This window comes from Balaenoptera acutorostrata, chromosome 1 (genome assembly GCF_949987535.1).
Source record: "Balaenoptera acutorostrata chromosome 1, mBalAcu1.1, whole genome shotgun sequence".
NCBI lineage: Eukaryota > Metazoa > Chordata > Mammalia > Artiodactyla > Balaenopteridae > Balaenoptera > Balaenoptera acutorostrata.
Window position 1 is genome coordinate 661,046 of NC_080064.1, and position 117,538 is coordinate 778,583.

Sequence of the window (117,538 nt, forward strand, 5' to 3'; positions counted from 1 at the left end):
GACCCTCAGCCCAAGTCACAGGACAGAGGCTGGTAGCCAGAGGCCAATCCCGGGACTGATGCTGATGTGGTCGGGCTGGGGCCCTGCAAGGGGCCTGAGTGTGTGGCCAGAACCTGAGCCCTGACAGGAAGGGCCTTGTCCAGTGGCATGTGGCCACTGTGGGACCGGGGGTCACTGGGATGGGGGGAGTCACAGCTCCGTGCCCCAGCCTCCCTCCCTGCCTTTGCCACTGTGGGGTCCTTGTGGGGGTGTGATGAGAAAGCAGCTATTTTGAGTTTCTGCCCAGGTATTTTACTGTATGACAATCCTCACATCCAGAACCTGGACGTTTAGATGAGGACCCAAGCTCAGGATTCCCACCACAAGTTCCTGCCTTGCTTTTTTCCTGGGCACCTTTTAAAATAACCACTCAGAGCTGAGCCCGTGAAAGTCAGTGACTGCTGCTGCAACCACCTTACGAGTTCTAGGTGCTTGCTACCCTGCTGCCCATCTCCTGCTCACTGGTGACCTGGATGGAGGACTGCCCTTCCCCTGGCTCCCCGAGCACACCCCCCGCCCCCCCCGGATCTGTAAGGAACACATTTCATGACTCTATTTCTTTGTGTGAGGGCTTGAAACTGGGCCTTCATCAAAACGACCCCGGGGTTCTCACCTCCCCCGGGTGAGAGCTCGGATGCAGAGGGGAGCCACCTGTGGACCGCCCCCCCCCCCCCCGCCCCGTGTGGGTGGCTTGTGTTTCCTCATTCAGCAGGTCAGGATCTCAGCCCATCGCTCTGGGTTTTCCAACTTAGGGTGACAGTCGCCCCCTCCTGCCCCCTGCTGTCCCTGAGGGCCTTGGAGGATGGGGTCAGGGTTGGAGAAACAGGCTTCTTGCTACCGCAGCTCCCCTCCCTCCCCCTCCTGTCCTGCTGGCACCCCTCTGAGGGCTCTCCTGCTACCTGCTTCCTCCCCCTTTTTCCTCACTCACTGAGCCCATCCTGGCATCTGCTTCTCTTCTCAGAGGACTGAACTAACACAGTCTGCCCTCTGTCCTCACGTCCACCAACATGCTACCCTCTCTCACGTCCAATAAACCCTCAGAAGAGGATCTGAAACTGCTTCACAACCAGGAGTAAGTGCACACAATCAGCTCTGATGTTGCCCTTCTCAGGACACCCAGACCCAGACTTCCCACCCAAAGGAATGGGTGATGACAGTAGGACTTCAGATGAAGGAGAACACTTGGGGGTCCCCAAGGGCCAGACTCTGCCCCCCGGGGAGATGGAGGGGAGCTGTAGAGGCATACCTGGGGCCAAGTCTAAAATCAGATGTGGTCTTTATTGAGATGATAGCAATTCCCCAGGATGAGCAAATGTGGGGTGTCAGGAGTGGCAGCACTGGCCACTCTAAAACCATCTTCACACCCCCTCCTATCCTCAGCCAGAACAGAGTCAAATGAGGCCTCACCCCCAGACTCCAGCCCAAGGAGGGGCCGAGGGAAGGGAGTCAGGATCAGAAATCACATGGAGCCTAGTGACTGTCAAGGCAGCTTGCTGGAAACAGGGCTGAAGCAGGGTGGAAAGCAGAGAGGGGGCCCCAGGAAGCCGGACGCAGCACAGAGGGACACTAGCCCTGGGCCTGGAGTGCACGGTCCTCGGGTTACCATGCAGAGCCCAAGACAGCCTGGCAGCGTAACTCGGGGTGCCGTTGAGGGGAGCTGGCAGGCAGCTCCCCTAAGGACGGGGCAAGGAAGGGGTGGGAGTGCCAGGCCTGAGGCTGACCCCAGCTCCAAGAATCCCCACTGAGCCCCCTCACGCCCCTCTCCCTGCAGAGGTGGGGCTCCCAGGCCCCAGTGGGCAGAGGCCAGGAGAGCCTGAGAGACTGGTGAACATCAGCGGGGTCTTGGCCATGCGAGGAGGGAAGAGCACCGGCCGAGGGCTGCTGAAGGGGCCCGGCTGCAGTGCCGGCAGAGTCCTAAGGAGCCCACGATCGCATATGAGGATCCGGTGGCCCCCAAGAGGGGTCTGGAGGCAGCCTCACCCTGCACCAGTCCAGGCCAAGTTCCAGGACAGCGGGACCAGCCGCTGGAAGGGGGGCCAGGTGAGCTGTATGGGGGGCAGGAAGAGTCTTCCGAGGTGGACAGACAAGAGCTGGCAGAGCTGCTGGCCCAGCCAGGAGCCCGGGGTTGCCTTATTTGCAGTACTCCTTCCGGAACTCTGGAAGCCAAGGGGACAGGCGGGTGTCTGCCCTCTGCCCCTCTGCTGCGGGGGAAACAGGGCAGACTACCATCAGGACTGCCCAGGGACTTCTGGAGCACTGAAGTGGCAGGGGACTCCTGCCCGCAGGGCTGCCTGGTGTGTTGGGGCTCTGAGTGGGTGGCAAGAGGTACAGCCCAGCTCTGAGATGGGCAGGGGTCTCCCCCCGCACCTCAGCTCACCTTTGTCCAAGTCGATGCTCTTGGCGGGCAGGGGGCTGTGGGACAGCTCCACCCTCTCCTTCAGGAGGTTGTTTTTGTAACCTGGTGCAGGGAGAGGGCAGGGTGAGGCCTCAGAGACGTGCCTCCCTCACCCCAGGCCTGGGAGCCACAGTCTGTCCCTTTGGTCTCCCTCACCTAGTCGGATGTCCTCCCTCCTGTAAAGAGCCTGGTCCCTGGCAGCCGCAGCAAACTCCACCATGTTCACATCCTTCCTGGAAGCGGGAGGGTGGTGGGAGGTTAGAGCGGTGGGCAGGTCTGCCTGGTCCCCGGGAGAGCCGGAAGGGGCACTCACCCCTTGGACTTGGACTTCTTGTCGGAGTATTCGTAGCCTGGGGAGGGAGAGTCGTGTTGGGGGCAGCCTCCCCCTTCCCCAGCCCCCCCAGCCCAGGCAACGAGGCTCATGGGGCCCTCTGCTCGGGCCACTGCGCCCCAAGTCCCGCCTCCGGCCGGGGAAGACCTCCTAGCGCTGGCCTCAGCCCTGGCGTCGCGAGCCCCCGCCATCCCCCCCGCTCACCTCCGCGGCGGCGCTGTCGGGTGGCCAGGATGACGGTGATGAGCAACAGGATGAAGAGCAGCAGCGTGGCCAGCACGTAGCCCAGCTGCTGGAAGAAGTGGGCCCGGCCCTCGGGCACGATGACGTTGATGACGCTGCGGCCGCGCGCCAGCGTGGGGTCTGCGGGGACCGGGCGGGGACCGCGTCAGGGGGCGCGCAGCGCGCCGACCCGGGCCGGCCTCAGCCCGCGGGGCCCTCCCCCCGCAACGCTGGAGTCCCTGATTTGGGGCCGGAGGGGGCCTTAGACGTGCCTCCTGCACCCGGGCCGGGCGCGCCGCTGTGGCTGGAGCCGTTGCCCGGCGAGTCCCGCGGGGGCGGCTGGGCGGCGGGCTCGGTGACCTTCAGGTGGAAGACGCGGCGCTCGTGCAGGCCGCAGTAGTGGTGGTGCAGGTGGCAGGAGTAGGTGCCCTCGTCTGCCGGCTCCAGCGGGTCGATGCGCAGCGAGAAGTCGCCGCGCGCGAAGGCGTCCGCCCCCACCGCCACGCGCTCCCGCAAGAAGGGCGGCCCGTAGGCGCGGCGCTCGCCCGACGCGTACAGGTCGAGCAGGCGGTCCGCGCGGTCGTGCGGCACCCCGGGCGGCTGCCGGTCCCAGTGCACTACCTGCTGCGCCTCCTCCAGGTGCCGGTCGGTCCACACGTGCGCGCGGTTCACGCACGTCAGCAACGCGGGCGCGCCGCGCTCCACCGCCAGCACCTCCTTCTCGCCGTCCCAGTGCGCGCCGGCGGCCCGGGCTGGGGGAGCGAGGCCGGTCAGGGACCCCGGGCCGGCAGGGGGCCCGGAGGGAGCGGGGCGGGGGTGGGAGCGCACAGGCGGGGGTGGGGGCACACTCACGGTCGTCGGTGACCTCGAGGCGCACGGCCAGGCTCTCGTAGAGGTGGCAGTAATGGTGGTGCAGGTTACAGGTGTACAGCCCCTCGTCTGTCTCCTCCACCGCTACGGACCGGGGGAACCCAGCGATGAGCTCCGCGGCCTCGCCCGCGCCCCCGCAGCCCCGCCCCCGCTCGGTCCCTCGGGCCGTACCGCGGATGAGCAGCGAGAAGTTGCCGTCCTGGAAGGCGGAGGGGGTCAGCAGCAGGCGGCCGCTGTCGCGCGGCTCGTACACGCGCTGCTCGCCCGCCGAGTACATGTCCACGAGTCGGCGCGCGGGGCCGCCGGCCGGGCCGCCACTGAGGTCCCAGTGGACCACGCGCTGGCGGTCGTGCAGCCGGTCTTGCGTCCACACCATGCGCGGGCTCTGACAGCGCAGCACCGCACGGGCGCCGGCTGCCCAGCTCACTGCAGACTCGGACACCACGGAGCTGCCGGGGGTCGCGGGCCCGGCTGGCCCTGGTGGAGAGGGGAAGTGACCGCGGGAGGGGTGAGACCCAAGGGGACAGGTACAGGGTGGGGCTAGCAAGGGTTCCCAGGGGAGGGTGGTCACTAACCTGAGGACAGAAGGACAGAAGAGCCTGGAAGGAGAGGAAGCAAGAGTCATACTGGGGAGGGGTCACCCACCCGAACCGGCCCCCACTTGGCTCCCTGGGCCCCTTCGATAGTCCTCGCTGAGGTCGGTGCTAAGGACACCCTCTTAACAGGTGGGGGTAAATCCAGAGAAGCCAGGAGGGCAGAGGCGGGGGTCTCCTTCCCCCCACCTCTCCCAGGCCCCCGCTTAATCCTCATGGCCACCTGCCCAGGCTGCGGGTGAGTGGTGGGGCCAGGCCAGCTCTGGATGTGTGCCTGTCACCAAGCGCCACATTCAGGAATGGTGGCCACCCTAACCATCACTGCAGCAAGGCCACAAGAGCACCAGCGCCTGACACCTCGGGCTGGTTTGCGGGGCTTCTGCACGTGCATATCCGGTGTGGCACCTGCCCCGGGCCATGCCGCACAAGCCCTCCAGGGTCCTCAGACGGCTGGCGCCCCACCCAGCAGCCCCCTCGGCCTTCCCGAAGGGCAGAGGTCTGAAGCACGAGAAGGCTGGAAGTGCGGAGTGACCCCACCATCTGCCACCCCACACACCAAATTCCTGCTCCAGAGATGTGGCCGGGTGCCCAGCCGGATGGAGGAATGTGCCGGGTCAGCAGGCCAGCCCGGAAGGGGTGGGGTGGGGGGGTGAGCTCAGGGGCCTGGGAGCAGACCATGCGAGCCCCCCTCAGTCCCCCACCCACTCCTCTCCTGACAACAGAGAAGCACAGGCCTGAGGGGCGTCCCAGAGAAGTGGGGGGCGCCAGGGACCCCAGGAGGAGCCCCCGCCTTGGCCTCCCTCCCTGCACGGCCCGTCTCCAGCGTTCAGTGAGGGGAAGTTCTGTGGGACCTGACCTGAGGCCTCACCACCTCCACGTCCTGGGAGCCTTCTCGTGGTGAGCAGCTCCCTCTGAGGCCCCCAGACCCACCCCTTCCCGGCTGAGGCACCCCCCCAACCCTGGGCTCGGGCTCAGACCCACCGGCGGCTCCTGCCCCCCGATCCCGCCCCCACACCCGAACTCACTCTGCAGAAGCACAAGTTTCCAGAGCAGGACCCGGGCCCGCAGCTCCATGGCGCCTGCCTGGCCCGCCTGGCCCGCCGGCGCTTTGTCTCACTCAGGCTCTAACTCTCCAGAAAAACAGCCCGGCCCCCCTCCCCCTCCCCCTCCCCAGCACCCGCTGTGACATCACGGAGCAGACCGCCCCCCTCCGCTCCTGCCCGGCCCCTTGGCCTCCCTGCCTTCCCCCGGTCCTTGGTCCTTGGTCCTTGGTCCTTGGCCGGCCTGGTGGGAGGTGTCAGGCCTTGGCCACTGTGTTCCCAAGGGTGAGGGGAGTCACTCTGGCTTGGGTCCTGGAGAAGGTGGCAGTAGCCCAGCCCAGAAGGGGCAGGGGGGCCTGAGGGTATGGCCCCAGATGCCTTGTGGGTGTCTGTGACATACATACGGAGCCCTTCTGGGGCCACTGCAGGTCTGGGGTCCTGGGGGGAGCACCTCCTCACCAGCACCTCTGTAAGGGAACACTGGCCAAGGCATCCCCCCACTGCAGGCCAGCAGAAAGGCATCCTGGGCCCGACCCCAAGGACCCCAGGCTGCCAGACCACCAGGTCTTCCCGTTGGCCCTGTGGTGACCCTTCGCCTCTGGGGGCTGCATTTCCTCAACTGTGAGGTGGGGATAAGAGTCGCATGGGCCCTGGGGAGGCAGGGGTCCCCTTCCGGAGAGCATGAGGGCACTGCTGTTCATCAGTCATCTTCAGCCAGCCAGGGGGATGAGGGGTGAGGCGCCTGAGAGCTGAGCGGGGAGCCGGTGACCCCCTGTCCTGGTGCCCCACCCCATCTGCTCACCATCAAGAGCAGAAACACCACCCAGACCCGGGTACGGTGCTCCCAGGATCACCCCCCGCCCCTCCCAGAGGGGAGGAAATGAAGGAGGGTATGGGAGCCTTCCCAACAGAAGGCACAAATTTGAAGCTCTGGGAAAACTTACAAAGTCACGTAAACAAATGTGAAATAACAGAGCATGCACCGTGTATCAAACCCACTCTTTCTAGTTAAGCAAACCTCAAAAAAAAAAAAAAAAAGAAAAGAAATCCACCAAACTACCACAAAAACCCACGGTGCATTTTTGGACTGCCCATTTGGACTGAATTATGGTCACAGGCCCCAGGCCCTGGTGGGCTGGAGTCTCACTCTTGAACCCTGCCCTGGTCCCCAAGTCCTCAGACAAGCAAGGAGCCCAGCCCAGCCAGACTCTTGGGCTCCAGGCAAGGGGAGGAGGCTGCAGCTACTGCAGCAAGAGGGAATGAGGGTTGACAACAGGTAGGACCGGCTGGGAGGACACAGGGCTGTGAGGACGCCCCACCCCCAACCTAACGGACCCATTTCCTCAGCAGGATCCAGGCCCTGGGAGGCGGAGCCCCCTTTCCAAACTGGAATCAGGACTTGTCTCCGCACCCCACCCCCAGCTCCTCAAGGGCCTTTCATTCTGGATAAACAAGCCCTGCCTGGCTGGCCTTGAGGCCTGGCCTCTCCTCCTGTTTTTCTAACTGGTTTATATTAGCGCTGGTGGCCTCCTTCCCAGCCCTCCTCCCTCCTCTGCGCCCCCGCCCTTGTCTGTCTCTCTCCATAGGCCTCGACCGCTCTATTGCTCCATCTCGGGCCTCTGTTCCTGCCTCTGGCGGCCAGGCTGTCGCTCCTCCACAGAGGGAAGGTGTCCAGGCAGGGCTGAAGGGAGGCAGAGACGGCCCAGGTCCAGCCCCTCAGTCTGCAAGGGGAGTGGGGTCAGCTCCCAGCGCTGAGCTAGGAGCCTGGAAGCACCCGGGCCACACCCTAAACTCCCTGCGGAGCCCTCCCTGTCTCAGCCCTGCGTGGAGGTCGGTGGATTCCTGGCATCGCAGATCCAGCTCTCGGCTCAGCCCCAGTGCAGAAGTCTGAAGGAGGAAGCACACTCCTGGCACCCCTGGGCAAGGATGGACAGGGCAGGGGAAGGCTGCAAACCCCTCCTCCCTGCCCCATCCTGTTCCCTCTGCTTGAGCCCACCTCCCCGGTCCTTGGCAGGAAATAGCCGCAGATGAGAACAGAGGCCCAGGAGAGAACAGACCGGAACTAAACGGCCACCGCAACATCACTGTGGTCCTCCTGAGCTCCAGCCCAGCCGGACCAGAGCCCTGGACCCACATCCCCTCTCCTAGGAGTCCAGGCCAGACAAGGCGGGTCAGCCAGCGAGCCCCACTGAGACTGAGACTCAGACTCTGGCTCCAATCCTGGGGACCCGGACATTCCAGGCAGCCAGGATCACTGGGAGGAGAAACCACAGGCACTCAGAGGCACAACCAGACACACAGACACGTGTTCACACATGCTGTCATTCAGCAAACGCTGCGCACCTACTGTGTGCCAGGCACTGGGATTCAGCACTGCACCGGATGCCAAGCTCCTGCCCTCTTGGAGCTGTTAGAGGGCAGGCAGCCTGCAGACCCAGTTGCTGATGAATGAGGTCATTTTAAACATGGCGAGATTAAAGCAGGTAAGGGGCTCCCTCCGCCAGACCAACCAGGACAGCCTCTCGGGGACCCACACCCACAAGTGAATAGCTAGGCTGGGGCCCAGGAAGCTGCCTGCCGGGTAAGGGAGAGAGTGCCGGGCTCTCACGTGAAGTACGATGAGGCCTAAGGGGGTTTACGTGCGGGAGAGATGTGGTCTGGTGATGCAGGAAACGCCAAGATGGTTAGTTTAGAGCTGTGAGGATTTAGACGAACACACCAGGGAAATGGACAGAGTTCTGAGATGCTCCCCAGGGCACCCAGCCCATCTCCTCCCCAAGAGTGTGACCAACCTCAGCGGGATAGCCCTTCGCACCCACGTGACAGACGTGACTGCAAGTTGCTCCCTGAGGCAGAGTATGCATCTAGGCGGCTGAAAAGCCTCAGCTTCTCTCGCCCCGCTGGGCTGTGAAAGGGCCCATGGGGTTGACCAAGTGCAAAAGCCTGAGGCCCCAGCCACCACCACCCCACACCCCCACCCCCGCAAGAAGAAAATGGATCTCAGTCCTACAACCGCAAGGAACGGATTATGCCACCCACCAGATTAGCCTGGAAGAGGACCCCAGGCAGCCCTGCCGACACAGGTTTCACCTGGTGAGACCCTGGGCCGAGCTCCCAGCAAACTCACATCCAGACGCGTGCCCCATGCAAGCCGCGCGGTAATGAACACGTTGTGGGAAGCTGCTGAACTTGTGTTGATTTTTGATGCGGCAACAGGAGACAAATGCGACTGTCTCCCTGAGCAAAGCAGGGGCAGGACTTAAAAGGACAAAAGCACAGGTCCCAGGGATGGTGCCTCGTTAGGGACTGGCTTGTGGGTGGGTCGCTGAGCAGCAGGGTCCCCGGGGTGTCCTCGGGAGCTGCACTGACCCTCCACCAGCACGAGGTGAGGCCAGAGCGTGGGCACCCGCCACTTCCCCCTCACGCTGCTTTTCTGCTCATTCTCACCAGGTCTCGTAGAAGCACCAGGTCACTTGTGAGTGTGTTGGTCCTTCTTCTGGGGACCTGGTGGCCTGCCCGGTGCCGGGGCTCACCCGGTGAGGCAGGGGCTCTGCAGGCCCCGTGTCCGAAGAGCCGGGTGTCCCGTGGAGGCTCTCTTCTCCTTCCGGTGGAGACCACAGGTCAGACAGAGGCTGGGAGATCATCAGTCCACTGAGACGCTGATTCAAAAATACAGACGAGAAAATCTGGAAATGTAGATCCATTATTTCATGGGCCAGCCCTTTTATCCTGAGAAAATGTCAGGGAGCCAAGATCAAGGATTTTAGCAGTCGTGGTCAAACCCACATCAGTGGTTTCCTGCATGGCATTAACAGGGTTCAGGCACCCCTCACTGTACTGCGCTTCACAGACCCTGCCCTTTTTACAAACTGAAGTTTTGGGGTGACCCTGTGTCAGGCAAGTCTATCAGTGCCATTTTCCCAACAGCGTTTGCTCACTTCATGTCTCTGTGTCACACTTTGGTAGTTCTCACATTATGTCAAACCTTCCACCAGCAAAAAATTCTGACTCGCTGAAGCCTCAGATGATGGTTAGCATTTCTTAGAGACAAAGTAGTTTTAAATTAAGGCATGTAAAATTTAAAAAAAAAATTATGGGACTTCCCTGGTGGTGCAGTGGTTAAGAATCCACCTGCCAACGCAGGGGACACGGGTTCGAGCCCTGGTCTGGGACGATCCCACATGCCGCAGAGCAACTAAGCCCGTGCGCCACAACTACTGAGCCTGCGCTCTAGAGCCCGCGAGCCACAACTACTGAAGTCTGCACACCTAGAGCCCACGCTCTGCAAGAGAAGCCACCGCAATGAGAAGCCCGCGCACCGCAACGAAGAGTAGCCCCCGCTCGCCGCAACTAGAGAAAGCCCACACGCAGCAACGAAGACCCAACGTGGCCAAAAATAAACAAATAAACAAATTTTTTAGAAAATTAAGGCATGTACGTTTTTTAGACATAACGCTATGGCACACTTAATAGCCTGCAGTTTAAACGTAACTTTTATACGCGCTGGGAAACCAAAAAGTTTGCGTGCCTCGCATGACTGCGGTGGCCTGGAACCGAGCCCGCAGCGCCTCTGAGGCCTGCCTGCGTGCCCTCTGCTTGGCTCATTCTGTTCGTGAAGGTGCAGGGGCGCCGGCCGGCTTGTATGGGTCATAGACTCGAACCATGACCTCAGGCTCCAAGGTTGGCCTCTGTATTTTCTTCTCTCCCATCACGCCAGAAGTGTTTCCTTATCGTCCTTAACGATTCATCAATTTTGCAGCCAGGAATCAAGGACCACAGACTGACTCCTAGCAGATTTCACCCGTGGTGCCTTCACTGCGGGAGCTGTCACAGAGTCCCCAGGTCCGGCTGGTTGCTGGCGCCTCGGGCAGGCCAGGGCTGACACGCTTAGAGCAGCCATCAGGCCGGCTTCCTGGGGGCCGCGAGCGCTGCTTCCACGTGGACGGGCGCCCTGGGTCCCTGGCGCCTCACCAAGGAGACTTACCTTTAAACGCGACGCTTCAGCGAGGGAACCCCTTCCCCACAGGCTCTGGCGACACCGAGGCTCCTCTCAGCAGCTCTGCTCTATGAAGAGGGGCTCGAGCTCCCCACAGAGGCTGTGGGGGAAGCCACGGGAGGGAGGTCCGTGGTGTCCTGCCCACAACACAGTCCCTCAGCCTCCCCGAGGCCTTGACCCGGCCTCCCTGCAGCCCTCGGCCCTGCAGCCTGGAGGGCGCCCACCTGCCCTGCCCGCCAGCCTGCCAGCCCAAGGACTCCTCTGCTGTCGGGGTTAGGGGGGTGGGAGGAGTGGGGGTGAACCAACCACCAGACTCCCCGAGCTTCCCGGTCCCGACTGGACCCAGGGCCACCCCTCGGGTACCACCGTCCTGAGCGGTTTCCTTCCATCACTTCCCACAGAATTTTCAGTTTTTCTGAAGAATCACTGGCTTCACACCTGTACTAAGAGTTTCTTGTGATATTTTCTCCTGAACTCTGAGGGCCAGTTGAATGAGATCCGTTTACAGACACTTCGTTACAGCCTGTGCTGTCTCATGCCCACACCACCTCAGCGAGACACGTCCAACTCCCCTGCCTGCCCTGTGGACTCGGGCCGGACTGCAAGTTCCGGGTCATCTGCTTCTGGTGCACAGGGGCCCCTGGCCCTGACCTGGCCCCTGGGGACAGTGTGGCAAGTGTCGGCCTGTCTGGTGAGGCTGTTTCCTGTCGCGTCAACAGTCAGGGACCCCGGAGACGGCCCCCGGGAGGCCACCGCTGCCGCCCGGCCGCACAGAATGTCCAAAGGCCAGAGAGCAGAATCTCTTTTAAGGTGTCACGTACTTCCCCAGGATTCAGTCACGAGAGTGTGTTTACCTCGCAGAGCCTTCCAACCTGCAGGTACTGGCGGGGAGGGCCTCACAACACAGCAATCAGAGCCATCCTCGCCGCACACCACGCGAACGTGGCAGCTTCCCGCCGACGCGAGATCGCAAAGTCGCTCCAACACAGTCATAACAACATTCCTTTTGTGTATAAATAGTCTTGACTTTCCCATATTACGGGCTTCGTAAACAGGGGGGCTTCCAAACTTGCGAAGAGGTGGTTAAATATGGCAGTAATAAATATATTCCATTGTCTGCACTGTTCTTCATTTTACCCAAGGGAGGAGGCCTTGTGTTGCCAATGGCGGTCTGGGGGAACCCCAGAGAAAGGTGAGGTTTAAGACACGTTGTCAGTTTTTCAAAGTCTGGATCTCAGGCCTGAATTTGGGGAAGGCACACCGTCACTGTTGACCACACACAAGAAATGATGATCATCTTGGCGAGAGTTTTAATCCAGGTGACAACATCTAAAACGAGCACAGCACTGAATGATTACTGGGAGCGTTTGCCATCTTAGAAACAAGGGCCATCTGGTAAAACAGAGTCAAGTCGTGGTGGGAACTGGAGGGGGACAAGGGCCCAAAGCGGGATAAGCCTGGGGTAGAGAAATACACTCCCTGACCCAGCAGAGGAAACAACAGCTTTTCTTCTTGTTTAGAATATGCTGTGCATGTAAAAGACAACTCTTTTCCTCTTTATTATATAATATATACACTTTCTCCACTTAATGATATTGATATACCTCTCTATGAATGTTTATTATAAGTACACAAATATTTATATTGTTATTGACAAATTTAAAAAGAGAGCTTTAGTTTACGTTAACTGTATATATCACACAACGTATGTTTTATCTTTACCATCCAAATTAGACGTAATTTGGACAAAGAATGAATATTTTTAGATAGTAACCCACTATTTCTGTAATCGCTCTCTTTGTGAATTTCAGTATCTTTAGAAATGCTCCAGATATTTGCTGCGTAACAAGCACCTTAAAACCACAACCCGGGGGCAGGGATGAAGAGGTGGAGCACAGGGGATTTTTCAGAGCAACGAAACTGTTCTTTAGGATCCACCGTTAGGGGGATTCACGGCACTATGCGTTTATCAAAACCCAATGAACTGCATGGCACAAAGAGGGAATCTTAACGTGTGAGAAGTCTCAACAACTCATTTAGGTGGTCAGGTAATCAGAATGTGGCCAAGAAATCTGGCTGACTCACCAACGGGGTAACATCACTGAAGGGGTGTGGAAGTACCAACCTGAGGACCTCGGGAGTGAGCACAGCCTGTGACTAAAGGCAGAAGGCCTGCACGCAGCACTGTGCTTGAGCTGACACGGTGTTTCCCACCGGCTGTGGTTTTTCAGCTCTGATACTGCCGTAGGGGACGTGGACCAAACAATTGGGTGACAGGTTACGGAAAAGCAAGAGAGGGGCTGGGATGACCCACGAGGTCAGGATCACAGTTGGCGACACTGCTGTGAAGTCATGTTCAGCGTAACACAAATAAAGGCGGACGCCTGTGGCAGCAGTTTTAGGTGTGTGGATGCGTGGTCGGCTCTGTCATCTGAGAAGGCCCAAAAGCAGTGAGCACACCCAGCTCCAGATCAAAATGGTTTCTTAGACCATTTCCGATACAAGGAACCAGGGCTCCTTGGAGAAATGGCTGGTCTTAGGGTGCGGGAGGGAACACGAGATAAGCCTGGAGTGCTGAAAAGGAAGGAAGTGCTAAAAAGTGAATGATGGGGACTTCCCTGGTGGCGCAGTGGTTAAGAACCCGCCTGCCAATGCAGGGGACACGGGTTCGAGCCCTGGCCCGGGAAGATCCCACATGCCACGGAGCAACTAAGCCCGTGTGCCACAACTACTGAGCCTGCGCTCTAGAGCTCACGTACCTAGAGCCCATGCTCCGCAACAAGAGAAGCCACCGCAACGAGAAGCCCGCGCACCTCAACAAAGAGTAGCCCCCGCTCACCGCAATTAGAAACTAGAAAGCCCGCGTGCAGCAACGAAGACCTGACGCAACCAAAAATAAATAAGTAAAATTGATTCTTAAAAAAAAAAAATTACTTGAACTTTTTCTAATACAAGTTGTTAAACTCCACATTTTCCAGCCCAACATTTAAACAATATTAATGTTTATATGATGTAAAGTCTCCTTGGCAATATTTGCTCTCTGCCAGAATTCACATCTCTCTGCTTCCTATCCAACGATCAACAATTGTCCCAGGTTTTACTTTTTTAGCTGTGGATTCTGCAAGAAAATGACTTTTTTTTAAAAGGGTGAACACTTCTAAAGCATTAGAAGTTCAATTCCTTTTTTCTTTCTGGAAATCTAATGTTCTCTATTTTAAATCTATGAAAGCATGTATTAGTCTATTTAAGCCATCAGCAATGGGAGCTTTATAATCAATATACATTATTTTGGTTTCCAGGAAGACAGGCAGTTATACTAAAATGCTCAGAGAATGTCCCCAGTCATACGGCCCAAGAACCTAATAGAATCTCAGCCGAGACCCTGGGACTTGGGCCTCTGTATCCTCCAAGGCTGCCCAGTGGATGGGTCTCAACACGCTTCCTGTGCTTCAGCCCAGTGTGGACACGTCTTCACACGCTTCGTGTGCTTCCGCCCAGTGTGGACGGGTCTCAACACGCTTCGTGTGCTTCAGCCCAGTGTGGATGGGTCTCAACACGCTTTGTGTGCTTTAGCCCTCATATTGTCCCATCTTTGGCCAGTGAAGCCCTTTGCACCCTCCTGGCGCCTCCCGTGGCCTCTGACATGAAGAGACACAGCAGGTTCTCGTGCGCTTCCTGCCACAGGCCTGGCGTTAGGGTTTCCAGGTAAACATCGCACAGGACATACTGAGAAATTATTTGTTGTTTATCTGAAATTCAAATTTAATTAGGGGGGCTTCCCTGGTGGCGCAGTGGTTGAGAATCTGCCTGCCAATGCAGGGGACACGGGTTCGAGCCCTGGTCTGGGAAGATCCCACATGCCGCGGAGCGACTGAGCCCGTGAGCCACAATTACTGAGCCTGCGCGTCTGGAGCCTGTGCTCCGCAACAAGAGAGGCCGCGAAAGTGAGAGGCCCGCGCACCGCGATGAAGAGTGGTCTCCACTTGCCGCAACTGGAGAAAGCCCTCGCACAGAAACGAAGGCCCAACACAGCCATAAATAAATAAATAAATAAAATATTTAAAAAAAAAAAATTAATTAGGGGCCTGTATTTTTATTTGCTGAAGTTGGCAACCTTACTAGGAACTAGCCATGTCTCCAAAGAGTCCTGGCTCCCACCAGAAGTGGGGGAGGGCACTTAGAGCCACTTCTGGGGGTCTTGGTTGGCAGACCTCACTCTCAAACATAAGCACACAGCCCAGTGCCACCAGAGGAAGCCCACTGACGTGGGAAACAGAGGCCAAAGTCAACAGAGGAACGCACTTGGGAGAAACAGAAACTAGACTTGGCGGTGGGGGGCAGAGAAAATATGTAGCATTAACATCCCCACAAGGAGATGCCACCACACCCATGAAACATAAACAGGGCACCACTAAAAACACTCAAAAATCAAAAGTCTCTTAGAAATTAAGAAGGTAACAGAAATGAAAAAAAATCATTAAATGGATTAGAAGAAAATGTTGAAGATGCCAATGAGATAGAATATAGAAGAGAAAATCATCCAAAAAACAGGAGTTTCAGAAAAAGAGAAGAAAGAGTGGAGGAAATGACAACAAAACGGTTCGAGAAAATGTCCCAAAACTGAATCCCAGAAGGTTAGGAGTTTCCAGATTGAAATGGGCTCCCGTGGGGGCGAAAACAGATCCACACCAAAGTATATATGTCACTGGGAGTGTCTCCACCAGTGAAGGAAAAGAGGAGCTTCGAGAGAGAAAATCACAAAGGCTCTGGACTCAAATTGGGTTCAATTTTCTCAACAGCAACACTGGGAACCAGAAGACAACAGAGTGACACCTACAGGGTTTTATAGGAAATAATTTCCAACCTAGAATTCCATATCCAGCCAAACTGTGAACCAAGAAACAGGATCCAATAAAGATGTCTGCAGATTTGCAAGGTTTCAAAATTTTCTCTTGTGTTTCTTTCTGCAGGAGACTGGAAGATATGCTCTTTCAAAGTAAGGTAAGGAAAAAGGAAAAAAAAAAAGTAAAAAATGAAGGGAAAAAAAAGGGAAGGAAAAGGGAAGATGAAGGATCAGGGGAGCAGAGAGTCTGCAAGAATCCCCAGGGTGAAAGCTGGGCCCAGATGTGATGGGCAAACAGCCAGCTGGACAGGTAAGAAGTCCAGGAAGAGACTTCACTCTGAGATGAACGAACCTCAGCTGTTTCTGGGAGTTGGGCTGAGAACTTGGTGTTGAAATTGTGATGAGGGCACAGAAAACTAAAGCAACTGAAAAGAAAGAAAAAAAAAACCAACGCAATTACTGATTCCAGGGAAAACAAAAACTCACAGGGAAGGAAAAGCAGTGACAGTGTCTCCTTTTATGGTTACAGTCACGTGAACACAGACACTCACGTCCCCCAACTCACAGGCCACCGAGTCAGAGGAGGGGCAGTGAGGAGGGGCAGCACATGACACCCACGAGGAAAACAAAATGTAGTGCCACGACAGGGGACACAGGTTCGAGCCCTGGTCCGGGAAGATCCCACATGCCGCAGAGCAACTAAGCCCATGCGCCACAACTACTGAGCCTGCGCTCTAGAGCCCGTGAGCCACAACTACTGAGCCCACGAGCCACAACTACTGAGCCCGCACGCTACAATTACTGAGGCCCGCGTGCCTAGAGCCTGTGCTCCACAACAAGAGAAGCCACCACAATGAGAAGCCCGCGCACCGCAACGAAGAGTAGCCCCCGCTCGGCACAACTAGAGAAAGCCCACACACAGCAACGAAGACCCAATGCAGCCAAAAGTAAATAAACAAATTTATTTTTTTTTAAATTAAGTTTTGAAGTCAAAAAGAGCTGAATCATGGCTTCGCAGCCATGTTGACTGTGGGCAAGTTCATCTCTGTACTTAAGGGTCCTCCCTTATCAAACAAGGTTCATTATAGATTTGTTGTGACATAAGTCCTGTGAAGAACCTAGCACAATGCCTGTTGTGAAAGAAATCACTCAAACATGTCAATTATTAACTGTTTAAAAACATAATTCTTATTCTACAATCTATCTCTGACGCACCTTTTCTCAGAAAGCCATTCTAGGATGTACTCTATGAAAACAAGAAAGTAAACCACAAGGCAGGAAAACACGGCATTCCAGAAACAGAGGCTCCAGCTGATGAGGCCAAGGGCATCCCAGGGAGACCCTGCTGGTGCCATCAAGGGCCCGGGGCAGCCCAGACGGGCGCCAGGAGGGCGGCTCCACCTGAACAAGGGTCACTCGGGGAGCTGGACGGAAGTGAGAGTTTTTAAATTCCGTCAGCAAGTTTGGAGCTGAGTTAGTGATACACAGAAAAACGTACAAAAGAGAAAACAAGACTGGAGGATAAAGAGCTGAAGGAGAAAAGAGGTACAAGCTTGCTGAGCCGTGAGGCCATTTACACTGTGGTGGGCTACACCGGGAGGAGGCCGAGGCCAGCAGAGGAGCTGAAGTTGCCGGCCCTGGGGCAGGCTCGGGGTGGGTGAGGTGAGGTGAGGCAGGAGCTGACAACTCCACACTGAGCCACATACGATCCTACCTGGCCGGCAAATCAACAAATAAGAGTTCAACTGTAAATACAAAGTAACAAAACCAACAAGAACAAGCAAAGCGAAAGGAGAGGGTGCCCTTGCCCGGATTCACAGGGACGCCCAGGTCTGAGCCCCAGAGGACCCGGGGGTGACCCACCCACCCTGTTCACGTGAGGGCTGTGGTGCTCCCAGCCCTTGGGGACTCCAGGCTAGACCCCCCGGTCTCGGCAGCCTCTGGGGCCTCCTCCACCCACAGCGGGGCCTCGGGGTGGCCGGGTCCACTCGGCAGGACTCCAGGCTGAATCAGTCTCCTCCCCTGCACCTCAGATCACCTACACCGGGGTGGCGAGGGTGTGGGGTGCCAGGTCACAGGGCAGTCACCCCTGTCCGGTGCTCCCAAATTCACTGGGTCAGTCTACACTCCACACAACACAGGCACGATTAATGCCGGCGACCCGGCTCACCCCGATCGTGAGTCTTGGCCACGGCTCAGAGGCTCCCACAGAGGTGTCACAACTCCCACCCAGCCTGCAGGTTGAGGCCTCCCCTCCTCTTGGCCTCAGGGGCCCTGACAGCTCTGCCACCGCACAGCTGAAGCGAGGGGGCTGCCGGCCCGGGGCTGCCCCACCTGAGTCTGCAGTGCTTCCCTCCCTACTCAGCCGGGAGGGATCCTCAAAATACACACAGGCCGCCCACACCCCACACAGAGAACTCCAATTTGGGAGGTGGCAGTCTCAGCTGGGGTGAACTCGAGCCCCAGCCCTGTTGCACGGCTGACGTGTGACCCCCAGGTGAGCGACCCAATGCCACAGCTCAGCCTCCTCATCCAAAAATGGCCCAGCAGTGCCCTGTGAGGCTGAGGTCAGCACTAGACAGAATCCGACAGGGAGCACGGGCTGTCGCCTCCCGGCCCCCACCCTCAGGCTAACTCCAGACCCAGGTCTGGGCTCCTCCGCCCCATCCTGGGGGCTGCAGCTCAAGAGCCCTTCAGCGGCTTTTTCCAAAATTCAGACCTGGAGAGGAATGTTCCCTGCCTCCTGTCCCCCCAGGTTCCAGCATCCTTCCAGGCAAGTTCAGAGGGCCGTGGCCAGGCCAGGGGAGTGAGGCCAACCTCTGCCCCACGCCGAGGCCCTCTGTCGCCCTCGCCAGCCTGCAGGCTCCTTGGACGGCGGGGAGCACAGCTATTCGCATGCGGTTTGGGGGCGCACACGTATGTGCACGTCTGATTGGGGCAGGGCCCCAGCCGGCCCTTCCCAGGGCCCAGCGTCCAGCCTCACATCCTCCCACAGGGCTTGAGCCCGCCTGGCTCCCTCTTTGGCCCACTGTGTGGGCAGGAACGCCCAGCCCAGAAGACACTGGCCGTGCCCCAGGCACGGGAGCACAGGGACGAGGGGTGGCGGCTGAGGTCACTGAGGTGTCTCCTCACTGGGTCCAAAAGGCAGATCCCCGTCAGGGCCCAAGACCACCCCCATCAGCTCGAGCCCTTGCCGGGGCCTCCTCTGGCTGAATCCAAGCCCGAGGCGCTGCTCTGGGTTAAGGGCAGACCACAGGCCAGAACCACATCACACAGGAGGGTCCCTCACTCCGCGCCCCGCCTCAGGGGGCGCCCAGGGCTAGAACAGGAGGCAACGGGGAGGAGGAGCTGGGGGAGGGTGGAGGCCCCATCGGGAAGAGAGGAGGAGCAGCCCCTTGCGGTCCGGGAGGGGCTGCAGAGTAAAAATAAACCCCCCAAACCACCTCCTGAGAGCGTGGCTGGGGCCCAAGGCACCCAAGCCACGGGCAGGATGAGGTCTGCACACACGAGCTGGGGCAGCGAGAGGGCTGCCAAGGTGCAGGGCCTGCAAGGCAGGGGAAGGCACAGGGACTGAGGAGACAGAGCGGGGCTGGGCCAGCTCAGGAGCTGACCCGACAGGACCGGTGACCTCAGGATCGGGGGCCTCGACCACGGCACCACTGATGTCCGGGGCCACCTGCTCTCGGGCAGGGGCTGCCCTGTGCACTGCAGGGCGTTTCACAGCATCCCCGGCCTCCACCAACTGTGACCCCCACTGTGACAACCAAAACTGCCTCCAGATGTAGCCGAATGCTCACTTAAGAACCACTGTTGTGAAGGAATGGTGAGGCCGCGTGGCCTGGAACCAGTGGGCAGCCTGCCTTCTGGGGGCGCCCCAGCCGGCACCCACCTCACAGTGGAGGAGGCTGGAGTAGGTGACCCGGGTGCCAGGGCCCTGTGGCGCTCTGCCGGCTGGCAGCCTCCAGGCGTCTGGGTCTGCACCCCCCTGCACGGGCCGGCCAGTTGCATCCCCAGCACTCATGGCCCCAGCTGAGCTGTCTCCAGACTCAGCCAGGGAAGGGTGGGGTGAGCCACGGGGCAGCTCCCACAGGGGTGCTGGAAGGAAACACCGGGAGCAGCTGCTCAGCGGCCGTGGGCGTCAGCCAAGGGCGTCACTGGCAGGCCAAGGCCCTGCTGGGAGGCCTGGGGGAGCTGGGGCCAGACTTGGCACCAAGAGGGCATGGTCCATTCCACCCGAGGGAGGCTCCACTGCTGAGGCCCAGGCCCTGGCCCTGGGACCCCTGCCCCACCCACAGTTGAGGAAACTAAGACCCAGGAAGGATGCCTGTGTCCTGGTCCTCAGCCGGGACCCCAAGGGCTGCCAGGAGCCTAATCACTGCCCCCTAGTGGCCACCCGCAGAAGCAGTCCTGTGCCCTCAAGGGCCTCTGGTCTCCTCCAGGTCAAGGTCAGCGTCACCCTTCTCACGTCCACTCCACACGGCTACTCTATGAGCCCATCTCCCCTGACGGACAGGGACTCAAGCAGGCCCCACGGTTAGAAGCCCGCTTACCCGGCTGGCAGGCACGCACAGGACAGGGGCCCACCTGGCTCACTGAAGCATCGGGGCTGTCCGTTCCCTTCCAGGAGAAATGCTGGGAAGCCCGTGTCCAAGCACACCCCCTGCCCCCAGATCTGCTCGACCTGCAGAGAACCCAACCCAGGCCACAGACGCATCTCTGACAAAACACGAGGAGCGCGCACCGCCCTGGTGTGAAGCGGGTCGGGGGCATCAGCAACAGAACTGTGCCCCTCGCAGACGCCACTCTGGGGCTCAGGAGAGACGTACCCACCTTCCCCTCCTTGAACCCAACGTCATGAGCAGGGCAGACGCTGAGGATGAGAACGAGCCTCACCTGCACTCACGGCCTCTGGCCAGCTCCTCCGCCTGCAGTCCAGCCCCCCAAGCCTGGATACAGAGGCCCAGAGGCCCCCCACTATTAGCGATAACACGTTCTCCTCCACGCAGGAGAAACCTGGAATATCTGAGGACCACTGGCTCACACTAAGGCTCTGGGCTTCCCCAGCTCCATAAACGGCACCCCTTCCTCAGCCGGCCCGACCCTGAACCTTCCAGAGTGGGCCATCCCTTCCTGGTGAGCCCCTCGCCACCCCCCTTCAGGGCCCCAGAAAGTGGCAGAGGCCAAGGAGCCCACAGCAGGCCACGGATCCCCAGCTGCAGCTGAGCAGGACGGCTCAGAGAGTCACTTGAGGCCCAGGTAGCAGGACCTGAAGGACCCCAGCCATCATCTCTGAGGACAGGGCGTCTTTCCTGCCTCCCCTCCCCATCTCCCCAGTGAGGCCCTCTCTGCTCTCTCAACTGTGTGGGTCCAGCTGCACGCATGTTTTTTTCCAATAAACAGGTCTTACAGCACCACACGATGCATAGTTGGTTAAACCTAGCACCACAGAAGAGCGCTGACTACGAGCTCTGCTCGGGTTTTTCGACTCCACAGAGGGTCAACCGTGTACCCTAATCACACCACCACCTCCGTCGGGGCACTCCCTAACCTCCGAGCCGGTCCCCTTGGCACAGCTCCCATCTGCGTGCTCTTCAGGGGCAAGGCTGGGACTCTTCTCAGCTGTCCCCACAACACCGGTTCGGGAAGAGCCAAGCTGTCACTCCTACAGCCCAGCACCAGGACAAGGGCCAGCTCGGGGAAGGGACCACCAATCTGCTACCCAGGGCCCTTGTGTCTCTTGTAACAGCAGACGCTGGCGCCAGCCTCAACCCCAAGACAGCTCACCCCAAGCAGAAGAGGGTCCGGGCCAGCAAAGATGGCTAAGTTCTCCGAATTTTTATTACAACGGGTCATCAGCAGTAACAGGGCTGGGGGAGAGACACACGAGACTCATTTGCCCTTCAGGTAGATCTTGGGGGTCTGCCAGCCTGCGGGGGCTTCCTTCAGGCCCGCCTTCCGCCAGATGCGCCTCAGGTCCCTCTCGAACCTCATCTGCGAGGGCAGAGGGAGGGACCACCAACAGGTCTGCGGCACAGCCACGCACCTCAACCACCCTGCCCAGCTCTGGGCCGAGGGCCCTCACTCACCTGCTTCCGTTTCAGGCGTCCCTCCCTGACCTTCCGCCGCAGGAACCGGGTCCTCTTGACCAGCTTGCGGTACTTGTGATGATTCATCTTCCGCCGGCGGATCTTGAGCACGTTCTTGCACTGTATCTGGGGCGCGTCCCAGACCTCCTTACCCCCCTGCGCGACCCCTTCCCCCCCCTGGCTGGGCGGACACTCATAGACTTGGGCTGGAGACACAGTCCCTGGGGCCCCAGCGTCCAGTCTGGGCAGGAGGTAGCGAACGGTCAGCCAGCTCTCCAAGGGGCTGACAGACATCTTCCTGGGGACCAGCATCTCCTCAAGCTCCATGTGGACCCGCCTGTCAGGAAGGGAGGCAACCCCACTTGGGCCTATTGGTTGCATGCTGTAGCGAGGTCTGCAGGCATGCCTGCCCAACACCCCGCAGACAGGCCAAGGCCCACTGCAACCTGCAGGAGACAAAATGGCACAGTTAGTTACCGCTCGTGGGGCTACATGACCTACGCACGGCCACCGGGCCTGGGGAGCAGAACCTCCTGAAGCCCTGCTGACATTCTCAGGCCCAGACTTCCCCTCTGTGAAATCTGGACGTTTACGAGGTCGTTTGTGGCCGGGCCCGGCCTCCAGCTGGTGAGGCACAGCAGCGGGGGGGACTGAGCTGCTAACCCCATATTCCTAACCCAGGTGCGCCTCCCGCCCATCTGCCCCCACGGGGCCTCTCACCTGCCCGGGGAACAGCCCTGAGCAGCTGGGAGGTCAGGCGCACCATGAACATGGTCTGTGCTTGGCGGCGGCCCCAGGCACTCAGCGGAGCTGGAACACAGGTGCACGCCTAGGTCACTCCGGGGACTCCGGTCTCGCCCTGATTCCCGCACCCCGTCTCCCTCACCACCCTATCCCACCACGAGGACGCTGCTTCGAGCACGGCTCCCTCCCTCAAACCCTCCGCCGCTCCCCAGCTGCGCGACTCTGGGCAGGTACTGACTCTCCCTGAACCTAGTTTTACCCCGAGGCGCCCACCGCGCGGGTGGTGTCGACGCTCGGGTCTTAGGTCCCGAGCCCCAGACGGCCGCGGCCGCCTCTGCCGTCCCTGGAGCCCGCACGCCGCGGCCTCACGCCGACTCTTCCCAGACGCAACCGAAAGGCTCAACTGACCATTCCTCCGCCGCGCTCAGGCACTTCCGGTCCGTACCTAAACTGGCCCCCAGCCCGCGTGCGGCCGCCCGCTGGTTCCCACGGCCAGCGCCCCCTAGCGCCCCACGGCGCCCTGCTCCGCGTCGGTGCAGGTCCCACCCGGCCCAGAAAGCGACGGTTTCCGGCCGGAGGAGCCGCCCCCCGCGCCCCGCCCCAGCTCCTCCCACGGCTCGCCGGCTCCGCCTGTCCCTTGCGGAGGGCTAGAAAACTACATTTCCCACAACCCCGGGGTGGGGGGGGGGGGGCCCTCTGCGCCTGCGTGGCCCAAACTCCCGTCGCCCCCCCGACTGGTCAGGGGCCCGTTGTCCCGGGAGGCCGGAAGTGGCATTTCGGGACTGCGGAAGGGACGTTGTCCCGTCGACGGAAATAGGGTTTGCGGGGGCGACGGAAGTGGCTCGAGATACTGCGGCTGCTGGGGCCGGAGGGGAAGAACCGGAGTTGCCGGGCCTGCGGGGCGTGGCCTCCACCCCCGAGCCCTCCTGCCGAGGATGAGAGGGGAGGTGGCAGACAGGTGACGGCGGCTCGGCCCGGGCTCCCGCAGCCCGGACGCCAGGAGTGCCGTGCCGGGCGTTGGGGGCAGAGCCGGGGCGCCGTAAGGAAGGACTCAGGGGTCTTGGACCCGCCGCCCCATCCCTTTGGCTTGCAGCCTCCTGTCTCTGCCAATCTGGATAAGCGGAGGAGGCCCCGCGTCTAACGCGGGATGGATAGTACGACGCTTTTTGCATAGGTGGAGTGTTTTTTCCTTCCTCAAAGCAAACAAGCTCCCATCCTGTGCCCATGGGAAGTTTTTGTCCGAAAACCAAAAGCAGCCTCCGTGGAGCATGGTGTTTGGCTAAGACCCAGTGTTGCTCCTCAGGGTAGGGGGCTCCGAGGGCACCACTTCACCCATCTAGTCCAGAAAGGCTCCGTTGTCCTCGCTGAGGTTGGCTAGGATGGCAGGATCTCAAGAATGGACGTGCGGGGTCTCCTGCTGGCACTGGGATGTGGGGAGCCCCATTGGCTCTACTGGGAGGCTTGCCCTGTAGGAGGGTCTTCCAGTGAGGCTTAGGCAGGAAATGGCCAGGCTTAGACACCCCCAGGCCCCAACCTGGCTAAGCAGGGAGTGGACGATAAGCCAGTAGGAAGGCAGAAACCGTAGGCTCCCGGCCCACCTCCGTAACTGAGTCACCAGAGGACAGACACCCTTCCGCCCAAGGGACTGCTTCCGGTTCCCAGGTCGGAAGGTCTCTGAACACGTCCTGGAGCCCACCCCTCCCTCCAGCTGCACGGCCTCCCCAGGCTTTTGTGGTTTGCTCATAAGAGTGAGCCACCTGCAGCCTGGGCGCTGACCCTGCCGCTTTCACACCTTCTTGGCTGTACTGACTTCAAGCACCTTTCGCCAGGCCCACTGGCTCCAGGAAGGCCACGCCTCCCACCCGCACAGAAGTGCTGGTCTGGGCAGAGCCAACACGGGGCATAGGACAGGCCCCCCAACAGCCCTCGATCCGCACAGAGCACACGCAGCACCCAGAGACAGGCCCGACGCCCATCCTGCTCACCTGCACCACCAACCTGTCTACTCGCCCGCCACCCACTCTGACGGAGGACCCCTCCGGGGTGATGCTCCTCTGGGGTCCTTGTTCCTGGCTGCCGCCAGCCTGACAAAACCTGCAGCGCATTACAAACCAATGTCCCTCAGGCACAAGGGGACTCCAGACCACTGTGTCCTTTTCAAACCCTCCCTCTACCCCACCAGCAGCAGACAGCTCAGACTCCTTACGAGCCCTCACAGAAGAGCAGGTGCACAAAACTCGATACAAAACCCAACGCTTTAATGAGATGAGAGGCGGCAGCGCAGACGTACCGCTAGAACCGGTACTGCCGGCTATGCACGGGAGCAAGCACGCACGTTGACAAACCACAAATCCTTCAACGTTCCAAATAACCTGAGTAGAGAGAATTGTGTTTATTTAACCACATAAAATGCATATATAGGAAACTTCTCTATTTAGGAGCTGGTGGCCTGCACTCAGCATTGCACAGATAAAAATATACGACTTTCAACACAGATCTAAATACCTTCACATTTTAAAAATCAGAATTCTCTACACAAGTTTTAAGCTGACAGAATTCAAGTTCTGAGTTTTCATATATAGCTTTAACTTGTATTAAACACATGTTTATTTACAACGTGGACAGAGAGCGAGGGGCTGTTAAGGCCATTTTCTCATAGTGAAACATTGCAAAATACGGACATAAGTACAACCTAATATAGGCAAATGTTCGAAAAGTCATTGTCTTGGTTTAACGTAATTGAGTATCGGAACGGAAGTGAAGAGACAGCCTGTCGTAGCACCAAGCCACGCCACCGGGACGTGCGCACCCGGCCTTTGCAACCAGCAGGGCTGCTGCCGAGGCGGGCCGGGGTGAGCTAGGCCCGGGCCACACTAAAGGGCGGCTTGCTGGCCTCTCCATTCCATCTCCAAATTCATCACACGGTCCCGAGTCAACAACCATTTCCAGAAAGAGTCAGGCCCAAGGGCCAGTGGCCGAGGTGAGCATGCCGAGGGCCAAAGGGCAGACCTTCAGGGACCCCGCCCTCACCTCCGGTGCCTGCTGTGCCCGGGGTGGTCCCGCTCGTAGCGATGGCCCGCTCGCTCGTACGACCGAGAACGCTCCCGTCGCTGGTCTCTACAGTAATGACTTTTCTTCTTGTATTTTCCAGAATTATCTGCCCGTTCCCGTGAGCGGCTCCGAGAGCGGGAGGAGCTCCGGCTCCGAGACTTGTGTGGCTTCTGGGCGGAGTACTTGCAGTCCTTGGACCTCCGGTAGCTCCTTACCTTGGAGCCTTTGTAGGGAGCGCCCCGATGGGCCTGTCTGGGTGGGGAGTCACTCCGGCTCCGCGAGCGGCTCTGTGACTTGGACCCGCCAGACGTAGAGCCGCTGTCGCTTTTCCTGTGAAGGAGACCACTGGGCGGGTGACCGCCCACCCCGACCACCTCTGGGTCAGGAGCAACTGTCCTGAGGAGAGGCCACACCACCTCCCAGGGAAGACACCCACCCTGCCAGGTGCAGCCCCAAGCGCCCCGAGCGGCACACACCTTCTCTTAGGAGAAGCGGATGGCGACGGGGACCTGGAGTAACTCTGCTCGTGACTCCCACTCCGACTTCGAGCCCCTCGCCCCCTCGGCAAGCTGAGAACAGGGCGGAGAGCAGAGTTTCAGACCCCACGTCTCTGCAGCCAACCCCAGCAGCCCGTTGGGGCACGTGGACACTCACCCGTTCACCGGGCTGTCGGCCTTGGCTCTCTTCACGCCCTCCACTTTCCTCCTGGCGTTCTTCACAGAGAGTGGGGAAGGCTTGTCTCCTTGGCCTTCCTTGGGGGACTCCGCTAGAATCAAGTATGAGAAGTTACAACCCGACAGCTGTTCTGCTGAGAAACGGGTCAGCCAAGCAAGGTGGGGCCTCTCCCACAGGACTGCCGCTGCCGACCGTGACTCCCTGCTCCCCGCCGGGCTCGGAACCACCAGACGCAGGAAGGTCACCCGTCCCGCTCGCCTTGCCTCCGGGACCGGGGACAGGCGTCATGCTTAACTCTAGGATCTGACAACATGGTCTACTGCTCCAGATTTATGAGATTTTCATCAAACTATTTGGCTAGGCTGGGTAAACAGCCATTTCAGGACCCTGTCCATATCCCTTCCTAACGAAAACAGAAAAACAGACTTCATAGGAGCCCCCCGGAGTGCTCAGACTAGCTGCAGACGTGATTCTAAGAGAAATCTGGAGGAGAGGGCCACCCCTGAGAGGAGCACACGCGCGCCCTGACGCTCACCCGGCTTGGGGGCAGGTGAGAACCGCGACGCGCTGTCCAGCACCTGGGTGCCGCCGGGCAACAGGCCCTTGGCTTGTGCCTTTGCCTCGTCGAGGGCGTACCTGCGCTTCTCCACTTCACCTTCCAGGTGGGTCAGGTCAACCTAGAAAAGCCAGAGGGCAGGATTCAGACCAGATTCTTCCAGTCAAACACAGAGGCACACGTGACGTGAAAAGACACAGAACCTTTTTCCGAGTATATAGCTGCAGAATTTTTAAGCAGATTTCTTGAATCTCTTCTTCAGTTGCTCCAAACAAAAGAAACCAATGGGGACGATTGGGCAAAGGGATCTGTAAACACAAAAGTCATCACCATTATACTTTTCTTCATTGCAGACAAGATTCTCAGGGCAATAAAAACAAGCCTGCCGGTCACCAGCAAGTAGGCTTTTTACTGGCTCCAACGAGCATAATTTGAAGCACAGTACATAGAAGTTCACTGGGGTCGGTGAATCCCCCGGGGTGGCCCGGCACTGACCTCCAGCGTCCGGGCAGCAAGATAGATGCAGGCACAGGCGATGCTCTCAGGCTGGAACCTCACAAAAACGTCTGTGCGAAGGCTGTCATTCATGTAGTTCCTGAAAAGCAAATGCAGGAAGAATTGCAACACCCGTGGCAACGCGCACAACACCTGTCTGCACTGTCTAAGTCAAGTCACTGCTCCGCTAAGTAGTCTACTGCCAGGACTTAGAGCTAGACAGTCCTGTGAATCTCACAAGTTCATGGAAAAACGTTCTAGCTGCTTCTTCTGAATACAGGACAGGAAGACAGGGAAATAACTGAAAAAAAATTTTAAAGCTGGCTGAATGTCAGACAATACGTGTTGCTATGAAAGAGAACCAACTTTAACTTTACTTTTCCCTCTCAACCTTTGGCCTGCTCTCATGCAAAACACAGTGCCTCAGAAAGATGTCTACTGTGGCAGTTCAACGTATCTGATTAAGGAAACCTAAATGCTCAAAATCCATAGTGCAGAGAAACATGCAAACTCAAATGAATGGGCTCAGCACAAAGCCTGCGAGGGCCTTTCTGAGACAAGTCGTCCTCTTGCGCTCCTTTTCCGGGGAGAGGTGCTCACGGCGTGGCTTCTTCCACACGGGAGTCCACTTGAAAAGGGGGGAAAACGCCCTTGGGTGTATGGGAACGTCATGCAGAGGGCTCAGCGCCCCAAGGGAAATCCTCTTCTCAGGCTTATCAAAGAACCGTTTCCAAACTGTCCCATTTCAACAAGGAGTCTTAAAATGAACATTCATAAAATCAGATAAAAGCAACAAAATACTACAAGTTTCATCACAATCAGGACATTTTTAAAACTTTATCACATTTTAAAAGATATAAAAATACAAAACATTTGCATTTTTTTGAAAAATTAAAGAGTTTTGACATTGGCTACATTTTCAACATTTTCATTTAGATATATTTCTCTAAGATTTAATAGACCAAAAATCAGATCTCACCTTAACTTTATAAACATTGCAAAAACAAAAGATTAATTTCACAAGAAAACAGTTGCACAGGTCACGTATTTAGTGCTCGTAACATCCCCCAGTGGTACCAGGCTCCATCCAAAGGGGAGCCAAGTTGTGCTGGGGTCTGACTGATGCACCCCCCACCCTGGTTATCTCTGCCCGAAATCCTGGAGAAGGTGACCTACAAACCCACGGAGAAATTCCTCAGTGATAAATTCTACATCTGCCCACTAGCAGCACCTGGCTCTGAAGCTCTCGCTCCAGGCACCCAGAGGGGACCAAGGAAAAGCCTGTGTGATGGAGCCAAGGCCACATGTCCCGAGAGTTGCAAGTAAACGGTTCAAACATTTGCTAAACATAACCGTCAGTAACTTTTTTGGTTCTAATAAGAAAACCTTTAGTACTCGGACAGTGATAATATTATTAAACCGTTAACTCTTACGTCCTAAAAAAAAACAAATGAAGTCCTCAAAACATACATTTAAACTTAACTGCTATTTTTGAAATAAGTTACAATGTAAAAAGTGTCCATGGAATGATTTAAAGATGCACACCTTTTACTAGACTGTGTCAACACTTAGTGCTGAAAAAGCAACTCTAGGACTTTCAGAAATAAAAACACCATCCCACACTAGTCTAAACTCCCACCAGCCAGTTTTCACAGCTTCCCATTTTTTTTTTAAGAGAAAGGTACTGCATCTTTATTGCACAGGTAGGGCAGTTTCAAATGGACAAAATTCATGTCAAGACAGTTATCAACTCTTATCAATACAATTACCAAGCACGACAGAGGATTAACAAGAAGCACAATCGTCAGAGAACCACAGCAGCAGTGGGCCAGCACTAGACTATCGTGCGCATACCACCATCTAGAGCCAGCCTTCGGCGGAGAGCCTGCACTGGATTGGCTGAGGACGGCCGCTGTCCCTGCACCGAAGCGCTTGGACAGGAGAGGAGAAGTCTTAGTCACTTACCCTCAGAGGCTACCCTTTGATTGAAAGAGTACAGAAAAGAAAAGTCAAAATAGGTTCTCCATTAGACACAGCACAGCACCAGACAATTCAGGCAGCAAAAATATGACCCTTACACACTTCACTCTGTGGGAAAGCACCCAGCTCTGAACCGTTACTTCAGGCTTCACTTCTAGCAAATGCATTGTTAAAATCAGTCCCCAGATTGTAGAAAGGCTTTACACCCCCTCTTCCTCCCATAGGATTCCCTTAACCGAGGCAGTCAGAAGCAAGTTCACGCTACCGTGAACCTCTAAGTCCACACTGGCAGCTGCGGTAAAGACCCTGACGTGCCAAGTCCACAGCCCCCAAAGGGCAGCCCAGTGACTGCCCTCCTCCAGGGGCAGAGCGGGTACGGGCCACCTTACCGTTCCACCAGTGCCTGATATCTGGGGAGTCTGGCTGGAATTTACATGGCAGGAACACTGGGCACTCAGACAACTCCAGCCCACAACCAAGTCATGGGACCGACTACCCACTGCCCAAGTGCCTCAAATCAACATACTCCTGCACTGCCCTGGCTGGTCTCATAAAACAAGGAAGGCCAACTCACCATGAGGTCTGGACCAGGTGTCGGTTACGCTCACACTCTAACACCTGAAGGTACATAACGATTATCTGGAAGATATGGGTCAGGCAGTTATTACCACGCACCTTGAGAACGCAGAATTCAGATCTTGAGGGCATCCATGCAGCAAACGAGAGCCTTGTGCGAGATGCCAGGGTGGCTCCTGGGCACACGCCCCGTGCACGGCTCAGCTGGAGGGGGGTTTCTGCTGGCGCGCCGGCTGCCTGCTTTTGCAGCCAGGTGCCACGAACGCACGCGCGGACCTAACTGCACCCACGTCTGTCTCGGCCGGGACAGAGCTGAGGCTCATTCTCGTCTTCGACACACTCTCCACCAGTGACGCTAGCCTGGTTAGCCTGCCCTGAACGCTTCTGTACCCTAGTCACCAACTTACACAAAACGTGGTGTGAAAATACTTTCAGCAAATGAAGAAAAAGCTCTTAAATCTATGGTGAGTAATCTACCGAGATTCTGAACTAATGCCAGAAAATCAAACGAGAGAAGATATGAGGAAACCCCGAGTAAAAAAAGGATGGAAACAGAGATGAAAATAGCACTCTTCACGTTTGAGTGTAACATAGAAGATATACGTGGTATCGTATGCTCAACTGATACACACTGCAAAATAGCTTTCGTTCATCTCCAAATAAAGGGTTCAGAATTCTTCCAATTGCCCCATAAAAGAAAATAAGGTTATTACTAAAGCAGCTTTAGAAAAAGAGCTGTTGAAAAAGAAAAAGTAAACTGATAGATTTCATTTTTACAAGTTCATCACCATTTTTGAAAGTTCAAACTTAAAAGATGCAATTTCCAAAACTTTTAAAAACATACTATTAAAATAAACATAACACAAAAAGGCTAATGAGAAAAGTTATTTTCCAATTATAGATAAAAACTGGAAAACCAAATCAGGGACACATTTAATCCTTTTCAGTTTCCAATCTAGGTGAGAATGAAGCAATGACTCTGGTGGGCTCACGTGGCAGCTGGGCCTCATACCCACCTTGTGAGGGTGCTTCACATGGACGCAGAAACCCAACTCTTTGAGAACTCGCCTTTCCGCCTTTATAATTTGATTCTTTAAGTTAACATAATCTTGATCCAACAGTAGAGGCACAGGTTTTCTACAAATACAACGCACACGATCTGCATAAGGCTCAAATAAAGCCTATCAAATCCCACGGTTACCCCCAAACAGTGACAATCTACCATAAACACGATACAGAGTCAAGAAGTTTGCTTCCTGTAACTAACAAAACCACACAGTTTTCCTCAAACCCCAGCGCTGACCTACTCACCCCGCATCAACGACCCTCTCCCTGTTTTCTTTACGGATGATAAACGCCGATTGAACAGAGTGGAGGGTCTCACGATCTCATGGCCCAAGGACTACACGTCCTCCATCCACCTCAAGATACAAGCGGATGTATTGAGGATGAAGGGAAAACCAAAACACCAACAGAAGCATGGCGTTTAAACAGCCAAGGCTGTATTTTACAAAGGCCCTCCATTAGCTGGAGCGTTGGAAAGCCTGGGCCAAGGATGCTTCTAAAGATCCTGCAACGCACAGGACAGTCCCCACGGCAAAGAATCATCCAGCCCAAAATGTAAACAGTGCTGAGGTTGAGAACCCAGTTCTAGAGCATTCAGGCTGACGTGGGCAAACCACGAAGCCAAGGCCAGCCGAACTACAGCCACAGCGCCCTGTCCTCCTGACTGTGGTTCCTTCACTGATTAAACAGCATCTGTTGGGCACACCCCCACCCCCAGGCACCAGGCCTCCTCCTGGGCACAGGTTTAAAACCTCACCCCCTACACCTTGTTTCAAAAACGTTAATGGAACTGAATAACCATGAAAACAGACAGGGATATCTACGACAAGTCTGATAAAGACTCACTTTTTCTCTCTCAGGTGTCGAAGGCGATGAAACACGTTGATGACGTCCCGTATCCGTCTTGGAGCCTCTTCTATCTTGGAGGCCAGGTGAACACAGGCCATTGACACGTGCTGAAACGTAAGCGATGCAACACAGAGATGTTTGTTCCAAGGACGACAGTCTCCAACAGCTAAAGAACGGCGGTTAAGAGCAGAGGGGGTGCACCCTGAGAAAAAGGCCACTTGGAAAAAACCCCTCTGCAGTACAGGGGGCTTCCCAACCCCCCAAGTACAGCGCTGCGACTGGAAGACAAGTACTCGTTCCTCTGAGCAACGGGCAACGCAACAAACCTGTCAACACGTTTCTGGGGGAAAGAAAGACGGAAGAAAGCCTCACCTCCATGGAATGCTTCACAAAGGACTTGGTGTAGAAGAACCGCTGGAACAACACCTGCCCGGTAGCCATGGCCACCTGCACAAGAGAAGGATTTCATCCTTTTCAAAGCCCAATTCAAGGGTCTCAAAGTTAAATTATTAGGTTTCACGAGACTCCTAACAAAGAACCAAGAACTAAAATGTTTCCGCGTCCACAAAGGCTCTTCGAGCCCCGCTGCCTCGCCTCCCTCATCACCTCCGGTGGGCGGCAGCGGGGACGCCCTGGGCCTGGGTCGGCCGGTGGGCCCGGGGCCAGGTGGGAATAAGGAGCGGGGTCGGGGTCCGAAGAGGGGATCGGCGCTGCGCCCGGGTGCCGGGCAGAGACACGGAGCGGGCTCCGGATAAGGCCCCCCCGCCAACAAAGGGCCCGGCAGCCTTCCCAGCGCCAGTGCGGCGGTTACCTCGGCCCGAGGCTCGCGGCCGCTCCCTCACCTGCGGCAGGCGAAGCAGGATGCCGGCCGCCTGGATGAGCTCGCAGCCCACCACGCGGAGGTCGGTCTCCGTGTCAGTGTCGAGGCCACTCGACATGGACGGCGTGAAGCGGAGCTTGTCGTCCGGCAGGAGACAGTTCTCCAGCGTGATGAGCACCCCGGAGTACAGCCGGTCCCCGATCAGCACCCCCTGCGACCCGGGGGCTGTGCCACCGGAGCCCGGCGTGCCGGCCGCTGCCGCGGGGGTCGCCGGCCCCTGAGCCCCGGCCCCGGCCGTCGCCGTCGCCGCCGCCATTTTGTGCCGCCGACTCTCTCTCAGGCTCCTTCCCGGCAGGGCGGCTCCCCGCGACGCACTACGGCCGCGACCGCCCCGCCCCGCCGCGTGCCATTGGTTCGACCGGCGGGCCTCCCGGCGCCCCCTTGCTGCGACTGGCTTGGCCGCCTATCCGTCAGCGGCGCGGCGGACGCCGGAACCCGGCGCGGGCGGGAGCGGGCTCGTTACCCAAGAGGCCCTGCGGCGCCGGGCTAGACCGCGGTCTCGGCCACGACCCGGAAGCACTAGTCGCAGCTGCCAGCCCCGGGCACGTTTTATGGGCTAACCGCCCCGGTCTGGCCGTGCAGTCCGCGCAAAGACCCGGGAGCTCTCTAGGCTCCCACCGCAGCCCCAGGCTCCTTAGGGGCCTGGCGGGTGCTGAGGGGGCTCAGGGGGCCCGGGGGCGACCCCGGGTGGGCAGGGCCAGGCGGGACGCCCCCTGCCCCGAGGGCCCGCGCGGCGGGGCCGGGGGGCGGCTCTCCTTCCGCCTGGATTGCGTCCTTCGGGCCAGTGGTCCAGGGCTTGAATGGAGCTGTCGGAGGTTTCCGAGGCCCCCGACCTGAAAGGATGGGCGCACGCGCTAGTAAGTTGTCCCCCAGCCCACGCCCAGCAGCAACGAGATGCTGTTTCCCTGAGTTAATTTGTGGCCGCCGGCGCGGTCAATTACTCTCTAGCCTTTACTGAGTCCACGTTTTGGGGTACAGGTATTAACGACAGATTCCCAAAGTTCTCGCCTTCAGAGCTGAGTCCAGAGAGGAGAGAGAGGGTAGGTGTAAACGTTTAATTCGATGTTTCTACAAATCTACAGCAGCTACAAAGTTGCAAGAGGCATGAGTTCCCCCAGGGTTGGGAGGAAAGGAGCCAGGTTGGGATGCCCCGGGGGCCATGGGAAGGGGCTTGGACTTTATCCTGCCAACAGCGGGGAGCCATCCAGGGGTTTGACCCTCCATTTCCTCATCTGTTGTACCAGGCGCTCTCGGGATTAGTGACCGCCAGCTTCTGGTGGTTTTACGTCACCTGACAGCAGTGTTGCTCTCGCCTCAGCTGCGACAGCATCTGAGTTATCTAGTTATCCGTTGCTGAACAGTTGTCCCAAACTTTCACCAGGACCAGTGAAAGAACCTGTGTGAGGATGATGGGAAAGCAAGACTGGGTGAGGGGGAGCTTGGGGTGGGGGGCAGGTTGGAGAGAAGATTGCAGGGTAGGAGCCTCGGTGGGGGCAGGTTCAAACACTTTGGAGCTGCCAGTGATTGCACCAAACTCAATCCTGCCCAAACCCAGTGGTTGACATTGACTTGCACTCCTGCTGATACTTGATCCTGCAGCTCAGACCTGTGCGAACTAAGTGCCAGTGTCCTGTCTTCTCTTCACCTCCGTGGGCAACATGGCTACAGTGCCCCACCTCCCCTACCCCAGCCGGCAGCTCAGGGAGGTTTCCTCTCTGCGGGCCACAGCAGCACACTGTCCAGGAAAGGAAACCCCAGGAAACAACTTGTTTCTCGTGGGCCTGCCTGGGCTGCCTGTCTGTCCCCTAACAGTGATTGGCCGGAGGAGAGGGAAAAGCTGATGGCTCTAGACAGTCAGGGCCAGACTCTGGAGCTGGGGACATGGCCACAGCACAAAGGGAAACCTGGTTCTGTGGCCAGGGCAGGGGTGCCAGGAACAGCCCACAGCTGTCTGCCACGTCCCCACCTGCCTTTATCAAGATGAACGAAGAGAAGGCAGCTCCTTCACAGCAGTGCATCTTGCACAGAACTTGGTCCGCCCCGCCAGAGAGCTCTTTGTATCCTCCACCCTGTTGTTTTCAATAAGAGCCATTTTCTGACAAGGTGCGTAGTCAGGCACTGCACTCGGCATGGCAGAACAGGACTCAGCCACCCGCCTCCAAGTGCTTGGTCCAGTGGCCATATTTGGACACAGCGACAAGGGCCAGGAGGAGGGGCCTCTTAAGAAGCCAGAGCAGTAATTGCAGCTGGAAGAGATGTTCACCCGCATGAGGATGGAGGAAAGTGGGCAGAGTGAAAAGATTTGACCGGCTCCGTACTGAGCTGGAGGTGGGTGTCTGAGGGGGGTGACTTCCAGGGCAGGGCTGGCGAAGAGTGGGGGACGGCATCGCCACAGGGCCCAGCATGGGGGTTCGGAGTGCGGGCATTGCCAGGTAAATGCAGGGGTCATCAGCAAGCAGACAGCGACTGCTCTCGTGGGCCTGAAGAGCTCTCCTAGAGCACAGCGTGTGCGGGAGGGAAGGAGGGCAGAGTCCTGGAGGGAAGGGAGCACATGGTCCTCCGGGGCAAGGGCTGACTGTGTCCCTTGGACTTCGGGACCAGGAGACGGCTTTGGTGAGAGCTGTCGGGGCGTGGCAGAGCTGCTCACAGACCCAGTGACAGGAGGCCAGAGCTGGAGGGGGCTCAGAATGCAGACGAGGCTCCCGGAGAAGGCCAAGGGGAGGCCCTGTTCCTGAGCAGGAGGGGCACACAAGTTCCATTCCAGCCCGAGAGGAGAGTGGACGCCTCTGCGTGGGAGTGCTCAGAGGGGGAGGACAGGGCTGTACGGGAAGCGCAGGGCTGGCAGACCTGCTGTGAGGCGGCCCTCAGAGATTTCTGGGCTTGACTCCGGAACTAATAAAGTCAGGTATTTGGGGGAGGGGCCGAAACCCTCACATTAAGGCTCCCCAGGTGATTTGATGGTCACCCTGCCTGCGGGGGGCTAAGGTGAGCCCAGGACCCGGACAGCCACCCTGCCTGCTGGTCTGGGGAGTGAGGGAGACCAGCTGGTGCTCAGTGGCTGAAGAGCTGAGCCAGGGAGTCCCTGCTGGAAACCAGAGGAGGAGGAGGGGGAGGGAGAGGTCAAGCACCAGCAGGGCCTGGCGCCACCCCCCAGCCTGCAGAAGGATCTAGGGTCCCTAGGGGAAGCCTTGCCCTAGTTACCACCCAGCACACGGGCACTCAGGCAGAGTCCACCCAAGGTGTCTGTGCCAAAGAACGCAACTCACAAAGTTGCGTTTGCGTTCCACACAAACTTTATTTACACAATCCATGTGAGATTTCTGAACCCGTGCCAAAAGAGGCAAGATAAGGCCTTTTCTCTCAGGCCTGTTACTGAAATGTAAATTAACACAAATGCAAATCAAACTTACTCACTGTTGACAAATAACTCTTAGTCCCTATTTTAGTATAATCATCACATGAGGGAAAAAAAAAACTTTTCCTAAGATGCTCCGCCTCAAAGGGCAGTGGGTGTCAGCATCCCCCTCAGAGGTGCTGTACCACCCTGGAAAAAATGCCTTCGGGCTCCTTCCCGTCCCCCAAGGCAGCAGCAAATCCTTCCTGTCGCCTCCTTTTGGCCAAAGCAGCCAAAGATTTAAAAGTCTTTGGTTCGTAGATGGCTAGATCTGCAAGTACTTTCCTGTTGAGCTCCACCTGGCACTGGGAAGAAAATCAGAGCCTGTATCAGCATCAGAAATGCATTTCAGTGAAACACAGGAAGACTCGGAACACGGCTAAGCACCCTGTGATTTGAATCACCTTAGCACACACCACTTGAGCACCAGTAGGGGAGAGGGAGTGGTGACTCCTGTTCAAGCAGGACATGGGAGAAGAGGGGCGGGGGGCAGGGGGGGAAACCAAGGGTTGTCAGCCAGACTTCTGGCCTGGGGTACCCTTCAAGGCAGCTGGGAAGAGGAAACCACAATTCCCATTTCACAAACGATGAAAAATGAGACACAGAAAAGGTGTGTGAGGCACAAGCAGAGGAACTAACATCAAAACCGGGCACTCCTTATTTCCACGAGAGAGCCAAAGTCATCTATCGAGTGAAGCAACAGAAAACGGACAGACAGTGCCAGTGAGTCTGGGGTGCAGGAAGAAGGGGGGGATGGTGTCCTGGCATCAAAGGCAGCTGTGCAGGAGTCAGCCCTGTTCTACCACCTGGGACCCCTGTGCTGCGGGCAGAGTCTCTCTCCTTTTGAGCCTAGTTCCCCATCAGTAGAATGGAGGTGTCGCACCTAAACTTACCCCGAGGATCTTTGTAAAGTGCCAGACACAGGGCCTGGCACAAGGACCCATTCCCCCTAGCTTTTTAAGAAAAAACGTAAATGCACACAAGAGCAGAGGGACTAGCATACTCACCAGATGCAAGTGACCAAGATTCTGTGGCACGTGCTTGCTCTATCCCCGCCAAGATGTTTCCCTCCTTTTTGACTATGATTCAACTTGATCTGCTACCTCACCAGAATTCATTCAGTGTAAAAACTTTGAAATTAAACTTTAAAGTTAAAGCCAAGTTTTTCTACCTTTTTCTCTTGATGGGGAAACACCAAGGCTTATGTCTTGGTGCCACAGACCCTGTTAGCAATTCTGCTACCAGCAGGGCAGCGGCAGAGCCAGTGTGGCGAGTCCCCGAACCCACCAGAACCCCACTCCAAGAACGAAAGCAGTGTTGGGCTGCGAACACTCCACTGCCCGCGCTGCTGGACCACGGCAACTGGACAGGTTATGAAGACGTTTAACGTCTCGGCAGGACCACATCTTCGACCATACCTTAATCAAGTTGAGGATGAATGCTGGGTACTTCAGGCCGTGTTCCTGGGAAGCAGCTGTAACTCGACTGATCCAGAGCTGAAATGAGAAACACTAAGATGCTTAAGAACCAGTTGTATGTTACATCCACACCTTCCAGCTAAGGTTGTCACTGGACTAAAAGGTTGTTTTTGTAAGAGCAAATACAAAAGTCAGTGTCCTATTCAGGCTGAAGTACAAACAACAGTGAGCAAAAGCTGATGCTCTTTATCCAAATGCCGGCTGTAAAGCATTAACTCCACACACATCTTTAGGCGCCGAGGGAAGATACAAAGATGAGCAAGATATTCTGGGGCAGACACAGCTCCGGGCGTAGCAAGGATCCAGGTGGAAGCTTCAGGGAGGTGAAGGCCTGGAGGGGAGGAGGCAGGGCCTTCGAGAAGGGCCAGGCTGGCGAGGCAGCGGCGTCCGCTCCAGGCGCAGCGAGAGATCTGAGCGCTGCAGGGGAAGCCGGGCTGGGGAAGCTCTGCGTGCATCTGTCCAACAGGTTCCGTGTGAGGCTGCCGCGCCGGACCCGCTGCCACCCTCGCGCCCCCGACACGCGCACACCGCATCGGGCCCAGCCGGTGCTCACGGGGCTGCGCGCGAACCGCGTGCACAGGAGCGGCTCGCCGGGCCCGGTCCACCTGCGGCCGCGAGGCCCCGCGGGTTCGGGAAGGCGGGGGCGGCGGGGCGAGGCCGAGCGGGCCGCGCTTACCGTCCGCAGGTTCCTCTTCTTCAACCTGCGGGCTCGGGTGCACTGCACGAACGCTCGCGTCACAGCCCTGACTGCCAGCCGGTAGCACCGATTCTTCCTCCCCCGGAAGTGCTGGTCAAGAAACGGGAGAGGAGGCGGTCGGCGTGGCCCGCGCGCGCCGGGCCAGGCGGGGGCGCGGGGCGCACGGCATACTCACCCGCGCGTGCTTCAGCACCTCCTGGACCCGCCAGTAGCGGTCGGTGACGCGGTTCCGCAGCCAGAGCTGCGCCGTGAGGAAGACCATCGCGCCCGCAGCCCGCGCCTCTGCTCACCAAGGTGAGCGTCGCGCCACCGCCGCCACCCCTCCCCAGCGATTCCGGGTCAGCTCCTCCCTCGCCCAGGGGAACTTCCGGGTCACTGCGCGTGCGCTCTGGGTCCACGCCGCTATCCCTCTCCTGTGCGCATGCTCGAGCTCAGGGGGCGGTGCCGGGGCTAGGCAGGGCCTAGGCGGTGGAGGAAAGGATCCCGTTCCCGCCCCCCCCATCCCGGCAGCTTGAGGGCGGACCGCCGAGGGTGGCGTCCTGCGGAGCGGAGCTGGGAAGCGCTGCCTCCCACCGAGGGCCCTGGTCCTCTTTACGCCGCGGAGCTGTGCACTTTATTTTTTTAATAAATTTATTTATTTATTTTGGTTGCACTGGGTCTTCGTTCCGGTGCGTGGGCTTCTCGTTGAGGTGGCTTCTCTTGTTGTGGAGCACGGGCTCTAGGCGGGCGGGCTTCAGTAGTTGTGGCTCACGGGCTTCAGTAGCTGTGGCTCGCGGGCTCTAGACCGCAGGCTAGTAGTTGTGGCGCACGCGCTTAGTTGCTCCCCAGCATGCGGGATCTTCCTGGACCAGGGCTCGATCCCGTGTCCCCTGCATTGGCAGGCGGATTCTTAACCACTGTGCCACCAAGGAAGCCTTCCATAAATGTTTATAAGCACGTTATTGGGGTTTTCTTCTGGTCCATTTGAAAGGAAGTTGGAGATAGCTAAATACTTCACTGTGTATTTCCTAAGAACAAGGACGTTCTCTTACAAATCCCAGCACCATGATCAAAATCAGGAAATTCAACATTAATGCAAGACTGCTGTCTGGTCCACAGTCTGCATTCCAGTTCAGTCACATATTCTTACCGCTTTTCTCCCTGTCCAGGATCACGCACCGTGTGGAGTTCTTATATCTAATTTTCAGTGTTAACCTGGAACAGTTCCTCAGCCTTTCTTTGTCTTTCTTGACTTTGGCATTCTTGAAGAGTACAGGCTACTTACTTTGTAGAGTGCCTCTCAATTTGAGTCTGTCTGATGTTTCCTCGTGATTAGAATCAAGTTACACATTTGTAGCAGAATACTGCAGACATTATATTGTGTCCTTCTCGGTGCGTGGCACCAGGAGGCCATGACGGCAGCTTGTCCCAACACGGGTGATGTCAGCTTTGACCATTTGGTTACGGTATTGTTTGCCAGGTTTCTCCACCGCGTTTACGTTTGAACTAATACATAGTTTGTAGTGAAATACTTCGGGAGTCATCACAGGCTCTCCTGTCAGCAGATGTTGAGGTAGGAGCACAGAGGTGTACTATTTTGTGCCTGTGAAAGAAGGAGGATGCAGATCGGACAGCATCTTGGCCAGCCCGACAGTTCTGGAGCAAAGACTGCCTAGTAGGGAAGCCTTGTGTTGGGCAGAAACGGCCAGACCCCAGCACCTGTGCTGTGCTCAGCCAGCGTCTGGGGCTGCTGGGAAAAGCGTGCCATCGGCTGAAACGCTGCTGCGGACTTGAAGCCCCACGACACGTGGGGCCTCGAATGGACGTGTGAGCAGCTCCTCCGTGGCCGCTGCGCTCCGAGGCTACCTGCACTCACTCATGTGTCTATCATTGACTTTGTAAGTCTTTCCATACTTACTGGCATTCTCCTTAAAGAAAAGCTTTCCGTTGGAGGGCACACAGAGGGTGGCGGTCCATGACAAAGGAAGTGGTGACCGAGCCAGGCAGAGGGATCGGCAAGTGCGAGGCCCAGTGTGGGCGAGGTCAACAAAAGGCCAGAGTTGTGGGAGCGGAGCTAGTGCAGGTCCAGGGCCGTGAGCAAGTCAGAGGCTGGAGACGGAGGCTGGTGAGGACGCAAGGGCCCTGGTGGTCTAGGAAGGACTGTGATGTCCCGGGTACCTGGGCTTCCTCACAGCATGGTGGCCACAGGGCAGGACCCCGGAACCTGGTCGCCCTCTCAGCCCGCCCTGGAAAGTCACACAGCATCGAGTCAGCAACGCTTGGGCGCCGGACCAGTCACAAAAGTCCACTCAAGAGGCGGGGACCCAGACTCCAGCTCCGGATGGCAGGAACAAGGGGATCCCACTGGAAGGAGCACGTGCGACGGGCCAGGTCGCTGGGGCATCTGCGAACAACACTATACACCACAGCTGGTCTACGCTCTGTGAAAGGGGGCCACTGGGGGATTGTGCAGGAGAGTGAATAGGATGATGGCTACTATTCTGAGAACAGCCCCTTGGGAGGCAAGGGGTCAGGCGAGAAGACCAGTTAGCCTGGGGGCTGGCCTGGTTTCGGCAGCATTCCAGGCAAGGCTGACGGTGGCCTGGACATGGTGGATGCAGCGGGGGAGGTGAGAGGCAGTCGGGCTGTGGGTGTGCTCTGAGGTCGAGCCCACAGGCTGTGCTGGCGGCTGCCTGGAGGTCCATCCTGCAGCTTTAAAAACCACCCCGGGACTTCCCTGGTGGTCCAGTGGTTCACACTCCACGCTTCCACTGCAGAGGACTCGGGTTTGATCCCTGGTTGGGGAACTAAGATCCCGCAGGTCCCACAGGCCACTCGGCGCGCCCAAAAGAAAACAAAAACAAAACAAAAAAAACCCACCTTTACTCTGAGGACTGCAGAGATGTCACTCCAGGCCTCACCTTTGCCCCATTCTCGTCTCCTGTGCATCTGCTCTCCCACCCGCCCCTCCACCTCGGGCCCAGGCCCCGCCAGGAGTCATCGTTATGTCTTCCTTTCCCTGCCCCTCCCCACATCCAACCATCAGCAAGTCCAGAGGGCTGTGCCCACAGAGCCGTCCCAGTTCTGCCTGTCTCTCCCGCCGCCACCATCTCACTGGCCTCCTGGGTTTCCTTTCCTAGTTTCAGTCCACTCTGCACTTGCCGGCCCCGTGAGCCAAAAGACCGTGTCACATGAGCTCACGTTCCCCAAAGGCTTCCGTCGTCTTGGGGGTAAAATCCAAGTGCTCCCAGGGTCCCCGGACAGAGGCGCTGATTTAGCAAGACGGCTCTCACTTTCAAAAGATGAAATCTGTCCTCTAAAGCTGTTCTTCCAGAAAAATCTTATAAGGACATTGATTTTCTATGAGGATGCAGGTGTGGACAATCAGAGACAACTGTCACTCTGTATCTGTTGTACTACAGGATTTTTAATTTACAGAGATGGCTGAGTGATGACAGGGAGAGGCTAAAGCTATTGAAAGCAGGTTTTTGTTGTTTTTTTTTTTGGCTGCGTTGGGTCTTCGTTGCCGCGCACAGTGGCTTTCTCTAGTTGTGGCGAGCGGGGCCTGCTTTTCGTTGAGGTGCACGGGCCTCTCATTGCGGTGGCTTCTCTTGTTGCAGAGCATGGGCTCTAGGCACGTGGGTTCAGTAGTTGGGGTGCACGGGCTTCAGCAGTTGTGGCTTGCAGGCTCTAGAGCGCAGCCTCAATAGTTGTGGCTCATGGGCTTAGTTGCTCCACGGCATGTGGGATCTTCCTGGACCAGGGCTCAAAGCTGTGTCCCCTGCATTGGCAGGCGGATTCCTAACCACTGCGCCACCAGGGAAGCCCCTGAAAGCAGATTTTTATGCCTTACATTTCCTGAGGGAAGGGCACACCACGCCCCATAGGGACACAGGCAGAAGCAGCAGTGTCGATCGGGAGGCAAGAGCAGGGGCCCAGGGAAGGCTCAGGCCTTTATTGGGGTTCCTGTGGAAAAGGCAGGGCAAGGCAGGGAAACAGTTTCTGATTGGTTTGTTTGGTAATCCAGTGGGCCTTGGTGCACAGAGGCAGGCCTGGCCCTGGATGACTTCAGGCAGGGGGATGTCAGCTGGGCATGTGAGAGAAGGGAGCCGTTCAGGGCGTGGGTAGGGACGGCAGGGGAGAGGAGGACAACTGGCCGTTCGTTTGGCCCTGTCATTAGTGAGCGGGTGCCAAGAGACAAATACTGAATCTAAGGAAACACAGTAAGAGTGCCGGTGTGCCCGGGGGGAGCACCGAGGCTGACACCCCGATGGGGGACGGACAAACGGGAGCCCATCGGGTTTTGGTCAGTTCTGTGGCCACGACTCAGTCTCTCCGCCAAAGAGCGTGCACAGGGCTGGAGCTGCAGGGCTGACGGGGCCCTGGGAGTCTGGAATGGTTCCAGGTCAGCCCCATGCTTCTTGCTGGGTCTCCAGCCACTGCTTCCTTCTCCTCCAGGGACCTCTGGGGTGTTCTCCCGTGCACCCTGGCAGGTGGCCTCAGACCAGCAGAGAGGAGCCTGCGTGCCCTGAAGGCCGTGGGAGCCTGGAGCCTTTGGTCCTGCTCTGGCCCTGCAGCCCTGGGGCCCTGTGCCCCTAGGACTCCTCCTGCTCTCCACAGACGGCAGGCCCCAGGTCCTGGGCCACCTCCCCCCACTGCGTCCTCCGGGTGGGGCTGGCCCCTCGGCTCAGCAAAAGCTCTGCGGTGGAGCCGTGGCCGCGCTCCACGGCAAGATGCAGGGGGGTCACGTGGAGCCAGCCAGCAGCGTCGACCTTCGCGCCCCTGGCCAGGAGGTGGCCGGCGACCTCCATGTGGCCTCCCCGGGCAGCGTGGGGCAGGGGGTGAGGCCCAACGTGTCCCGAGCGTCCACCTCCGCTCCCCAGGCGGCCAGCAGTTGGACGGCGAGCAGATGTCCACCAGCAGCAGCCCTGTGGAGTGCAGAGCGGCCGTGCCTGTCCTTGAGGCTTGGGTTGGCCCCGTGCTCAAGCAGCATCTCCATGTCCTAGAAGAGAAGGGGGCAGGGGCAGGGCTGGCCTGGGCGGGCCACACAGTGCTCAGCTGCCCTCAGCGCCCCCTTTCTCCACGCTGCTTCCTTATTCGGTGCCGCCTGTGGCACCTGCTGGGGCTCTACTTGGAGACGCCACTTGCCCCCTAGTGGTCCTGAGCCGCCTGTGGCCCCTCTGCACCGCCCAGGGCCTGGCTGGACTCAGGCCCGCGGCCGGTGCCCAATAAATATTTGGTGCTGCTGACCCAGCGCCCTCCCTGGGCTTCCAAGAGCTGGTTACCAAGGGAAGTGACGTCAGGGCAGCACTCAGGGCCCTGGTGCCCGGCCCCTCCCCACCACCCACACGATCACTCTGGGGGCCGGGCCGAGACGTACCTGCCGGCGGCCCAGGTCGGCCGCGACACCCAGCGCCGTGGCCCCCGCGCCGTCCTGGGTGTCCACCCGCGCCCCGTGCGTCAGGAGGAGGCGCAGCGCTGCCGACTGCCCGGCCGCGGCCGCCACGAGCAGGGCGCCGTCCAGGCCCGCGCCACCGCCCGCCGCCAGCAGCTCGAGCACCGGCAGCCGGCCGCCCGCGGCCGCCCAGTGCGCCGCCGTCCAACCGCGCGCGTCCGCCGCCGCGGGGCCCGGGCCCGGTGCGTCCAGCAGGCGCCTGGCCAGCAGCGTGCGGCCCAGCGCGGCGGCCCAGTGCAGCGGCGTGAGGCCGGCCTCGCAGCGCGCGTTCGCCGACGCCCCGCGCCGTAGGAGCAGCTCGGCCGCCCGCGAGGGCCCGTGCCAGGCGGCCTCGTGCAGCGGCGTGCGCCCTGCGCGGTCTGCGGCTACAGCCCGGCCCCCGCGCTGCAGCAGGAGACGCACCAGCGGCACGTGGCCGCGCAGCACGGCCAGATGCAGCGGGGTCCTGCCCGCGCGGTCCCTGCGGGGCGGGGAGGGCGGCATGGGCGAGGGCAGGGGCACAGGGAAGAGACCTGCTACCTTTGCCCAGGAGGGAACCCTCTCCAGCCCGCAAGGGACAGCTGCCTCCGTCTCCCACTGAAGGGACACCAGCCACCACCCCTACCCCCACCCCCGTGGAGTACCGGTCCTGCCCCTGGGCTCACCTCTCCTCCACACTGGCCCCTTGCCGCAGCAGCTGAGTCACCAGGCCCACGTGACCCTTCCACACGGCCTGCAGCAGGTGCCCCCAGGCCTGTGGGGCGCTGGGCCCCTCTGTCCCAGCTCCTGGGGCCTCCTCGGAGCCCAGCTCCAACCACCGCAGTTCCTGCTCTGCCCCTGCCTCTGTCAGGTCCTGCTTCCGGGGCTCAGAGACCCTAGAGTCCATCTGGAAAGAACAGGAATCCAGCATGGATGCTGGAGGCCCAGGCTGGATCCAGCCCACTGTCCCCAGGCCGACAAGGACCCCTTATCTCCCCAGGAGAACCTGGCTACCACTTAGCCTTCTGACGGCCTTGGCTCTCAGCTACCCCCAAAGCGAGCCCACCCAGGGGCTCTGTCCTCCGGCTGGGGGTCCTCTACATGCCGTCCCGGCCCAGCCACAGCATGGTGGCCCTTTCATGAAACTCCCCCTGAAGTCACAGCGGTGGGGTATCTGCTCCCAGAAGGTGGAAGGCTGGAGCTGCAGTTGTGCGGTGGCGGTGGGGCCTCCCGGGGGCCGGGCTAAGGGCCAGTTCTCCATCTGTTTACCCAGCAACTTAAGGGGAGGCCCTGCCTGCGGGCCACAGCCCCTGTCCCAGCAGCCGTCAGCCCCTGCCAACTGCCAGGGCCTCTGGCTTGTCCTCCCTCCCGGGAGGCAAAGACCAGGCAGGCAGGAACTTGCCCGTGGCCCACAGCTCCTCAAGGAGCACAGCCTTTGATGTGCCGCGACTCGCCCCCAGGGGACACCCACACACCTTCCCCCGGGTCCTCCGGGTCCCCCCCTCGAGCCCTTCCCGCCAGCCCCACTCCTGTCCCTGCTGGCTAAGACCAGGCTGGGTGGTGGGCAGGGTGAGGTGGGACCCTTCCCCCCCACCCAGATGCTGCATGAGGACAGAAGATTCTCCAGGGACACCAGGCAGGCAGCCTGGACCAAGGGGTGGGATAGGAAGCCCCCTGAGAGGAGACTGAGGCAGGTCTCCAGGGGCTGTGAAGGGGCAGAGCCCCAGGCAGTTGAAGGAGGGAGCCAGGCAGAGGGAGGACTGTTAGGAGACGGGCTACATCTGGACGGTGGACGTGGTGCTGCAGGAAGCCCTCAGTAAGGCCTCCAGGTTGGTCACCTTGGTTCTGGGGCCCTGGGGCAGGGTGGGCCGGGGTGGGTGGCAGGCCCTGAAGGTGCCTTCCCATCCCCCAATCCCTGGGTGAGGCCACCCGTCCAGAGCCCAGACGGGAGAAGGAAGTGGGGCGGCTTCTGCAGCCTTGTCCCTCCAGCCGCCTCTCATGACCGCTCACCAAGAGGCAGCACGGCTTTGGGGTGGTGGCTCCCAGCCCAGCCCCTCCCCAGCTTCCACAGACGGACGAGGTGTCCTCAGGGCCCTGCCCTCCAGAGAGGGCAGCCCTTCCAGGTGCCGGATCCAAAGGGTGGGTCTCCAGGCAAGGGGCTGAGAGGCCCCGTCCCACTCCCAAGCCACACGGATCCTACCCCGTAAGCCACGGTCACTCCTCTTCTAGAATGAGAGCTTCGTGACAGCACGTCACACAGGCTGGCAGATTCGTCCCATAAGGAGCAAGGTGTTCTGGGTGGACGCAGACAGTTTACTGGTTAAGCAGCCGGCAAAAGCCAGAAAAGCAAGGGTGTCAGCCCTCTGCACCCTGTCCCCGCAGGATGACCCAGGAAGACGCTGAAAGGAGCAGGGCCAGATGACAGGGGCGCGAGGACATGGGGTGGGAGGGGCACCCTGTTGCTGAGGAGCAGCCTCTGTGCTGCAGCCGCGCCCTGGGGGCCCCGTGCACCGTCCTGTCCCTCATCGGAGCCAAGGAAGCTAGAAACTGCCTCCTGGTGGCCTCCCCACAGGCAGAAGGCAGTGAGACTGGGCCGTGGGGCCTGTCCCCGCCCCCCCCCACGGCTTCTGCCATGGCCTGGGCACTGCAGCTTGCTCAGTGACCTGCAAAGAGCTGTCCCGCTACAGGCAGAGGCTTCTGTTGGCCTCCCTCCGCGTTGAATCCACAGGCGTCCATCGTGCCTGGCGCACAGCGGGAGCTCAACGGAATGCTTGTTGAATGAGTGAATGAATGAGTGGAGGACCTGGGGGAGAGGGTGGGGCTTAGAAAGGAGATGAGTCCAATACCCTTGCTGTCTGAACTCTCTTTTTTACCCCAACTTCACTATCAGAATAAATAAACAGCTACCGTGAGATCTTCACACGCGTGCGCCAGTGCAAGCAGTTCAATTGCACATGTGCTGGGCAGCAGGGCTTGGCGTGTGTTGCAGGGGGCCTCAGCAGCTGTCCTGGCCGGCGTGTCTCCACCCGCGTCCCTTGAACAAGCTGTGCATGTCGCTGTCATCGAGCTCCCTACGTGTCTGAAGGGTGCTGGTGAGCTTGAGAGGCCTGAAAAACATAAGAAGAAAAGTTGGAAGGGATGAGGCGGACTGTAGGGGGAGGGAAAGAGAAACATTCGCATCTGGTGCCACCCGGCCTCCTTCATCCAGCTCCCAGACAACCTACTCAGTGGTTTAAGTGTCAGCTAGTTATGTCAGTGGTGTTTATTTATTTATTATTATTATTTTTCAAATAATTTTATTTATTTATTTATTTTGGCTGCGCCGGTTCTTAGTTGCGGCATGTGGGATCTTTAGTTGAAGCATGAAGGCTTCTTAGTTGCAGCATGTGAACTCTTAGTTGTGGCATGCATGCAGGAGCTAGTTCCCCGACCAGTGATCAAACCCAGGCCCCCTGCATTGGGAGCACAGAGGCTTACCCACTGGACCACCAGGGAAGTCCCTGTAAGTGGTGTTTAAAACACTGTATGTTGTGCACGGAAACCCCGGGAGGCTGTTAGGTGCTAAGAGTATTTTGGTAATATTTGGAGAAATTAGTTGGGGTTTTCGGAGGGGCTGGGAATGCTTTCCCCCCTTACTTGAAATCACAGAATACGCGCTCCCCCTGTTTTCAGGATGGATTGGATTCTGACACAAAGGATGCCTGTAATGGTAGCTGCCATTATTGAGTGCCTACTGTGTGCTGAGTCCCACATTAAGCATTTCACATACGTTATCCACGTGCCCTCTCAACAGCCCTGCAGTGTGGGCACCCAGCATCTTCTGGGGCTGTTCTGATGCTGAGAGGGGCCAGGTTTGGGGATGAGGGAACCATAGGGGGCTAGGTCAGACGTTGACCTTCCTGTGGCAGCTACGGATGGGGCAGTTGCCAGAGTTGAGACTAATGAAATGAAACCATTGTGTGCAGGGTCTGGAAGTGGGGAGAGGGCGGGACCTGGGGGGAGGACGGCCCAGTGCTGAGCTCTCAGGACAGCTGTACAGGCTCTGACCAGAGCACGCCGGGGCTGGCGGGGGAGACTGGGCAGGGCTGGAGCCGTAAGTAACCTGGCAGAGAGAGGGCCAGCCTGGCAGCGAGGACCTGAGGCTCAGGTGTGGCCCTGGAGACTGATGGTCAGGTCTGGACCTACCTGGGCCAGGGTCCTGCCCTCCAGCTGAGTCCACTATCTGGTTGCTGGGGTCTGGGTGGAGGTCTGACCTGGCAACCTAGGGTTAAAAGGTTGCTAATCTGACCTGGGTGGGGGGACAGAGGGTGGGCATCCGTCCTGCCACGTGACCACCGCTGTGAGCCCACCAGGCCCACTGCCAAGAGAGCATGAGTGAGCAGGAGAGGGAGACAGAGGAGGACGAGGGAGGGGGCGCTTCAGACACGGCACCCATGCTGCCCCGAAGGCTTCCTGACCACCAGGCCTCAGACCCGATGTCCCCAGGGTGGGCGGGCCCGGCTGCCCCAGGCCGGGGGATCCTGCTGCTGCCACGTCGGGCCCTGGCTGCGCTCCTGCTCCATCTGCTGCTGCCCGCAGCCGTGTTCCTGCTGCTGCTGCTGCCCGCAGCCACCACTGTGTACCTGGGATTCCTGTGCCACTCGAGGGTGAGCTGAGCAGTCCACGGGCGCGGGGCTGAGGAACTGTCTGGGGTCCTCGGGGAGTGCAGGTCCCTGGAGGCACGTGTGCCCCTCCCTGAAGAGCTCCTTCTCCTGCCAACCCCCCCCACCACCCCCCACCCGCCACTGGCCACAGCAAAAGAAGGGCTTTTGTTTGCCACCCAAGGGGACGGCTCTCTCCCCTCCCCTGAGGCCTCTCAGCCTTGTACCAGGAGCCGCCAGGGCCTGGACAGCTGGGCAGGGTGGGAAGAGGAGGAGGGTTCCAAGAAGAGAAGAGAAGGATATTGTCAGATTTAAGCAGTCCACAGTCCCCATCCTCCAGCCTCCCCCAACACACTGAAGACCCCTCCTCCCCTGGGATAGGTTTCCCCACGTATGGAAGGGGTTATGGCTTGGTCTGGGATAGGGAGGGTATAGGCAGATGGGCCCCTTTCTGCCCATCTGGGGAAGGGGGGGCCGGGGGAAGGGGGCCGAACGCTGGGCCGCAGTAGACAAGGTGGCGCCAGCTGGCGACACCCCAGGGTAGGGCCTCGGGGTCAGATGCCAACTTAGGAAAGGGCCATGGGAGAGCAGAGAGAGCTATCCTCAAGGGACTCCTACTCGGGCCATTTACCGCCTGGGTCCCCATCTCCCATCCTCGGCTCAGAAATGCCTGGCTCACAGCCAGCCCCAGCCCCCACGACGCCGGCTCTGCCAGACCTCAGGCTCCGCCTTCTCCTCTCCCGGCCCCGCCCCGGTCCCCCTGCTCTCAGGCCCCGCCCCAATTCCTCTACCGCCCCCGGCCCCGCCCCGGAATTGAGGCCCCGCCCCCTCCCGGTCCTTTTGTTACCAGGCCCCGCCCCGGTCCATCTGCACCGGCTTCCCCGCGTCCGACTCACACCCGAAGCGGGGCTTAGCTCCCGCCCCATCCACCTGCTGCCAGGCCCTGTCTCGGAACTGAGGCCCCACCGCCCCGCCTGATCGTCCGCCCCGCCCTCAGGTCCACCCGGCGCCCCGCCCCGCGTGCCGCGCGCTGCTGTCCGACCGCGGCTCCGCGGCGCTCATCGTGTCGGGTTTCCTCTCGCTGCCTCCGCTGCTGGTGCTCGCCTCGGCCGCCCGCGCCCGCCTGGCCCGACGCCTCCGCTCGCTGCTGCCACCCCCGACCTGGAGTCCCGGACCCCGCCGCCACCCCGACGGGGAGGAGCAGCTCTGCGCCTGGGTGTGACCCCAGAGGCCTCTCCAAATCCCGGAGGCCCCCGAACTCCCCCCGTGTCCCCCATCGGTGGCTCCAGGCTGGTGAGCTCAGGGTCTGCGTCCAGGTCCCGGCCGGGAAATCCCGTGCGCGCCGCGCGGCCCCGTGCGCAGTGCTCCGAGGGGCCGCGAGGTGGCACCGGACTCCCCCGGACCGGGGCGGCCCTTCCCCACCCTCACCGGCCTCCGCAGTCCCCGCAGCCGCCGAGGGGCTGGGACGCCCCCAGAGAACAGGGAGATGGCTCTCGGAGAAGGGGCGCGTGGCCAGGCTCGGAGAGAGGCGGCCTTCCTGGCTTCTGCCACTGTGGCTGTCCTGGGCTCCTGTGCCCCGACAACGGGCAGTCCCTGCGGGCCCCCTATCTGGTCCGGCAGCGGCCTCCAGCGAGTCCCAGAGGTGGGGAGACTTCCACGCTCCACGGTTCCAGAACTTCAGTGGCCAGAGCACTAGGGCGTGCAGGGCTCAGCCCGAGACCCGGGTCAGCGTTTAGAGTGAGGGCTCTGTCTGTTCTCTCTGGATAATTTTAAGATCTTTTCCGTCTTTTGCTTTCTGTGCTTTTAAGCATGTTTCTGGTTGTGGCTATGTTCTTATTTATCCCCTTGGTACACACGGTGTGTCCCGTTTCTACAGATTCACATCTTTCGTCAGTTCTGGAGAATTCTCAACCATTATTTCTTCAATTCTGCCTCATTCATTCTACATATTCTTTCTTGGGAAACACCTGTTACGTGAATGCTTCCCATTGTGCTTTTACCATCATGTCAGTTCAGCTCTCTTCTGTGTTTTCCATCTCCTTGTCTCCCAGTGCTGCGTTCTGGGCAATTTCCTCATCTCCCTCTTTGAGTTCACTAAGCACTGGCTGAGTCTAATCTGCTGATTATCACATCCATTTAACTTAAATTATTGTGTCGCCCTATCTAAAAGTTATACTACTCACTTCTTATTCAAATCTGATGATTTTGATGATCTCTTGGTGCATGCTCGTGATTTGGATTCCAGCTTTGACTTCTGGAACATTTCACACATAGTTGTTTCTATTTTTTTCTTTTAATTATTTATTTTTTGGCAGTGCCCTGCAGCATGCGACATCTTAGCTCCCCAACCAGGGATCAAACCCTCACCCCCTGCATTGGGAGCATGGAGTCTTAACCGCTGGACCACCAGGGAAGCCCCACACATAGTTATTTTACAGACTGTACCTAACAACTGCACTCCCTTTGCCTTTGGGGGTCTAAATCTGTTATTTGTTGCTTCTGCTGACTCAGTAACAGCATATCGTTTCTTTGAATGTTTGTACTTGTTAAGCATCAGCCCACACCTGTGAACGTTCTGAGGCCACGTCCCTCCACAGAGGATGCCCTTGTGAGGCGTGACCAACCTGGGCCCCCGTTAGGGTCCTGGTTAGTACCCCACTGTGCAGGGCACCCACACTGTGGCCCTGATGCAGTGTGGCTCTCCATCCCTGTGTTCAGGGAATTCTCTGCTTTCCCATTTGTTTCCATTCATCATCCTGGGTTTCTGTTCACTAGGCTTCTATCTGTTTATTTATGCACTTCTTTCTAGCGTTTCCTGGAGGGGAGGGGGCTTGGAAGATATCTACTGCCTTGTAAGCCCAGCAGTGTATTAAAAATGTGTTTGTTGTAATTCGTTCAGAATCTAGTAATAGCTGGAAGGCCTTGGAAAGGATCTAGCACACCATGTGGCCAGCAGGGCTCCACCTGTGACCAGGAGGTCAGGGCCCAGATGTGCCCAAGGATCAGCACTCAGGGCTCACTCGTGGCTTGAACAGGGCCCGAAGCGGGGCTGGCTCGGGTCCAGCAGGAGTCCTTGGGGTTTTCCAATTGTCTGTGGCCGGTCAGACGGGAGCCTGGCGGGCTGCCCCGTGCCCGAGGAGAGCTTCCCCGGTCCAAGGCCGCCTTCCTTCCCCTCCCGCCTAGGGTTGGGCAGGCTCTGGCCAGGCGTCAGAGGACTCTCCTGAGGCTCCGCCTGGCCCTGGAGTCATCAAAACAACAGCTGGGCCTGGTGGGGGCGGGGAGGCCACCATGGGGAGCTCAGCTGCTGAGGCCACTGGTTCCTAAGGTGTGTCCCGGCTTCCCAGGCCTGCCCAAGCCCCGCGTGGCCTCCAGCTGGCCCCGGGGACAGCCTGCCTCAGCTCCAGCTCTGCCCACCCACTCACAAAAGGAAAACTTGTGGGGGGCTGTGGAAGGCTGACAGAGGAGCCTAGGGGTCTGCTTTAGGGGGCCAGCCATCAGGGAGGACGGGAAAGTGGAGGGTAGAGGCCCTGAGCTACTGGGTGGGTCAGAGGAGACCTCCACTTTGGGCAAAAAATTCTCTTTCTGCAAGTCCCCAGGCCCCTGCCCCGAAAGAGCGTGCCTGGCCATGGGGTGCACGTGCACGCGCGTGCCTGTGTGTGTGTGTGCGCGTGTGTGCATCGTGTGTGGGTGTACATGTGTGCGCCTGTGAGGGCGTGCCTGCATCCCCTCTGTCTGCTGGTCCTCACACCCCTGGGGGGGCACTGTCCAGACCCCACAGTTGTAGAGTCTGGGCTTCGCAAGGTTCCCTGATCTGCCCAAGGCCACTTATTGATTCACAAAGCATTTCCTAGCAGCCCAGGTGTCTGCAGGCACACTCTTGAGTGGTGAGCAGCTAGGCAGGGCTAGGAGAGCTGGCCCGTTCTGTCCCCATGGTCTGTACGCCAGGTGTGAGCCCAGCCCCACCCAGGCATGTGGGCCAGGCAAGGGGTGCTGGGCAGAAACTGAGCTGTGCTGGGTGGGCTGGGGAGGAACAGGCAGAGCCAGCCCTGTGCTGACTCTGGGGACTGAGATCCCTCCCCCTGCCCCGTGGTCCCACCCCCACCCCTGGGGACTCCCCCCAACCAAGGTGCTGACACAGTTCTGTCCCTCCCTGCTCTCTCTTTCCCCATGTACGCCTGCCTGGACCCTGCTTGGGGCTAGGACAGGGTATGAGGGTCACCTCCCTGTTACGGAAGGTTCCAGCACAGGGAACCCACACTAGGGAGGGGTCCCACCTCGGGAAGGGCACCACTGTTCAGTTCCCTGCACAGGCTGAAAACCAGGAGCACCTGGCTGCCTGCCTGCCTTTCTGCCTCCCAGCTGTGCCCTTGGGCCTCTACTTCTTTGAGGCCTGGCATCAGTCCCCATCCTGCCCCTGGGCCCTCGCCTACCCCCATGAAGCCTGCCCCTGCCCTTTATGCCTCCCAGGCATCCTTGCTGCCCTCACATACACTGGCAGGCCCCCACCCCAGGGCTCTGGTACTTCCTCTAGCTCCTGCCCCCCTGGTCTGACATGACCCCACCCTCCAAGGGGAAAATGAGTAGACATGCATCTTTGCAAACTTGCCGCTGCCCATCCCCCTTCTAGCCTGGCAGGGCTGGGAGGACAAGGGCTCTGCCCAGTGCCTGCACGTCCCCAGTGCAGAGTCTGTCGTGTGGCTGGGCCCAGCACAGAGATGACTGATGAATGCAGATGGGGTGGCACCCACCCCCGTACCCAGGCTGCCCACCCCATCAGCTGTCTTCCCTGCCACCCTGGGTGTTGTTGGCTGAAGGACTGGGCAGGGGTCGTCTCTGGGGCCACGAGGGGCAGGCCTGGGCCCCTAGGGAGTGAGACGATGCGACCACCAGACCCCCAGGACTGGCCCTCAGGCTCCGGCACGTCCCTGACCACAAACAGGCAAGTCGAGCCTAGAAGAATGTGTGCGTGGGTATCGGCAGGGGCCTCTGGGCCCTGCCGCTCTTGGCCACCCCTTCCCTCTGCTCCTGTGACTGTTGCGTGCAGTCAGGGGGCCTCAGGCTCGCCCACGCTACCCTCCAGGCCCACAGCAGCCGACCCCCACTTCTGGTTTCTGTGTTCCCAGCTGTGTGTGTGGGTGCCTGTGTACGATACAACTGACACGAAAACCAGCATCGCAGGCATCCCTGCGGGGCGGGGTGGGGCCAGGCCACTCTGCCCCTCGGGCTCTCAGCTGGGGTCAGGGGTGGGGTCAGAGGCCCCGGGAGCTGCCCTTTTCCCGGGGGTCAACATGACCACAGTGAGCTGGGGACAAAAGGCCCTTCTTCTCTGCAGAGGCCTGGACGGTGCGGAGGAGGGCGCGTTCCCGCGGACCGGCGGGGAGCAGGGGCGGTGGCTTGGAGAGCAACGTTGTCCCTGGGTTTTGTGGAGCCCCGTCCACCTGCCTGTGAACCGACAGGCGGGGTGTGCTAGCTCTGGGAAGTGATGCTTGGGGGCTCCCGGACGGGTCCAAGGCCACAGGCTGCTCCCTCCTCCTGGTCCCCAGAACCCAGGACCAGGCAGGGGCTGGCCCCGGGGGAGGGAGGGGGCTGAGGCCAGGGCCGGATGTGTCCTGGACGCCTCGTCCTTCTCTGCCCCCCCTGCCCCCAGGCCTGTCTTCCTTCAGAAAGAATGTTTCCCGGCCATTATATTTGTGCTTCCTCTGGCGTCTGTCTCAAGCCCAGCCCTGGCCCTGACCACTACACCCCTGGCTGACCCCTGTGTTCTCTGGGGACCCTCCGTCTGCCCATGTCTCACCTCGGGGAGGCGGGGTGAGGAGACTCACCGTGATGCTGGCAGCAGGGCAAGGTGTGGCCGGCCGAGCCACAGGGCAGATCAGGGGACTGAGCGGGGCAGAGCTGACCCTGGTGGGGGGTGGTCTCGGTTTGCGGGGGTCAGGCCAGAGCTCAGCGTGAGCATCTGGAGGGACTCTCGGCCAAGGCAGGTGGCCGAGCTCAGCCAAGGCTAGGGAGAGGCCCTGGCTGAGCGCTCCCAAGGCCAGGCCCCCGTCCCTTCTCCCTCTGATGGAGAGGCTGGAGGCCTGCTTCCTCGAGGGCTTGAGTCATGGCCAAGAAGAGTGGCTCAGTTTTTCCAGAAGGGACGGAAACTTCCCCGTCAGCCCAGCAGCATAGCCGAGGTGTGACAGTGGGCCCACCGCTGGGCAGGAGTGGGGACCCACAGGGCAGATCCAGTGTGGCCCGCTCCCTGCTGGTGGGTGCCCAGTGAGATGGGGCAGGAGCCAAGCCGTGTAGGCCATCTGTACCTGGGTCAGCTCCGCGCGGGGCCCCCGGGTCTCCTCCAGCTGCCTCCGCTCACAGCCCCATCTCCGCAGCAGCCCTGCTCAGCCTCGGGTGCTGGAGGGCTGGGGGCCAGGCACGGTCCCTCTGGGCGGTACACCCTGAACTTTGGGGGTTCGAGCCCATTGCCGCCCCCCTGGGGCCCAGGCGGAAGCACCAGGCAGTTTCTGGTCCCAGCCAAGGCCTGAGGTCTGTGGAGCTGAGCCAGCCCCACCACTGCCAAGATTCCCGGCGGGGGTGGGGTGGGGGGGGGACGGCGGGGACAGAGTTCTTGCTTGTTCCTGCCCCAGCTCCTCAGGCTTAGCTGAGCTGCTTCCTTTTTTAGGCAAAGTCAGAGCTCCAGTCTGTCTCCCAGCCTGGCGTCTCACCTGCCAGAGGGAGGAAGGAAAACCATTGAGTCCCATCCGTCCTCCCTGCTGGGCATTCTCCTGGGGAGGGGGGAAAGGGAGGGGACATCCTGGCAGAGATGGCCCTGCCGCCTCCCCGTGGGGGACCTGTGCCCCCACCCAGCTGCACAGAGAAGAGTGGCTGGGAGAGGGCGGCGGTGACCCCACAGGAAGGCATCTTAGGAGGGAGGGAGGCAGGGCTCTCCTGGACCTCACTCCTGCCCACGGGACACTGCCCCATCTCCCCTAAGGGCAAGGAATCTGCCCTGGGGGCACTGAGTGTCCCTCAGGATGTCCCCTGCAGCCAACCACCTCTGCTCTGGTCTAGCCAAGATCCCAGATGCAAGGCTCCTGGTCACAGTGGAGGGTTTCCCCAATGGGCTGCTTGGGGGGTTCTGTCCTCAGTCCTGGAGTTTGGCCTCAGCCCTGAGCCCCTCATTGGGCAGGGCCTATGGCGACAGCTATATGCCCAGCATGATCACACTGGACAGGCCTGAACCAGCCATCCTCAGCTCCTAGGCCTCTTCCTCTAAGAAGCCAGGTGAGGTGTCCCCCGGGAAGCTCCCCCTTAAAGGTCTCAGGCTTCTTTCCCCTCCCGATGCCCTGTCTCCTTTCTAAGTTCCACCCTTCTGATCTCTGTTGGTCATTCCTTGGAGGAACATGTCACAGCTCCCATACACCTGCCCCTCCCCAGGCTCTGTGGCCAGAGCCTGGGACTTGTTGGGGGGGACGTTGTTTTTGGTGTCACCTACACACTCTCATACCCCCTGGGGCTCTCTTGGGCTTGGCTTCAGGGACTCCCAACACTGCGGAGCCAAGGGCAGCGGGCCTAGGGCTGACCCAGCTTGGTGGCTCCCTGCTCAGCTCCTGGCTGGGGGCTGGGGGCAGCGGGTAGGGGACAGGGCTGACTCCAAGGCCTTACAGCCGGAAAGGGAGACCGCAGTGTCTGTGTGTGCATGCCACCCGCGTGTGTCTCGGCGGCATCTCACTGAGTGCCGCGTGTCGCCGCACCTTTGGGCCCTTTGTGCGCGCGCCTCCCCGGAGCCGGTGCTTCTCCGCAAGCCGGGCAGCGCGCGCGCCAGGGCGGGACCTCGGGGCGCGGCCGCGGTGGGCGGGGGCTCCCGGGGGCGGGGCCCGGGTCTGGCCCGCTCGGCCGCGCGCCCCGCAGCTCAGGAGCGAGCGAGCCACGAGCGGAGGCAGAGCGTGGCCGTCCCGTCGCGCGCGATGCTGCCCTGGACGGTGCTCGGCCTGGCCCTGAGCCTGCGGCTGGCGCGGAGCGGCGCGGAGCGTGGTGAGTGCGGCGGGCGGCCGGGCAGGACTCAGGTCCCGGCGCCCCGCCCCCCCCCCCACCATGTCCGCACCGAGCCACGCTCTCCTTCCGCGGCTGTGGGGCGGGGGCAGCTGGCAGGGGACCACACCCACCTGCGGCGCGGGCCCCGCCGGCAACTCCGCGGGATCTTGGGGCCTGGACGGGGAGGGGATGGGGCCTGTCGGGGAGGCTTGTCCCTGCCTCAGTTTCCCTTTCCTTGGAGTGACCGTTAATAGAGGGATGGTGAGAGGGTTGGCGTCGCCCCACTGGGTTGGGGGAAACTGAGGCCGCAAGGCCGGGACCAGAACCGAGACACCCCAGGCCCCTGTCTGCTCATGACAGTGGCGAAGGGCCCCATCTGCCCCCCGGGGTGCCGGGAGGAAGGGGGAGGCCCCGGAGGGGCTGATAGGGCCCTCGGGCTGCTGCAGCAGGTAACCTGCTTCCTGGGTCCAGGTGGAGCAGAGGATGGGGGCCAGGGGAGGGGTGACATCATCTGTAAGTGGGGTCAGGACTCCAACCGGGACTCCGGTCTTTGGGAGGGGCTGCAGTCAGCGCTCTGTCCCCCCCATGCCTCCACCTCTGCCCCCCCCATGCCTCCACCTCTGTCCCCAGTCTCCCCAGCTGCCTTTGTGCCCCCACCGCACGCCCCACCGGTTGCTTTACCTGGAGGCTGAGCAGTGTAGGCTTCTTCTTGAAAGCCAAGCCCTGGTGGCCCAGACCCATCCACCCACCACTCCTGGGGGCTGGGCCGGGTCCAGCCTTCACACAGAGTCTGCTGAAGACAGGGAGGGTGTGGGGGCTTGGAGGGGTCAGCTCTCCTTTGCAGATGAGACATGAGCCCAGGGGGTGCCCCAGGCATGTGGCCAGGGTGCAGAGTTGGAACTGCTGAGAGTGTGAACCTCCTGTTGGCTTAGGACCCCTCTCCCCCCTGGGGTGCCACCCCAGGACCTTTGGGGTGTGACTGAGCAGGCTTTCAGGGCTTCCTTGGGTAAGGGCAAGTGCCAGCTTAGGGAAAGCTCAGGCCCTGGGGGTTCTGCCCTGGGTGTGGGGCTGTCTGGGGGCCACCACCTGGGGCTGAACCCTTCCCTCTCCCCCAGGCCCCCCGGCATCTGCCCCCCAGGGGGACCTGCTGTTTCTGTTGGACAGCTCGGCCAGCGTGTCTCATTATGAGTTCTCCCGAGTTCGGGAGTTTTTGGGGCAGCTGGCGGCCCTGCTGCCCCTGGGCCCTGGGGCCCTGCGTGCCAGCCTGGTGCATGTGGGCAGTCGGCCGCACACCGAGTTCCCCTTCGGCCAGCACAGCTCAGGCTCGGCCGTCCAGGACGCCATACGCGCTGCAGCCCAGCGCATGGGTGACACCAACACTGGCCTGGCGCTGGCATACGCCAAGGAGCAGCTGTTTGCCAAGGCGGCGGGGGCCCGGCCGGGGGTGCCCAAGGTGTTGGTGTGGGTGACAGACGGCGGCTCCAGCGACCCCGTGGGGCCCCCCATGCAGGAGCTGAAGGACCTGGGCGTCACCGTCTTCATCGTCAGCACCGGCCGCGGCAACCTCCTGGAGCTGTCGGCCGCCGCCTCGGCCCCTGCTGAGAAGCACCTGCACTTTGTGGATGTGGATGACCTGCACATCATCACCCAGGCGCTGAGGGGCTCCATTCTTGGTAGGTGGGAGGAGGCAGGGCCCGGGGGAACCCCAGCGGGGATCTCAGGAGGAGGGCCAGGGGAGCCTCCAGGAGGACCTCGCACGCCTGGAGCAGAGGCCAGGGCTGCAGGCACAGGGGTGCACACGCGGCTTCTCCAGGGTCACACTCCAGCCGCTCACCCCAGGCGCCCCCCAGCCTGGGCTGAGGCGGGACAGAGGGGCAGGCTTGAGTAAGCACCTCCAGGTGGGGCTCTCTGCTGGAGAGTGGGGGACTTGGTGTGGGCTGAGGGACTCGGGCGCTGCATCTGGTGGAATGTGTCCACCTGGAGAGGAAGCGTAGGAGGTTCCAAGCCTGGAGACTCTGCAGAGGGGCCCACCAAGCCTGGAGGGAGGGGGAGGGCCAGGTCAGGAAGGGCCGAGACTGCCCCCCAAGAGCTAGGGCCCTACTTTCCCCGGGGCGAGGGCAGCCGCGGAGGGGTTGGAGTGGGACTGCACCGCAGGCGGTTGGGGATTGCTGGAGAGGAGGGCGGACCTTGGAGGGCCCGCTGCGGGGGCTAGCAGCTCCCCTCCGAGTTTCTTGTGGAACCCCCTGACCCAGCTAAACCTGGCGGAAGAGGGAGCTGGTGTTGAAGGGCCTGGTCACTGGCAAGGTTGGCTGTAGCCACTGAAAAATGCCAACGACCCCAGGGTCCTCCCAAGTCTCCACCTGTGGTTAATCGTCCACCTGAAACCAGAAGGGGTTGAACTGTGGGTTGGAGGGAGGTAGAGTGTCCTTCCGAAGATTTACTCCAGGACACCTGGCCCTGGTGGCCCCTGGGTCAACCACTGTGGCTGAGCCTGGAGGCGACAGCAGGAGAAAGGGCAAGCAGCTGGACAGGAAAAACCCAAGGCTGCAGGGCAGTGAGGCAGTAGGGCGGGGGCTCCTGGGAGTGGGGGCAGGGTCTGAGTGTGGGGGATGGGCGAGGGGCATGCCAGCCGGGCAGCTGCACACCCAGCATTAAAGAAGGCAGCATGGGGTCCCGAAGGGCTTAACCCTGTCCAGACATTTATGAGCTTCACCCCCCCTGCACGGTCACTCAGACGGCCCTGTGGTGCTCGGCATCAAAGCTCAGGAGTAACACACGTTTGGGGGTCCCACCCTGGAGTGCTCCCAACACACTCTCCTGGGGACTGGATGCCGGCAGCACCCGAAACTCCAGGTCCAGCTGCTCCTGGGGTTGTCACATCTCTCCTGCCCCTCGGGGCATTCTCCAGTGGCTCCCTTCTCCTGGCTGTACTGTGGGCCCCCTTTTCCTTGACTGTTCAGAGCTGAGCTGACCCCAGACTCTGCCGGCCACTCAGGCTGGATGGGGGGGCTGGTCCTCTGTTCTCTGACATCATGACAGTTTGGATCCTGCCACCTTTGAGGGGCCCTTGTCCAGGCCACTGGACTGGGTGGGAGGTGGCTGCTATACCTCCGCACTGGTTTGAGTTTGGAGCTCAGGCCAGGAGGGAAGCTCCTGATGGGGCAAGGTAGGGGGCTGGCTGCACTCATGTCCTTCTGCGGATCCTTAGGATCTGGTGGGCGTGGCCGGGGCTGGCCTGGCGCCCCGCGCCCTGCTCCCCGCCTCTGGGTGTCTTCCGGGAGTCAACAGTCAGAGCTCCAGGGTCGGGCGCGAGGAGGCACCTCTGTTCTCTGACCCTCTGCCCCCCACCCCGCAGACGCGATGTGGCCGCAGCAGCTCCGTGCCTCCGAGGTCACGTCCAGCAGCTTCCGTCTGGCCTGGCCGCCCCTACTGACCGCCGACTCGGGCTACTACCTGTTGGAGCTGGCGCCCAGCGCCCAGCCGGGGACGGCGCGCCGCCAGCAGCTGCTAGGGAACGCCACGGGCTGGGCCTGGGCCGGCCTGGACCCTGACACGGACTACGACGTGGCGCTGGTGCCGGAGTCCAACGTGCGGCTCTTGAGGCCACAGCACCTGCGGGTGCGCACTCTGCCGGGTGAGGCGGGACGCGGGGCCGGGCGGGCTGGGGGTGCGGGCGCGGCCGGGCAGGGCGCGGGGCCGGACGGCGCGGCCCCCTCCCAGCTCACAGGCGCTTCCCCCGCAGAGGAGACCGGGCCGGAGCGCATCGTCGTCTCGCACGCCAGGCCGCGCAGCCTGCGCGTGAGCTGGGCCCCGGCGCTGGGCCCGGCCGCCGCGCTCGGCTACCACGTGCAGGTCGGGCCCCTGTGGGGCGGCGCGGCGCAGCGCGTGGAGGTGCCCGCGGGCCGGAACAGCACCACGCTGCAGGGCCTGGCGCCAGGCACCGCCTACCTGGTGACCGTGACGGCGGCCTTCCGCTCCGGCCGCGAGAGGGCGCTGTCGGCCAAGGCCTGCACGCCCGACGGCGAGCGCAGCCGCGCCTCGCGCCCCCAGTCGCCGGGCGCCGGGGGCCGGGAGCCGTGAGCCGGCCGCGCCCGCGCACCCGAGGGCGCCCTTCTCCCGAGCTCGGTGGGTCTTGCCCCGGGGGTGGGATGCTGGCCGGCCTTTGGCCCGCGGGATCCCCGCGCAAGAGGGCGCCCTGCTTCGGCGTCAGCCCTCCAGGACGCGGCCTCGCCTGACCCTCTGCGGCAGCTCTGGCAGCGGCGCGTGCCCTCGCGACTCCCTCCCCTGCCCGGCCCAGAGCTTGGGCAGGATTTAGCGGGGAGGTGGACAAGGAGTCGGGGTCCCGTTGAGAACGTGAGACCCGAGATGGCTCTGGGCCCAGGACCACAGGGCGCCTGGGCGGCCGGACCTTACACTTGTATTAAGGGCCACACCCTCTGGTGGCAAAGGCTAGCATTTGTTTGAAGGAGCTTGGTCTCCGTGGCAGCTCTGAGTCCCCTCTGGCCACTCAGGTCCTGGATGGGAAGGGAAGGAGGTGGCTCTGGCCAGGTCCCCAGAGGCTTCCTGGAGGGAGCAGGGTCTGGGAAAGGGGAGGGGAAGTGCTGGGAGTTGATCGTGGTCAGCAGCTGGGTGGCTGGAGGGACAGTCTTCACCGGCATGCTCAGCCGGCTTGGGGGAAGTGCTTGCCGGGAACAGTGGCCCTTCCTGCCTACCCAGGACCCCACTGGGCCCAGCCACACCCACTGGGACGCAGATGGCACCTTTTGGGAGGAATGGGACAGGAGCTTGGCATTTGGGACCCTGGAGACAGGCGAGCTTGTTCCTGCGGGACCCCAAGGCTGGCGCTTGCAGGGAGCTTTCCCTGCTTCTGGGTGGAGGGCCTCCAGGCAGGGGCAGGGACAAGCACGGTTCCCCTGGGTGCTGCGCCCCAGCCATTCTCTGCAGTGTCTTCTGACCCCACCTCCTGTCACTCCTTACTATCCTGGGGCCACCAGGCAAGTCCCAAGGCAGTGCTGCTCTCCCTCAGCCCCACCAGGCACCTCCTCCTCCGCCTGCGCTGACTCAGTGCTCACTTTGCCTCTTCCCCACTAACGCCCCAGACTTTAAAATACAGTAAATCAGATGTAAACTTAGCCCTGCAGTCTCCTGAGAGTGCTTTATTCCTTGTGAAAACACGCCAGCCCCATAAAAGGTTGCAAGTTAAAAAAAAGTCTTGGGTGGAGGACGGATGGTACCCCGGCGGGTGCTGGAGAAGAGGAGGGGGGAGCCTCCCCCTCCCAGTGCTGGGACCGTGCCCCCTGTGGCCTCCCTGTGCATCTCCTCTTCAGAGAGCGCAGGCCCCGTTTCTGAGGGCATTGCTGGGACCTGGGACGGCAGGCCCTCTGCAGGGTTGCCGCCACCTCTGCTGGCCCGCCGCCACCTCTGCTGGCCCGGCCACACCCTCAATGGCAGTCTGGCTCCTGCTGCCACCTGCTAATGGGAAGGAGAGCCCCTAACCCAAGCAATTGCATGTTGAGAGGTGGTCTCCGGGGCCCCGGTTGGTGTCTCAGGCTGCATGCCCCCGCCTGGTGGGTGTGTTGTCGGGGAAACTTCAGGTGCACCCGCCTGCCACCATTTCCCAAGCACCTGCCTCTGAGCATCACGTGGCCCCCTGCTCAGGCGCCCACGGCCCACACCGCCCACCAGTTCAGTGTGCTGGGCGTTCGTGGGGGCAGGCTGGGTGTGAACCCAGAGACCCCTGCCCTGCCTGTGTGAGCAGAGTGGGGAGCGGGGCTAAGTTGGTGAGTCAGACGCAGGGGCAGATGGTAGTGTCTGGCCAGGCCAGACTTGGGTGGTGGGGCCGTGTGGGTGGGTGTTGTTTCTCCTCCATGTCCCCCAACCCCCTCAAGGCAGGCTGAGGGAAGCCTGGGACTGTGGCCTGTGCCACTGCAGGTTTCTGCTTACACCCTGAGCGGCGTTCAGCAGTCAGCTGAGGGTCAGAGGCTCCTGTGATCTCAGCAGCTGGCCCCATCCCAAGGCTGGTGAGCGTGAACAGCAGGGTCCCAGGGTCCCAGACAGCACTGACCAGGGAGGGGAACCCTCCCTGGGCCTGGGACCTGGGCCTGATCCATCCCTGATGGGCAGAATTCCCCCTGTGGAGGCCTGCATCCCCCACCCCAATCCCCTGGGTGCTCGCGGGTCACAGCCCACTGGGCACCCAGAGGGGCACCCCTTTCATGCTGCGCCCCTGAGCCCAGCTTGCAGCGCACCGTGCAGATGGCAGGAGAAAAAGCAGGAGGTGCTGGTGGGGCGTTTCCTAGTGGCTCAGTCACATCCTAAAGACAAGTTGGGCTGTGAGCCCCTTCCCCAAAAACATGCCTCCAACCCCGAGAGAGGGCAGAGCAGCTGGAAGACGCACGCCCCCACCCCCTGGAAGAGGCTTCAGCCTCGCCTCATGTCTGCTGGGCGCTGAGGCCCAGAGAGAGGAGCCCCACATCCACCTCCAGGCCAAGGAACGCCCTCCGGGAAGCCCTTGTCTCGGAAGTGCCGCCCTTGCATCATCCCAGGCAGTTCTTAAAGGTCTTGGAGTCTGGGCCACGTCTGGAAAGAGTCTCCAGGAAACAGCTTTGTCCCGGTCTCCACCCCTTCCCGCTATATCCCCTGACTCGCAGGCCCTGGCTCCGTGGCCCACTCTGGGTCTGGGGCCCAGGCTGAGGCCTGCAGGGACTTACACGTGCCACTTCCTAAGGCAACTGTGAGCTTCTGGGAGCACCTGAAAGTCAGAAAGGGCCGTGCAAGAGGTTATGATCCACGTGGCAGCCCCGGTGCCTGCGGCAGGAGTGGGCCAGGCGGGGGAGGATCCTGCCGCTTCTAGGGGACCCCAAAGGGAGGCTCCTCTGGTGATGCTGGGCGGGCACAGTTCTCACACTCACGAAGGTTGCTGCCACTTCCTAACTTGACGAGGAGAAGCCAAGGATTTCCCCAAGGCTGCATGTCACACTCATCCCGCCTGGGGTCTTCCCTGCAGCCCAGGGCTTGCCCGACGGCAGGGAGCTGCGAGGGCCAGGTAATGGACAAAGGCTGTCTGTGAGAAGGCCAGATGGCTGCTGGGTCTGGATCAGGTCTCCGGAGGTGGGTGTCCATAAGTGGGTGGTGCAGCCACTGGTAGCTCCCTGGAGCAGGAGCTGTTACCATGGCGACAGAAATAAATGGTGTCAGGCCGCTGAGTGAGACGTGTGAGTCCTCACAGCCTCCTGCTGTGGTGAGGGGGCAGCTCAGGAAGCTTGAGGCCGACAGCTGTGTGTCTGCTTTTCTTCTGGGATGAAAAATTTTCTTCCAACATCCATTAAAACAAAAATGCCAGTGGAAGTCATAGCTCCCCCTAGAGGTGAGTGTGGTGAGGAGGCCCCCCCCCCCTGGAGACCCTCCCCCGCAGGTCCCAGTCCTTAGGTGGGAGGTGGAGAGGGCAGGGTGTGCTTCTGGCTGCCGGCCGTCGGCAGGGGGCTCCCGGGCCAGAGCCCTTCTTGGGAAGGGAGAGGGCTGAGGTCTCCCAGGCAGGGGCGGGGTGGGGCGGGCGGGAACCCTGTTCACTGACATGTTCTCACCAGGAGTTAAAACTCCTGCCACTCATTGCTCATGTTTCAGAAGTGTCCGTGAATACACCCATGACAAATTATATCGTCCTAGCCACAGACACTAAAGCCTCGCAGGAAGGACAGGCCCCCGTCCCCACCAGGTGTGTGCACGAGCACAGGGAGAGCAGTGGGTGGCCAGCGGCTTGCCTGAGCCCCTGACCACAGTGTCCACAGGAGCGGAGGCCACGACCACCCGGCTCTGGTGCCGCACGCGGGGTGCACAGCACTTCCCAGGGGAGGGGGTGAGAGCCACGAGCTTCTCAACTCGCTGTGGGCCTGGGGCCCTGGCCAGCTCCCAGGCCCGCTTCTTCCTCTGCCCCAGGGCCAGCCCCTACTGGACGTGAGGGCACTGGAGGCGGGTCCCAAAGGCGCCACTCCCAGCCCCTCCCAGACGACACCGGGGCTCCATCAGTGCCACAGGGCTTGAGCGACTTGCTTCCAAGGTCTGTCCAGACTATGCAGCTGACCCGGCTCTTCTCCTGGGAAGGCAGAGGTCCCAGCTCAGCCCTTCAGGGGGCAGGCCAACGCTCACGGCATGTCTCCTGTCCTCAGCGTGGTGGCCGGGCAGCTGAGCGCCTGTGCTGAGGGTCCCCACACCCTGCGTGCCTCTGGGGATGGCCTGGCTGTGCTGGCCTTCTGCTGGGTGGGCCTGTCGGTCCAGCTGGTGGGGAGGTGGGGCGTGGCTCCCGGGGGGAGGGGAGAGCCGCTTGCTCGCCTGCTCGCCAAGAGCAAACACAATGCAGGAAAATGAGGCCCTGAGGGCTCCGTGCTCCCTCCCCTCATAGCCTCTTCACCCCGGAGCCAGGAGGGGAGGAGCTGCAGGGGCCCTACGGAGAGGGCTTTGGTGGGTAGGGTGGGGACCAGCAGCCGGAGGCCCTGCCCCGGGGGACCAGGCCGGGCCAGCAGCTTTTCTTTCGGCTGGACTGGGGCGCGTGAGCTGGGGTTCCAGAGACTGGAACCAGCAGGTCCTGTTGCAACCTGAAGAGAGAATGGGAGTGGAGGGGGCCCAGCTGCGTGAGGGAGAGAGATCCGCCCCCGAAGGCCCAACTGTCCTAGGAGAGCAGGACCGAAGAGTGATGCTGGGGGGCTCCAAATTCAAGTGGACAGGCTTCTGTCCCTGGGAGACACTGGGCAGGCTGGGCAGCTGGCGCTGCAGCCTCAGTGCTGGGAAGTCCTGGGGCCTGACGGAAAGCCCCAGCTCCCCAAGGGTCTGGCCAGATGCAGGGGACTCAGGAGCCACACCTGCTGGCCAGGCTCTGGGGGCAGAGTCCTCTGCACTGGGCCTGGGTGGGGCCCACTCTGCTCCTGTTGGCTTGGGCGCTCGGGGGCAGCTGTGTCCCCTCACCCTGGGCTCAAGGTCAGGCTGGAGGCCAAGCTGTCCACCTGCACCTTTAACTTCTGCAGTCTCTCCTCCAGGTCTTCAAAGCTGGAGGACTCCTTCAGAGAAAAAAAATGTCCTGTGGGGAGGGGGGATGTTGGGGGAATCCTGTCAGCAAAACAGCGCAGCATGGGCGGCTGAGAACCCCACGTTTGTCAAACATGAACACGTCAGGTAGAAAGCATCATCCTAATTCCCTTTTATTAACTTAGTGTCTTTAGGAAAGCTGTGTCTGTCCTGCCTAGTGGCTTCCACCTAAGACTTTAAGTGATAAACACAAGTGGACGGGACATTCTGCGTGGTCCACTGGAAATCGGAAAGTGTGAGCCGCACTGCTCTGATGAGGGAACCTGGAAGAAACCCCTCCATCAAAGGGAGGGAGTGCAAGCACCTAAATCTTAAGACAACAACTTAAGATTTCTGTTTTTTTTTTTTAAATTAACTAATTTATTTATTTATTTATTTATGGCTGTGTTGGGTCTTCGTTTCTGTGCGAGGGCTTTCTCTAGTTGTGGCAAGTGGGGGGCCACTCTTCATCGCGGTGCGCGGGCCTCTCACTATCGCGGCCTCTCTTGTTGCGGAGCACAGGCTCCAGACGCGCAGGCTCAGTAGTTGTGGCTCACGGGCCTAGTTGCTCCGCGGCATGTGGGATCTTCCCAGACCAGGGTTCAAACCCACGTCCCCTGCATTGGCAGGCAGATTCTCAACCACTGCGCCACCAGGGAAGCCCAAGATTTCTGTTTTTTAAGCCAAGTTAAACGAAACTGACTTTTTTGTGAAACTGACTTAAAGAAATATATATTTATTTGGCTGCCCTGGGTCTTAATTGCAGCATGTGGGATTTTTTGTTTGTTGTTTGTTTGTTTTAGTTGCAGCGTGCGGAATCTTTAGTTGCGGCATGCGGGATCTTTATTTTATTTTAAAATAATTTTTATTATTATTACTTTTTAATTTTTTGTTTTTTTTAATTTATTGTGGCTGTGCTGGGTCTTCGTTGCAGCATGCAGGCCCTTTGTTGCGGCACGCAGGCTCAGTAGTTGGGGTATGTAGGGTCTTAGTTCCCCGACCAGGGATCCAACCCAGGGCCCCTGCATTGGGAGCATGGAGTCTTAACTGCTGGACCACCAGGGAAGTCCCTGAAACTGACTTTTTAAACGCAGAGCTTTATTTTCAATTACTCCTTGTCATACAAAAGTACACAAGCTTTCCAAATGCTGGCCTGTGGATGGAGCTAGAGAGTTGCCTGTGACCCAGGACCTCACCTCTCTTAACCATTTCTTCTTTATCCAGCGAAGCCAGCCTGGGGTTCTATTGGTTGTATGGTTTGTGGCTGGTCTGTAGAGACCTTGATGATGGCCAATGAGGGACATCTTTGGTTTTTCTCTTCATTTGGGGAAACGAAACAAACAACAAACCCCAGACAGAATTATCTTAGATTTTTTTTTCCCTATTTTTCTTCAGGCTTAAGATTAAGACTGTTTTCAATTTAGTGGAGAAACTCCGTATAATACTGGGAACTCAACAAATTCCATCAGGGAAAGAACGCAGGGGCAACTTGGATACTGGCCCAAGAAGAAATCTCTGCTAACTTTGGACACTGGGTTCTAGAGCAAGGCTGGCCTGTGTCCATCCTTGTCTCCCTCTGCCCCAGGCGGTCCAGCCTGCACCTTGGTCCCTGAAGCAGGCACGTGGCCTCTGGGGGTTCCCAAGGAGAAACCTCACCAGGCAGTGACCAGAGCCAGGACCCCTGGGCCTTGAGGAGCTCTCCTTGCGCGAGGGCGCCCTCTGTGGGGCCTCGGGGGCTCTGCCGTCCCATACTTCTGGGGTTGCAGAGCTCTGTCCCCTCCCTTGGGAGCCACTTTACCTACAGCCACGGACCGCTGAGTTTTGCTGTGACGCCGAAGAGGAGGCAAGGGAGACCCCTTCATTCTACTGACGGTTGCGGGAGATTGGCCGGGGCCGCGCTTCCGCCCTTCCATCGTCTCCGTAGCACTGACTATGCGCTAGCACCGAGACCCACTAAGCACCGGGCCGGCTTGCCCCGCGCCGGACACGGCCGGCCCGTAGGGCGGCCCGCCCTGCGCTGGACACGGCCGGCCCGTGCTCCGCTGTCCGAGGGGGCCGCTCAGCCCGCGGCGCCGGCGCCTGCTTTCGGCCCCAGTCCCCGGCCCCCCGACCCCGCGCCCGCCCCGGGCGGGGTCCTCCCCCGCCTATCGGCCGCGTCCCACACTCTTCCTCTCGTAGCCTCTCCCTCGGTCGGGACGCCGCGCATCGATCAAGTGGCCTCGGCTCCAGCACTAGCCTCTCTGCGGCCCCGGGGGCCGGAACTCTGTGGGCGCCCATAGCAACGGGGCTGGTGTCGTTGCCACGCGGAAATGACGTACCCAAGGGCGCGCACGCGCCCAGACCCTCAATTTCGTCCCTGACCAACCCCGGTCACCTGGCACCTCGCCCCGCCCCCTGACGGCCTACCCGCCCCCTCCGCAGCTCCTGCAATCGCTGCAGCGATGCCGTGACGTCACGGTTCTCGCAGCCAATCCGAGGGCCGCGCGGGGGACGTGGACCTCACGCGCATCCGTCGCCCGGGAGGAAGGGCTGCCGCCGCGCCTGCGCAGTCTCTACCGCCGGCTCGCGGCGCGTGGACCGTGCTCTGCGCCGCGCGCGTCCACACGGCTCCGGGTTCCGGCGGCGGCGGCGACGCGTGGCGCTCGCGAGCCATGTCGTGGCTCTTCGGCATCAAGGGCCCCAAGGGCGAAGGCGCGGGGCCGCCGCTTCCCCTGCCTCCCGTGCAGCCCGGGGCCGAGGGCGGCGGGGACCGCGGCGCGGGGGACCGGCCTGCGCCCAAGGACAAATGGAGCAACTTCGACCCGACGGGCCTGGAGCGCGCGGCCAAGGCGGCACGCGAGTTGGAGCACTCGCGTGAGTGCGGGGTGTGGGCGCGGGCAGGGCGGCCGGGCGGCGGGCTCGGGGGCACGGTGGCCCTTAATGGTCTGAGGGATCGAGCGGCGAGTGGCCGTCGGGGGGAAACCGGTCTCCAGCGGTAAGCCCGCCGGAGCCACCCTGCGTGCAGGGAGGTTCGGGATCCCCTGACCCTCTGGCATCTTCCCAGTTGCCACGCGTCCTTCAAGTGGGGAAACCGGTGCCGAGGGGACTCAGAGGCTACAGGTAGCAGCTGGCAGGGCTGCACCCTGGTCTCCAGTTACCGCCTCTTGTCGTCTCCACGTGGAACGGCCAAGGGTGGCCAGATCGGGGATCCGTCCGCGGTGGTTGCTCGGCAGTTTTCCGCTTAAGAAAGGAGACGTGTTTGAGGGTCGTTGGTCTTAAGGGAAATAAAGCAGATTTACATTTATCATTGGAAAAGGCTAGCGTTCAGGTAGGCGAGGTCTATAAAGCAACAGATCAAGCAGCCCTGGGCCAGTTGATGACCTTCCTGACCCAGGCCCTCAAGACATCAGCGGTGAGTGTACCTTCACTAAGCCCATGGGTTTTTCTTACAACCTTCTTTTTTCCTGTGGCTTTAGCAGTTTGTGTCAAGATCAAGATTAAGGGTCTGGAATATAGCACATGCTGAGTAGATAATAGCTGAAAGGATACAGTGGCTCTTAAACTTTTAAGCAGAGGTGCTCTATTCTCAAAGGAAATCTTATAGAGCAGCATTGTTGTGAGCAGAGGTGAGCACAATCTTCCTGTCTGAGGAGGGGGTGGCCTGGCACTTTGTGGCTCAGTCCCCGCCTTCCCGCTGGGGCCACGAGAACATCCTGGGCAAAGGTCTCCAGCCTTTCTGGTTCTCAGATCCTGGGAGGGACATTCAAAACATGTGGCTATTTGGGCCTGGGCCCAGAGCAGCCTGTTTCCTTAGGCCTAGCTGGAACACTCTCCTCCTCAGAGTGGGTATTAAGTATATTAGATGTATTAGGTTTGTAAGATAATTTCAATCATCACCTGATGATTGAAGAGAGGCTTGCAGAGGAGCTTGAGAGACAATGGTTGGGTTTCAAGAAACCTCAGATGACGACAGACTTCTGACACGAGACCTAATTTCTTAGGTTTGTTGAGGGGGTTGGTCCATTCACCGTGCCCAGAATTTCAAAGTTTGCCTCCTTTTGGAATGTGAAGGCTGACTCTGAGGTCGTAGCTTGTGACTGGGGGGCTCGCGGGGGCCTGCGCTGAGCGATTTACGTGCTTTCTCCACCTCACTCCACGGGTCGGGGGAGGGAGCGCCCTGCTCCATTGGCGGGCAAGGTGCTTGGAGCGGCCAGCCTACCTGCCAAAGGGCACGGCGTGAGTAGGCAGGCCAGCTGCAGGTCCTCCCCAAACTCTGAATCCAGACCATGGGCCCCAGCCTACCTCTGAGCCCTAGAGCTTCCGCCACATGCCTAACACGTGCTTGGAGCCGGCGAGCCCCAGGGGTTACGCTGTAGTCAGTGACGCAGGTGCTGCAGCTTGGGGTCCTGGGGTCTGCAGCTTATGTTGAAGGCCTCAAAAAATAAGACAGATTGTGGTGGGGGGTAGAAGGGTGGACGTGTGGGCAGCAACCTGGGAGCGTGGTAGCATCAGGGGGGTGGGCTCATGGGGTCCCAGCCTTCTCTCCGTGCTTTTATGTGTTAGAAAGTTTTTGTAGTGAAGCGTGGCGCATAGGAGAACCGTGTCATCACGGATCTATTAGAGAGGCCCGACGTGCAGGCTTTTTTAGCAAGGAGAGCACCGGACACTCACGTATTTCCACATGTGCATTCCACTGATGAAGAGAATACACTTGGAAGATGTCAGTCACACACACACGTGTTTCTACCATGTGGCCTGTGAAGAGCTGTCAGCCTGCGTGCATCGGCTTCTTTCTGGGTTTTGGTTGTTTTTTTTTTTTTAACATTTATTTATTTGGCTGCACCAGGTCTTAGTTGCGGCATGCGAACTCGTAGTTGTGACACGTGGGATCTAGTTCCCTGACCAGGGATCGATCCCGGGCCCCCTGCACTGGGAGCACGGAGTCTTAGCCACTGGACCACCAGGGAAGTCCCTTCTTTCTGGTTTAATCCTCGTTTGCCCCTTACGTTCTCGCCTGTCTGTGAATCAGCAACAGGTATCAGAGGCTCAGGAAAAATGTTCGCACTTGAAAAATAAAGGACGTTCTAGCCACAGGCTTGCTTTTTGTTTAATGGGGAAACGACCACCATGTTGACCCTCCTGCTGTCAACAGGTGGGCGGGGGACAGCGTCTCTGATGGAACCCTTTGGAATGTGACAGTCCCCTGGGGGGAGGATCTCACACACACGCTTTCCGTTGGGGATGGAGCATACACAGGTGGCCCTTGGAGGGAGGGGTGGCTGAGCAGGTCTGAGCAGGAACCAGGGTGGCCACGCGTGCGCTCAGGTCGAGGTGGGCTGTGGTGTCCCTGAGCAGCCCCTGGCACTCGTGAACACTCGCCCGGTGTCCGGATGCCCACACACCTGCCCCCGCTGCAGGACACGCCAAGGAGGCACTGAGTCTGGCACAGATGCAGGAGCAGACGCTTCAGCTGGAACATCAGGCCAAGCTCAAGGTGAGTGTGGGTGTGGTGCTGGCAGAGGTGGGCTGCAGCCCCGAGGCTGAGGGGCCCCCGGACAGACAGAACATGGGTGGTGCGTGCAGCACCTCCCTCTAGGATTTGAGGGAAGCGGGGATCAAAGACAGGTGTGTGGCCTGAGTTTTGCACAGAACTATCTGGAAGGGCAGGTGTGGGTGAGGAGTCTGGTCTCCCCGAGGGGGGACTCCTGCCGTCACTCTGAGCACGTAGTGAGCGAGCGTAGGAAAGGCGCAGGCTCTACCCTCCACCACGGGCTGTTGTAAAGCGAATCAGAAAGCGAGCACGTGGCATAAGCCCAGCAGAAACAGTGTAGGGGGCTGGGGGAGTGACAGGCGCCCCAGGAGATTGTCTGGCTGCTTTGGGGCCTGGTCCTGTCTGTTTTCCTGGCTTCTCTCTGCCTGTGGGTCTGGGTCCTCCCGGGCCTAGGTGAGGCTGCAGCTGAGCGCCCACAGGCCTGTGGGGTGCAGGCCGGGCTGCATCCCTGCCCAGGGGCTGCACAGACCGTCCGGCTCCTTTGGAGCCCGCGCCGGGGAGGGGTGTCGGGGCGGGAGGCCTGACCGGGCCCTGAGCTCAGGGCGGCTGGTGTGTCGCGCAGGAGTACGAGGCGGCCGTGGAGCAGCTGAAGGGCGAGCAGATCCGCGCGCAGGCCGAGGAGCGGAGGAAGACCCTGAGCGAGGAGACGCGGCAGCACCAGGCCGTGAGGAGGCGGGGGTGGGGGTGCGGGGCGCTCAGCGGGGCCCTTGGCTTCTGCGCCGCGCCGTGTTCACACCGCCCGCTCCTTCCCTAGAGGGCCCAGTACCAGGACAGGCTCTCCCGGCAGCGCTACGAGGACCAGCTGAGGCAGCAGGTGAGCTCTGCCCGGCGGCCCGTCTTCCCCGAGGGCGGGGGCCGCCCGGCAGCAACCGCTGTGTGGGAGGGGTGGGGGTCTGCCCGCGCCGCCCGGAGGGTCTCCCGGGTGGGACCCTGGCTGACGGGTCTGTGGGGGGCATTCAAACGTCGAGCCTGTTGTGGGCATTTTAGTTCTTAAAAAGTCCAGCCAAAAGCCTGTTTTGTGAGGGCAGCTGTGGGTCAGGGCTGCCCTGAGGCCGAGCTAGGCTGGGGGCCGCGGCTCCCGCCTCGGGCCGTGCAGCCTGCAGGCCTCAAGGTGACCGTCCCCTGGGGTCGGAGCCCCTGGGGCGATGGGACATCTCTGAGGCCAGAGCAGCTAACCTGTTGGTGTGATGTTGACCGTTTCCTAATCTCGAAGCCCTTCCCTTCCCCCTGTGGCTCCTGTTCAGCAACTTCTCAGCGAGGAGAACCTACGGAAGCAGGAGGAGTCGGTGCAGAAGCAGGAGGCCCTGCGGCGAGGTAGGGCCCGGGCCTGGGAGCTCACGGGCCTCGCTCTAGGTCCTCCGCTTCCCAAGCGGCATGAAGCAGCGGGCGTGCTGAGCCCCTCGGGCGAGGGGGGTGGGGGGTGCCCTGGGCTTGCTCTTCAGCCCCAGCGCTGGGCCGGGGGGCCGCGGGCCTCGGGCTGAGCGCTGCGCCCCGCTCTCCCACGGCAGCCACCGTGGAGCGGGAGATGGAGCTCCGGCACAAGAGCGAGATGCTGCGGGTGGAGGCCGAGGCGCGTGCCCGGGCCAAGGCTGAGCGCGACAACGCCGACATCACCCGCGAGCAGATCCGCCTGAAGGCTGCTGAGCACCGCCAGACCATCCTGGAGTCCATCAGGTGAGGCCGTGCCCCGTGGGCATCCTCTTGCCCCTTCCGCTGAGCAGGCACCCCGCTACTCCCCTGGCCGGTCCTTCTGCGGTGACCTTTGGGGCTGACCTTGGAGCCTGGGCTAGGCGCGCGGGCACAGCCCGGTTCCTTCCCGGTCATGCCACTGCTTCCCCTGCAGGACGGCTGGCACCGTGTTTGGTGAAGGATTCCATGCCTTTGTGACAGACTGGGACAAAGTGACAGCCACGGTAAACACCGCTGCCGTTTTCCTTGCGGTCTGTGTCACGTGTCGGGGTCTCTGCTGGCCGTGAGAGGCGCCTGGCGCTCTGAGCGTTCACAGACCTACGGCTGAGGTGGTCGCTGCTCCCGCGCCCGTCGCTGCCCCTGGAAAGCCGCAAGTGATAAGGCCTTTGGGTTTGGGGCGCTCGGAACAGCTCAGTGTTGGCCCTGGTGGGGCTGGGAGGAGGGTGTGGGAGGGGTGCCGGGCATCCGCTTCATCTCCGCACCAGTGCCTGCCCTTTGGAAAGGTACTGGTGCGGCCCAGCTGAGACTCAGGGAGCTGCTGGGGGAGCCCCTCTTTTCTGCCGGGGATGGGGTGGGCGCCACCTGCCTCCTCTGCCCTGTTCCAGGTGGCTGGGCTGACGCTGCTGGCCGCTGGCATCTATTCCGCCAAGAACGCCACGTCGGCCATAGGGCGCTACGTGGAGACCCGTCTGGGGAAGCCGTCCCTGGTGCGGGAGACCTCTCGAATCACGCTGCTGGAGCTGCTGAGGCACCCCGTGCAGGTAACCGCGGGCCTCCTGGGTCCGGGTGGCCTTACAGCCGAATCACACACGGGGCCCCTTCCCCTTTTTACCCAAGTACTGCCCTGTTCTCCTGCTCACTGATTTGCATTTGGCTTTTTCTTCTTGATGCTATTCCTCTGGCCGTGTGGCGTCAGCACTGGGGGGACCCTCACGCCCGTCCGCTCTGTCCCTCTGTGGGTCTGTCGGCGTGACCATCCCCCTGAGTGGGCTGGAGGTTGTATACAAACTCCTGGGGCTCCAGCAAGCCATCTTCCCGTAAGAGAAGTTGCTGGAAGCAGCCCGGTGTCGGCTGCCTTCCTCAAGGGGAGCCAGGCTTCCTGCCTGGCATGGGTGCTGTGCACCCACGGGCAGTGCTGTGGGCCGTCGCTAGAGGTCAGCGTCGCCGACAGTCTCCCCTGCCGGCCTTCTCCAGGAAAGCTGGTAACGCGTGTTCTGGGGTGGCTGCACTGTGGGCGCCGCCCTTGACCCTGATACCCCCGCCCCCCGCAGGTCAGCAGGCGGCTCCTCAGTAAGCCTCAGGACGCATTGGAGGGCGTCGTCCTCAGTGTAAGTGGGGCTGCCTCTCCCTGGGACCTTCCCGCCCGGGCGGGGCTGCTCCACCTTCCTGGAGTCCGGTTTGCTGGCTGAGCCCCAGCCAGGGAGAGGCGGCCTCTCGCGCCGACCCAGGCGCTCAGGAGGGATGGACTCGGCAGCAGAGCACCCCCAAACCTGCATGTCCCCTGGCAGCCCAGCCTGGAGGCTCGCGTGCGGGACATCGCCATTGCCACGAGGAACACCAAGAAGAACAGGAGTCTATACCGGAATATCCTGATGTATGGACCACCTGGGACTGGCAAGACGTTGTTTGCCAGGGTGAGGGCACAGTAGCTGGGGGTTGTGGAGTCTCACCTACTGGGAAGAGGTGCTGTGGGCAGGGGACACATGGGAGGCGGCCCCTGCCCAGCTCTTCCAGGCAGGGCATCTCCCCACACGCGGTCTGGCCCCCAGCGACCGGGGAGGTGGGAGGTGAGGTGGAGGGCAGACGGAGCACACGTTAAAGTGCCTTTCCCACCCAGAAACTCGCGCTGCACTCAGGCATGGACTATGCCATCATGACGGGTGGGGATGTGACCCCCATGGGGCGGGACGGCGTGACCGCCATGCACAAGGTCTTCGACTGGGCCAGCACCAGCCGGCGAGGGTGAGCCGGGTGCCTCCTGGGTGGCCCTGGGGCTCCTGCTGGGAAGGGGGGTTGGTGACTTTCCCCACAGCCTGTCCCCAAGGTCCGGGAGCCTCTTGGTCCCAGAGACTTAGTTTTATTTTATTTTTGGCTGCGTTAGGTCTTCGTTGCTACGCGTGGGCTTTCTCTAGTTGCGGCGAGCGGGGGCTACTCTTCCTTGCAGTGCGCAGGCTTTTCATTGTGGTGGCTTCTCTTGTTGCAGAGCACGGGCTCTAGGCGCGTGGGCTTCAGTAGTTGTGGCATGCAGGCTCAGTAGTTGTGGCGCACGGGCTCAGTAGTTGTGGTTCGTGGGCTGTAGGGTGCAGGCTTAGTAGTTGTGGCTCACGGGCTCAGTAGTTGTGGCTCATGGTCTCTAGAGCGCAGGCTCGGTAGTTGTGGCGCACGGGCTTAGTTGCTCCTCACCATGTGGGATCTTCCCGGACCAGGGCTCGAACCCATGTCCCTTGCATTGGCAGGTGGATTCTTTTTTCTTTAAATTTTATTTATTTATTTATTTTTGGTTGCATTGGGTTAGGGTTAGGGTTGCTGCGTGCGGGCTTTCTCTAGTTGCAGCGAGCGGGGGCTACTCTTTGTTGTGGTGTGTGGGCTTCTCATTGCAGTGGCTTGTCTTGTTGCAGAGCACAGGCTTTAGGTGCATGGGCTTTAGTAGTTGTGGCACGTGGGCTCAGTAGTTGTGGCTCATGGGCTCTAGAGCGCAGGCTCAGTAGTTGTGGCGCACGGGCTTAGTTGCTCCGCGGCATGTGGGATCTTCCCGGACCAGGGCCTGAACCCGTGTCCCCTGCATTGGCAGGCGGATTCTTAACTACTGTGCCACCAGGGAAGTCCCGGCAGGCGGATTCTTAACCACTGCGCCACCAGGGAGGCCCAGTCCCGGAGACTTTAAAACGTTTAAGACAAGGGGTCACCAGCCTGTTTTTAGTTACTTTCTCGTGACACTGGCACTTGACACGCCCCCGTCTGCGGCCAAGGTCTGGGTCCCAGTGGGGGCAGCGCGAGGTTTGGGGTTCCCATGGGGCCGTGCCCCACCCGCCTCACATGGCCCTGCCCTTGCAGCCTCCTGCTCTTCGTGGACGAAGCAGACGCCTTTCTCAGGAAGCGAGCAACTGTGAGTGTCTGGAGGCCGCCCTCTGGCCTGGGCCGGGCCGGCCGCCGGGGAGCAGTCAGGGCGGGCGGCCCGGGCCGCGGCGTCTGCACTTCTGGGAAGGTCACCGGGAACCTGCTCCTCAGCTACGCTTTCTTCGTCCATTTTGTTTAAAAAGTGGAAGTTTAGCGTGTTTTTGGAGTCAAGCTTCAGCCTTTGAATTTAGATTCATTCTGTCGTGGACGAGCGGGGGCTGCGCCTTTCTGTGGAGCCTTTCCTTAGCGCCCCCGGGGCTGCTTATAGAACTCCGGCGTGCGGACCTGACGCCGGACTTTTCTCTCTGCAGGAGAAGATCAGCGAGGACCTCAGGGCCACCCTGAACGCGTTCCTGCACCGGACTGGCCAGCACAGCAGCAAGTGAGGAGAGCCCGTGTGCGGGGGCCGTGGCACTGCCTCAGCTCACGCGGCTGCTGCGGGGCGGCCGACTGAGCAGGCTCACGCCTGACCCACGTGGCCGGATGCAGCGGGATGGCCAGTTGGGCGCCGTGGGGCGTCTGTGGAGCTGCGGAGACAACGTGCTGGGGACTCTGAGGCAGAGCCGAGGGGCACAGGCTCGTCCACAGGCCACTGCCATTGGCTCAGGCCCTGGGCATTTCCGGCTGCCCATGAGATGCGTTGTCAGGGGCTTTCCCCACAGCCAGGGGCCCCAGGTCGCAGGTTGCCCTAGGGTTGGGCTGGCCCCTCCAGCCCCCTGCCTGCTGGTGGCATCTAGCCCTGCCGGTCAGCCACGTGGCTGCCACGCCAGACCCACTAGCCTTGCCCGCTGCAGCTGCTGCCGGTGGAGACCCTACCCCCAGTGAGACCCCCGGGGGCGTGTCAAGATCCTGCTGAGTTGGCACCTCTGCTTAGCTGAACCCCAGGCTTCAAGACCCCAGCACTTGGTGTGGGAGGGGCAGGGGTCTGTCTCAGACCTGGGGCCCTGCGTCCCCGTCCCTCCTGCACACAGGGAGGCTTCCGTGGCTGGGCTACCAGTCGGGGAGAAGCATGAGCTGGGGCAAGACGGGGAGGGATGGGAGGCAGAGGGCAGCGCCCATGTGGCGGGGTCTCTCGTGTTAGGAAGCCGCGCGGCGGGTTCTGCTGGCCCGGAACCCTGAGCTCTCGCCGTGCGCTGGCTGCAGGTTCATGCTGGTCCTGGCCACCAACCAGCCCGAGCAGCTTGACTGGGCCATCAATGACCGCGTCGGCGAGATGGTCCGCTTCGACCTGCCACGGCGGGAGGAGCGGGAGCGCCTGGTGAGAATGTATTTTGACAAGTATGTTCTTAAACCAGCCACAGAAGGAAAGCAGTAAGTGTCCCCGCCGCCACAGCCGCTCCCCGCCCGTCACCGTGCCCCTGGGTTTCACGTGTGGGGTCATGACTGCCCATCACTGGTGGCCCTGCTGCCCTGTCCTGCCTTTGAAACACTCAGATCCAGGCCGCAGTCAGGCCCTGGCAGTGACGGGCTGTGACGGCCCACTTCTGGCCTTGCTGAGCCTCCCTCTGGGCCCCTCCCCAGCACACAGCAGGGCCCACCAGGTCGGGGGTGCCCTCCCTGCTCGTCCAGGTCCTCTCACTGTTGTCGGGAGCGTTCCAGATAAGCCAGTGCTGGTCTATTTGTAACCCTCTCCGGGGACCAGATCTCAGCCCCACTGACCTGGTTCCCGCCGGGCGCTGCCGAGCCGTCTTCTATTCTGCGGCGGGCTTTGCCTGCCCCTGCCACCCGTCCGTCAGCTGCCCCCAAGCTCTCTCTTCTGGGTCTCTTTTCCCCTTTGCCCCTGGCTGGCCCCAGTCCCCCCCACAGCCTGCCTCCAGCTCCGCAGCCTGAGGTCCTGAGGACTTTTTCACAGGAGCCTGAGCGGGCTCTCTTGGGCCTTCAGCCAGGCCTGACTGGGCCTGGGGTCCGTATGCGGGGGCGGGATTAGGAGTTCGGCTGCTGTCTGAGTGCTGGGCGGGGCCCCTGTCCCCAGGCAGGCGGTGGAGCTGGGAACAGGCCCCCGGAGCTCCTCTGTTCTTACACATCCTGAGTGGCCCCATCGCCGCCCCTGAGCCCAGCATGTGCCCCTCCCCAGGCCCCGTCTTGGGCTCCACGAGGAAGGGACATATGCCCAGCAGGGTAGGAAGGTGGAACGGCCAGACCTGGCCCCAGCAGTGGACGTTGGGCAGGGGGTAGCTCATTAAAGTGAGGGGGTCGGACATGTCCCGCCTGGGGTTTCCCAGCACAGGCTCCTGCTCTCCGTCTGTGTGGGAGCCTGGGTCCCTCACGGGTCTCTGCTCTGGCCCGGGTCCTGCGGGCGCCCAGGCATCACTTGGGAACTCTTTACCAGGCGCTTGAAGCTGGCCCAGTTTGACTACGGGAAGAAGTGCTCAGAGATCGCACAGCTGACGGAGGGCATGTCGGGCCGGGAGATCTCCCAGCTTGCTGTGGCGTGGCAGGTGAGCCGGGGATGCACCCCGCAGGCCAGGGCCCGACCGAGCCAGGGGCCCTCAGAGTGGTCGAAAGGTGACTGGGCTGGCACCTGCACCTCCCCCCCGCCAGGATGTTTCTGAGTGATTTTCTGCACAGATGTGACATGATGCCCTCCCTTCCTGCCACCACCCTTCTCTGCCTCCCGCAGCAGGGAGGATGGGCCAGGGCCGTCCGTGGCTTCGCATATTATGGTGCTTCCCAGTGTCATTCTGGCCCAGGTCAGACGGGGCCCTCTCAAATCAGCAGCATGTCCGGTGGTCATCAAGCTCAGTGTCTTAGGAACCTGGGCTTTGTCCCAAGCTGGGGCCCAGGACAGTTGGCACAGCAAACTGCAGATGGGTGGAGGGTCCGGGGGACACAGCCTGGGCGGGGATGGAGCATCTGAGCTGTCGGTGGGCTCATCTGAGGGCACAGGACATGAGGAGCCAGGAGGTGACTGACCTGATAAGGAGTCAGGCATCTCCTTCCCAGCCCCTAGAGGGAGACCGCTGCCTTCAGGACTGTCTGCGGGGGCGTGAAGGCCTCAGGTGTTCTGGCTTTTTGGATGGGTTTCCTGAGTCCTGAGGGTCTGAGGACAGCTGGACCACGGGAGGTGATTCCATCTTCACCCTGTGGCTCAGGGCACACAGGGCAGAGTGGCCCTTGTCATTCCCAGTACCCAGGCTTTCATCTGAAACATCCCAGCAGTGGTTCCACGGGTGCCCAGGGCAGGGAAGCCCATTGACCCCCAGGAGCCTTGGGTGCAGCCATTCAGAACAAGTTTCCCCGTGGTCCTTGCCAGGTGGAGGGTGCTGAGTGGCTCATGTCTGTGGCCACGTGACAACCTGGCCACTGTCAACTTAGCACAAATGCTAAGTAAACATCTGCTTGGATTTGAACATCCTTGCCCAGATACACAGGGGGGCTGTATTAGTCAGAATGAACTAGGTCATGCTGCTGTAACAAACAGCTCCAGATTGCAAACTCTGTCCTCTTGTGAGTCACAGGGTGCTCTGCTCCAGGCTGGCCTCACTCAGGAACCAGGCCTCACGAGGTTGGCTGTTTCCACGACCAACAAAGTGGCGAACAGGGTGGCTTAGCCTGGGCAGCCGTGACAAAATCCCACAGCCAGGCGCTTGAACAGACATTCATCTCATGGTTCTAGAGGCTGGAGGTCCCAAATCAGGATGCCAGTGAGGGGGGTTCCAATGCGGGTCCGCTCCCTGGCTGCCAGCCAGCTGCCTTCTTGCTGTGTGCTTGTGCAGAGCCCTTGGGGGTATCTTCGTACAAGGACGCCAGTCCTGTAGGATCAGGGCCCCACCCTTAGGACCCCCCATCTCCACGTGCAGCCACACTGGGGGTTAGGACTTCAGCGTGAGCTCGGGGGCAACAAATGCTCAGTCCCAGTGGCGCTCAGTCCCAGTGGTGGGGAGCGCCCTGGCGCACCTCCCCTCCCCCACCTTGCCCTGCCCTGCCCTGCCCTCCCTGCTCGTTGGGGAACCAGGGGACAGGCCTGTGTGTGCCTGCGTGTGGGGAGCTGAGGGTAGTGGACCCCGCACGCGCGTGGGAGGGCGAGCGTCTGCGTGTGGAGGCCCAGAGCCCGTGGGTGCTCCCCCTGTGTGTCCAGCCCCTGGGCAGCTGGGTCCTGGGCATGTCTGCTAGTCCCCACCCCCACCCCCTGCGAGAGAGGGCCAAAACGCCTTAGGGGTCCCACCGTCTGGGACAGAACATGTCAGTGTGTCCCCTTGGAGTTTCTCCCCTGTGGCCCCAGGTGCACGGGGCTGGGCTGCTGGGGTGGCTCCTGCCCACCCTCCTCCCTCCGGGCTCAGCAGCCCGGGACCCATGCATCTGCTCCCTGAAGCCCACCTGCTGGTGTCGCATGGACCCCGCTGCAGCTGCCACCCCTGTGTGATGGTTTTGCCAGTGCAAGTCCGTGCTTCTTACCCTGCAGCTACCTATCATGGGGACCTACTGGTTTTTTTTTTTAACATAAAACTCATTATTTTAACCATTTTTAAATGCACAGCTCTGGCACTGAGCACATTCACATTGTTGTGCGACCATCACCACCGTCCGGTCTCCAGAACTTTCTCTTCTTTCTGAACTGAAACCCTGTCCCCATTAGACACTCACTCCCTCCCCCAGCCCTGGCCCCCACCCTCCTGCTTCGTGTCTCTGAGTGTGCTTCCTCCAGGGGCCTGATGAGGGATCATACAGGATTTGTCCTTCTGTACCTGGCTTATTTGCTGAGCACAGTGTCCTCGAGGCTCATCCGTGTTGCAGCAGGTGTCAGTCTTTTCCCTTGTTGGGCTGCCTGGTAGCCCAGAGTGCGGTGGGTGCCCCTTGCGCACCCATCCAGCTGTGGACGGACACTTAGGTGGTTTCCACCTCTTGGCTGTTGTGCACAGTGCTGCTGTGAATGCGTTTAGCCTGTTTGCAGTTTTGTCAGGCACATTCTCACAAGTGGAATGGCTGCTCACACGGTAATTCTGTGTCTGCTCTTTGAGGAACCTCCGTACTGTCTTCCACAGCAGTGGTGCACCTGCGTCCCAGGTTCCCCATATCCTCGCCAACACTGGTTTCTGTTTTTTGGTGGCAGCCCCGGGTGTGAGGTGGTGTCTCGCTGTGCTGTTGATCTGTGTTCCCTGATGATCAGTGATGTTGAGCATCTTGTCAGCCTGTTGGCCGTGTGTGTGTCTTCCTTCGAGAAAGGTCTGTTCGAGTCCTTTGACCTTTTTTGAACCGGGTTGTTTGAGGTTTTCTTGTTGAATTGTAGGGGTTCTTTATGTATTCTGGATATTAACCTTGTATCAGTAGTTTGCAAACATTTTCTTGTTTTCTGTGGGTTGCCTTTTTTACTCTGTTGATAGTGTCCTTTGAAGCACAAAAGTATTTAATTTTGATGAAGTCCGATTTTTATCTATTTTTTTCTTTTGTCACCTGCTTTTACTGTTGTAGCCAACAAGTCATTGCTAAATCCAATGTCTGGAAGCTTCTCCCATCTGTTTTTATCTACAAGGTTTATAGTTTGGGGTCTTATGTTTAGATCTCTGATCCCTTTAGAGTTGATTTGTGTATATAGGGTACAACTTTGTTCTTCTGTATGTGAATATCCAGTTTTCCCAGCACCATTTGTTGAAAAGACTGTCGTTTCCATTCAGTGATCTCAGCATCCTTGTTGGAGGTCACTTGACCATATGTGAGGGTTTATTTCTGGGCTCTTTGTTCTATTCCACTGGCCTGTGTCTGTCTTAGTGCCAGTACCACACTGTCTTGATCACTGTAGCTTTGTAGTAGATTTTAAAATCGGGATATGTGAGACTTCCAACATATTCTTTTTTTTTTTTTTTTTTTAATAAATTTATTTATTTATTTATTTAGTTTTGGCTGTGTTGGGTCTTCGTTTCTGTGCGAGGGCTTTCTCTAGTTGTGGCAAGCGGGGGCCACTCTTCATCGCAGTGCGCGGGCCTCTCACTATCGTGGCCTCTCTTGTTGCGGAGCACAGGCTCCAGACGCGCAGGCTCAGCAATTGTGGCTCACGGGCCCAGCTGCTCCGCGGCATGTGGGGTCTTCCCAGACCAGGGCTCGAACCCGTGTCCCCTGCATTGGCAGGCAGATTCTCAACCACTGCGCCACCAGGGAAGCCCCCAACATATTCTTATTGAAGATTGTTTTGGCTGCTTGGGGCCCCTTGAGATTGCATATGAATTTTGGGGTGGATTTTTTTTTTTTAATTTCTGCGAAAAACATCATTGAAATTTTGATAGGGATTGCATTGAATCTGTAGATTGCGTTGGGTAGTACTGACGTCATAACAACGTTGTCTTCCAATGCATGAACACAGATATTTTTCTATGTTTTCACGTCCTTAATTCTAGCAACATTTTCTAGTTTTCAGTGTACAAGGCTTTCACCTTCTTACGTAAGGTAACTCCTAAGTATTTTACTCTTTTCGATGGTGTTGTAAATAGAATTGTTTTCTTAATTTCTTTTCCAATTATTCAGTGTTACTGTGTAGAGACACGAATGGTTTTGTGCGTTAATTTTGTGTCCAGCAACTTTGCTGAATTTATTACTTAGGGTTTACTGTATATAATAAGATCATATCACCTGCAGACAGTTAATTTTACTTCTTCCTTTCCAGTCTGGATGTCTTTTATTTCTTTTTTTTTTTGCTTGATTGATCTGTCTACAATTTCTAGTGCTCTGTTGACTGGAAGTGGTGAAAACGGGCATCCTTGCCTTGATCCTGATCTCAGAGGAAAAGCTTTCAGTCTTTCACCATTGACATGATGTTTGCTGATGTTTTCTTATACGGCTTTTATCAGGATGAGGAAATTTCCTCATATTCCTAGTTTATTGTTTGTTTGTTTGGCTGCGCTGCACGGCTTGCGGGATCTTAGTTCCCTGACCAGGGATCATACCCGGGCCCTTGGCAGTGAAAGTGTGGAGTCCTAACCCCTGGACTGCCAGGGAATTCCCCCTTGTTGATTGTTTTCATCAAGAAAGGGTGTTGAATTTTGCCAAATGTTTTTCTGTATTAATTGAGACAATCAAGTGGTTTTTGTCCTTCATTCTGTTAATTACTTACCTAGGTTGATTTTTCCCTAGGTGAACCATCCTTGCACTCCAGGAAAAAAATCCCACTTGGTTGCGGTGTATAATCCTTTCAGTATGCTACCGAGTTTGGTTGTTAGTATTTCGTTGAGGGTTTTTCATCAGTTTTCACAGAGGGTCTGGGTCTGTGTGGTGTTTTGTCTGGTTTCAGTATCAGGGTGGTGCTGACCTCAGAGTGAATTAGGAAGTGTTCCTTTCTCTCCAGTGTTTGGAAGAGTTTGAGAAGGATGGGTGTTAGTTTTCCTTTAAGCTTTTTTCAGTGAATTTGTTTGTTTTGGAATAATTCCAGGTTCACAGAAATGTCGCAAGGCTAGCACAGCTCCCTCTACACTGTGGCCGTCTCACCACATCCCTCGATTCCACCTCAGACGTGATCTCTCCCTGAACCCAGCCAAATGCCCATGACATTCAGTCCTCCTGTCTCGGGCTTCCCTGGGCTGTGACAGTTCTCAGGCGTCCCTTGTTTCTGACGGTCCCGGCAGTTTTGAGGAGTGCTGTAGGACGTCCCTCGTTGGGTCTGTCTGATAGCTTTCTCATGAGCGGACTGGGATTGTGGGATTTTGGAGGAGACCAGAGGTGAGGGCCCCTTCTGGTCACGTCGTATCAGGGGGTACCAGACATCCACACCACGTCACAGGGATGTTGGCCTGGATCCCCTGGTTACCGTGGTGCCCACCTGGCTTCTCCTTGGTAAGGTCGCTGCACACCCTCTACCTGCCCCTTCCCACCAGGGACCCCTCTGGCTGCCACCCCACCTCCTCAGCTGCTTTGCAGAACTCGTGCTCCTCGCGGGAGGCCTCAGGGACGGCCCCTCCCTCCACAGCTTCAGCCAGGCGCTGAGGACAGCCGTGTCCCATGGATGGGGCCAGCCTGGGGTAGCAAAGTGACTGGTCATCTCGGATGGTGGGAACTTGCTCCCTGTGTCCTGCGTGGGCTGAGGCTCCTGAGGGACCTAGAGAGAAACAGCTGGACTGGCTTGGGCTCCCTGCTCGGTGGACACTTGAGTGCACATGTCAGAGCCACAGGCTGGGTGACAGGAAGCAGATGGGGCACTGGGTCACCCAGGAGGCATGCAGCCTGGCCAGAGGTGACCTGCCTTGGCAGCCGAAGTGCTGTGGACCACACTGGGGCCCGATGAGCCGAACTTTGGCTCCCCCGCCCACGTGCACAGCCGGGGAGCCTGGGCATCGCGGGTGCAGAGTGCCGCCGGCGGCCTGGACTGCAGCAGCCCGCGGTTCTGGGAGAACCATCTGCAGACAGTGGGGCCCCGGGTGCTCCGCGTGGAGGGCAGTTTGGCTCCAGGGGCTGTGCCTCTCTCTGGTGTCTGCGTGGCCTGCGGTGGTTCTGTCGGCTGCTCCCTGGCCCTGAGCGCAGCCCTGCTATCCACGGGGCAGGGCCCTCCGGTCTGCGGTTGGGCGCTGGGCTGCTCCCTGACAGCGGGCCTCTGGGTTTCTCCTCTTCGAAAGTCACTGAGGAAGCCCGGGGAGCAGGCAGCACTGGCGCCAGCCGGGGGCGCGGGGATGGCGGCCGCTCGGGGCTGCAGGGTCACCTGCGAGCGCGTGTGTGTGCGGCCGCGTGTTGGCGTGCGTCCTGGGCTGAGCGGCCAGGCCCCTCCTGCAGCCGAGCGCAGGCCCCGGAGAGCAGCCCACGTTTTGCCCCCGCCCGCCCCTGCCCCAGAGGAGTTGGGTTCTGGAGGGCATCTCCACGGTGGGCGGCAAGTGCAGCAAGGATGGGGCTGGCCAGGCTGCCTTGTGCCTGGGTCAGGCCCTGGCCTACACGGGTGAGTGGTGACTGGTGGGCCCTGAGAAGCCTCAGGCTGAGGCCCTTCCCCCACGCGGGCAGCCCCTCTGCTGCCCTGCCTCAGTGCTCCCTTCCCCTGCCAGGCCATGGCATATGCCTCTGAGGATGGGGTCCTCACCGAGGCCATGATGGACGCCCGGGTCCAGGATGCCATCCAGCAGCACAAGCAGAAGATGCAGTGGCTGAAGGCGGAGGGGAGCCGGCCCCTGCTCCCAAGCTCACAGGCCGCGTGAGCCGGGCCTGGACGCCTGCAGCACGCAGACCAGGCGGCATCACCAAGAAGAAACACCCAGGCGCCCGGCTCCCAGCGGACGTGGCGGCACCACACAGCCGCCCCCCTCCTGGCGTGTGTGATCTTCCTCCGGTCAGGCCCACGGCGGCAGGGCAGCGCTAAAGGCCTCTGCTCAGGACCAGCTGTGCTGTGCAGCCTTGAGGCGGGGTTGGTTCCTCTGACCCCCCAGCCGTCCCCAGGACACTCCTGGGAGACGTGTCCCTCCAGGCCCAGCCCAGACGGGGAGCAGGCACTGTCTGCCATGCCCGGGGCAGCGGCCAAGCTGGCAGCACAGCTTCCCAGGCAGATGCTGGCTGCTGCAGCTGTGACCAGCAGTAGGGGGCCCGGCCAAGGGAGGGGACCTGACCTTGCCCAGTCCCTCCCAGGGCCAGAACCGAGCCCATGATGAGCAGAGCTGGCCTCTGTGCAGCCCAGCGTGCCCACTGCTGTCCTCGGGAGGGGAGTGCCCTTGAGGTTTGTGAACCCGTAAACCCAGGTGCCAAGAGCCAGCCCACCGACATGCGATGGCCAAGGATGTGCGGAGCGGGGGGACTGTCCTGCCCACGGAAGCCGCAGCTCTCCCGGATTGGAATTGGGGGTCTTTTTATCCAGAATCTAATAAAAACTGACAGATACGTCTCAGTGACTGTCTCATGGCTGATGTGCGGATCCCTGGGTCAGAGGCGAAAAGAAGAGGCAGAGGCTGGAGCTTTCTGGAGAATTTACTGACCAGCAGGGGTGGGAGTCACAGTGAGGCGCCTAACCGGGGCTGCCGCCGCGGGGCTCGAGAGCCTTATTGCTGGGCCCGGGCCTCCCCCGGGCCCCTGCTCCGCGCCCCCACTGCGGGCCGCGGACGCACACGCCTCATGCACGTGCTCCCGTGTGCAGACGTGGGCGCACCCGGCTCCCGGCCGTGCTTCCCTCCGGCAGAACTGGCTCCGGCTCCGGAAACCAGACGGACGGACGGAGAGACAGACGCGGGCGCACAGGAAGCCGCCGGTTTCCAGCGGCGGACGTGGTCCCGGGCTGGGCGGGCGGTCCCACCCGCGCCCCCGGTGCCGCCATCCCCGCATCCCCGCCCCGGCCCCACCCCGACCACCTTTATAAAAAGAAGAGGAGACAGCACCTTCCGCCGGACGCGCCCGACGGCCGCGGGCGCCCTGGCCCGGGCCGGCCGTCCAGTCCCGTGAGCGTGGGCGCGGTGGCCGGCGGCCCCGCGAGTCCTGCGCGCGGCTCAGAGGTGCCGCGGGCTCGGGTGACCGTTGTGGTAGAGTTTCTGCTTCACGTGCACCATGTTCCCGGCCGCCTCCTCGAACGGCCTGTGCGGCCGCCGGCCCAGCTCCCGCAGGCTGCACAGCTTGGGCAGCCAGGTCCACGAGCCGTCTGCAGGGCGGGGGGCGCGGTCAGGGCGTGGGCTGGTGGGCGGGGCCGGGAGTGGGCATGGCGTGGGCGTGGGCGGGCGTGGCGTGGGGAGGGCGTGGCCCCGGAGCGGACGGGGCTGTCCCCGGGTCCCCGCGCCGCGCACTCACCGTAGCGCCGGCCGGCCCTCCAGGCGCGCACGGCGCAGTGCAGGACGCCGTCCATCCACACCAGGAACCAGCTGATGCAGAAGCCGAGCAGCAGCCCCAGCATGAGGTCGATCTCCTGCTTGGTGACGTTGTCTGTCACGAAGTAGTTCTCGGAGGCGTCCACCACAGACTGGTCCCCGTCGTATGGGATCACGTAGTGGACGTGGTGCCTGGGGGCGGCAGGGCGGGCTGGCACCTGTCCCGCGGGGCGGGCGGGGACCCCGCAGCAAGCTGCACCCGTTCGCCTGCGGGGGTCTTTGAAGCAGACCTTGTGGGGCGCTGAGGTCGGGAGGGGCCAGCGCACTCGCCCGGGACCCAGGTCACCATGTGGGAGGCTGCCCGCAGGATGGGAGTGTGCGAGGTCATAGATCAGCGTGAAGTCCAGTGGCTGGCCTCCACACATCAGCCTCCTCCCTCCTCTGCCCAGCCCGGGGCTCAGAGGCAACCCTGACACGGTGACAGGAGCACAGCGCAGGTGGAGAAGGCGTTCCGGGGCGAGGGCCCAGGCGGGGTGTCCCCGCCCAGTGACGGGGTCACAGCCCGCCCGTGGGCCTGTGCCCAGAGGCCCCCGCTGGCTCCTGGGGCACTGCCCCTCTGGCCTCTCCCTCCCACCCTGCAGTCACTCCGCCCTTTCCTCAGCTTCCCCTCCAAGGAAAGCCGCGTGGGATGAGCCCTGCCTTGGGCCTCTGGTCTTCCTTTTGCTCCTCTGTCCCTTGCAGGAACCTCCCCTGCCCCAGTTCTCTGTGCTTGAGGCCCGGGGGCACCCCCTTAACCGTGCCCCACACAGATCCCGGCTCCTGGGACGGACCCTGGACCACGGTCCGTCCCCTGCGTCCCAGCACCCACTGAGGCCTGGGCCGTTCCCCTCAGCCTCCCCTCCCTTGACAATACAGGCGGAGGCCACACTGAACCCTCCCCACAAGGCTCCCTCCAGCCTCAGGCCTGCCTGGATCCTCTCTTCCTCCAGGAAGCCCTTTGGGCCCCACGATCCCGGGTGGGGTGGCCCTGCCCAGAGACCAGTACCCAGGGCAACAGACTCTGGGCTCCACGCCCCCCCCCACCCCCGACAGGAGGGCCGGGGAGAAGGAGCTGCTGGGCCCTGGGTGCCCGAGGCGCGTGGCATCCGTGCACCCTGAGCCCGCAGTCACCCTGGGGCCCCTCCTTCCCCGAAGTGCAGGAGCAACCTCGGGGTGCTCCTGCCTGGCCCCCCTCCTACCGAGCCCCTCAGCTGGCTTCTCCAACTCTCCACCCCAGCACGCCCCCGCGGCCCCCCACGTCTGCTCTGAGCTCCAGCTGCCTGCATGGCGTCTCCACGTGGGATCTACAGACACCTCAAACTTGCACCTAAAAATAGCTCCTCCCTCCCCAACCCGCTTCTCCCCATCTTCCCTTGGTTACATGTCGACACCTCTGCCTGGTCTCCAGCTGAGATGGGTCCCCGTTCCCCCCCTCGTAACTGGACATGAGCCACCCCCCCCGCCCCCCAGGGACCTCCTCACAAACGGAAACCCCCCAGGACATCCCTGACCCCAGGCCCCCGCTGCCCGTCCATCACCGACACCCCTGTGCCAGCGGGGGCCACACAGTGCCTTCCTCCCAGCGGAGGCAGCAGCGGGCAGCCCCATCTCACCCCCCTCCCACTCCCCTGGGGACTCCTGGAGCCCATCCCGCTCAGTTTGTCCAGAGTAGAGTAGGTGGGGCCCTTGAGCAGGGGCCACCACACCCGGGTTAGTTGGAAAGGACTGCCTGACACATGGCAGCTGTAGCTCATGTGGTCACGGTTCGCCAATGGCCCTGATCAATCATCAATAAGAGATGGAGAACCATTGATGACCGCCCGGAATGCGTAGCAGCAGAAGACGCCCTTCGTCACCCGTTAGCAGTCCCGTCACCCTGGCCAGGCCAGGCCTCCCAGCAGCTGATAACACTGGGCATCGCCGCCATCTCCTGCCCGCCTGCCTTCTGGACCCCAACAGGGAGGGTCTTCCTCGGGACCACGACTTCCTACCCCTGGACAGGGCAGGAAACTTGAAGATGGAGTCACCAAGGAAGCCAGAAACGCCCCTGCAAGTAGGACAAGGCCAGGGCCCCAACCACCCCGGGGGTGGGGGTGGGGGTAGGACCTCCAGGGGGTCAAAGGTCATGACCTGTGCCCCCATCGCTGTCCTGGCATCTGCCGCTCTTCCCCTGCTCCTTGCCCTCCTCCTTCCTCCAAGTCAGGCAGGCCCCGGGGTGGGGGGGGGCAGGTGGGGGCTCAGGTCACCCACGTGCACACGTATTTCCGTGATGTGTACATACATGTGTCCTGCCTGGGCCACGCATGTTGCATGTGTCTACCTGAGGTCGGACGCATGTTCTGTATACACGCCGGCCACATGCACAGGACATGGCGTGTATACCATGGACTTGGCCCATGAGCTCCACATGTGTGCATGTGCACGCTCGCCCGGGCACGAGCATGGTGCGTGTCACATGGAGAGGCACATGCACTGGGCTTTGCGCACAGCCATCCTCTCTGTGGGCACCGTGGCATATGCACGGGTGTGCACCCAGACACAGCCTGCCGGCACGCACGCTTCACAGCATTTACACACGTGTCCTCTGTGGGCACCGTGGCGTATGCACGGGTGTGCGCCCAGACACAGCCTGCCGGCATGCACGCTTCACAGCATTTACACACGTGTCCTCTGTGTAAAATTCTCCGTATTGGCACGTAGAAGGCACACAAGTGTGTGTGCGCCTTCTCTGCAAACGGGGTGTACATACAAGTAGAGTCCATTGTGGCAACGTGTGTACGTGGTTTGTACACAGAGGCCTGATATGCCAGACTGTACCCTGCAGACATTCACTGTGCCCACAGGGCGCACACGGGTGCTGTATATTGTGTTACACACATGTACTGCGCATACACATGCATGTTGTCAATATACAAGAATACTTTGTACACGGAATTTACACATCCTGTATGTAGTGATGTGTACAAAGCACACATACATGGACACATACACACACGGAAACACTCTACGCCTACAGCAGGCGTGGCTCTCGTGTTGTCTGTGTCTAAGCTGTGCACTTAGGCCTCGCTGTGGCTTGCACTCCGTGGGCACTTGTTTTACACAATCCACGTGTACTCTGGACACTACATATGACCCATACACACACCCGGAACAAATACACTCTGAAAACACACCCTGTCTGCCCAGAAGGGCCTCGGTGTGAGGTCCTAGGCACATATGTGCAGGTCACACTGCAACAGCCCCACATGGAAAATGGGCCTTACTAATGTTTAGGGAGCTGAAGCCTGGGCCGGTGGCGGGCACACCTCCGGTCTCCGGGAGGGTCTCAGGACCCCCGCTTACACCCCCAGTCTGGGTCGGCCCAGGAAGCGTGGAGCTGACCTCCTGCCGTTCCTTGGCCTCGGGCCGTGTGCACCAGGCAGGAACACAGGGATCTCCGCGACGGTGTGGCCACCCAGCCAGCACTCTGGATGATTCTTGGCCAACACACGTGAGGGCCGTTTACACGCCCATCTCCATCTGCCCTGCTGCCCATGTTCTGCTTCGACACCCGGTCTGCACACACAGGCATGTAGCATGCTTAGTGAGGCATGAAACTGTCCTGTCTCTCACACACCCCTCGCCCAGTACATGTGCACACGTCCCTGGAGCAGGAGTACAGGGCAGGGTCAAGAACACAAGTTCCCTGCCAGCCGCGTGGCCCTGGGCAAGTCTGCCTGCTCAGCCTCTGTCCGCTCTCTCGGGGCCCCAGCGTGCGTGGGGCTGAGGGGCTGCTGCGTGTGCGCACATGTATATGCACAGACGGTACACACATGCGCGTCTCATGAGAAGATGTTTATTTCGTACATGGACGTACAAACATGCATGGCCAGGAAGACTCCATCACTACATGTGCACAGAACGGGGGGGGGGGGGTGTCACAAAGTGGGCGTGGGGCCTGGGCTCTCCCCTCTCTCTGCCTGACCTTGAGCAGACTCCACCCCCGGCCTCAGTTCCTCCCGTGGACAGCGAGGGGGTTGGGCCAGATGCCCCTCAAGGTAGGCCCTGCCCACCTTGACCTTCCGCTCTTCCCCCTAGCTGGCTCCCAGGAAATGTCATGGACACAGCTCAGGGCCCAGGGAGGAGGATGGTGTCTGTCCTCTGTGGGCACAGCCGTGCGCAGGATCCCTCCCGGGACACCAGGCTGGGCTGCTGCTCTCCTGGCCTCCACGCCCCGGGCCAGGAGGCCCTGGACCCGTTCTGCCCGTCGCCCGCGGGCCCTTTCTCTAAAGGCAATTTGGGAGGGGGTCCCACTGCCTCGGGCATGCTCCCCGCTCCCGGAACACCTCTGTGCCGCGGAGGCTGCCTGGTCCTTCCCCCACCGGCCTGGCCCAGCTGGGCCTTGCAGCCCGGCCTGCACGGGGCTCGCTGGAGCCCCAGTGGGCCCCACCTCCACCCCACATGTGTGATCACGCGTGTGCCCCTCTGGGCGCAGACTCACCGGCCACAGTTGCAGTGGCAGACGCGGTCCTCGCCCCGCAGGTGCGGGAGGATGTAGTTGTGGAATCGGTCCAGCAGCGCGTTCATGTCCATCAAGCACGCGATGGCCTGGAAGAGCCCATGACCGGTCAGCGCCGAGGAGCGAGAGCCTGGGCCGGCGCCCCCAGGCGGGGGCCGACGCGCTGGGGATGGGGGAGCGCAGGCCGCGCGGGCCGGTAAACAAGGCGCGGGAGGGGGAGGCGGCGCGCGGGCGCGGAGGCGGGAGCGGGTGCGGGTGCGGGGAGCGGGCGCGCGGGAAGCCCCTCCGCTCACCATCACGATCGACGCCCCCAGAATCATGAAGATCATGGTGTTGGCGCTCATGGACATCGGGCGGGGCCGGGCCGGGCCGGAGCGCCGCCCCCCGGCCCCGGCGCCCCCCCGGCCCCGGCCCGATGCTGAGCCCCCGCCGCCTCTGGAGAGGTCAGCCCGCCGCGCACCCACCGCCGCCGGCCGGGGAGGAGGCGCGGGGCCGGCGCGGGGCAGGGGACACGGCGCTCCCGGGGTCCTCGGCCGCCCGGCCCGCGCGCTCGCCGCGCCCGCCGCGCTCCGCTCCGCCCTCGGCTCTGCCTCCCGCCCTGCGCGCGGCGCAGCTCCGGCCCCCTCCCCCCGCGGCCTCCCCCGCGCCCGCCTCCCGGGAGGCACCTCGCCGCCCGCGGCCGCTCGCCCCCGCGACGCCGGCCGGACCCCTCCCCGGGGGCCGCAGGGCCCGCTCGCCCCCATCTGGCCAGTGCCGGCCCTGGCTGCCTGCCCGGCGCCCCTGGACCAAGGGCCGCGTCCCGTCGCGACCCGCCGGGGCGATCCCGGAGAGGCCCCGGGCTTCCTTCCGCTCTCCTCCTCCCCACTTCTCAGCTGGAGGCCCCTCCTCCCCGCCCGCCCGGGGTCGCCGGGTGAGGGGCTGCGGGCAGGCTGGTCAGCACCCAGCCTCCTACGGCAAGAGGCTGCCTTTAGTGGAGGGGCCGCAGGGTCGCTGCCAGGGAGGTCACTCCGGAGCCATGGCCACATGGCGCAAGGATGGGGCCCAACAAAGGCTAAAGGATCCCCCACTGTGGGGGCAGGGCCAGCCTCAGCCCCAGCTCTCCTCAGGGGTGGGCCACGAGGCTCAGAGGCCCAGATTGGGACCCCTGACGTAGCTGCCCCATGTCGCTGGGTGCTGGGGAGGGGTCCCTGAGCCAGCCCATCATCCGCAGGCCGGGGACAGCACCGCCCACAGAGGAGTCCCCACCCTTCCCCACGGGGGCCCTGAGATTTTCCATGGCTGCGGAAACCAGGAGGGGTCCCCAGGCATGAGCGGGTCCCCACCCAGGGAGCAGGTGCCACATTCCTCCAGAGTCCCAGTGGACAGGAGGCCCTCGGGGTGGTGCTAGAGAGCTCAGCTTGACCCACAGGCCCGGACTGCCGTCTGAGGACCCTGACGGGAGGGCCAGGCCAGGCAGGGTACTCTGGATGAAGCCAGGACGAAGAGCAACATCTACTGATGAGACAATGGCAGGTTCTTTCCCAAAAAGTACAGCCTGTTGCTTTATTCAGGGATTTGTACATTGCAGCCAGTTAGGGGAGACGGGAAAGGGGCGCTCAGGGAGAGGCAGATGGCTGGGGGGAAATGTGCTATCAACCGTTTTTTTCTTTTTTGGTTAAAGAAAAAAAACTATAATCAACATCCCACTCATAAGTAAAAGTGGGATGGGAAAAACTTGATTGTTTGTAATCTGGCATTTATGTATATCTTCTCATTTCATATGTACAGTTTATTTGGGCACTGCTACCGTTGACCGGCAGAATACCTAAAGGTAAAAACAAGTATCAGGAAGGAAGAAGTATTAACAAAAGGAAGCTCAGCAAGATGGCTCCAGGCGGGCGGCGGGCCATCAGTAGAAGCAGACGGTGTGCAGGAAGGTCCTGCCGCTCTTCTCCTCAAACTCCTGCAGCAGCTCGTCAATCTCGTTCTCCATGTCCTCCGTGTGCTGGATCTGGAGGCACAGGAGAGCCGCCCTGAGCCGCCCGCCAACAGGCAGCCCCGCCCCGCCCCGGCCTGGCGCCGCCCGTGCGTGCGGGGCGGGGCCGAGGGGAGCCCGACAGGGACGGGACACCGAGCAGCTGCAGCAGGGAGGGCGGCCTCAGGTGCCACACATACGCGCACTGCAGACGCTCGACGCCGGCACTGTCCCCACCCTGTAAACGAGCAGACCCGACCCAGACCCAGACGGTACCGTCGCGGGCCCGCAGTCAGCCAGCGAGGAAGCCCAGGGGCCGTCCCACGCGCTGTAGGGGGTTGAGCAGCACCTGCGGCCCCCAGCCGCCGGCTGCCACTCGAGTCTCTCCCGGCTGTGAGGCCCACCGGGTGTGTGGTTAGATGTCCCCTGGTGGAGAACCACTGCCCTGGAAGGAGGCGGCCCTGCCAGGGGACAGCCCCCGGGTGGTCCGGGGCCAGCTCCTCAGCCCGCCTGTCCTGGCAAGGGCTGGCCTGCGGCCAAGGCACCTCGTTGCCCCCAGTCTCGGCCTGTGAGCAGTGCCTCTCCTCTGCAAGCTCTCGCCAGCTGGACCCAAGTGGGTGTCACGTGTGCTATTTCTGGGACGTGTCATTCCCTTCAGCCCTGCCTTTTGCATGATGGCCAGATCATGGGAACAATTGCTGGAGCTTCAGCAGCGACCTTGGACCATGAGACACCTTGGGAACAGAAGCTGTGCTGGGCAAAGTAACAAGAGAGCAGGGGCCTGGGCCCCTCACACAGCAAACCCGTCCAGGCCTGCCTGTCTCCAGACTTCTTGGTTAAGCCTCTTGTTTTCTTCATTTTTCTATCACTCACAGTTAGTTGGCCTAAATGCAAAAGCCACAGGCCAAAGATATGACAAGACATATGAGTTGGGTAGGTCCTTTTGTCACATCTAAGAGGAAATGTTTGGCTCTGAGCACAGCTGCACAGTGGCTGCAAAAGCTCTTGGGGTTTCCTGCACAAGGGAAGATGCCCAGGGCCACTCAGGGAGGGCTGGACGTCGAATGAGAAGTGCGGGGGCAGAAGAGGACCAGAGCCCTTTGACGCCACCTCTGGGGGCTCCCAGGCTCCTCTAGCTGTTTGGGGTCTTGGCAGGGGGCCTAAGTCCTGGGAGCCATCTCCACAGAAGCCAGACCCGGGCAGGTCACTCACCACTGCAATCAACTTAAAACGCTCAAAGGTGGATTCTTTAGCCAAAGCTGACTTGGTGACTGTCACCTGTGGTCACCTCTGCATTTATGGGTTTTAACGTTTGGCAATAAGCGGACCGTGAACCGAGTGGTGTGCTCGTCACGTTCACGCCGAAGCCCTTGTGTGCAAGACGCAGGCCCGCCCAGGGCCCGATACTCACGCACTGGCAGAGCTCACAGATGAGGAACGCCCCCAGGGTGGCCTCCTCGTGGTTGTCCTGGATGTCCACATTGATCACATGCACAGGCTGGCAGGTCTCCTGCTCCCTGGAATTCAGATCTGACCGTGACAAGAGGACGGAAGTCAGAGGCCTCAGAACAGAGCGCAGGAGGCTGTGCGCTGCCCAGCCTTCCCCGGCCTCCGGGGATACAGTTAAGGACCGACATCAGAGCATCTGACCAGGCCGAGCACTCCCCGCCCCGCACCCCGGGAGGGGCCTCACGCCGGATACGGCTGGGACCGCAGGAAAGCTCGTGCTCGTGAAACTGGACCCCAGGCCACCTGGTCACACCCGCAAACTCCAGCCTGTCCCACGGGAGAGCAGCTGACAGCACCCTCACTTACAAAGCACCAGGCCCCGGTCCCTCCGCACCACACGTGCTCCTTCTGTGCCACAAAGGCCCTAAACCCGCACTACGCTGTTGGCCAGCACAGGTGCACTTGCCCTGCTGAACACGACCAGCCCAAAGGCCACCATCTCCTGCCCCACCCCCTCCCCGGGCCCACACAGGTCAGGGGCCCTCTGCCCACCTCTCCATGGCCTTGCCCGATTTCCCCTGCCTGCCGGAGCCCAAAGACGCACCAGGAACCCTTCTCCAGCCCTGGGCCAGGAACAGGCACCGCGCACAGGGCAGCCCGGCTGCCTCAGAGGCGCTGGACGCACAGCAGGACAGAGGGCGCGGCACAGGGCCGGGCGCTGGGGCTGCTGTGCTTACCTTCCACCACCTGGTCGTACACCCGCTCTTCACAGGTGAGGATCAGATCAAACAGATCTTTGCAGTTCTGGAACCTTTCTGGCCGGGGCTTGATCCTCTTATTTCTGTCCAGCATGTGTAAAATGCCGTTCTGCGTGTAGCTGAGTGCCCGAGTTAAGGAACTCTGGATAAAGGCCCCGCCCCCCCAGCGTCCGCGTAGGTGCAGCCCCTCCCCGCCCCCCCCCCCCCAGCAGGAGCATCAGGGCGACGGAGGCGCGGAGGCACGTGGCGGCAGGCTGGGCCGCGACCCCCCATCCCGCAGGAGACAAGTCAGGTGAGCGTGCTCGCCCCCAGCCCAGCCTCCCGGCTGCCCTCGGACCCGTGGGCCTCTCCAGAAAGCAGACCTAGTGTCTGCAGCCTTCTCCCAGGTCCGTGTTTCCCCGACCAGGGATCGAAGCTGCACGCCCTGCAGTGGAAGCTCAGAGTCTTAACCACTGGGCCGCCAGGAAGTCACTGATGGCCTTTTTCGTCCTGCAGCATCTTGGCAAACGCTCATGCTGAACCCAAGCCCTTCGGCAAAGACAAAGCTAACCTGGAAACCCAATCCGAAGCCTAGCTCAGCGTGGCAGTGAGGAAATCCGGAAGCCCACCCAAGAAAGGACACGAAGAGTGTCCAGGAGGGAGAAGCCTTGGGTGAGCTGAGAGCAGAGTGAAGGGAGCCCAGGCCCAGGACCCGGAAGGGCCGAGTCCCTTGGAGCTCGGATGGGCTGCACAGGCCCCGCGGTCGAGGTCTGTGCCAAGCAGGCGGCCCTGAGCTGCAAGTGCCTCCTCTGGGACCCTCCAGACAGGACCCCACACCCACCCCCAACCCCGATGGCTGTGTCCTCGGCCCCAGGAGAGGGCTCACTGCCCCAAAGACGAAGCCCGTGGTCTCTAAGGGTCATTCCGGAACCTTTGGAACAAGCATGTTGCCCACTCTACTCAGGAACACAGACGAGCTGATTTAGGAACTCTGAGGGATACATTTACTGTCTTTCCCAGATTTTAAGTTATGAGAGTTTATTTCAATAAGCTCGTATTACTCAAAATACATTTCCTACCTTCTTGGATGGTGAAAACGGCTTTTAAAATACATTTAATTAAGAGTTTTCACTTGAAAAGACACTTGACTGTCAGCTGTGGGGCGTTCTTGGTTCTTGCCATTTTTTGGACGAGCGCAATAACCACGGCCACCTCACGCTGGCCTGCATCCCCGGGCTGGCCCTGCCACCTCCTGGCTGCCCACAGCGGCTGCGCTGATACATCTAGGTCTTCCTCCCCAGAAACTGGTCCTTCGGACGCCTGGCATCCACGTCCGGCAGAAAGACACGGGCCAGGGAGGCCCCGCGTGGTGCAGGGCTGGTGGTGGAGCTCCCTGCACTCCCACAGTGGCTCCGAGACCGGCCACCCAGACGGCCCGGCTTCAGGTGACACCAAGGCTCACGGTGACGGGCCCCTAGGAGGGGAGGCCACCAGGTGCTCGGGGGCTCCTCAGGGTCCCCAGCAGTCTTGCAAAGCCCCTTCCTTCTTTCCTTGACCCTCAATCATGGACATAGATGATGTAACAGATGAAACTCAGCTGCACGTAACTGAGGACAAAAGGCCTAGTTCAGAGATCAAAGCCTCACCTTCATTGGTGTAACAAGGAAGGAGTAACAGGGACCTTTTGAGACTATTTTCTGGCAAATCCCGGAGATGTAGGGCCCAGGCCGTGCCAGGCAGGATCAACGACAGCGCATGCTGGGTGTGGGGGTGGGGGTGGGGTGGGGGTGGGGGTCCTTGAGGATAAAACCACAAAACACTGGATCCCCAGGGACCTGCCTGAACTCCCGCCTCCACACCACGGTGAGACAGGAAAAGTGGGGATCAAGATGGCGACAGTTGTCTGCCACCAAGACAAAGCCTTCATTAGGGTCTGGCTTCTGAGAGAAGGCCCACGCTCTGTGCACGGAGGGAGGGAGGGAGGCGGGTAGCGTGCTCACCCCACAGAGGTTGGGATGCTGCAGACGCAGGGGCCGAGCACTCCTGGTTGAGCCACGACCTGCAGGGGCTGAGGCAGCAGGGCCCCCCTGCAGGGCCCTGGCCACTCGAGGCATCTGCACCGAACCCATCAAGGCCGAGCCCATGGACCAGAGCTGCAAAGGAACCGGGCAGCCAGGACCACCCCCTGGGGTCCTGCCAGGTGGGAAGGACATGTTAGGTCCCTAGAACCACTCCCACCCCACACGGGTGCTCCCGCAGCCAACAGCGACCTTGGGCCCAGAGGCAGCGGCAGGCCTGGCTGACCACAGTGGGTAAAGGGCCAGCCGACCTGCCGAGGCAGGAAGCCTCCTCGAGGGAGGGAGAGCTGGCTGGGGCCTCCCTTTGAGCTCACACGCTTGTCAGAAATAAACCCCCCGGGCGGGGAAAGCTAGCTCAAGAGCCCAACCCAGGCGGACAGAGGCCCCGGCGGGTGCAGGCAGAGAACGCGGTGCCTGGGCCCCCGCCGCTGCTCCACGTCTGCTGGGCTGCAGCCGCGCACCCCCGCTCACGCCTGGAGCCGCTGCGCCTCCAGAGGGCGGGCCTCCCCCTCTCACCTGGGACAGATGAAGGGCGGCGTGGGCACCTCCTCTGCGGTGCAGATCCGCAGCTCCTCAAGGGTGGGGGCCCCAGAAAGACGAGAGGTTCTGTCTGCTGCCACGGGAAGTACGACAACAAAGGATCGTTCTGAAACACTCTGGGGTCCTACCCATCAAACGATGCAGATCCTGTCGGCGGAGAGCACGTGCTCTCTAAACTGCTACACGAGCACCGGCAAGCCTGCTGGAGCGACCCTGCGGGGAGCACTCAGATTCAGGATGGGCCCAGGGACTGTCCTGAGGGGAACACGGCAGGCACAGGGAGCTCGTGTCCAAAGTTCAAGGGCAAAAGGCAAACATACTGGAGGGTTTGAGATGCACCCACAGGGACCACAGACCGGCCTCGAGCCAGGACCTGGGCCTGGAGGCTGCCCGCCCGGGATGGCAGAACCTGCTCTGACCCGGGTGCCCGAGAGCTCCAGTCTGCTCTATTTCAAGGCAACTTCTCAGATGTGAGGTTTAGCCCCCAACCACGAGTTCATCCTACATACGTGTGCTCAGCACAGAAAACAGGCTCAGCTGAATGCTTCTGTCTCAACAGCGATGCTGAGAGATACGGGCCTGACTGCGTCTGGCGGACATGGCTTGCGGGCGCCCAAGGCAACGCCTTCCCGAGCCCTCGGAGCGCAAGCATATCGTTCCTCCTGCCGCCCCAGCCCAGCCATGGGGGGGGATTCGGCGAGGATGCGGCTCTGCTTCCCGTCGGACAAGGCGGGCCCGGGAGGTGGGCAGAGGGGGCCAGGCCGGCACAGAGCAGGGCCCGGTGCGCAGAGCCCACACTGGGAACCTGGGGTCAAAGCAGAGATGCCCCTGTGAAGGCAGGTGGCTGAGGGCAGAGGCTGGGGCCAGACCAGTGAGGAGACGGATGGGCCAATTCCAGGGCGGGGGTGAGGCGCCGACAGAACCCACATACGGGGTCAGACGCTCCCTCGGAGGTTTAACAGTGGAGCCCACGCCCCCATGTCCCCTCCCAGCCCAGGGCCCAGGCCTCTGCCGAGGACCGGCCAGGCTCCCGCTCCCCCAGGGACAGAAGCGCTTCCCTTCCCAGGGTCGGAGGTGAGACAGCTCAGGCTGGTCGCGCACAAACATTACCCAGCACACGTGATGGAGGCAAACCTGGGAAGGGACAGCCTCGGAACCCCGAGAACGGAAGCAGGATCTCCAGGTGGAGTCAGAACCCCGAGGAAGAGGGCGAGGGGGCCAGGGGCAGTGCCAACTGAGCCCTGTCGGGAAGGCGCTTCCGGCAAGTGGCCTCCCAGGCCCGCCGGCCGCCATCACCCGTGTTCTCTCCCAACAGCCAGGCCCGGGAGCCCGGCTCTGCCCCCGCACCGGGGCTCTGGGAATGGAGCGGGCAGGGGGCGGCTCGGGCAGGACCCGGCTGGACCGTTGCGGTGTGTGCTTCACCGAGAGAGAACGCCCTCATCCGAGCTGTTCCTCGGATGCTGACCCAGCGGAGCCCAAGGACGTTCTGGTCCATCGGCATCAGCACCTCTGCCCCCAAACGCCACCAGGCGTTTCCCGCTTCGAGGCTTCGCCTGGGCTGTGAACCCAAATCCCATGGCACCCTCCAACCTAATTCTACTTCCAGTTCTGAGCTTGATCCAACTGCAACAGAAGACGCAACACCCCTCACACAGGGGCCCAAGTGTCTCTGCGGGAAGGTCCTCGAAGACAAGGACCAGCCCCCGGCTGGCAGAGCTCAGGCACTCGCTGGCCTGGACGGGTGACCACTGGCCAGCCACGCCCCAGGCAAGAGCTGGGGCTTCTGCAAACCCATTGGGCCGAGCACAGCACCAAGGCAAGCAGGAACTCGTGCCTCTGGAAGCCCACAGTGACCTCCCAACTCCAAATCCAGGAGTCTGGACCCCTGGTCAGCAGCCCTGTGCTCTTCTCTGCTGGATTCAAGACTCCACTCAGAGCCCTGCCCACCTGTGGGGCTTCCCTCTGGGGTGCCCGTCCCGGGGGAAGGGGAGGCAGCCAGGAGCCCCCTCCCAGCACATGAAGCCTCCTGGGCACTGAGCGATGTGCAGCTCTGCAGGGAGATGGGCCTCCCACCCCATCTTGGGAACAATTTAATCATTTTGCTCAAATTTTAGCCTCACTACCTAACGACAACCTTGCCACCTTCATTTCAGATGGGCACCAACCGAGGCTGCACGGGTCCAGCCCTCACCCATGCCTTCCCTGTGCCGCCAACAGTCTGCTGTCACAACACCCCCAGGGTTTTGGGTCAGAGCCATTAGCCTCATAAGGCCTCGTGAAAAGCACAAGCCCGAGAAGCAGTCACTGGCCGCTGGGGGAGGCACGACAGGTGACAACCTCGTGTCTGTGAAACGCCACATCCCCAGACGGAAAACTTAAGAACAAACTGGGTGCCGCAGACATGCGTGCTGCACAAAGGACGCCCCAGAGGACAGCGCAGGGAGCCACGGGATGCATAACTGGGCCATTTTTTGGAACAGGTATCACGTAGAAAGAGAATGATGGAAATTAGAAAAACAAACCTCTTGAGCAGCACGTGCAGAGAGGGTGCTCCAAACGGCCTGAGGCCCACAGGGACCAGAAGCCTCTCTCTCGTGAACCGAGGTGGGGCTGGGGCCGGGCGAGCAGGGCCACCGGCAGCCAGGAAAGGGCAGGACAAACCGAAGCAGAGGAGCGACTACAACTCCCCAGACTGCAACGTAGCAGCGAGGTCGCTTTGGTTGGGCCAAAGTCAGCAAAAAATGAATTCGGAAGAAGCAAATACGTTTCATCCGTAATCATATTCTACGTGTGACCAGCTGCACCCACACTAGTCACAGGCCCGGCTTCCAGAGCACGTCCCGGTCGTGTGGAGACCCCTGGAGGGCAGCTGCCACCCCCCACCCCCACCCCGCCAAGAACACAGCCTGGGCCGGCAGGCGAGGAACACTCACCCGTCTGATCAACCAGGGCCCCGCCACCAGCCCTCCCGGGACGGGCACAGCATCCTAGGGGCTCTGCTCGCCCGGCCTCTTCTGCACGGGGCCTGGGGCCCGGGAGGTGAGAACCCGCCATCCCTCTTCTTCAAAGGAAACACTCCCTGCACAATGGTGTTAGAAACGAAACAAAACAAAACAAAACAAAACAAAACAGTGACGGCCAGAAAGCAGACTCTGCAACCCTCCAGTCCAATTTCTCCTCCTCAGAAACCCGACCTCAGAGTCCACCTTAACTCAGCCCGAAGGGGACAGATGGCAGAGACAGACTACACCGTCTAACCAGGTGCGGCTTTAGCAGACTTTAAACAATACAAGTGGGGCTTCCCTGGTGGCGCAGTGGTTAAGAATCCGCCTGCCAATGCAGGGGACATGGGTTTGAGCCCTGGTTCAGGAAGATCCCGCATGCCGTGGAGCAACTAAGCCCATGAGCCACAACTACTGAAGCCTGCGCTCTAGAGCCCGCAAACCACAACTACTGAGCCCGTGTGCCACAACTACTGAAGCCCGCGTGCCTAGAGCCCGTGCTCCACAACAAGAGAAGCCACCGCAACGAGAAGCCCACACACCGCAACGAAGAGTAGCCCCTGCTCGCCGCAACCAGAGAAAGCCCGCGTGCAGCAACGAAGACCCAACACAGCCAAAAATAATAAATAAATTTATTTTAAAAAATAAATAAAAGTGGTAGACTACTTGTCCAAATAGGGTAAAATGCTAAATTTATTTAAATTTGAGAGGAAGCTCAAGAAAAAAATTTTTTAAATAAATTGGCTGGATAAATAAAAATGTAATGGGAAAAATATCTTTCGTCTTAGTGTTTTGTTTCAAATAGACACATACCTACCCTCCAGCTGTGTGACATCATAAAAAATTTTAACCTCAAAACAAAAGAGAAAGCCTGAGTCCTAGGTTGGAGCATTTTAGTGAAAATTAACTTACTTTTTGAGAAAAAACCCTCAGATCATGAATTAGTCTGCAAATACCAAATCACTTCTACATAAATGGTTCAAAACAGACTAAATCCCAAACATCACAGGGCGGCGGCGGGGGCGGGGTGCGGTGGGGGAACGACGTGGTGATGCTCTGGGTGCCCACCTCCCAGCAGCGCCCGAGACCCACCCCAAACACTGTGAGTTCAAGGAAAAATAAAATGACCCCCGCCCTCACTGAAATTACACTTACTGAGTGATATAAGCAGGAACAGCACCAAGCCCAGGGTGGCCACCGACCCACACATCCCTGGATGACCCCCGGTGCTCCCTGCCGAGCCCTGGCCAAGCTTGGCGTTCTCGAGACCACGCACTTTGCACAAGAAACCAAACCGTCGGGCTCAGATGGAGGGAGGGTGGGGGGCTGGTCCAAGAGGCCAGTGGTCACTGTAAACCAACCCACCTGTGCCCAGCAGGGTTCCCCGTGGGGACCCGCGGGAGCAGCCAGGGTCGAGAGGCCTCTGAGAAACACAGCAGCAGAGGACGGAAGGGCCGCGAGCCTCCCAGGCAGGAAGCAGCAGAGAGGAGAAGCACTGCCGAGTGTCCCCAGGTACCTGGGATGCACCAAGGGCTGCCCGACACGGCCTGGCAGAGCCTGTCCTGACAGACTGTCCATTCTTATTCTGGTGGTCATGGTGAGGCCCTGCCTGTCCTGATGGCGCTGGGACGGGATGGCTGCGCTCCTGCAGACGAGCCAGGGAAAGGCCGACGGCAGAGTCAGAAGCTTACAGGTGGCACCCGCGGGCCAGGGAGACGCTCCACGAAGTGGCCGCAGAGACGGTGCTTTGGGGCCAGATTCCTCGAGCCCAACCCCGTGCCAGGGAGAGGCCCTGCCCTCAGACGCGGACATGCGACCCAGACCCTCCCTGAAGGCCCCCATGACAGTGCTTCTCTAGTTTCCAGGATGTGTGTCCCCAAAGACGCCCTGCTCAAGTCCCTCGCTTTAGAGGACGGCATCGGGAAGGTGCAGGTTCACGTGTGGACGGGGCATCTCGGGGGCAGGAGCCCGGGGCACCTGCTGGCGACGCAGCTTGGGCACGAGGCCGCCGGTGTACTCACTCCTTCAGTCCCCATTCACACGAGGAGTGGTCAGTGCCGAGGTGGACGTGGCTGGACCCCGTCAGGGTGCAGGTCCAGGGGGAAAGCCGTACCCACGCGGTGCTGGCACCTAGACCCACACCTGCCCGCAGCAAGGCCCGCCCAGCCCACTCCCACACCTCCTCACAAGCCCTGCCGAGGCGGGGGGGAGCGCATTCCTGATGCCCACGCAGCCCCTGACCTTGGAGCTGTCACAGATCACCCAGATGCCCACCAGCCGGCCAGCCCTCCGACGCTGGTCACAGGCCACAGGCCACGGCCACCTCGAATTCAGATTCCAGACACACGCCAGGTGCCAACGGGAGGCGGCCAAAGGCTGACTACTGCTCCCCGCCCCAGGGAACCCTGACAACCCTCACCTGCTACGGATGGAGACACCCTCCCCTCCAAGGCCCCCCGTCTGTGTTTTCATGGCAAAGCGTTAAGCAGCACGGATGCAAGAGGTCTCCCTCAAGCCACGGGGCTGGGGCAGCACAGGGGCCCAACTGCAGCCCGCCATGGCTCTGAATCGGGCCCCTTCCCCCCTGGAGCTGGGGGTGAGGCCAGGGCTTCAAGAGCAGGCCGGCGGGCGGGCGGGCGGCGCTGCAGCTGCTGTGCGTGGCCACGAGCACACTCAGCCACCAGCCGCGCGAGGGGTGCCCTCAGCACACCCGGCTGTCAGCAAGGCTGACAGCAAACAGCTTTAGGCTTGAAATACTCTCAGAGGGTTGTGGCGACTGCCGGGACCCTCGAACATGAAGAACCGATTCACCACAAGCTGTCACGAGGCCCCACTGCTCCTGAGGCTGGCGGCGGGAGCTCTGGCGGGGTCGGCGATGGCCTCGCCACCCTGGTCCCCAGTCAAAGGGAAACGACCGGCGTGGGCTGCGGCGTCACACACTGGCTACACGCCCGCGTCTGCACCCCACCTGCCGCAGGCCGCGGGAACCAGGCCCGACCTGCCCTGCTGTCGACTCAGGAGGGACCCAGCAGCCACCCTGGCCAGCCAGCTGCTCAACTTGGGGTGATGTCTGCCAGACATGAAGGCTTCTCTTCGGGCCTCATCTGAAATATCTGAAGGCCTTAATTTTTATTTTAAGCCTGAGAGCTTTTCTAAAATCCAAAAGCTTAAGTACCAGTAAAACTAGATCTGAGCCTCCCTGGGAATCAGTGTCTGGCTTAGGAACACTGGTATGTTAAACACTGTTTTCAATAACCACTTGAAACCACAGCTGCCAACCAGGGTGAAATGAGATGGGGTCACATAGGCGAGCTCATGCCAAGCACGCACGGGGCCAGTGAGGGTGACCAGGGACCGTCAGCGACAGGGGTCAGGCAGGACACGCTGAGGGTGGGAGCCCAAGGGGCTTGGACTTGAAGTGCAGGAAGCGTCCTCAGGGCAGGGCCGGGGGCCGGGCAGCCACCCCACCCCACCCCACCGAGCGCAGCACGAGAAGGCGAGAAGGGTCTGATGAGACCCCAAGAACAAGGTTCTGGAAAAGCCCAGGGGCCTTGAGCAGGACGGAGCTGCCGCGTCCACTAACCTCATACCCAGGATGGAGGTCCGGAGGCTGTGGGATTTATACTCTTAGAAATCACATTTATTTTTACCTTTTACCCCAAGACAACAAAAATTACACAGTGGAGAAGTGAGTATACACATAAATTAATCTAAGGCCTAAAAGACAATGAAATTGAGAAACTGAAAATGAATAAACAAATAGTTAAAAAACAATCTAAACCCCAGAGGTACTTAATTACAAAAGAGCCACAGGAGAAAAGTGGGAAAGTATGCTAGATACAAGTTCAACACGCAGCCTCCACTTAAGAGGATAAAGTCAGGATCTGGGCAAGTGTTAGTTATATCTGCACTTCAACTCACTGTTTGGGGAGCAACTGGTTGCATGTATTAAAAATCACATGAACTATATTTACAGCCACACATTCACTTGCTTTTTAAGACAAGTGGTTTTGTAACTCACTAAGCAAGTATCCAAAACCAACGAAAGATAGCTCTCCTGGAGCCGTGAGGACACTGCCAGCCTCACCTTTCCTGGCGGCCCCTCCTCCGTGACTGGGCCCAGGGACCCTGTTCCTTAGGTCACAGGTCGGCCAGTCTTACATTTAGAAGAAAATGACTTATCTTCCCCCAAAAGTGCTCCAAGTAGGCTGAGGTTCAGCCGCAGATTCTGCTCAACCGATGCTGGAGAGCCCGGGAGGAAGCTCAGGTGTGGAAACTGGCTCTGGCAGAAGATGGAAAGATCTGGAAGCCTCCACCCACTTGACACAGGAGGTACGCTACAGCCCCCAAACGGAACACCAAGATTGAAGCTGCTCTGTATTCAAAAGGACTCCAAGGCAAAGGGATGAAAAAACTTCAGGTCCGCGGGAATATTTACACGTAAAAGAGGACAGACAGCTCAACGACGACAACGACAAGAGGACAGCTCAATTTCGGACGTTAGGCAGAAGCCAGCTCCTAATGACCCGTGTTGTACGACCCGTGGGTCAGAAACGTCCAGAAGAGGCAGAGCCACAGGCGGGGACTGGGCCAGCAGCTGCCAGGGGGCTTCCTGGGGTGAAAACATCCTACAGTCTGCTGGGTGGACAACCCCGTGGACCCACGGAGCCGTGCATGTGAAGCAGGTAGATCGTCTCACAGTCAAGGACAGCTCCCGCCTTAGAGGCGTCCGAAGAGAAGACCCTCTTACATGTCTGGTGAGGGTCAGGTGAACCCAGATTTCCTGCACTATCATCGACAATTCCCGCAGGGGAGGGAAACGTAAACCTCACCAGGCTGTCTAGCTCCTCACAGGGCTGGGCGACAGTGGGCAGGTGCTCTGTGGCCACACCTGTCACTGCAGAACCGAGGCCAGAGCCTCTCAACCCAACCCCACTCCTGCTTGTGGCGAGAAAACCAAAAGCAAACCCCCTATTTACAGCCAAATAATTAACAAATAAACTGCTTGGATACTAACGACTACAGACCAGAACTCACTGAGGGCTCAAGAGGCACAGGGTCCCAGGCCCCAGCCCACGGGGGGTAGAGCGGTGCCCAAGCAAAGCCCGCAGACGTCTCCAGGGCCCATCTGTCCCTGCCAGCCACTTGGCCTCAACTCCCGGCTCTGCCCAGAAAGGGGCATCTTCTCTCCCCTGGAAATTCAAACATTTACTGAATGTTGTTTTATCCTTGGGCTACATCTTACAATACTTTCCTCGCTTTGCACTGTAAGTTACAAAAGCCACCACTTCTGCAAATGCCCAGGTATTCTATGCTACAGACTTAGGTTTTTAGCTCTTGTCTGCTGTGTCCTGAGCATATGGGGAAATGCGGGGCTCCCTGCCCCACACCTGATCACAGGGCCTCCACCCCCCACCCCCTGCAGTCCTGCCAGCACCCCAGTGGACTCCCCCCGCCCCGCCGGCAGATGCTCCTGTTACTGGCCAAGGGCTGACTCAGGCAGAGCTGAGCGCAGTGCCAGACACGGCCTTGTTCTGCCCCTTCCCACCCGCCCCAGAAGGCAGAAATCCCACCCAAGTGAAGCCAGCAAAGCGACAAGGGTCCCTCCCAGAGGCTCGGGAAGGGCAACCAACCGGGGGGGGCGGGGAGGTTCATGGAGGCAACTTCCCTACATGGGGCCCTGACAGCAGGTCCAACCACCCCCTGCACTGGATGTTGCGGGGGAGACCAGGCCTGTACAGTCACCCCGAGAGGAGAGTCTGAGTCCTGAGAGGCTGGGCTCTGCCCCTTCGTTTAGAGCCACCAGGGACACGTACAAAATCCCTCCAGATTTGGTCTACAGTGTGTAAATGCTGCCCATTCCCAGAAATAGCTCTGATGTGAAAGGACCTAACTTACAATTATTAAGGGAGTACAGACAAGTAAGTGCATTATCTGTTTCCGTTTCTCTCGTTGAGTTTAAGAGTCTTCAAAAAACGAATGGTGCTAACTGAACAATAATCTTCAAAAATACTGGGTTGGCCAAAAAGTTCTTTCGGGTTTTTCTGTAACATCTTATCCTACAGAAAAGCCCGACCGAACTTTCTGGCCAAATCACTAGACGGGGTCTCAAGTTAAGCTTATCGACACAGAGAGTTTGCAGTGCAAGAACCAAAAGCCTGGAGTTGGATCACAGCTTCCCTGGGGGGGCGGCCGTGGCTGGCGCCTCTCCACAAGGCTAGGACGGCTCTCACCGCATGGCCCCACCACGCGGAGCCCAGGACACAGCTGGCATCTCCCCGGCAGTACGCTGAGCTGCTCCCAACGTGGTTCTGCGCCTTCTGAGAAAGGAGTGTGTGCGCAAGGCGCGCTGCAGGCTCTCTTGGGGCTCCCGCACCCCCGGGAGGGCCTTGGGGCTGCATGGGGCGGTGGGGGGTGCTGGCTCTGGTGGGCGTGAGTCCTGGACCCCCAGCATCAGTGCCCGGCTGGGGCACTGACGAGAAATACCTGCGTTTCTGCCCCAATGCCCCCACCCGACGTTTCCCTTGCAGCTGGGGAGGAGCGGGCACGGGGTGGAGCATGCAGCAATCACCAGCGCCCAGTACATTTTGCTGGAATCATCTCCGGGGCCCCTCGCAGCTAACTAATTAATCTATAGGTGTACAGAGAACGTTCATAGTTTATTCACAATTGCAAGAACGCCGAAGTGAAGAAAGCTTTCCACCCGCTGTCTATACTCCTCTCGCTTGGGATGTGTCTGGTCTCCATCCTGAGAACCACCATCACTCATGGTAACATGAGGCGTCCCAGGAATTTAAAGCAGCCCCGGGTGACAGTGAAGTGTCTGGTCAAAACCCGGCCGGCAAGGATGATCTTAATATCCACAGCCTGGGGTCACATTCACACGAAATCTGGCTTTAAAATACCTTCCTTTCCCGTGAGTCTTAGGAAGCAGACAGTCTGTTTTGTCTCTTCCTGAAAGGAAGTTAAGTCCTCTCAAATTCCCTGCTTCTACCATGCTTCCTTCGGCACCCAATGTGGCCCTCTCACGAGCTGACCCTCCAGAAAGAGCAGAGTGTGAGGCAGCCGCCCGGGAACCAGTGCACACCCACGCGCACACCTACCTGCAGTGTGCAAAGCCACAGATGGCGGGGTCCCACCTTCCTCACCTAAGCTGCTCTAATACCGTATCACAACCTTCCCCGACTGTGTCCACGTGGACTGCAGCCCACGGCCCCGAGTGGCTCCAACCTCTGGACAGTCCCGTGAGCACCAGAACAGAAACCCAGTGACCCCGCACACCTCAAACGGGCCGCCGCGTCCCCTGCCTCACAGGTGCCCCTGAGTGGTGCCCACAGGTGACACCTGTCAGAGACAAGCACACAGGGTTAAAGGGCAACCACTGGGATGCAGTTCTTTGTCTTTCCTAAGGAGATCGTTGTACATCTGGTCATATGTGGTTTTGAAATCATAAACGTTTGGCTTGTCGGGTGCTGGTCCTGGAAGCTTCACGTGAGTTCCTGTTCCAAAGGACCGGACGCTGAATCCTCGTTTGCTGAAAGACACAAAACGAAAGAGAATCACAGTTGGATTAAATGAGACACAAAATGCTAATAAGGAAAATGAAATGGGAAATGGACTATATGAACAATTTTGTTGGTCTCAAAGAACATGTTTCTCAATTCTTAACTTTAAGTATTTTATTTGCAAATTTAAAAAAATCCTATAGCGCATTACACAAAAGCTAGATGAAGCCAATCCAAACAGAAGACAAAGGATCCTGGAACGTAGGGGAACGAGGTGGATGTCTGTGATGGCCATAGGACAGACACGTGGTAGAGAGAAGATTTCACCTAGAACGTCTTGTCATCTGACTCCTGTCCCGCTCTCTAGAAGGAAACCATTTGTCCAGGTTTCCAGCTGCCGTGATGCAGGCTTCCCAGGACCAAGCATGGAGCTCCCGGAGCCCCGGAGGAGAGGGACACACCCCTGGCCTCCTACCTTGAGGCGCCGGCTGCGAGGGCCAGAGATAAGGGAATGGCCAAGTGTCTCCTAATAAACTGAGGGAACCTCCCTGGCAGGCAGCATCCACGAGCCACAATCACACCCTAAGGAAGAAAGGTCAGCGCACACACCGCGGCCCCAACGCCATCCTCACTCAAGGGGGTCTGCTGCAGACCCCATGTTCCCTCAAACTCACAAGCGGTGAAAGCCAACACTGGGAGTGTTCAGAGCGTCTACGTGAAACGGCCTTCTCATCCTAACCTCGTGTTTATACGTCACTAAACGTCCGTGTGGACGCATCCCTGCCCGCCAACTCGGGAGCAGGCCCCAGGCCCACCAGCCCCGACGTTCTCCTCACGGCCCCGCAGGCTCTGAGGCGGCCACGGGCACTGTCTCAAGCTTTTTTGTGCATTTTATTGCCACTCAGGGGTGTCTGGCCACATCTGGAGATGGTTTTGGTCCTCACGAGCAGGAGGCGCTGCAGGCGTCTGGAGGCCCACGGAGGAGCGAGTGTGTCCATGCACACACGCCCCAGCACGTGGGGAAGCCCAGGTCTGCGGGCGCCACTCCCCCGATCCCTCGTGGGCACCGATCCCTCTCTGCTGAAAGGCGGACAGATAAGGGAGGAAACCTCACTTGGCCCCCGGCGCCCGTGGAGCGAGACCCGTGGTCTCTCCCACCAGACACAGCACTTCTACAAGCCCAGCCCGAGAGCCGCTGTCCTCCCACAAAAGACAGGAAGGACCCACAGGCCACTTGCGGAGGGACGCGAGGAGCGCAGCCACTGCGCCTGGCGCGACAGAGCCTCACGGACACACGTTTTTAAAGCGCTTCTCATCCGGTTTGGGTCAAACACCTTGCCTGAGTCCTCTGAAGCTGGTAAAAGCCGAGTCATGTCCCTCTGTCCCTGGAAGGCCCGAGCTGTGCCCCCAACCAGGCCCCAGAGGTCACTGTGATGGAGAACACGGGGGACAGCAGGCACGATCGAGGAGTGAATGGGGCCATGGCCACCTGAGCTGTAAACGGACCACAACCAACCCGGCCCCCGTTTACGTGCAGCTCCGGGCCCCGGGGAGAGGCAGGCTGGGACGCAAGGGCCCAGCCACGCGGACACCTCCACCCACAGGCTCCAGCAGGTGCCCAACAGACCACGTCACCCAACCCGTTTCCTCGCCAGGTCAGGTACGTACAATAAAAGAAATGTTTTCTGTCAAAGCACCAACAAGCCAGGGATGAAGGCCCCCTTGACAACAGCCGCGCGGGGGTCACACTCTCCCAAGACAGTGACCGGGAACAGGTCACGGCCATGAGAGCCATGGGGACACATAGCAGTGGGCCACGCTTGTCTTGCTGGCTCCATGATTTGCCACTACTCCACAAGAACTGCCCAAAACAGAGATCTTATCCTCGTAGTGCCAAGCCCCCCACCCCAAAAATACCCTGGAGGGAGCAGGTCCTTGAGGGAGGAACGTGTGCTATGGAAAAACACTAACCCACAGAAGCAAGGTCCCTGAGGGCTTGGAGCTGAGTCCAGTCCCTGCAGAGGAATCCCAAGGTGTGACCCTACCGGGAAGCGACACAGTGGCTGCGTGAATGCAGCTGCTCGACACACACCTGGGGCCGCCCCGGGCCTGTCTCCAAAGGCCACACATCTGTTCACAGGATCTTGGGAGAAAGGCCTGTCTTTTGGTGGCAGCCCTAAAGGCCTGACTTCTGGTGGATGCTTTAAACAAGTCATTTGAAACCAAATAATGAGTAAGTTAAATATGTGAGAGATAGTGCCTTTACAGGTCAGAATAAGAAACCACGGTTGAGATCACTTTTCTCAGCTAGCTACCTAAGAAGCCTGCTCCAAAAGGAGTCCCAAAAATCATTTGGGGGAACAGTGGGAAAAACAAAACGCTTCCCAACAAAAATAAGTGAAAGATTCATTTAGACACAATTCCTCCATCACTTTCTTAAAAAAAATCAGTATTTCTACATCTCAGTCATTTCCTTCTGGTCATTCCTTTGAGATACTTACTCATAATTAAAGAACTTATTTACATGAGCCCAACTCTTAAACGTAAGTTCAAATTTATTAAAATGAGCCCAGGCACAAATACTCTTGAAATACATTAATGAAATATATAGTGAATAAGCCTTAATTTAGCCAGGCAGCAGCAGCAGAGACTGTTAAATCCCCAATGGCTAAAGTTTTAAGACTGAAAAACCACCACCATTTCTACTGGTGGCAGGTTAGCCATTCCATTTTTGATCCAACAGTATTTTCTGGAGCTTACTACATGTGCTGGGGATTCAGCAGTGATCGAAACAGACCTCAATCTCTCTCCTCAGATGCTCTGGGAGTGGGAACAAAGTAGGTAACCCTCCAGGACACAGGACGGGGGAAGCCCAGGGATGGCAAAGCTGCGGGGCGGGGCTGGGGCTGACGGGAGACAGGGTGCCGGGGGGCTCCCAACACATCCTGCACCCCGTGACGCAGGCCCCAGACAGGACCCCAGGGTGTTCCAGGTTGGGGTAGGGCAGGTATGCCACTGAAAAGCTGCCCAGAGGGTTCCCAAGAGGCCCCAGCACAGGGTCTCACATGCCCCCGCCTCCTGCCGGGTGGACAATCTCCTTCCCTCACCTCCTGTCACAACGGGGGCTGAGGTTTGCGTTAGGTGTCCAAGTGAAACACTGTCCATATCCCTGAAAGTAAATCACCCCACAGATAACCTGGGCCCATTTTCCACCCGGCTGATCCCTGACAGGGCTTCTAAGAAGATGCCTGCTGGGTCTCTGAAAGGCTGGGGGAGGTCTCTCCTACTAGAAACTGTCGGGGGAGGGGGGCCGCAGCTGCCCTCTCCTCACTGCCCTCCCCAACTGCCTGAAATGTTACTCAAGCATATTTAAAAATAAAATGAAACCCCAAAAGAGGAATTTACTGGCAGAAGAATTTAAACCACACACACAAAAAGAAACCCAGTTTGTTCTTCCCCCAACAAAATGTTCACAAGTGGCAAAAAGGCTAGTTAACAACAGAAGCCCCGTTTCTTCTAAGCTCATGCAACTGACAGAACAGCCCATCTTGTGTGTGACTATGTACAGGGACAATGTGTTTCTTACATAAAAGGACTGAGCGCTCTAAAAATACTGCTGACCACCAAAAGGCTTTGTCTCAGGGGCCAATTATTTTGTATGTTAAACAAATCTTCCAGACAAGTATTTATCAAACTTGTCTTTATAGGTATCAAAAATTTATTAGAAAGATATAGAAATTATGTTACACGTTAAGATACAGAAATGTTAAGTTATAGAAAAGATAGATTACAGTATCATAAAAATTGATGAATTTTGGGAAATAGGATTGTTTCAATTGTTATCCTGATGCCTAAAGGTAAAATAATAAAGTTAAAATGAATACCAATCAAGAAAACACCCAAATTAACAGTATGGGTTATGCCATTTTTTTTCTATTTTCTATAGTGTGGTTATTAACCTAATTCAAAACATTATCGTGGCTAAGACTGAAATCCTAGACCACTGCCAACCTTCTGAAAGAACGACCTGTCTCTGAGTAGGACACAACATGCTTACGAGCATAAGTCACCTTTACTACAGGTAAAATCACCCACTGCTTAATCAGCCCAGTTTCTAGCTACACAATGACCTCATGTTTACCCAACACAAATCAACTGCTCAAGCACCATCACACTTAACACCTGCCTGCAGTTTCACTGTGGTATAGCCACAAGCCTGGGAAGGTCAACTTCCTGAAATGTTGACATTCCAGTAAAGTTGATGTCACCACTAGTAAAACGTCAGCCTAAGCACATCCCAGTGTTTTCTAGGGTTTATTTTATTCTTACCCTCCCACAAGGTCAAGAAGAAACCAAAAGGCCTCTCAGCATGAGATCACCACGCACAGAGCTTGTCAAACGTGCCACTCTGTTTAGCCCCCAAGAGAGCTCCTGCTTAGATGTCCCTGCTCCAGGCCTGCTCTTCCTCGACCCTGGCTTCTCAAAGGGCAGCTTGCTCTGCTGGCCACTGTCGGCCTCCCCAGGGTGCAGGGCCAGCAGAGTAGGTCCTCAAGATCTGGTACTTCAGCTGTTCCAGCCCCAGCACTGCGCTAAGCGCTACTAACCATGGTGAACCCGCTCAACTATCTTCCCTGGGCTCGACCTGTTCTCACCTACAGAAGGTTGGAGACGATGATCCTTAAGGCAGGGGAAAATGTTTTAGCTGCTGGAACTGATACCATGCTTGGTCTACCCAGTTTCGTCTCAATGTTCACATCCAAACAGAAATCTACCTTCTTCCAACCAATCCTTCTGGTCTTAGTTCTGCCTCCTGAAGACAAAAAGCAAAAAAACAATGCAGAGTCCCTTAAAATCTATGATGGCAAACGTGTCTCCTGTAGGCACCTCTTCTATCCTTACACACACAATATCAAATCTTCCACCTCCCCAGGTAGTTTCCAGTTTACCTTCTTCAAGTGTACCCAGAAACAAAGCATCAAAAATGCAGCCAAAGGGGCCGCAGGGCATAGCCGGACAATCCCTCCCTGGTTTAGGACAAGAGGCTTCTGGAAATGTGTTCAAGACAAGGGGAGAGTTTAGCACCGTCTGGGAGAGTGCTGTGTCAAACTGCCTGGGCTCACTCAGATCCTGTGTTCAGATCCCAGCAGCCCTGAGACTCAGTCCCCTCTGGGAGAGGATGTCTGAGTACCTCCATCCCAGTGTGGCTGGGGTCCACATACTCTACTCATGACACTAAGACTTGAGCGCCCCACCCCAAATCGGAGAATCACAGGACCTCAGCTGACTGTTGCACTCCCCACAGCCTGGATCCTCCTCCAGCGCGTGTTTTATCCCATCAGTTCTGCTACTCATCCATCAGGACTGGAGCCCCTTGTATCCAGATCCTTGCTGTCACTCATGAGCTGGGGCTTCTTGCTCTGGGTATTATCTCCTCACCTGTGTACGTGTGCACATCCTAAGAGTTGTGAGGATGAAATCAGATGGCATTTGCAAAGCACCTGGCACAGAGGAGCTCAAGAGACTGATTCTAACCTTGTTTCTTCCACATCTGCAGCCTCTCTGCTCATCCTCCCCAAATCAAACTGCCCAGGAAGTTATGATTGAAAACAGTAATTTAGAGAGAAGTCTTTCTTTAAAATCTGTTCTGAATTGCTACAATTAAAAACAGCTTCCAAAAATCAGCAGGCCCCTTGACATCTAAGAGAGAGTTTGGAACAAAAAAATAAATTAATTGGCTCCAAAGGGACACCTTAATCCACAGAGTACAAAGAACAGGAGGCTCTGTGGAAACAAACATAGTCTTCCTGCACCCCTTAAAAAACCTGAATGGCTCCCAGAACTAGTATTTCAAACAATTTAGTCTCAAAAGATCAAAAATGATCACCCCAGGGAACATTATGACTAGCTCTAGAAAACGCCAACATTTATTAACACTTGTATTCGACTTGTCAGAAAAATACAGCCTAAGCAGATTTTCAAGGGGGCAAAAATAAAATTGGGTTTCACTAATAAAAGACCTAGCGTGTATGTTTGATCAACTACATTCCTTTTGATAGTTCATTTCAGAAGCTTTCCTATGCATAGTTTTATTTAGTTGTAACCAAACTGCATACACAATTTTCCTGTTTTCACTTATACCTTTTTTTTTTTTTGGCCATGCCCTGCAGCATGCGGGATCTTAGTTCCCACACCAGAAACTGAACCTGTGCCCCCTGCATTGGGAGCTCGGAGTCTTAACCACTGGATCGCCAGGGAAGCCCTGGCATACCATTTTTAAATGCTTTTCACAATCATCTTCAAGGCCTAAGTCTCTAAATCTTTTACAAGCTCTACTAGTTGTAACAAAAACCATCATATAAATTTCTTAAACATGCTTTTAAACCCTGTAAGTTATCGAAATAAAGCCATAAATAATTTTCAAAAGTGAAAACGACACAAAAAGTTGTTCAATCTCAATAGCAAATTTAAAACTAAAGAGCGAGATACTTTTGCCCCGGCAGCATGAAAAGATGTAAATAATGCCCATATTGTGAGGAAATGGGAATTCTATAAATAGGTACTTTTCTGGAAGGTAGTTTGGCAGAATGTATGAAAATGTAAAATATGCCTACCTTTTGACTCAGCAATTTATGCCAAGGAAATAACTAGAAAAGTGTACAAAGATACTTAAAACGGCACAAGGATGTGGACATTATAAAACTGAAAACCAACCACCTGTTACGGGGAGTGGTTACCAAAGCGACTGCTGCACAGGATTGCTCTGAGTACTGGGTCATGTTTTGTAACCGCTGCTATTACTCAACATGAATAGATATGTTCAACTCCAATGTATAAAAATAAAAGCACAAATGAATATGGAAATCAAACTATGTTCACGTTCTGTGGAGAGATTACCTAACAGTGTTTTGATCTCCCTTAAGTGTGTCTGTATATTCACAAGAACATCCAGAAAGAAGGATGTACTCCGAAATGGTACGGTGATCCTTATCTTCTTAATCTTCTATATTTTCTACAGTGAGGATTTTTTGCAACAAGCAAATACTATCATTTTAACAAAGGAAAACACCCCCCAAAATAAGCATTTTAGAAATTAAAGATCCACGTCTAAAATAACTTCACATTCATGATACAAATAATGTATGTTACCCTAAACTTACCTCCTTTTGCCCTCATTCTGAATCTACTCTTCTCATGAGCAAATTTGAAAGACACTAAAATGGGTAAAAGTACACAAGCATTCCTACTTGGTGATTATTTGCGGGCTCTTCTGCACCCTCATTTCCGCAGGAGACCCAAGGCTGTGCCAGTTACTTTGAACTAAGCAAGGGCTTAAATCTTGCGGTGACTGTCTCAGGGCTATCAGATCGGCAAGACTTTGGAACTGATTTACTAACAAAGTTGCTACAGGAAATTTAAAAACATTTCTTTTTGTAAGATTTCACCCCAACTTTGTTATGCAGATAGAGAAGAGTTTAAATAAAGGATCACCAGCCAGAACCAGCAGAATGAGGTGGTGTCCAGATCACTTGTTATTCTAATTGAAGACATTAAATTTTATTTTCCTTGAATAATTTTCCTGGAGCGTGAACCTTGCAATCTTTTCCTTAAATTTACCACTTTTAGTGACTCTGAAGAGATAAATGCAGTTTGGGGATCAGATCCAGCACACTGTAATTCTTGCACTTTTCCAATTTTAAAACAACTTTACAGTTTAAAAAATTCTAGTTTAGAAACGAACTCCACGTTGGTTTGTTAGGTTCCAAGCATATCACACTAGACCAAAAAACATTAACTGAATACTGCAGATGGAAGAAGAATTAAACTCATAACTAGCAGATCGTGGACACCTGGTGCGTCCAGCTTCATTAAAAACGAGGGGCGAGGGAGAATTCTGATTTCCCCAGGAGAGTCAAAGCTGACTGCCGTAGTAGGAGAAGCAGCGAGGCATGGTTGTCCTGTAATGTCCACATAAGGAAACTTCGGAAGAAAAGGCAGTTTCAACTTTTACTGTCAAAGTTGACATGTACACCTAACTTTAACTGTAATTCAAGGGGTCAATTCACATTCTGTAAAGTGATTTTGAACGAAAAAAAACTTATCAAACAGGAATAAACTTTTATTAAACATATACAACACCAGGGTCACAAAAGGGGAGTTGGCACTGAAATATAAACTAGAAACGTGAAACCAAACTCACGTGTGGTTCAGAAATTATCGACTGGAGATTTTCCAAGGGAGGAGAAAGGATTTTTTTGCATTAGACTTGAAAAATGTAGATAGAAGCAAATACACAAATGCATGAAGTTAAAAATAGGCCACTTCCGTGTTTTTACGACTTGTTCTATCCTGAGATCCTGTCGCGCAAGTTTTCCATATTTGATAAAAAGGCGACACGCCCTGGGCACAACCGGCCTATCCTCTCGTGGAACCCTAACCTTCGTCTTGCAACTTACCGCCTCACTGCTGAGCATTTTACAGAGGCCATGATTTTCAGATACACAGACGTGCGTACGAAGTAGACGCGAACAGCATCAGCCTTTCAGGTTTACTAGCAGCTTTGAGGTTTCGGCGACCCGGAAACATTTCGGCTCAGAATGTGAATTTTTCGCGACGCTAAACACACGTGGGGGACCGCGCGGCGAACCGAGTTTTGTCGATTCCTCGCTGCGCTCGGCCCTGGAGCCAACGAGCCCGGACGCGGCGAGGCCTCTCGGCCGTCCTTCGGGGGCCGCCGAGCACCGCCCGCCTGGGAAACTGGGCCGCCCAGCACGGGTCAGGGAGAACCAGGGCCGGGAACCGCGGCCACCGCCACCCAGCACGAGCCGGGAGCCGGAACCGCCCAGCACGGGCCGGGAAAGCCGGAGGGACGGCCGGTCGGCCGGCGTCCGCGGAGCGCGCTGGGCCAGGGCGGAGGCCCCAACTACCTGAGAATGTTGTGCGCCTCCATGCTCCGGTTCTGGTTGCTCGAGCACACCACCGCCACCCGCAGCGGCGACGACGGCATGGCGGCGGCCGCACTGTCCGCGACTCCCGCTTCGGGACTCCCACCCAGCCGCGCCGCTTCCGCGCGAGCAAGATGGCGGCCCCGGCGCCCGGAAGTCATGACGCGAAAGCGGCGGCGCCGGCGACGTAGCGCGTAAGGACGCCCGGCGCGGGCGTGTGTACGGCGTCCCAGTGGCCTCCCAGCGCCGGCCCAGAGCGCTGGACCGCGGACGGTGGGAGGCCCAGCTCCCCGGGCGCCAGACCGGCCGGCGAGCGCGTCGCTGCTTCGGGCGCGAGCGCCGAGGCCGGCACTTGGCACGGGAGCCTCCTGGCGCCCCGCTTTGGCATCCTGACGTCACAAGCCCCCGCCGCCGTCGCCGCTAGTGACGCACGAGGCGTCGCGCCGGCTCCTGTGACGTCACGCGCCGTCGCCGTCGCTGGGAGTGACGCGAGAGGCGCCGCGGCCCCTGTGGCGGGCGTTGGAGGTGACTGGTCGTGGCCGGCGTCTCCAGGTACCTCTCTGCGCGCTCCGTCCACCCCGGTTGTTTTCGCACCTGCCGCCCGAGCCGCCGCTCCTCCCTTGCCCGCTCTCCGTTCACCCTCAGCCAGTCCCCGAGATCCTCTATGTCGCTCCTTGCGCGCCTCCACCGCTCTAGGCCGAGCCCCCGCGCCCCTCCTGGGACGACTGCCACGGCCTCTTACCGGCCTCCCGTCCCCAAGCTCGCGCAGACGCCAGCGCGCGGCTGTCCTCTGAAAACCCTGGGAAGTTTGACATTTAA

At 59.3% G+C, this 117,538-nt stretch overlaps 12 protein-coding genes across 27 annotated transcripts; 4 read left to right on the plus strand and 8 right to left on the minus strand.

Annotated features, from left to right (window-relative positions):
• Nucleotides 1-1,298: 1,298 nt before the first annotated feature.
• MXRA8 (matrix remodeling associated 8) lies at nt 1,299-5,611 on the minus strand. Of its 4 annotated transcripts, none has more exons than XM_057540148.1 (10): nt 5,476-5,611; nt 4,433-4,456; nt 4,029-4,334; nt 3,840-3,941; nt 3,260-3,739; nt 2,970-3,128; nt 2,748-2,784; nt 2,591-2,667; nt 2,417-2,497; nt 1,299-2,195 (listed from the first exon to the last, which is right to left on the minus strand). In XM_057540148.1, the coding sequence occupies exons 1-10, from the start codon at nt 5,522-5,524 to the stop codon at nt 2,170-2,172; spliced, it is 1,341 nt and encodes a 446-aa protein (XP_057396131.1). In that variant the 5' UTR covers nt 5,525-5,611; the 3' UTR covers nt 1,299-2,169. The 4 variants fall into 4 exon arrangements, with proteins under 4 accessions (XP_057396131.1, XP_057396028.1, XP_057395973.1 ...); XM_057540045.1 differs by having other exon boundaries at nt 1,299-2,237; XM_057539990.1 differs by having other exon boundaries at nt 1,299-2,240.
• Nucleotides 5,612-8,487: 2,876 nt separating this feature from the next.
• Nucleotides 8,488-22,603, minus strand: AURKAIP1 (aurora kinase A interacting protein 1). Of its 4 annotated transcripts, XM_057540232.1 has the most exons (5): nt 22,419-22,603; nt 22,136-22,225; nt 21,416-21,861; nt 8,938-9,149; nt 8,488-8,748 (listed from the first exon to the last, which is right to left on the minus strand). In XM_057540232.1, exons 2-5 carry the CDS (start codon nt 22,185-22,187, stop codon nt 8,577-8,579), a joined length of 882 nt encoding a protein of 293 aa, XP_057396215.1. In that variant the 5' UTR covers nt 22,188-22,225; nt 22,419-22,603; the 3' UTR covers nt 8,488-8,576. The 4 variants fall into 4 exon arrangements, with proteins under 4 accessions (XP_057396215.1, XP_057396340.1, XP_007166312.2 ...); XM_057540357.1 differs by lacking the exons at nt 8,488-8,748; nt 8,938-9,149 and adding an exon at nt 9,156-11,815 and having other exon boundaries at nt 22,419-22,600; XM_007166250.3 differs by lacking the exons at nt 8,488-8,748; nt 8,938-9,149 and adding an exon at nt 21,144-21,353 and having other exon boundaries at nt 22,419-22,601.
• A 1,793-nt stretch (nt 22,604-24,396) lies between these two features.
• CCNL2 (cyclin L2) lies at nt 24,397-32,664 on the minus strand. 7 transcript variants are annotated; one of them, XM_057556760.1, is made up of 12 exons: nt 32,249-32,651; nt 31,779-31,853; nt 31,404-31,513; nt 30,509-30,629; nt 29,491-29,555; nt 26,937-27,036; nt 26,645-26,749; nt 26,421-26,562; nt 25,865-25,976; nt 25,687-25,779; nt 25,190-25,555; nt 24,397-24,531 (listed from the first exon to the last, which is right to left on the minus strand). In XM_057556760.1, exons 1-12 carry the CDS (start codon nt 32,540-32,542, stop codon nt 24,471-24,473), a joined length of 1,644 nt encoding a protein of 547 aa, XP_057412743.1. In that variant the 5' UTR covers nt 32,543-32,651; the 3' UTR covers nt 24,397-24,470. The 7 variants fall into 7 exon arrangements, with proteins under 7 accessions (XP_057412743.1, XP_057412749.1, XP_057412719.1 ...); XM_057556766.1 differs by having other exon boundaries at nt 25,190-25,540; nt 32,249-32,646; XM_057556736.1 differs by having other exon boundaries at nt 31,404-31,572; nt 32,218-32,640.
• Nucleotides 32,665-35,561: 2,897 nt separating this feature from the next.
• Nucleotides 35,562-38,210, minus strand: MRPL20 (mitochondrial ribosomal protein L20). Its single transcript, XM_007166246.2, has 4 exons — nt 38,031-38,210; nt 37,835-37,945; nt 37,099-37,176; nt 35,562-35,985 (listed from the first exon to the last, which is right to left on the minus strand). The coding sequence occupies exons 1-4, from the start codon at nt 38,115-38,117 to the stop codon at nt 35,812-35,814; spliced, it is 450 nt and encodes a 149-aa protein (XP_007166308.1). The 5' UTR covers nt 38,118-38,210; the 3' UTR covers nt 35,562-35,811.
• A 4,075-nt stretch (nt 38,211-42,285) lies between these two features.
• ANKRD65 (ankyrin repeat domain 65) lies at nt 42,286-49,429 on the minus strand. The gene is given in 8 exon segments (XM_057551741.1): nt 42,286-42,668; nt 42,671-42,836; nt 43,215-43,749; nt 43,934-44,154; nt 45,448-45,541; nt 45,911-46,050; nt 46,155-46,354; nt 49,316-49,429. Coding segments are annotated over 7 exon segments (1,551 nt in total). The 5' UTR covers nt 46,311-46,354; nt 49,316-49,429; the 3' UTR covers nt 42,286-42,429.
• On the plus strand, nt 47,544-49,323 carry TMEM88B (transmembrane protein 88B). The gene is made up of 2 exons (XM_057551749.1): nt 47,544-47,893; nt 48,885-49,323. The coding sequence occupies exons 1-2, from the start codon at nt 47,618-47,620 to the stop codon at nt 49,107-49,109; spliced, it is 501 nt and encodes a 166-aa protein (XP_057407732.1). The 5' UTR covers nt 47,544-47,617; the 3' UTR covers nt 49,110-49,323.
• Nucleotides 49,430-55,266: 5,837 nt separating the features above from the next.
• Nucleotides 55,267-61,050, plus strand: VWA1 (von Willebrand factor A domain containing 1). 2 transcript variants are annotated; one of them, XM_057551730.1, is made up of 4 exons: nt 55,765-55,897; nt 57,013-57,570; nt 59,253-59,531; nt 59,640-61,050. In XM_057551730.1, the coding sequence occupies exons 1-4, from the start codon at nt 55,831-55,833 to the stop codon at nt 59,975-59,977; spliced, it is 1,242 nt and encodes a 413-aa protein (XP_057407713.1). In that variant the 5' UTR covers nt 55,765-55,830; the 3' UTR covers nt 59,978-61,050. The 2 variants fall into 2 exon arrangements, 1 of the variants encoding a protein (XP_057407713.1); XR_009009103.1 differs by lacking the exon at nt 59,640-61,050 and having other exon boundaries at nt 55,267-55,897; nt 57,408-57,570; nt 59,253-59,391.
• A 6,405-nt stretch (nt 61,051-67,455) lies between these two features.
• On the plus strand, nt 67,456-85,071 carry LOC103008768 (ATPase family AAA domain-containing protein 3). Its single transcript, XM_057550839.1, has 16 exons — nt 67,456-67,807; nt 70,351-70,427; nt 71,047-71,148; nt 71,239-71,298; nt 71,729-71,798; nt 71,993-72,158; nt 72,328-72,397; nt 72,779-72,934; nt 73,445-73,501; nt 73,682-73,807; nt 74,011-74,135; nt 75,228-75,279; nt 75,602-75,672; nt 76,434-76,601; nt 77,620-77,728; nt 84,242-85,071. Exons 1-16 carry the CDS (start codon nt 67,606-67,608, stop codon nt 84,389-84,391), a joined length of 1,761 nt encoding a protein of 586 aa, XP_057406822.1. The 5' UTR covers nt 67,456-67,605; the 3' UTR covers nt 84,392-85,071.
• Nucleotides 85,072-85,139: 68 nt separating this feature from the next.
• TMEM240 (transmembrane protein 240) lies at nt 85,140-91,090 on the minus strand. The gene is made up of 4 exons (XM_057550855.1): nt 90,806-91,090; nt 90,495-90,601; nt 85,959-86,167; nt 85,140-85,812 (listed from the first exon to the last, which is right to left on the minus strand). The coding sequence occupies exons 1-4, from the start codon at nt 90,860-90,862 to the stop codon at nt 85,664-85,666; spliced, it is 522 nt and encodes a 173-aa protein (XP_057406838.1). The 5' UTR covers nt 90,863-91,090; the 3' UTR covers nt 85,140-85,663.
• LOC130709257 (proline-rich protein 2-like) lies at nt 90,928-91,665 on the plus strand. The gene has a single exon (XM_057557255.1). It carries the CDS (start codon nt 90,928-90,930, stop codon nt 91,663-91,665), a length of 738 nt encoding a protein of 245 aa, XP_057413238.1.
• Nucleotides 91,666-92,023: 358 nt separating this feature from the next.
• On the minus strand, nt 92,024-116,887 carry SSU72 (SSU72 homolog, RNA polymerase II CTD phosphatase). Its single transcript, XM_057549478.1, has 5 exons — nt 116,702-116,887; nt 107,663-107,806; nt 94,653-94,792; nt 93,878-93,996; nt 92,024-92,502 (listed from the first exon to the last, which is right to left on the minus strand). The coding sequence occupies exons 1-5, from the start codon at nt 116,878-116,880 to the stop codon at nt 92,401-92,403; spliced, it is 684 nt and encodes a 227-aa protein (XP_057405461.1). The 5' UTR covers nt 116,881-116,887; the 3' UTR covers nt 92,024-92,400.
• Nucleotides 94,887-100,349, minus strand: LOC130708549 (uncharacterized). 3 transcript variants are annotated; one of them, XM_057549484.1, is made up of 4 exons: nt 100,204-100,349; nt 97,247-97,343; nt 96,653-96,845; nt 94,887-96,259 (listed from the first exon to the last, which is right to left on the minus strand). In XM_057549484.1, exons 1-4 carry the CDS (start codon nt 100,322-100,324, stop codon nt 96,215-96,217), a joined length of 456 nt encoding a protein of 151 aa, XP_057405467.1. In that variant the 5' UTR covers nt 100,325-100,349; the 3' UTR covers nt 94,887-96,214. The 3 variants fall into 3 exon arrangements, with proteins under 3 accessions (XP_057405467.1, XP_057405474.1, XP_057405465.1); XM_057549491.1 differs by lacking the exon at nt 96,653-96,845; XM_057549482.1 differs by having other exon boundaries at nt 94,887-96,845.
• Nucleotides 116,888-117,538: the final 651 nt, after the last annotated feature.

Coding starts and splice junctions, on each gene's coding strand:
- MXRA8 (XM_057539990.1), bottom strand. CDS start 5,524: ATGGAGCTGCGGGCCCGGGTCCTGCTCTGGAAACTTGTGCTTCTGCAG. Junction 4,335..4,432: donor TTCTGTCCTTCTGTCCTCAG/GTTAGTGACCAC, acceptor CCTCTCCACCAG/GGCCAGCCGGGCCCGCGACC. Junction 2,498..2,590: donor GAGGGAGGACATCCGACTAG/GTGAGGGAGACC, acceptor TCCCTGCACCAG/GTTACAAAAACAACCTCCTG.
- AURKAIP1 (XM_057540232.1), bottom strand. CDS start 22,187: ATGTTCATGGTGCGCCTGACCTCCCAGCTGCTCAGGGCTGTTCCCCGG. Junction 21,862..22,135: donor CAGGGCTGTTCCCCGGGCAG/GTGAGAGGCCCC, acceptor TGTCTCCTGCAG/GTTGCAGTGGGCCTTGGCCT. Junction 8,749..8,937: donor TGGTGCTTCTACGAGACCTG/GTGAGAATGAGC, acceptor TGTCCTTTTAAG/TCCTGCCCCTGCTTTGCTCA.
- CCNL2 (XM_057556736.1), bottom strand. CDS start 32,542: ATGGCGGCGGCGACGGCGACGGCCGGGGCCGGGGCTCAGGGGCCGGCG. Junction 29,556..30,508: donor ATGTGAAGCACCCTCACAAG/GTGGGTATGAGG, acceptor CATATCTTCCAG/ATAATCGTTATGTACCTTCA. Junction 25,556..25,686: donor TCCGCTTCTCCTAAGAGAAG/GTGTGTGCCGCT, acceptor TCACCCGCCCAG/TGGTCTCCTTCACAGGAAAA.
- MRPL20 (XM_007166246.2), bottom strand. CDS start 38,117: ATGGTCTTCCTCACGGCGCAGCTCTGGCTGCGGAACCGCGTCACCGAC. Junction 37,177..37,834: donor AGAAGAGGAACCTGCGGACG/GTAAGCGCGGCC, acceptor TTCTCATTTCAG/CTCTGGATCAGTCGAGTTAC. Junction 35,986..37,098: donor TCATCCTCAACTTGATTAAG/GTATGGTCGAAG, acceptor TTTTCTTCCCAG/TGCCAGGTGGAGCTCAACAG.
- TMEM88B (XM_057551749.1), top strand. CDS start 47,618: ATGAGTGAGCAGGAGAGGGAGACAGAGGAGGACGAGGGAGGGGGCGCT. Junction 47,894..48,884: donor GATTCCTGTGCCACTCGAGG/GTGAGCTGAGCA, acceptor CCCCGCCCTCAG/GTCCACCCGGCGCCCCGCCC.
- VWA1 (XM_057551730.1), top strand. CDS start 55,831: ATGCTGCCCTGGACGGTGCTCGGCCTGGCCCTGAGCCTGCGGCTGGCG. Junction 55,898..57,012: donor GCGGAGCGGCGCGGAGCGTG/GTGAGTGCGGCG, acceptor CCTCTCCCCCAG/GCCCCCCGGCATCTGCCCCC. Junction 59,532..59,639: donor GCGGGTGCGCACTCTGCCGG/GTGAGGCGGGAC, acceptor CTTCCCCCGCAG/AGGAGACCGGGCCGGAGCGC.
- LOC103008768 (XM_057550839.1), top strand. CDS start 67,606: ATGTCGTGGCTCTTCGGCATCAAGGGCCCCAAGGGCGAAGGCGCGGGG. Junction 70,428..71,046: donor AACATCAGGCCAAGCTCAAG/GTGAGTGTGGGT, acceptor TGTGTCGCGCAG/GAGTACGAGGCGGCCGTGGA. Junction 74,136..75,227: donor GCCAGCACCAGCCGGCGAGG/GTGAGCCGGGTG, acceptor CTGCCCTTGCAG/CCTCCTGCTCTTCGTGGACG.
- TMEM240 (XM_057550855.1), bottom strand. CDS start 90,862: ATGTCCATGAGCGCCAACACCATGATCTTCATGATTCTGGGGGCGTCG. Junction 90,602..90,805: donor TGGGGGCGTCGATCGTGATG/GTGAGCGGAGGG, acceptor GGGCTCTTCCAG/GCCATCGCGTGCTTGATGGA. Junction 85,813..85,958: donor GAGGGCCGGCCGGCGCTACG/GTGAGTGCGCGG, acceptor CCCGCCCTGCAG/ACGGCTCGTGGACCTGGCTG.
- LOC130709257 (XM_057557255.1), top strand. CDS start 90,928: ATGCTGAGCCCCCGCCGCCTCTGGAGAGGTCAGCCCGCCGCGCACCCA.
- LOC130708549 (XM_057549482.1), bottom strand. CDS start 100,324: ATGGCGGGTTCTCACCTCCCGGGCCCCAGGCCCCGTGCAGAAGAGGCC. Junction 97,344..100,203: donor GGCCCTGGTTGATCAGACGG/GTGAGTGTTCCT, acceptor TTCCCGTGGCAG/CAGACAGAACCTCTCGTCTT. Junction 96,846..97,246: donor CCGCCCTTCATCTGTCCCAG/GTGAGAGGGGGA, acceptor CCCACCTGGCAG/GACCCCAGGGGGTGGTCCTG.
- SSU72 (XM_057549478.1), bottom strand. CDS start 116,880: ATGACTTCCGGGCGCCGGGGCCGCCATCTTGCTCGCGCGGAAGCGGCG. Junction 107,807..116,701: donor GAGGCGCACAACATTCTCAG/GTAGTTGGGGCC, acceptor TGTGTCTTTCAG/CAAACGAGGATTCAGCGTCC. Junction 94,793..107,662: donor CTTAGGAAAGACAAAGAACT/GCATCCCAGTGG, acceptor TCGGGCACTCAG/CTACACGCAGAACGGCATTT.